Raw genomic sequence first — 144179 nt, forward strand, 5'->3', positions numbered from 1 at the left:
AAAAGCAGTTCTATAGACACGTGCAATAAATGTTGTTGATTGGCATTCACTAAAAAGTAGGCAATAATTAATTTCATATACTCAAACTAATTTTTAATCAATTATCTTAAAATTCCTCCAAATCAATAATTCCTAGATTTTTTTGAATTATTAAATTCTCTTACTGTCTTTCTTTATGATGCAACACTCTTCCTCCCCATCCTGAAATTACTGTATTTAAGACAGATCTTTAGGATAGTTTCAACATGGAAATTCTTAAATTCTCAATGCTTATTTTTGTGAGTTTTATTCATTTTAATTTTTTGTTCAGAACTTTATAGAAAAGTAGAAACACTGCAAAGCTAAGTCTACAAATTATTTTCATTCAAAAGCAGTCAGAATAAACTTTTAGTTCTGTCTATGGCAAATTAGGTTGTTTCAGACCAACTTTTCCCCTGAGAACAACTAGAAAAGTCAAACAAAATATTAAAACAATTGTTTTGCATGCACAAGAGAGCTAACAAAAATTTAGAAATTGTGGAAACAAAAACCTGGAAAAAAGAGAAGCAAAAAGAGGAGCCTGGTAGGATCCTGTATTTGAAAAAGAGAAGCAAGTTGAGCAGAAATTTCCACAGTCTCATCCACCTAGGAGAGACAATGGAGTTTAAAAAAATACATGCATGTTCATTCTATATTTCTTTACACATTTTGATATGTTTTTAACTTTTTAAAATAGGGATTAAAAATAAAGTAACAAATGTTCGGGGTTAGGATCTCAAAAGGCTACACCAAGGAGTAAAGATGAATTAAAAAATTAATCCTCAGGAGGAATAAAGCTCAACTTAGTCAGTCAAATCTTAACTGAACTACAGTGTATTTTTCTAGCCTAGCTGTCTCCCCATAAGCAAAAGTAAACTCACTCTGAAGAAATATAAATTTATTCAAAGCCTCAAGTTATCACTAATTGTTCCTATACAATATCCAGCAATTATTATCAGGCATGAGAACTTCTGCTTCCAGCTCAAATGGAGTCACTTATAATAGACAAATACTTCTGAGAACCAGAAAGGGTAAATAAAATACAAAAACATATTATTTGATATTATTGTGGAGATGCAAAGACAGCCAAGTGCTGAAAAGCCTAATGCTGGAGAGAAGGGAAATTAACGTGAGCCCAACTTTTGCTTGGAACAAACAGTGACAAAGAAAAGAGAAAGTCCAGATAAAAATGGAGAGAGAAGCAAAGCCAGAAGTCTCAGCAACAATTTGCCATACTTTTGAGAACTGTATAACTAAACAGAGGCAGGAGTTTTGTGAAGCTAGAAAAGCTATCTGAAACCAAATTCCTTTCAAATTTCAGGAAAACTAAAGGTATAAGGTCCAATTACATACAAAGTTACCATTAAAAAAGGAGATTAGAGGGCAGAATAATACCCCTACTGGAAATGAATGCATGACAAAAGATATACTAAAAACCAGATCAAAACTGTAATGTAGTATTTCAAATGGAGATAAACACATAAAGAAAATTATAGAAAACATGAACAGTATAAATCAGAATTAGAAACACTGAGAAATGAGGTGACAGAAATCAAGGAAGAAATATATATACAATAAAACATTTTAGAAATGACAGAAACTAGTAAGGACACAAGAATAAATAAGTGCAATACATAATACCTTAATACAAGTTGGAAGGAAATTTTTGTTTTTAAGAATCAAAAAAAAATGAAGAGTTGAGAGAAGGTAGCAAATTACATGAAGAAAATCAAAGCAAAGAACAAACAAATATTAAAAACAAAATTCATTAGCACATGACTTAGAGAAAAATAAAATTAGATTTTCACCAGACTTTTTGATGGAAATGCTTTATGACAAAAGAACATGGAATAACATACTTAATATACCTAAGGAAAGTGTGATCAAAAGATTTTCTATTCTTCATATTTAAAGGGCACAGATTGTTATCAACATAGAAGAACCAGGGGAATATTTTTCCCATGAACTTTTCTTAAGAATCTATACTAGAGATCATGCTTTCAATAACCACAATGCCTAGAGAGATATAGATTTTCCTTGACTTACAATGGGATTACATCCTGATGAACCCATCATAAGTTGAAAATATCCTGTCAAAAATGCATTTAATATACCTAACCTACTGAACATCTCAGCTTAGCCTTAGCCTACCTTAAAAGTGCTTACTTTTAAGAACACTTTTAAGAACATTTAACACTAGTCTACAGTTGGGCAAAATAATCTAACACAAAACCTATTTTATAATAAATATATTATAAACATTTTATACTAAAGTGTGGAATATCTCATGTAATTTATTAAATACTGTACTGAAAGTGAAAACCAGAATGGTCCTGTAGGTACAGAATGGTTGTAAGTGTTTCAGTTGTTTACCCTCATGATTGTGTGGCTGGCTGGGAGCTGTGGCTTCCTGCTGCTTCCCAGCATCACTAGAGAGTATTTCTAGCTCTGGAAGAGATCAAAATTCCAAGTTCAAAGTATGGTTTCTACTGAATGCCATTCACACTATTGTAAAGTCACAAAATCATAAATTGAACACATGGAGTAGTGGAGAGAATTATTTATAGAACTAAGACTAAATTAGAGCTAAATGAGAGTATGCAGTGGCAATATGATTTGATAATGTTGATACAGGGTAATATTATTCTAACAAACAAGTGAGAATTCCCAGTGATCTAGGCACTAAACATCAATGGATACTAACACTAAAAAAGAGTGCCTCCTAATGAAAATTCACATGACCAATGATAGATTTGTTAAAATAACTAAACCTGTGTCTGATCACCATTTTGAGTCAGCCTGTCAAACTGAAGATATACAAAGAACAGAAAAACATGAACTGAACCATAAGCATATAGTCACTAAGATCCTGACTATGGAACTATAGATCAAATGGTCCAGATTCTCTAGGAGACAAGTTGAAAGAAAACCAAAGGAATGCAGGGAAAGTTGTAGGTGAAAACAAAGAAATGTATGCCAGTTCTTTTTTTTTTTTAGTGTTTAAGACTGAACTATAATGTCGAGAGGTACACACTTGGATGAAAAAACCATAAATGCACAGGCACACACACACGTCATTACTCCATGAAAACAGAGAGCTCTGATTAAGAGGAGCATGTGGCAGGAATCTTTGGGTAGCTGGCAAAGTTCTATTTTTTGACTTTGCTAATGGTTACAAAGATGTTTGCCTTATAATAATTCACTAAGTTTTCCACTTTTTATATTGTTTTCTCTATATTTACAATAAAAAGAGAAAAAATTCAAAATAAAGACTTCCCCATTAAAAACAATTAAGACAATTCACTCTGGCTGTATAAATGCAAAATTGCACAAACAAATTTTAAAGGGATTTATTCATTCAGAATAAAAATGATCCTTGAAGGAAACATACAAATGCAACAAGAAATGAAGAGGACGTGATAGGAAATATATGAAAATATATGGAAAATAAAAGACTATTGATGATATAAAACATAATAAAATGCCTTGTGTGTTTAAATTATATGCAAAATTGGCACTCATTATAATGACACCAAAGACGGGAGTGGAGATAATAAGTTACTTTTTTTTTTAACATCTTTATTGGAGTATAATTGCTTTACAGTGCTGTGTTAGTTTCTGCTATGTAACAAAGTGGATCAGCTATATGTATACATATAACCCCATATCCCCTAGTGCTTGTTTCTCCTTCCCACTCTCCCTATCCCACAAGTCTAGTTGGTCACAAAGCACCGAGCTGATCTCCCTGTGCAATTAAGCTGCTTCCTACTAGCTTTCTATTTTACATTTGGTAGTGTATATATGTCAATGCTGCCCTCGCACTTTGCCCAAGCTTATCTTTCCCCCTCCCTGTGTCCTCAAGTCCATTCGCTATATCTCTATCTTTATTCATGTCCTGCCCCAAGGTTCATCAGAACCAATTTCTTTTTTTTTAGATTCTATATTTATGTGTTAGCATACGGTATTTGTTTTTCATTTTCTGATTTACTTCACTCTGTATGACAGGCTCTAGGTCCATCCACCTCACTACAAATAACTCAATTTCGTTTCTTTTTATGGCTGAGTAATATTCCATTGTAAATATATGCCACATCATCTTTACCCATTCATCTGTCAGTGGACACTTAGGTTGTTTCCATGTCCTGGCTATTGTAAATAGTGCTACAGTGAACATTTTGATACATGACTCTTAGAATTATGGTTTTCTCAGGGTATATGCCCAGTAGTGGGATTGCTGGGTTATATGGTAGCTCTATTTTTAGGTTTTTAAGGAACCTCCATACTGTTCTCCATAGTGGCTGTATCGATTTACATTCCCACCAACAGTGCAAGAGGGTCCCCTTTTCTCCACACCCTCTCCAGAATTTATTGTTTCTAGATTTTTTGATGATGGCCATTCTGACCGGTCTGAGGTGATACCTCATTGTAGTTTTGATTTGCATTTCTCTAATGATTAGTGATGTTGAGCATCCTTTCATGTGTTTCTTGTCAATCTGTATACCTTCTTTGGAGAAATGTCTATTTAGGTCTTCTGGCCATTTTTGGATTGGGTTGTTTGTTTTTTTGATATTGAGCTGCATGAGCTATTGTGTATTTTGGAGATTAATCCTTTGTCTGTTGTTTCATTTGCAAATAATTTCTCCCATTCGGAGGATTGTCTTCTAATCTCCTTTACTGTCTCCTTTGTTATGCAAAAACTTTTAAGTTTCATCAGGTCCCATTTGTTTATGTTTCTTTTTATTTCCATTTCTCTAGGAGGTGGGTCAAAAAGGATCTTGCTGTGATTTATGTCATAGAGTGTTCTGTCTATGCTTTCCTCTAAGAGTTTTATAGTGTCTCGCCTTACATTTAAGTCTTTAATCCATTTGAGTTTATTTTAGTATACAGTGTTAGGGAGTGTTCTAATTTCATTCCTTTACATGTAGCTGTCCAGTTTTCCCAGCACCACTTATTGAAGAGGCTTTCTCTTCCCCACTGTATATTCTTGCCTTGTTTATTAAAGATAAGGTAACCATATGTGCATGGCATGGGTTTGTCACTGGGATATCTATCCTGTTCCATTGATCTATATTTCTATTTTTGTCCCCATATCATACTGTCTTGATTATTGTAGCTTTGAGGTATAGTTTGAGGTTAGAGAGCCTGATTCCTCCATCTCTGATTTTCTTTCTCAAGACTGCTTTAGCTATTCAGGGTCTTTCATGTTTCCATACAAATAGTGATTTTTTTCTTGTTGTTGTTCTAGGTCTTTTAAAAATGCCATTGGTAGTATGATAGGGATTGCACTGAATCTGTAGATTGCTTTGCGTAGTAGAGTCATTTTCACAATGTTGATTCTTCCAGTCTAAGAACATGATATATCTCTCCATCTGTTTGTATCATCTTTAATTTCTTTCATCAGTGTCTTATAGTTTTCTGCATACAGGTCTTTGGTCACCTTAGTTAGGTTTATTCCTAAGTATTTCATTCTCTTTTGTTGTGATAGTAAATGGGATTATTTCCTTAAATTCTCTTTCAAATTTTTCATCACTTGTGTTTAGGACTGCAAGAGATTTCTGTACATTAATTTTGTATCTTGCTACCTTATCAAATCTACTGATTGGCTCTAGTAGTTTTCTGGGAGCATCTTTAGAATGCTCTCTGTATAGTAGTATCATGTCATCTGCCAACAGTGACAGTTTTACTTCTTTTTCAGTTTGGATTCCTTTTATTTCTTTTTCTTTTCTGATTCCTAGCAGTGGCTAAAACTTCCAGACTATGTTGAATAATAGCAGAGAGAGTGGGAAACCTCGTCTTGTTCTGGATCTTAGAGGAATGGTTTCAGTTTTTCATCATTGATAATGATGTTGGCTGTGGGTTAGTCACAATATGGCCTTTATTATGTTGATGCAGGTTCCCTCTATGCCTACTTTCTGGAGAGCTTTTATTATAAATGGGTGCTGAATTTTGTCAAAAGCTTTTTCTGCATCATTGTGATTACCATATGCTTTTCATCCTTCTATTTGTTAATATGGTGTATCACATTGATTGATTTGCACATATTGAAGAATCCTTACATTTCTGGGATAAACTTCACTTGATCATAGTGTATGATCCTTTTAATGTGTTGTTGGATTCTGTTTGCTAGTATTTTGTTGAGGATTTTAGCATCTATGTTCATCTATGATATTGGCCTGTAGTTTTTTTCTTTGTGCCATCTTTATCTGGTTTGGTATCAGGGTGATGGTGGCATCATAGAATGAGTTTTGGAGTGTTCCTCCCTCTGCTATATTTTGAGAGTTTGAGAAGGAAAGGTCTTAGCACTTCTCTAAATGTTGGATAGAAGTTGCCTATGAAGCCATCTGGTCCTGGGTTTTTGTTTGTTGGAAGATTTTTCATCACAGTTTCAATTTCACTGCTTGTGATTTGTCTGTTTATATTTTCTATTCCTTCCTGGTTCTGTCATGGAAGGCTGTGCTTTTCTAAGAATTTGTAGATTTCTTCCAAGTTGTCCATTTCATTGGCATATAGTTGCTTGTAGTAATCTCTCAAGATCCTTTATATTTCTACAGTGTCAGTTGTTACTTCTCCTTTTTCATTTCTAATTCTGTTGATTTGAGTCACCTCCCTTTTTTTTCTTGATGAGTCTGGCTAATGGTTTATCAATTTTTTTTATCTTCTCAAAGAACCAGCTTTTATTTTTATTGATCTTTGCTATTGTGTCCTTCACTTCTGTTTCTTTTATTTCTGATCTGATCTTTTTGATTTCTTTCCTTCTGCTAACTTTGGGGGTTTTTGTTCTTTTTCAAATTGCTTTAGGTGTAAGGTTAGGTTGTTTATTTGAGATGTTTCTGTTTCTTGAGATAGGATTGTACTGCTATAAACTTCCCTCTTAGATCTGCTTTTGCTGCATCCCATAGCTTTTGGGTAGTCGTGTTTTCATTGTCATTTGTTTCTAGGTATTTTTTTATTTCCTCTTTGAGTTCTTCAGTGATCTCTTAGTTATTAGGTAGCATATGTTTTAGCCTCCATGAGTTTGTATTTTTTACAGGTTTTTTTCCTGTATTTGATATCTATCTCATAGCACTGTGGTCGGAAAGGATACTTGATACAGTTTCAATTTTCTAAGATTTACCAAGGCTTGATTTGTGACCTAAGATATGATCTATCCTGGAGAATGTTCCATGAGTACTGAGAAGAAAGTGTATTTTGTTGTTTTTGGATGGAATGTCCTATAAATATCAATTAAGACCATCTTGTTTAATGTATCATTTAAAGCTTGTGTTTTCTTATTTATTTTCATTTTGGATGATCTGTCCATTGGTGAACGTGGGTTGTGAACATCCTCTACTATTATTGTGTCACTGTCGATTTCCCCTTTTATGGCTGTTAGCATTTGCTTTATGTATTAAGGTGCTCCTATGTTGGGTGCATAAAAATTAACAATTGTTATATCTTCTTCTTGGATTGATCCCTTGATCATTATGCAGTGTCCTTCTTTGTCTCTTGTAATAGTCTTTATTTTAAAGTCTATTTTTCCTGATATGAGAGTTGCTACTCTGGATTTCTTTTGATTTCCATTTGTATGGAATATCTGTTTTCATCCCCTTTTAGTCTGTATGTGTCCCTAGATCTGAAGTGGGTCTCTTGTAGACAGCATATATACGGGTCTGGTGTTGGTATCCACTCAGCCAGTCTATGTCTTTTGGTTTGAGCCTTTAATCCATTTACATTTAAGGTAATTATTGAGACATATGTTCCTATTACCATTTTCTTAATTGTTTTGGGTGTGTTTTTGTAGGTCTTTTCCTTCTCTTGTGTTTCCTGCCTAGAGAAGTTCCTTTAGCATTTGTTGTAAAGCTGGTTTGGTGGTGCTGAATTCTCTTAACTTTTGCTTGTCTGAAAAGGTTTTAATTTCTCCATCAAATCTGAATCAGATCCTTGCTGGGTAATCTTGGTTGTACGTTTTACCCTTTCATCATTTTAAATAAGTCCTGCCACTCCCTTCTGGCTTGCAGAATTTCTGCTGAAAGATCAGCTGCTAACATTATGGGGCTTCCCTTGTATATTATTTGTTGTTTTTCCCTTGCTGCTTTTAAATTTTTTCTTTGTATTTCATTTTTGATAGTTTGATTAACATGTGTCTTGGCATGTTTCTCCTTAGATTTATTCTGTATGGGACTCGCTGCACTTCCTGGACTTGATTGACAACTTCCTTTCCCATATTAGGGAAGTTTTCTACTAAAATCTCTTCAGATATTTTCTCAGAACCTTTCTCTTTCTCTTCTTCTTCTGGGACCCGTATAATTCGAATGTTGGTGTGTTTAATGCCATCCCAGAAGTCTCTGAGACCATCCTCAATTCTTTTAGTTATTTTTTCTTTATTCTGCTCTGCAGTAGTTATTTCCACTATTTTATCTTCCATATTCCTTATCCGTTCTTCTGCCTCAGTTATTCTGCCGTTGATTCTTTCTAGAGAATTTTTCATTTCATTTATTGTGTTGTTCAGCATTGTTTATTTGCTCTTAAGTTCTTCTATGTCCTTTTTAAACCTTTCTTGTATTTGCTCCATTCTAGTTTCAAGATTTAGGATCATCTTTACTTTCATTATTCTGAATTCTTTTTCAGGTAGACTGCCTATTTCCTCTTCATTTGGTAGGTCTGGTGGATTTTTACCTTGCTCCTTCATCTGCTGCATATTTTTCTGTCTTCTCATTTTGTTTAACTTACTGTGTTTGGGGTCTCCTTTTTGTAGGCTGCAGGTTTGTAGTTCCCATTGTTTTCAGTGTCTACCCCCAGCGGGTAAAGTTGGTTCAGTGGGTTGTGTAGGCTTCCTGGTGGAGGGCACTGATGCCTGTGTTCTGGTGATGAGACTGGATCTTGTATTTCTGGTGGGCAGGACCGAGTCCAGTGGCATGTTTTGGGGTGTCTGTGACCTTAGTATGATTTTAGGCAGCCTCTCTGCTAATGGGTGTGTTTGTGTTCCTTTCTTGCTTGTTGCTTGCCATGGGTCATCCAGCACTATAGTTTGCTGGCCTTTGGGTGGAGCTGGGTCTTAGCATTGAGATGGAGATCACTGAGAGAGCTCTCGCCAATTGATATTACTTGGGGCCAGGAGGTCTCAGGTGGTCCAGTGTCCTGAACTGAGCTCTCCTACCTCAGAGGGTCAGGACTCAGAACAGGCCAGAGCACCAAGACCCTGTCAGCCACATGGCTGAGAAGAAATTGAGAAAAAAAAGAAAGGAGAAAAAAATTTTTTAATCTTAAAAATGTTATTAAAATAAAAAAAATAATAATTAAAAATGAAGACAGCAACCAAACAATAAACAAATCCACCAATGATAACAAGTGCTAAAAACTATACTAAGGTAAACATAAAAACCAGAAACAAATCAGATGCAGAAAGCAAACCCCAAGGCTTCAGTTGCTCCCAAAGTCCACCATCTGAATTTTGGAATAATTCGTTATCTATTCATGTATTCCACAGATGCATGGTTTATCAAGTTGATTGTGGGAATTTAATCTGCTTCTCCTGAGGCTGTATGGAGAAATTTCCTTTTGTCTTCTTTCTCACAGCTCCTGAGGTTCAACTTTGGTTTTGGCCCCACCTCTGCGTGTAGGTCACCCTCAGGCATCTGTTCCCACCTAAGACAGGATGGGGTTAAAGCAGCGGCTGATTAGGTGGCTCTTGCTCATTCAGGCTGGGGGTGGGAGAGGTACAGTAGTTATAATTGGAATGCCTGGCGAGCTTTCAGAGGCAGAGGCTGGCATGATGTTGCAACAGCCTGAGGCACACCATGTGTTCTCCTGGGTAACTTGTCCCTGTACCACAGGACCCTGGCAGGGGCATGCTGCACAGGCTTCCTGGCTGATGTGGATAGTGACCTGTGCTTGCACACAGGATTCTTGGTGGCTGCAGCAGCAACATTAGAATTTCATGTCCATCTTTGCAGTCTGAGCTGATAGCCGTGGCTCCTGCCTGTCTCTGGAGCTCGTGTAGGGAGTGCTCAGCCTTCTGTGGGCAGACGGGGAAGGAATCTCCTCTACTCATGTACCCTGAAACAATGGTTTCTTGCCTCTTAGGCAGGTCCAGAGTTTTTCCTGGACTCCCTCCTGGCTAGCTGTGGCACACTAGCCCCTTCCGGCTATGTTCATGCAGCTAACCCCAGTCCTCTTCCTGGGATCTGACTTCAGAAGCCAGAGCCTCAGCTCCCAGGCCCCACCCACCCTGGCAGGTGAGCAGACAAGCCTCTCAGGTTGGTGAGTGCTGGTCAGCACTGATCCTCTGTGAAGGAATCTCTGTGCTTTGCCCTCTGCACCCCTGTTGCTGTGTTCTCCTCTGTGGCTCCAAAGCTTCCCCACCCCCAAACCCAACCCCTGTCTCCACCAATGAAGGGGCTTCCTAGTGTGTGGAAACTTTTCCTCCTTCACAGCTCCCTCCAGAGGTGCAGGTTTTGTCCCTATTCTTTTGTCTTTGTTTTTTCTTTTTTCTTTTTCCCTACGCAGGTAGATGGGGATTTTCTTGCCTTTTGGGAAGTCTGAGGTCTTCTACCAGCGTTCAGTAGGTGTTCTGTAGGAGTTGCTCCATATGTAGATGCATTTTTGATGTATTTGTGGGGAGGAAGGTGATATCCATGTCTTACTTCTCCACCATCTTGAAGGTCCCTCTTGAGTTAAATGTTTTAAAGACCAAGCATTTTCAGAGAAGTTGTTACAAAACTAGTTTATAACAGATTCTAAAATATCCAGACTGGGTGTTGAAATCTTTAGGGTAACTATTAAAATAATGGTAAAAGAAAGTAAAACTAACAAGCTAATATTGGGGAAAATATATAGTGATATAGATAGATGATAGATAGACAGATAGGAAGAAAGAAAGATAGATGATAGATAAATATCCAAATCCAGGAAGGAAAGAAAGGAAAGATAAAGAATTTAAAATATGTGAATAAAATAAAAAGAAATGGTAAAATAGTTTTACTCAAACATATTGATAATTAAGTTAACTGTAAATGATCTAAACACTCCATACAAAAACAAAAATTATGGACTTCCGGGTAAGATGGCGGAAGAGTAAGACGCGGAGGTCACCTTCCTCCCCACGGATACACCAGAAATACAGCTACACGTGGAACAACTCCTACAGAACACCTACTGAATGCTGGCAGAAGACCCCAGACCTCCCAAAAGGCAAGAAACTCCCCACATACCTGGGTAGGGCAAAGCGGAGAGATTCCCGCACAGAGGATCGGTGCCGAGCAGCACTCACCAGCCTGAGAGGCTTGTCTGCTCGCCCACCAGGGCGGGCGGCGCTGGAAGCTGAGGCTCGGGCTTCGGTCAGAGCGCAGGGAGAGGACTGGGGCTGGCGGCGAGAACTCAGCCTGAAGGGGGCTAATGTGCCACAGCTAGCCGGCAGGGAGTCCAGGAAAACTCTGGAGCTGCCAAAGAGGCAAGAGACTTTTTCTTCCCTCTTGGTTTCCTGATGCGTGAGGAGAGGGGATTAAGAGCGCTGCTTAAAGGGGCTCCACAGACGGGCGCGAGTCACGACTGAAAGCGCGGAGCCCAGTGACGGGCGTGGGACGCTGGGGCTGCTGCTGCCGCCGCCAAGAAGCCTGTGTGTGAGCGCAGGTCACTGTCCACACCGCCCTTCCGGGAGCCTGTGCAGCCCGCCACTGCCGGGGTCCCGGGATCCAGGGGCGGCTTCCCTGGGAGAACGCACGGCGCGCCTCGGGCTGGTACAACGTCACGCCGACCTCTGCCGCTGCAGGCTCGCCCCGCACTCCGTGCCCCTCCCTCCCGCCCGGCCTGAGTGAGCCAGAGTCCCCGAAGAGGCTGCTCCTTTAACCCTGTCCTGTCTGAGCGAAGAACAGACGCCCTCCGGCGACCTACACGCAGAGGCGGGGCCAAATCCAAAGCTGAGACCCAGGAGCTGTGAGAACAAAGAAGAGAAAGGGAAACCTCTCCCAGCAGCCTCAGAAGCAGCGGATTAAAGCTCCATAATCAACCTGATGTACCCTGCATCTGTGGAATACATGAATAGACAACAAATCATTCCAAATTGAGGAGCCAGGAGTCAGTGCTGTGCCTCTGAGGTGGGAGAGCCAACTTCAGGACACTGGTCCACAAGAGACCTCCCAGCTCCACATAATATCAAACGGCGAAAATCTTCCAGAGATCTCCATCTCAACACCAGCACCCAGCTTCACTCAACGACCAGCAAGCTACAGTGCTGGACACCCTATGCCAAACAACTAGCAAGACAGGAACACAACGCCACCCATTAGCAGAGAGGCGGCCTAAAATCATAAAAAGTCCGCAGACACCCCAAAACACACCACCAGTCGTGGACCTGCCCACCAGAAAGACAAGATCCAGCCTCATCCACCAGAACACAGGCACTAGTCCCCTCCACCAGGAAGCCTACACAACCCACTAAACCAACCTTAGCCACTGGGGACAGACACCAAAAAAAACGGGAACTACGAACCTGCAGCCTTCAAAAAGGAGACCTCAAACACAGTAACATAAGCAAAATGAGAAGACAGAAAAACACACAGCAGGAGAAGGAGCAAGATAAAAACCCACCAGACCTAACAAATGAAGAAATAATAGGCAGTCTACCTGAAAAAGAATTCAGAATAATGATGGTAAAGATGATCCAAGATTCTATTTCCCAGATCCAAAATCTTGGAAATAGAATAGACAAAATGCAAGAAACAGTTAACAAGGACCTAGAAGAACTAAACATGAATCAAGCATTGATTAAAAACACAATAAATGAAATGAAAAATACTCTAGATGGGATCAATAGCAGAATAACTGAGGCAGAAGAACGGATAAGTGAGGTGGAAGATAAAATAGTGGAAATAACTGCTGCAGAGCAAAATAAAGAAAAAAGAATGAAAAGAACAGAGGACACTCTCAGAGACCTCTGGGACAACATTAAACGCACCAACATTCGAATTATAGGGGTTCCAGAAGAAGAAGAGAAAAAGAAAGGGACTGAGAAAATATTTGAAGAGATTATAGTTGAAAACTTCCCTAATATGGGAAAGGAAATAGTTAATCAAGTCCAGGAGGCACAGAGAGTCCCATACAGAATAAATCCAAGGAGAAATATGCCAAGACACATATTAATCAAACTGTCAAAAATTAAACACAAAGAAATCATATTAAAAGCAGCAAGGCAAAAACAACAAATAACACACAAGGGAATCCCCATCAGGATAACAGCTGATCTCTCAGCAGAAACTCTACAATCCAGAAGGGAGTGGCAGGACATAATTAAAGTGATGAAAGAGAAAAACCTGCAACCAAGATTACTCTACCCAGCAAGGATCTCATTCAGATTTGATGGAGAAATTAAAACGTTTACAGACAAGCAAAAGCTGAGAGAGTTCAGCACCACCAAACCAGCTTTACAACAAATGCTAAAGGAACTTCTCTAGGCAAGAAACACAACGAAGGAAAAGACCTACAATAATTAACCCAAAACAATTAAGAAAATGGGAATAGGAACATACATATCGATAGTTACCTTAAATGTAAATGGACTAAATGCTCCCACCAAAAGACACAGATTGGCTGAATGGATACAAAAACAAGACCCATATATATGCTGTCTACAAGAGACCCACTTCAGACCTAGAGACACATACAGACTGAAAGTAAGGGGATGGAAAAAGATATTCCATGCAAATGGAAACCAAAAGAAAGCTGGAGTAGCAATTCTCATATCAGAAAAAATAGACTTTAAAATAAAGACTACTAGAAGAGACAAAGAAGGACACTACATAATGATCAAGGGATTGATCCAAGAAGAAGATATAACAATTGTAAATATTTATGCACCCAACATAGGAGCACCTCAATACATAAGGCAAATACTAACAGCCATAAAAGGAGAAATCGACAGTAACACAATCATAGTAGGGGACTTTAACACCCCACTTTCACCAATGGACAGATCTTCCAAAATGAAAATAAATAAGGAAACACAAGCTTTAAATGATACATTAAACAAGATGGACTTAATTGATATTTATAGGACATTCCATCCAAAAACAACAGAATACACATTTTTCTCAAGTGCTCATGGAACATTCTCCAGGATAGATCATATCTTGGGTCACAAATCAAGCCTTGGTAAATTTAAGAAAATTGAAATTGTATCAAGTATCTTGTCTGACCACAATGCTATGAGACTAGATATCAATTACAGGAAAAGAGCTGTAAAAAATACAAACACATGGAGGCTAAACAATACACTACTTAATAACGAAGTGATCACTGAGGAAATCAAAGAGGAAATAAAAAAATACCTAGAAAAAATGACAATGGGGACACGACGACCCAAATCCTATGGGATGCAGCAAAAGCAGTTCTAAGAGGGAAGTTTATAGCAATACAATCCCACCTTAAGAAACAGGAAACATCTCGAATAAACAACCTAACCTTGCACCTAAAGCAATTAGAGAAAGAAGAACAAAAACATCCCAAAGTTAGCAGAAGGAAAGAAATCATAAAAATCAGATCAGAAATAAATGAAAAAGAAATGAAGGAAACGATAGCAAAGATCAATAAAACTAAAAGTTGGTTCTTTGAGAAGATAAACAAAATTGATAAACCATTAGCCAGACTCATCAAGAAAAGAAGGGAGAAGACTCAAATCAATAGAATTAGAAATGAAAAAGGAGAAGTAACAACTGACACTGCAGAAATACAGATCATGAGAGATTACTATAAGCAACTCTATGCCCATAAAATGGACAACCTGGAAGAGATGGACAAATTCTTAGAAATGCACAACCTGCCAAGACTGACTCAGGAAGAAATAGAAAATATGAATAGACCAATCACAAGCACTGAAATTGAAACTGTGATTAAAAATCTTCCATCAAACAAAAGCCCAGGACCAGATGGCTTCACAGGCGAATTCTATCAAACAGTTAGAGAAGAGCTAACACCCATCCTTCTCAAACTCTTCCAAACAATGTCAGAGGAAGGAACACTGCCAAACTCATTCTACGAGGCCACCATCACCTTGATACCAAAACCAGGCAAGGATGTCACAAAGAAAGAAAACTACAGGCCAATATCACTGATGAACATAGATGCAAAAATCCTCAACAAAATACTAGCAAACAGAATCCAACAGCACATTAAAAGGATCATACACCATGATCAAGTGGGGTTTATTCCAGGAATGCAAGGATTCTTCAATATACGCAAATCAATCAATGTGATACACCATATTAACAAGTTGAAGGAAAAAAACCATATGATCATCTCAATAGATGCAGAGAAAGCTTTCGACAAAATTCAACACCCATTTATGATAAAAGCCCTGCAGAAAGTAGGCATAGAGGGAACTTTCCTCAACATAATAAAGGCCATATATGACAAACCCACAGCCAACATTGTCGTCAATGGTGAAAAACTGAAACCATTTCCACTAAGATCAGGAACAAGACAAGGCTGCCCACTCTCACCACTCTTATTCAACATAGTTTTGGAAGTTTTAGCCACAGCAATCAGAGAAGAAAAGGAAATAAAAGGAATCCAAATTGGAAAAGAAGAAGTAAAGCTGTCACTGTTTGCAGATGACATGATACTATACATAGAGAATCCTAAAGAAGCTACCGGAAAACTACTAGAGCTAATCAATGAATTTGGTAAAGTAGCAGGATACAAAATTAATGTACAGAAATCTCTGGCATTCCTGTACACTAATGATGAAAAATCTGAAAATGAAATCAAGAAAACACTCCCATTTACCATTGCAACAAAAAGAATAAAGTATCTAGGAAGAAACCTACCTAAGGAGACAAAAGACCTGTATGCAGAAGATTATAAGACACTGATGAAAGAAATTAAAGATGATACAAATAGATGGAGAGATATTCCATGCTCCTGGATTGGAAGAATCAATATTGTGAAAATGACTCTACTACCCAAAGCAATCTACAGATTCAATGCAATCCCTATCAAACTACCACTGGCATTTTTCACAGAACTAGAACAAAAAATTTCAAAATTTGTTTGGAAAAACAAAAGACCCCGAATAGCCAAAGCAATCTTGAGAACGAAAAACGGAGCTGGAGGAATCAGGCTCCCTGACTTCAGACTATACTACAAAGCTACAGTAATCAAGACAGTGTGGTACTGGCATAAAAACAGAAAGATAGATCAGTGGATCAGGATAGAAAGCCCAGAGATAAACCCACGCACATATGGCCAACTTATCTTTGATAAAGGAGGCAGGAATGTACAGTGGAGAAAGGACAGCCTCTTCAATAAGTGGTGCTGGGAAAACTGGACAGGGACATGTAAAAGTTTGAGATTAGATCATTCCCTAACACCATACACAAAAATAAGCTCAAAATGGATTAAAGACTTAAATGTAAGGCCAGAAACTATCAAACTCTTAGAGGAAAACATAGGTAGAACACTCTATGACATAAATCACAGCAAGATCCTTTTGGACCCACCTCCTAGAGAAATGGAAATAAAAACAAAGATAAACAAATGGGACCTAATGAAACTTCAAAGCTTTTGCACAGCAAAGGAAACCATAAAGAAGACCAAAAGACAACCCTCAGAATGGGAGAAAATATTTGCAAATGAAGCAACTGACAAAGGATTAATCTCCAAAATTTATAAACAGCTCATGCAGCTCAATAGCAAAAAAACAAACAACCCAATCCAAAAATGGGCAGAAGACTTAAATAGGCATTTCTCCAAAGAAGATATACAGACTGCCAACAAACACATGAAAGAATGCTCAACATCATTAATCATTAGAGAAATGCAAATCAAAACTACAATGAGATATCATCTCACACCAGTCAGAATGGCCATCATCAAGAAATCTAGAAACAATAAATGCTGGAGAGGGTGTGGAGAAAAGGGAACACTCTTGCACTGCTGGTGGGAATGTGAATTGGTACAGCCACTATGGAGAACAGTATGGAGGTTCCTTCAAAAACTAAAAATAGAACTACCATATGACCCAGCAATCACACTACTAGGCATATACCCCGAGAAAACCATAATTACCAAAGAGACATGTACCAAAATGTTCATTGCAGCTCTATTCACAATAGCCGGAAGCTGGAAACAACCTAAGTGTCCATCATCGGATGAATTGATAAAGAAGATGTGGCACATATATACAATGGAATATTACTCAGCCATAAAAAGAAATAAAACTGAGCTATTTGTAATGAGGTGGATAGACCTAGAGTCTGTCATACAGAGTGAAGTAAGTCAGAAAGAGAAAGACAAATACCGTATGCTAACACATATATACGGAATTTAAAAAAAAAAAAAAGTCATGAAGAACCTAGGGGTAAAACGGGAATAAAGACACAGACCTACTTGAGAATGGACTTGTGGATATGGGGAGGGCGAAGGGTAAGCTGTGACAAAGCGAAAGAGAGGCATGGACATATATACACTACCAAACGTAAGGTAGATAGATAGTGGGAAGCAGCCGCAGAGCACAGGGAGATCAGCTCGGTGCTTTGCGACCGCCTGGAGGGGTGGGATGGGGAGGGTGGGAGGGAGGGAGATGCATGAGGGAAGGGATGTGGGAACAGATGTATATGTATGACTGATTCACTTTGTTATAAAGCAGAAACTAATAAAAAAAAATTAAAAAAAAATTATGAATGCAAATTTATTTTTAAGCCCAACTATCTGCTGTTTATAAGAGATACACTTCAAATATAAATACACAGGAAAGTCAACAGCAAATCCATGAGATAAGATAAACCATATAAACATTAAACAAATGTAAACTAGTCTAACTATTCACTTTCTAAGCAAAGTAGAATTTAAGACAAGAAACATTTCCACAAAAGAATAAACACCCTGAACATCTTGTCCTAGGAAATAAGGACATGCTAAAAGAATGACAGGGGCAATTTTTAACAGACACAGAAGCCAGCTTCAAGGTGCTCCCATTGGACAAATCTGGGACAGTTTGAGCACCAAAATAAATTATAGTATAATATGAAAATCCATTGAAAAAAAGAGGAAACTATAAGTCCACACTTACAAAATAAATAAATTAAAAAACGTTTAATGAGGAAGGAGATATTTATATACTCTCAAAGTATCTTCCCAAATACTCATCAACTACCTTCCCATCATAACTCCCAGCTTCCCATCCCAAAATTAATATTAACTACAAAATGGAAAAAGTAACTGTTTGATACAGAAGGCTAGCAGACACCACTTTGATCAAGTGATCAAAATTAACCTAACCAGAAATGGGACAAATCAAAATCTTATGCCAGGCATAAGAAGAGCACCATAACACTTCTGTGATATTCCACCCAAAGATGCATCATGAAGAAAAAAAAAATCACACAATATCAAAATAATAGAAATTCTGCAAAGTAGCTGGCATTCCATCCACAAAAATTGTCAAGGACATCAAGTTAAGAAAAGACTGAGAAACTAAGATCAAACAAACAAACAAAAAAAAACAGTAAAGGAAAAGACAGCTACATGCAATAGGTAAATCTGAATGGGATCAATTTGCTAAAAGATATTATTGGGACAATAAGTGAAATTGAAAGGGGTCTTAAGATTAAATGGTAAAAATATGTCAGTGCTAGTTTCCTGATTCTGATTGTTATATTATGGCTTTCTAGGGGAATGTGCTTTATGCAATAGAGGATTCAAGCTCCATGGGGCAACATGTTGGCAACTTATTCTCAAATAGCTCAAAGGAAAAAAATCTTTACACTATATTCACAACTTTTCAGTAAATTTGAGATCAATTTAAAAAAAATTTTTTAAACATTTTGAATCTGAATGTAAATAAAAGTATAACATAACAATACTTGTTGGATATACTTACAGCTCCTTTAAAGAGAAATTTATAGCCTAAAATGCCTGTGTAGAAAAGAAAAAAGATTGAAAATAAATATTAAGTTATCTATCTCAAGAACTTAGAACAGAACAGCAAATTAAAACCAAAAAAGTAGGAAAAAGTAAAGATAATTGCACTAATCAATGAAATTCTTAAAAAACTAAATAGAGGTAGCCAACATAGGCAAAAGTGGCTTCTTAGAAAGGACTAATAAATTTGTCAGTGCAATAAATATCATGATTCGAGAGGAAAAAATGAAACACTATGTGCAGATAAACCTCTGCCGAGATGGATAAAGGGAAAAAATAGAGAGAAAAATACAAATTATTAACATCAGAAAGTAAAAAGTGGGATATTGTTGTAGATCTTAGAGAAATATATATATCTTAACAGTATATTATGAGCAACTTTATGCCAATAAATTTGAGAATTTGGGTGAAATGAACAAATTCCTGGAAAAACACAGCATGCAAAATTGTCAGGACAGGAAACCGAAATCGTGAGTAGACAGATAGTTAAGAAAGAAAGTGGGGCTTCCCTGGTGGTGTAGTGGTTGAGAATCTGCCTGCTAATGCAGGGGACATGGGTTCGAGCCCTGGTCTGGAAAGATCCCACATGCCACAGAGCAACTAGGCCTGTGAGCCACAACTACTGAGCCTGCGTGTCTGGAGCCTGTGCTCCGCAACAAGAGAGGTCACAATAGTGAGAGGCCTGTGCACTGCAATGATGAGTGGCCCCTACTTGCCGCAACTTGGGAAAGCCCTTGCACAGAAACGAAGACCCAACATAGCCAAAAATAAATAAATAAATTTTAAAAAACGTGAATTTGAAATTCAAACTTCCCACAAAGAAATAGTCAGGCTCAGAATTCTTTAGCAGGAAATTTTTCCAAATATTTAACTCAGACATAACGTTAATCTTTCACATATTCTTTCAGAGAACAGTAAAAGAGGAAATATTTTCAAACACATTTAATGAGTCCTATTTAAGCTTAAGAATAAAAACCAACAAATTTATGTCAAGGAAGGAAATGTATAGATCAATAGCACTCATAAATAACATAATGCAAAATTCTAATAAATATTAGGAAAACATTGTAAGCAATATATTTAAAAGATAATATATCATGAATCAGTTGGATCATTCCAGAAATATATTTGTTTTAATACTGAAAATCAAGTAATTTACCACATTTACAAAATAAAGAAAAATCATATAAACATCTCATAGATGCAAATATATGAAAATTTTAGCCTTGATATCAGGAACAAGACAAGGATTCTTCCTATCACCACTTTTATTCAACACTGTGCAGAGGTATTTGTCAGTACAATAAACATCATGATTAGAAAGGGAAAAATAAAACATTATGTGCAGATTACCATAGTGTATGAAGAAAATTTTTAAAAATCCAAACTATTATTAGTAAGTTAAGCAAAGTCAATTCAACTACTCCCCCCAAAAAATGACATTTTATATACTACAATAATAAATAAAAATGAGACATGACAAGTTATATCGGCATCAAAAAATATCTAATCACTAGGGACAAATACAATTAAAGATGTTTATGGTCCCTTACACAAAAAGTGTAAAATATTATTCAGAGAAGCTAAAGAAAATTTAAATAAATAGAGAAGTATCTGTATTCATGGATTGTATCCATATTCGTAGACTTTACATACTTCAATTCTCAGAAATTAACCTACAGCTTTAAACCAAACTCAAATCTCACAGTGTGTGTGTGTGTGTGTGCACAAGCACACGTGCATGTATGCATGTATGCATGTGTATGTGTATAAACTGAAAAATTCTAAAATTTTGTGGTGATGTAAAAAGCTATGAATATCCTAGAACAGTCCATAAGCCAAATCTGGCCTGCCACTTGTTTTGTAAATTAAGGTTCATTGGGATATAGCCCTAATTAACCATTCATGTATTGTCTATGGCTGTTTTATGCTACAATAGCCCCAGAGAACATAGACACCACATAGTCTAAAATATTTACCCCTGGCCCCTTTTTGTATCTTGTCCTTTACAGAAAAAGATTGCTGACCCCTGACCTAGAAAACCTTGAAGTAAAAGAAAACAACTACAAAGTACATACAACTAGTTATTAAGATAGCATAGTATAACACAATAGAATCCTCAACAAGGATTTAATCATCAATCATTAAGTCCTCACATATTTAATCATTTCATTTATGTCAAAGGTCATATGATTTACAATAAAGAAAGAAAATCTCTTCAACAAATGCTCCTGGGTCAATTCGATACCATATGGAATCAAAGTAAATTTTACCTCAAATCATACACAAAAATTAATCTCAGAGGAATTGTAGGTCTAAATATGAAAGTTAAAACAATAAAACTTCTAGAATATAACATCATCGTGGCCTTCAAATAGAAACATTCCTTAAACAGAACAAAAGCACAGATCAGAAAGGAATAATTTGATATTACAACCTAAATTAAAATTACAAACTTCTGTTCAACAAAATATATGGTTCAAAGAGTTAAAAGCCATGCTACAACAGGAGAGAAGATGTTTGCAAGACATATAAGCAACAAAAATTCCTATCCTGAAGGCATAAATAACTCCTAAAAATCAGTAAGAAAATAGGCAAAACACCTGAACGTGCACTTCATAGGAGGATAGCCAAATGGCCATTAGGCCTATCAAAGGGTGCTCAGCCATATTAATCATCATGAAGTTAAAGTCCAAACAAGATATCTTTATACTAACCAGAATGGAAATATGTTTTTTTAATTAACAATACAAAGCACTGGCAAAGACGTACTGCAATGAGAATGGCACATGGAAAATTCTAAAAAACAGTTCATCAGTATTTACTGAATATGAAAATATGAATACCCTGTGGCTCAGAAATTTTACTCTTACATGTGCAGACAATAATAATTTACAAATATAAGATCTAAAAGACATGTACTGGAATGTTCTAACCAGTTAATCATAATATTCAGCAACAGCGAACAATCCAAAAATCTACCCAGAGTAGATTGGATAAATAAATTGGGGTATATTCATAAAATAGAAAACCATACAGCAACAAATATGAACAAACTATTGCCACATACATGGATAGATTCCACACACATAATTCTGAGTGAAACAAACTAGACACAAATACATATATAATATAATGATTTTAATTATATGACGCTTAAAAAAGGCAAAATTATTTTATAGTGCTAGAAGTCAGGATACAGTTTAATTTGTGAGGAAGAAAGTGCACAAACAGAATTCCTGGATGCTAGCAATATTCTATTTGTAGATGTGGGGCAATCACATGGATGTATTTACATCTAACGAATTCATTGTGCTGTATGATGTGTACCCCTCATCTGGGTATGTTTTATTTCAATAAAAAGGTATACTAAAATTAGAACAGGAACACAGCCATTAAAAAGTAGGAAATTATGCCATTTGCAAAAACATGGATAAATCTTGAGGGCATTAGGCTAGTGAAATACGACAAAGAAAGACAAATACTGTATGATCTCACTTATGTGTGGAATCTAAGAAAACCAGTCATAGAAACAGAACAGATTGGCGGTTGCCAAGGGTGGGGGGTGGGAGAAATGTGTGAAGTTGGTCAAAAGGTAAAAACCTCCAGTTATAATATAAAGATAAGTAAGTTCTGTGGATGAAATGTACAGCATAGTGACTACAATTAACAATAATATATTGCACATTTTAAAAGTTCTCATCACACAAAGAAAGAATATCTATACAGATATATCAAATCATTATGTTGTACACCTTAAACTTCCACAATGTTCTATATGAACTACCTCTCAGTAAAGCTGGAAAAATAAAAAATAAATAAAAGCCAAACAGGAAAAAATAGTTAGAGAAGAAAATTATTCTGGATTTGTTTTTCAGCAAACAATCAGAAAAGTTCTGTTAAATATAATTCTTGGACTTCTCTAGTGGCACAGTGGTAAAGAATCCACCTGCCAATGCAGGGGACATGGGTTCAATCCCTGGTCCAGGAAGATCCCACATGCCGCGGAGCAACTAAGCCCGTACACCACAACTACTGAGCCTGCGCTCTAGAGCCCACGAGCCACAACTACTGAGCCCACGTGTCACAACTACTGAAGCCCGTGAGCCTAGAGCCTGTGGTCGACAACAAGAGAAGCCACCACGAGTCAGAGAGGGGGGACGGAGGAAGATGGCGGAAGAGTAAGACGAGGAGATCACCTTCCTCCCCACAGATACATCAGAAATTCATCTACACGTGGAACAACTCCTACAGAACACCTACTGAACGCTGACAGAATATCTCAGACCCCCCAAAAGACAAGAAACTCCCCACATACCTGGGGAGGGCAAAAGAAAAAAGAAAAAACAGAGACAAAAGGATAGGGACGGGACCTGCACCAGTGAGAGGCAGCCGTGAAGGAGGAAAGGTTTCCACACACTAGAAGCCCCTTCACGGGCGGAGACTGCGGGTGGCGGAGGGGGAAAGCTTCCGAGTAGCTGAGGAGAGCACAGCAACAGGGGTGTGGAGGGCAAAGCAGAGAGATTCCCGCACAGAGGATCGGTGCCCTCAGGCACACACCAGCCCAAGAGGCTTGTCTGCTCCGAACGCTGGGGCGGGCGGGGCTGGGAGCTGAGGCTCGGGTATCGGGTTTCAGTCGGAGTGCAGGGAGAGGACTGGGGCTGGCGGCAGGAAGAGAGCCTGAAGGGGTTAGTGCACCATGGCTAGCCCGGAGGGAGTCCGGGGAAAAAGTCTGGAGCTGCCGATGAGGCAAGAGACTTTTTCTTCCCTTTTGTTTCCTGGTGCGCGAGGAGAGGGCATTAAGAGCGCTGCTTAAAGAAGCTCCAGAGACGGGCGCGAGTCGCGGCTAAAGGCGCGGACCCCGGAGACAGGCATGGGACACTGGGGCTGGTGCTGCCACAGCCACAAGGCCTGTGCGCGAGCGCAGGTCACTGTCCACCCACACTTCCGGGGAACCTGTGCAGCCCGCCACTGCCGGGGTCCCGGGACCCAGGGACAGCTTCCCCGGGAAAGCGCAAGGAGCGCCTCAGGCTGGTGCAACGTCATGCCGGCCACTGCGTGCCCCTCCCTCCCCTTGGCCTGAATGAGCCAGAGCCCCCGAATCAGTGGCTCCTTTATTATTTTGGGTTTTTTTTTTTTTTGGCGGTACGCGGGCCTCTCACTGTTGTGGCCTCTCCCGTTGAGGAGCACAGGCTCCGGACGCGCAGGCCCAGTGGCCATGGCTCACGGTCCTAGCCGCTCCGCGGCATGTGGGATCTTCCCAGAATGGGGCACGAACCCGTGTCCCCTGCATCAGCAGGCGGACTCTCAACCACTGTGCCACCAGGGAAGCCCTCGGCGGCTCCTTTAAACCCATCCTGTCTGAGCGAAAAACAGATGCCCTCCGGCGACCTACGCGCAGAGGCGGGGCCAGGTCCAAGGCTGAGACCCGGGAGCTCTGAGAGCAGAGAAGAGACAGGGAAATCTCTCTGTGCAGCCTCGGAGGCAGCGGATTAAAGATCCACGGTCCGCTTCATGTGCGCTGCTGCGTCTGTGGAGTGCATGAATGGACAGCGAATCATCCCAAATTAAGGAGGTGGACTTTGAGAGCAAGATTTCAGACTTTTTCCCCTTTTCCTCTTTTTACAACGAATTATCTCAAACTGAGGAGGTGGAATTTGAGAGCAAGATTTTCGAATTTTTCCCCCTGTCCTCTTTTTGTGAATGTGTATGTTTATGCTTCTGTGTGAGATTTTCTCTGTATAGCTTTGCTTCCACCATAGGTCCCAGGGTTCTATCCGTCTGGTTTTTTTTTTTTTATAATTACGTTTTTATTTTTTAATAACGCTACTGTATTTTATACTTTATTCTATTTTACTTTATCTTCCCTCTCTTTTTTCCTACCTTCCCTTCCTCCCTGCCCCCTCTGCCCCTTTCTTTCTTTCTTTCTTTCGTTCTTTCCTTCCTCCCTCCCTCCCTTCCTTTCACTCTTTTTCTTTCCTTCCTCGCTCCCTCCCTCCTTTCTTTCTTTCTTTCCGCCCTTCCTCCCTCCCTCCTTCCTTTCTTTCCTTCTTCCTTTCTTTCTCTCTCTCTTTCTTTCTTCTACTAATTCTTTCTTTCTACTTTCTCTCCCTCTTATTCTGAGCTGGGTAGATGAAAGGCTCTTGGTGCTGCAGCCAGGGGTCAGTGCTGTGCCTCTAAAGTGGGAGAGCCAACTTCAGGACACGGGTCCACAAGAGACCTCCCAGCTCCACATAATATCAAGTGGCGAAAATCTCCCAGAGATCTCCATCTCAACACCAGCACCCAGCTTCAGTCAACGACCAGCAAGCTACAGTGCTGGTCACCCTATGCCAAGCAACTAGCAAGACAGGAACACAACGCCACCCATTAGCAGAAAGGCTGCCTAAAAACATAATAAAGCCAAAGGCACCCCAAAACACACCACCAGACGTGGACCTGTCCACCAGAAAGACAAGATCGAGCCTCAACCACCAGAACACAGGCACTAGTCCCACCCACCAGGAAGCCTACACAACCTACTGAAACAACCTTAGCCACTGGGGACAGACACCAGAAACAACGGGAACTACGAATATGCAGCCTGCAAAAAGGAGACCCCAAACACAGTAAGATAAGCAAAATGAGAAGAAAGAAAAACACACAGCAGGTGAAGGAGCAAGATAAAAACCTAACAGACCTAACAAATGAAGAGGTAATAGGAGGTCTACCTGAAAAAGAATTCAGAATAATGATAGTAAAGATGATCCAAGATTCTATTTCCAAGATCCAAAATCTTGGAAATAGAATAGACAAAATGCAAGAAACAGTTAACAAGGACCTAGAAGAACTAAAGATGAATCAAGCATCGATTAAAAACACAATAAATGAAATGAAAAATACTCTAGATGGGATCAATAGCAGAATAACTGAGGCAGAAGAAAGGATAAGTGAGGTGGAAGATAAAATAGTGGAAATAACTGATGCAGAGCAAAATAAAGAAAAAAGAATGAAAAGAACAGAGGAGGGTCTCAGAGACCTCTGGGACAACATTAAATGCACCAACATTCGAATTATAGGGGTTCCAGAAGAAGAAGAGAAAAAGAAAGGGACTGAGAAAATATTTGAAGAGATTATAGTTGAAAACTTCCCTAATATGGGAAAGGAAATAGTTAATCAAGTCCAGGAGGCACAGAGAGTCCCATACAGAATAAATCCAAGGAGAAATACACCAAGACACATATAAAACAAACTGTCAAAAATTAAACACAAAGAAATCATATTAAAAGCAACAAGGGAAAAACAACAAATAACACACAAGGGAATCCCCATCAGATTAACAGCTGATCTCTCAGCAGAAACTCTACAAGCCAGCAGGGAGTGGCAGGACATAATTAAAATGAGGAAGGACAAAACCCTGCAACCAAGATTACTCTACACAGCAAGGATCAGATTTGATGGAGAAATTAAAACGTTTACAGACAAGCAAAAGCTGAGAGAGTTCAGCACCACCAAACCAGCTTTACAACAAATGCTAAAGGAACTTCTCTAGGCAAGAAACACAACAGAAAGAAAAGACCTACAATAACGAACCCCAAGCAATTAAGGAATTGGGAATAGGAACATACATATTGATAATTACCTTAAATGTAAATGGACTAAATGCTCCCACCAAAAGACACAGATTGGCTGAATGGATACAAAAACAAGACCCATATATATGCTGTCTACAAGAGACCCACTTCAGACCTAGAGACACATACAGATTGAAAGTAAAGGGATGGAAAAAGATATTCCATGCAAATGGAAATCAAAAGAAACCTGGAGTAGCAATTCTTATATCAGACAAAATGGACTTTAAAATAAAGACTATTAGAAGAGACAAAGAAGGACACTACATAACGATAAAGGGATCGATCCAAGAAGAAGATATAACAATTGTAAATATTTATGCACCCAACATAGGAGCACCTCAATACATAAGGCAAATACTAACAGCCATAAAAGGGGAAATCGACAGTAACACACTCATAGTAGGGGACTTTAACACCCCACTTTCACCAATGGACAGATCATGCAACATGAAAATAAATAAGGAAACACAAGCTTTAAATGATACATTAAACAAGATGGACTTAATTGATATTTATAAGACATTCCATCAAAAACAACAGAATACACATTTTTCTCAAGTGCTCATGGAACATTCTCCAGGATAGATCATATCTTGGGTCACAAATCAAGCCTTGGTAAATTTAAGAAAATTGAAATTGTATCAAGTATCTTTTCCGACCACAATGCTATGAGACTAGACATCAATTACAGGAAAAGATCTGTAAAAAATACAAACACATGGAGGCTAAACAATACACTACTCAATAACGAAGTGATCACTGAAGAAATCAAAGAGGAAATTTAAAAATACCTAGAAACAAATGACAATGGAGACACGACGACCCAAAACCTATGGGACGCAGCAAAAGCAGTTCTAAGGGGGAAGTTTATAGCAATACAATCCCACCTTAAGAAATAGGAAACATCTCGAGTCAACAGCCTGACCCTGCACCTAAAGCAATTAGAGAAAGAAGAACAAAAAAACCCCTAAAGTTAGCAGAAGGAAAGAAATCATAAAGATCAGATCAGAAATAAATGAAAAAGAAATGAAGGAAACGATAGCAAAGATCAATAAAACTAAAAGCTGGTTCTTTGAGAAGATAAATAAAATTGATAAACCATTAGCCAGACTCATCAAGAAAAAAAGGGAGAAGACTCAAATCAATAGAATTAGAAATGAAAAAGGTGAAGTAACAACTGACACTGCAGAACTACAAAAGATCATGAGAGATTACTACAAGAAACTCTATTCCAATAAAATGGACAACATGGAAGAAATGGACAAATTCTTAGAAATGCACAACCTGCCAAGACTGAATCAGGAAGAAATAGAAAATATGAATAGACCAATTACAAGCACTGAAATTGAAACTGTGATTAAAAATTTTCCAACAAACAAAAGCCCAGGACCAGATGGCTTCACAGGCAAATTCTATGAAACATTTAGAGAAGAATTAACACCTATCCTTCTCAAACTCTTCCAAAATTTAGCAGAGGGAGGAACACTGCCAAACTCATTCTACGAGGCCACCATCACCTTGATACCAAAACCAGACAAGGATGTCACAAAGAAAGAAAACTACAGGCCAATATCACTGATGAACATAGATGCAAAAATCCTCATCAAAATACTAGCAAACAGAATCCAACAGCACATTAAAAGGATCATACACCATGATCAAGTGGGGTTTATTCCAGGAATGCAAGGATTCTTCAATATATGCAAATCAATCAATGTGATACACCATATTAACAAATTGAAGAAGAAAAACCATATGATCATCTCAATAAATGCAGAGAAAGCTTTCGACAAAATTCAACACCCATTTATGATAAAAACCCTGCAGAAAGTAGGCATAGAGGGAACTTTCCTCAACATAATAAAGGCCATATATGACAAACACACAGCCAACATTGTCCTCAATGGTGAAAAAGTGAAACCATTTCCACTAAGATCAGGAACAAACAAGGCTGCCTACGCTCACCACTCTTATTCAACTTAGTTTTGGAAGTTTTAGCCACAGCAATCAGAGAAGAAAAGGAAATAAAAGGAATCCAAATTGGAAAAGAAGAAGTAAAGCTGTCACTGTTTGCAGATGACATGATAGTATACACAGAGAGTCCTAAAGATGCTACCGAAAAACTACTAGAGCTAATCAATGAATTTGGTAAAGTAGCAGGATACAAAATTAATGCACAGAAATCTCTGGCATTCCTGTACACTAATGATGAAAAATCTGAAAATGAAATCAAGAAAACACTCCCATTTACCATTGCAACAGAAAGAATAAAATATCTAGGAATAAACCTACCTAAGGAGACAAAATACCTGTATGCAGAAAATTATAAGACACTGATGAAAGAAAATAAAGATGATACAAATAGATGGAGAGATTTACCATGCTCCTGGATTGGAAGAATCAATATTGTGAAAATGACTCTACTACCCAAAGCAATCTACAGATTCAATGCAATCCCTATCAAACAACCACTGGCATTTTTCACAGAAATAGAACAAAAATTTCAAAATTTGTTTGGAAAAACAAAAGACCCCAAATAGCCAAAGCAATCTTAAGAACGAAAAGTGGAGCTGGAGGAATCAGGCTCCCTGACTTCAGACTATACTACAAAGCTACAGTAATCAAGACAGTGTGGTACTGGCACAAAAGCAGAAAGATAATCAATGGAACAGGATAGAAAGCCCAGAGATAAACCCACGCACATATGGTCAACTTATCTTTGATAAAGGAGGCAGGAATGTACAGTGGAGAAAGGACAGTCTCTTCAATAAGTGGTGCTGGGAAAACTGGACAGGGACATGTAAAAGTATGAGATTAGATCATTCCCTAACACCATACACAAAAATAAGCTCAAAATGGATTAAAGACGTAAATGTCAGGCCAGAAACTATCAAACTCTTAGAGGAAAACATAGGCAGAACACTCTATGACATAAATCACAGCAAGATCCTTTTGGACCCACTTCCTAGAGGAATGGAAAAAAAAAAAACAAAGATAAACAAATGGGACCTAGTGAAACTTCAAAGCTTTTGCACAGCAAAGGAAACCATAATCAAGACCAAAAGACAACCCTCAGAATGGGAGAAAATATTTGCAAATGAAGCAACTGACAAAGGATTAATCTCCAAAATTTATAAGCAGCTCATGCAGCTCAATAGCAAAGAAACAAACAACCCAATCCAAAAATGGGCAGAAGACTTAAATAGGCATTTCTCCAAAGAAGATATCCAGACTGCCAACAAACACCTGAAAGAATGCTCAACATCATTAATCATTAGAGAAATGCAAATCAAAACTGCAATGAGATATCATTTCACACCAGTCAGAATGGCCATCATCAAGAAATCTAGAAACAGTAAATGCTGGAGAGGGTGTGGAGAAAAGGGAACACTCTTGCACTGCTGGTGGGAATGTGAATTGGTACAGCCACTATGGAGAACGGTATGGAGGTTCCTTAAAAAACTAAAAATAGAACTACCATATGACCCAGCAATCCCACTACTAGGCATATACCCTGAGAAAACCATAATTCAAAAAGAGACATGTACCAAAATGTTCATTGCAGCTCTATTCACAATAGCCCGGAGATGGAAACAACCTAAGTGTCCATCATCAGATGAATGGATAAAGAAGATGTGGCACATATATACAATGGAATATTACTCAGCTGTAAAAAGAAACGAAACTGAGCTATTTGTTATGAGGTGGATAGACCTAGAGTCTGTCATACAGAGTGACGTAAGTCAGAAAGAGAAAAACAAATACCGTATGCTAACACATATATATGGAATTTAAGAAAAAAAATGTCATGAAGAACCTAGGGGTAAAACAGGAATAAAGGCACAGACCTACTTGAGAATGGACTTGAGGATATGGGAAGGGGGAAGGGTAAGGTGTGACAAAGCGAAAGAGAGCCATGGACATATATACAGTACCAAACGTAAGGTAGATAGATAGTGGGAAGCAGCCGCATAGCATAGGGAGATCAGCTCTGTGCTTTGTGACCGCCTGGAGGGATGGGATAGGGAGGGTGGGAGGGAGGGAGACGCAAGAGGGAAGGGATGTGGGAACAGATGTGTGTGTGTGACTAATTCACTTTGTTATAAAGCAAAAACTATTTAAAAAATAATAAACAGTCAGAGATGGTAAAAAAAAAAAAAAAAAAGAGAAGCCACCGCCATGAGAAGCTCATGTACTGCAACAAAGCATAGCCCCCACTTGCAGCAACAATAGAAATCCTGCGGACAGCAATGAAGACCAACACAGCCAAAAATAAGTAAATAAAATATAAATAAATTTATTTAAAAAAACAGATCACATGATAGTGAAATTTAAAAAAAAGAAAATATAATTCTTGTTCAGTTGGACATAAAATATCGATAGAGCCAAGACTTCAATTTAGCCTTATAAACATAGGCAATTACATTAAGCCTAAACGTCTAATTCTCTATGACCAGAAATATCTGTAAAACTATTTTATGTCCTTTTCTAAACAGAAAAAATTCAAAGCCAATCTACAGTTGTTTTCAAAACTGGTATGGCTGATGTTAGGAATCCAAATGAGTGTAATATGGTATTTTCCTGAGGGACACACAACAAATTTTTGCTAAAACAGTAATGCCTTAAGAATGACTATATCTTCCATAGAAAATATTGGTTTTACAAAGTTCTTTCAACCACATGCCACATAACTTCTCCTCAATTCTCTTCTGTTACGATCCCCTCAATCACAGTGGATACATATAGTAAGAATCCTTCAAATGTCTACTAGAGGAATATAATCTCTACAGACTGAATTCTCAGCAGTATATTGTAATTAAAGTCTCTTTTATAAAATAGAAAATAAAATCAAACCAAAGAAGAATGCACAGCTGCTCTGCAGCATGAACCCAATAGTGCAGATAGTGTCAATAACCAAGTAGGACCCTCAATGGTTTAGCAACAGTGACTGCCTAAAGACCATGGAGAGTTTCCTCTTTCCTATATCAATAACTTTATAGATGCTTCACTCTATTATTTCCACAGAACAAAAAAGATAGAATGAAATGAGCATACCCTAAGCTTTAAGAGGTAAAAAGCATGTTTTTCAATGAATGCTATCATTCAAATTCCTAAATATGTGGTAAAAGTTACAATAAAAAGCAGCAGAATAAGCACTGAGCTCTCATAAGTACTTCACATGCCACGTGAATGTTCTCCTATGAAAAATGTGACCTTTGTACCAAATTATCTACAAGGAGGCTTGCAAGTCACAAATCCTGAAACCACAATCATTAAGTGTGTGCCCATATTTGAGGGTATCCTCAAATTCCTCCTTTTAACAAATATTAACTGAGCATCTTCTAAGCACAAAAGCCTTATCCTAAATGCTGTAGGGAGGAGATTGACCTTTAAGGAGCACTGAATTAAGAAATGAAGTTAAGACATAGAAGAAAATAGGTTCACAAAAAAGTCTTTAATGTTTGTTGAATGATATAAAGTAGAAGGTGACAAGGACCATAAGAAAGATATTTAAGTTATGGGATTTCAAAAGATGAAAAGAGGAAATTCTAGTTGTGAGGGTTAGAAAAGGTCAACAGGTAAAGGAATATTTAAGCTGAGCTATGAAAAATGTTCTTATCCTTTCTGAATATGTGTGTTTACATATTATACATATATTATTCAGCATGGACATGAATAAATATTAAAACAGCTCAATATCAATGGAACAGTGCAGAACAGAGACAATGTCAAACTATAGACATCAGCATTTGGCAGTAGATTTGTCTCCAATGTACACTCACTGTGGGTTATAAACAACTTCAGCTTGCTTCATTTCATTATATAACTAACATACGGAATCAGGAACCAACTCTGTAATTTTAAATGTTTAAAAGTAATTCACAAAATAGATGACCTATGGATAACTAAAATTTAACTCAAAGAAATTAATTGCAGCATTTTCAGAACCTCTCAGAGCCAAGTATGTGTGCATCCTTAGGGACATGACTTTGCTATTTCCAGTCACCACTAAGAGGTTTTCATATTTTCATAATTCATGGCACTTTATCATTTCTAGCTCCAAATTATTATGCACTGAAATATCGTTTTAGTTTTAAAAGATAAATTACTTTGACAATTCACAATCATTAGATAGAATTTTTTGAAGATATGCAGGTAATTGTAATAGTGTCAGATATATTTTTTAAACTGCAGATTACCACTACAGTTTTAAATAATTTTTTATCCCTTTATTTGGAGCATTTGTTTCCACATATTTTAAGCTTTTTTTTCTTTTTTTTTTCTTTCTTTCTTTTTTTTTTTTTTTTTTTTTGCGGTACGCGGGCCTCCCACTGCTGTGGCCTCTCCCGCCATGGACTACAGGCTCCAGATGCGCAGGTCCAGTGGCCATGGCCCACGGGACCAGCCGCTCCATGGCATGTGGGATCCTCCTGGACCGGGGAACGAACCTGCGTCCCCCGCATCGGCAGGCGGACCCTCAACCACTGCACCACCAGGGAAGCCCTTTTTTTTTCTTTTTTAAATTTCTCCTTACTGTATAAAAGTAATTCATCCCAGAACATAAAATCATGTGGCTAGTGAATACATACTTTTCCAGAATACATCTAAATTCAAATACAAACATGACCACTATATTACTGACACAGTGTTCATACCTAAATCAGTAAATGGATTATACAGTCACACTGAAGTTGCTGGTAAAACTCTTCAACTATATTTTATGCTCCTTAAGGTAAAAATACTGTCCATTTAAAATTTTTTTCCACCACTGCAGCTACATGATAGGCACCCAATAAATACAGGTCAAATTGATAAATGGATGAATATATTTTAAATTTTTACTAAAATATCTATAATGTTTTACTTGTCTAATTCCAAATACACTGAAGGTAATTATTAGAGTGGCTCTTGTTATTATGTTGTAAAATATGCTCAATACTTAAAAGATAATGGGAAGAATTGATAATATGAGTGCAAAACTCTTTATGAGTTCTATAGCATCATAAAATCAGAGTTGCAAGTAATTAGAACTAATCAAGTCCAGTTTTCTTCCTGATGAATTAGTCCGACCCCTGTTTGAATACAGGACAGGACATCCACTATAGTTCTAGCTCCAGGATATTGTTCTAGGAAACCCACTCTACCATGGAATACTCTAAATGTTACAAAGGTCTTACTCACAGTGAACAAAATATGCCTTTGTCTCTTCATCCTGTGAGCCAAAATTTTTCTTTCCTCCTTTCTTGTTTCAACTTCAAGTAAATGTACCCCCATGTCTAAATCAAAATACTTTTAAGAATTTAAAGACAATTATTATGACTACTCAGAGTCTTTGCATTTTTCAGGTGAAACATTCCTTCGTTAATATGACATAGTGTCTATCCCTTTCTTCAGGATGGTAACCCTCCTCATATATGGCATTTCAATGATCTCAAATGGAGAATTGAAAACAAACATTCCAGATTTGCTCCTACGAGAGCAAAATACAAGAGTATTTAATTGAGTCACATGAAATTGCCAACACTCAACCACTTTGAGCAACAAAAATGACAATTTAATATACCTCAACATAATAGCATTATCTTCCTTAATGTAAGCATTGCACATCCATCAATGCATCCTCAGATTGCATTAGCTTTTTAGCAGCTATGCAACCACCATACCATCATGTTAGGTTTGAGGCCAAGTAAATCCCACAGGTCATTTTCCCATCAACTGTTGGGCTTTTACAATGAATTTTACAGAATATTATAACACAGGAATTTACTTACCTGCCACTTACTAGTTTTGTTATTCTTAAAAATGTATTTTGATCTCTTAGAGAACCAAGGTAGCCTTAATCATATAGTGTTTACTATGTGCCAGTCATTGTCCAGTGGTTAGTTTAATCCTCATAACTACTGTGTGAGCTAGAATCATTAGCATAATTCCCCACATTTCAGATGAGGAAACAGTCACTAAGAGCTCGAGTGTACTCCCTTAACCACTGTATACCATACTGGCTCTCAATGTAAAGAAACTGACTTTCTCAAATGATTTGGTGGGGATTTAATAATATATACAGTGTATCTCATTATTTTCACCCCTTTCTTTATCCAGCTAGTTCAATTAGATGTTATATACAATGGATTTTACCTACAAAATGCTGTCTCTGCATCTGACACTTCCTTTTCTATTCTTCCAGACTATTCTCTAGTTCTTAACACTTTTAATTTTTTTGAAATGCTGTCTATTGAAATTGCCTCTTAACTGGTATCTCCCCATCTTTGTCCATCTTTTCCCTACCCACTCTATATAATTCTGGGTCCTATTTCTCATCATATTCTCAATTTCTACTTTGTTTTTATACCAATTTTGCATATTATTCCCTCTTATACATTCTACCCCTTCGAAGAGAAAAAAATAAATAAGTAAAATATTCTGTTTTCTGAGTTATTTTAATATTATGCTATTTTACCTAAATAGTAGGCCTCTTCTCTTACTTGTTTTTCATTCAAAGTCAAGCTGAAGAAAATATGAATAAAGACCCAAAGATCAATTTATAGAATTTATTTCTGTTAATAAAACCAGAATGCGAAGGCTGGGGTCAGATAAGGATTCTGCAAATTAGGAACTATGGAGCCAAATGGCCTGGGTTGAAATCCCCATTCTATTATTTACAACTGGCTAACTTTGGTCAAGTCACTTAAGCTTTCTGTTCTTTAATTTCTTCATGTGTAAAATAAAGATGCTAATGGCATCTACTTCTTAAGATTGTGCAAACTAAATTAGTCAGTATTCTAAAGGGCTTAGAACAAGAGTCATTATTATTATGAAAAACACTGTAAATTAAATAAGAAACTTACATCTCATTGCTTAGGCAATAAGAAAGCCTCATCATTAAGGATTTTCATCGGCCAAGATGCCTGGTCCTATACATTATGGATATTTATCTCAGTTCCTTTAACGGTCCCTCAAGCAATGTTGTTTTCTAGACACTCCTGGTAAATGCTCATCTCCATTTGGCCTTTTGCCTATGGTCAGTCAACAGTTCCACTGGATTGTCCCAGGCCTCTGAGAAAGGTAATCTAAAGTGAATGACAAGAGTCAGCATGTCTCTTAGGAAAATAGTCAAAGGAATAATTGGACAGAGTAACATGAGAGAGAGAGTGGCATGGACTCAGGAGAATGTTGTAACAAAGGAGACAAAAAATAACATGTGTCTGAATAAAGGAGGTGGCTCATCTGAGTTTATGAATGAAAATTTATATCACTGGATAACTAATTAAATAAGAATGGTGTGGGAGAGAAAGTCAAGGATAGCTGCAAAACTTTGATATTTTGGCTGGTGATGCCACTAGCTACATGTGGAGCAAAGAAGAAGTAGGCATAGGGTAAGGATGATGAATTTACATTTGGATATGCAGAGTTTGAGATAAATATTGAATAACCATATGGAAAAGTACATAAACAATTAGATATGAGAAACTGGTGTTCAGTGTCCCACCGACCCATTATCAGTACAGACTACTGTTGAATTGGTTTAGTCTCCCATGTTTGAGCATAAATTATAATGATCTAATTCTCACCTTCCATCTCACAGTTGACATACCTTGGTAAAGTGGCTGGCTGCAAAGCAATCTGTGACAACAGAGAGCACAAATATCTCTAGGGAAATCTCACCAGAAACTGTAACCTCATTAAAACAAAGCACTAACTTCCTGGGATAAACAGCAACCACAAGCAGATGAAACTACCTTTTATTTTAATATGCTCCCCTCCCCTCCAGTGATCACCTTTCCAGTTGAATGCAGAGATACTCTAGAAAATAAGTTAACTAAAATAATAATTCTGACAATGATAGGCCAAGATAGCAGAGTAGAAAGGTCCTGAGCTCACCTCCTCTCACAAGCACACTAAAATCACAACTATTTGCAGAATGATCAATGAAAAACACTGGAACTTATCAGAAAAGATTTTCTACAACTAAAGACATAAGAAGGAACCACAAGAGATGGGTAGGAGGCACAGATTCATGAAATAGTCAAGTTCCATACCCCCAGCTGGCAATTCACAAACTGGAGAATAATTACATTGCAAAGCTTCTCCCATAGGAATGAGAGTTCTGAGCCCCATATCGGGCTCATAAGCTCAGGGTTCTTATATCAGGAAGATGAATCCTCAGAGCATTTGGTCTTGATGGCCAGTGGGGCTTAATTCTGGGAGCCCCACAGGAATGGGGGGAATAGAGATTTCACTATTAAAGGGTGAACATGAAATCTCACATGGTCTGGAACCCAGGGCAAAAGCAGTAATTTGATAGGAGCCTGTGCCAGAACTACCTGCTGGTGTTCTCCAGAGAGGAAGGAGGCAACTGCAGCTCATCCTGGGGACAAAGACTCTGATGGCAGCCATTCCTGTAAGCTCCTTCTACCATATGGACACTGGTGCTGGTGGGTGCCATTGTGGAAGCTCACTGACACCAAGACCTGGTCCCAGCCAACAGCCTGTAGACACCAGTGCTAGGATGCCTAAGGCCAAGCAACTACCTGGGCAGGTACACAGCCCCACAAATCCACAGACAGACTGCCTAAAAACCTCCTGAGCACACAGCAGCCTCTAAGACATGCTCCTGCCCACCAGAGGACCCAGGATCCAGCTCCACCCACCAGTGGGCAGAATCCACTGAGCCCTGGCTCTGCCCTCCAGGAAGGCTTCTCTAGGCTCTGGACTAGCCTCACCCACCAGGAGGCAGGCATCAGATGCAAGAAAACCATAATACCACAACCTGAAAACCCAGCCTGCCCACAGCAGGACAGACACTGCCCTGACACCCCATGGGCTCTGGCCCTGCCCACTAGCAGGCCAACATGACATCAACTCTGGGATCACGGGGCCCTGAAACTAGATTCCAGGATTCGTCTGGCACTAACCCCAGGACCTGGCATCACCAATCACTGTACTGGCAACAGCCCCAGAGTCTTCTGGATCCTGACTCCACATACCAGTGAGCCAGCACTTATCCCACGGCCCTCTTGGGTCATCCAGCCCTACCAACCAGCAGATGTCAGCCTCTGCACAATGCAAGGCATTGCAACCAACTGAACTAAAAGCCAACCAAACCTACCAAAACACTACAGACAGCCCACCAAAATGAAGGACCCACACAGCCCTCTTAGGGGAAACCCCTAGAGCAAACATGTTGGGTGACAAAAAAGGAATGCGCTGCTGGGACACATAGGACATCTGTTACAGAAGGCCACTTCTCCAAGGTCAGGAAACATAACTAACCTTCAAGTATATGAAAATACAAACATCACTTCAGGAGAAATTAGGCAACAGAGGTACATGAACCAGATGAAGAAACAAGATAAAACCCCAGAAGAAAAACTAAATGAGGTAGAGATAGGCAATCTATCCAAGGAAGAGTTCAGGTAGTGATGTTAAAGATGATCAAAGACCTCAGAAGAAAGACATTCCATCTGAAAGCAACAGAATACAAGTTGCACATGGAACATTCTTTTCAAGTGTACATGAACATTCTCCAGGACAGATCACATGCTAAGCCACAAAACAAACCTCAGGAAATTTAAGAAAATTGAAATAATATCAAACATCTTTCCAACCACAATGCTATGAGACTAGAAATCAGCTACAAGAAAAAAAAAACTGCAAAAAACACAAACACGTGGACACTAAACAATATACTACTAAACAACCAATGGATCACTGAAGAAATCAAAGAGGAAATCAAAAAATACCTAGATACAAATGAACACAAAAATACTTTGATCCAAAACCTATGGGACAGAGCAAAAGCAGTTCTAAGAGGGAAGTCTACAGCAATACAAGCTCATGTCAGGATATAAGAAAAAGTTCAAACAATTTAATCTTACACCTAAAGAAACTGGAGAAAGAAGAACAAATAAAACTCAAAATTATTAGAAGGAAAGAAATTATAAAAATCATAGCAAAAATAAATGACACAGAGACTAAAAAAAAAAAAAACAGAAAAACATCAGTTAAACTAAAAGCTGGTTCTTTGAAAAGATGAACAAAATTGATAAACCTTTAGCCTAACCTAATGAGAAAAAAAAGGGAGAGGGCCCAAATCATTAAAATCAGAAACAAAAAAGGAGAAGCTACAACTGATACCACAGAAATAAGAAAGATCATAAGAAGACTACTACAAACAACTATATGTGAATAAAATGGAAACCTAGAATAAGTGGACAAATACTTAAAAACATACAATCTCCCAATACTGAACCACGAAGAAATAGAATATATGAACAGACCAAATACCAGTATTGAAATTGAATCAGTAATTAAAATACTCCCAACAAACAAAAGTCCAGGATGAGATGACTTCACAGGTTAATACTATCAAACATTTACAGAAGAGTTAACACCTATTCTTCTAAAACTATTTCAAAAAAATTGCAAAGACAGGAAGATTTCCGAAATCATTCTATGAGGCCAGCATCACCCTGATACTAATACCAGACAAAAATACTGCAAAAAAAAAGAAAATTACAAGCTAATATCACTGATGAACATATATGCAAAAATCCTCAAAAGAATACTAGCAAAATAACTCCAAAAATACATCAAAGGATCACACAACATGATCAATGGGATTTATCCCAGGGATGCAAGGATTTTTCATTATCTGCAAATCAATCAGTCTGATACACCACATTAATAAACTAAAGAATAAAAACCGGTGCTGAGGTATCGGCCCAGCTCTTTCGCCTCAGGAACTCTGGCCGGAAGGGCCAGTTTCAGGCCTCTGCAAGCGGCCTCCCATGAGCAAGTAACGCTACTCTAAGCACAAAGGACAAAAAAAAAGAAGATTTTACTGAAGGTTGGGAATCCTGCTACGGCAATGAAAGAGTGAAAATTCTATGCCTCCTACCTGTACAGCTGGCTCATGAGGTCCGTCGCCCCACAGAATAAGAGGACAGTGACAATTCTGCCTGGAACAAAGAAATCTTAAGAGATTGGCTAACATTGCTTCCTAAATAAAGAAAGCAGAAGAGAATAGTTTGTCTGAAGTCACAATAGATACCTGGCTAAACTGATATTCTCAAGGTCCTAATCACATCACATCCTTGGGGAACTTCAAGAAGGCCACCTTTACTTCTAACTCCGGGTGGATGAAAGGCTCTTGGTGCTGCAGCCAGGAGCCAGTGCTGTGCCTCTGAAGTGGGAGAGCCAACTTCAGGACACGGGTCCACAACAGACCTCCCAGCTCCACATAATATCAAGCAGCGAAAATCTCCCAGAGATCTCCATCCCAACACCAGCACCCAGCTTCAGTCAACGACCAGCAAGCTACAGTGCAGGTCACCCTATGCCAAGCAACTAGCAAGGCAGGAACACAACCCCACCCATTAGCAGAGAGGCTACCTAAAAACATAATAAGGCCATAGGCACCCCAAAACACACCACCAGACGTGGACCTGTCCACCAGAAAGACAAGATCGAGCCTCAACCACCAGAGCACAGGAATTAGTCCCCCCCACCAGGAAGCCTACCCAACCTACTGAAACAACCTTAGCCACTGGGGTCAGACACCAAAAACAACGGGAACTACGAATCTGCAGCCGGCAAAAAGGAGACCCCAAACACAGTAACATAAGCAAAATGAGAAGGCAGAAAAACACACAGCAGGTGAAGGAGCAAGATAAACACCTACCAGACCTAACAAATGAAGAGGTAATAGGCAGTCTACCTGAAAAAGAATTCAGAATAATGATAGTAAAGCTGATCCAAGATTCTATTTCCATGATCCATAATCTTGGAAATAGAATAGACAACATGCAAGAAACAGTTAACAAGGACCTAGAAGAACTAAAGATGAATCAAGCATCGATTAAAAACACAATAAATGAAATGAAAAATACTCTAGATGGGATCAATAGCAGAATAACTGAGGCAGAAGAACGGATAAGTGAGGTGGAAGATAAAATAGTGGAAATAACTGATGCAGAGCAAAATAAAGAAAAAAGAATGAAAAGAACAGAGGACAGTCTCAGAGATCTCTGGGACAACATTAAACGCACCAACATTCGAATTATAGGGGTTCCAGAAGAAGAAGAGAAAAAGAAAGGGACTGAGAAAATATTTGAAGAGATTATAGTTGAAAACTTCCCTAATTTGGGAAAGGAAATAGTTAATCAAGTCCAGGAGGCACAGAGAGTCCCATACAGAATAAATCCAAGGAGAAATACACCAAGACACATATTAATCAAACTGTCAAAAATTAAACACAAAGAAATCATATTAAAAGCAGCAAGGCAAAAACAACAAATAACACACAAGGGAATCCCCATAAGGTTAACAGCTGATCTCTCAGCAGAAACCCTACAAGCCAGAAGGGAGTGGCAGGACATAATTAAAGTGATGAAGGAGAGAAACCTGCAACCTAGATTACTCTACCCAGCAAGGATCTCATTCAGATTTGATGGAGAAATTAAAACCTTTACAGACAAGCAAAAGCTGAGAGAGTTCAGCACCACCAAACCAGCTTTACAACAAATGCTAAAGGAACTTCTCTAGGCAAGAAACACAACAGAAGGAATATACCTACAATAACGAACCCAAAGCAATTAAGGAAATGGGAATAGGAACATACATATCAATAATTACCTTAAATGTAAATGGACTAAATGCTCCCACCAAAAGACACAGAGTGGCTGAATGGATACAAAAACAAGACCCATATATATGCTGTCTACAAGAGACCCACTTCAGACCTAGAGACACATACAGATTGAAAGTAAAGGGATGGAAAAAGATATTCCATGCAAATGGAAATCAAAAGAAAGCTGGAGTAGCAATTCTTATATCAGACAAAATAGACTTTAAAATAAAGACTATTAGAAGAGACAAGGAAGGACACTACATAACGATAAAGGGATCGATCCAAGAAGAAGATATAACAATTGTAAATATTTATGCACCCAACATAGGAGCACCTCAATACATAAGGCAAATACTAACAGCCATAAAAGGGGAAATTGACAGTAACACACTCATAGTAGGGGACTTTAACACCCCACTTTCACCAATGGACAGATCATCCAAAATGAAAATAAATAAGGAAACACAAGCTTTAAATGATACATTAAACGAGATGGACTTAGTTGATATTTATAGGACATTCCATCCAAAAACAACAGAATACACATTTTTCTCAAGTGCTCATGGAACATTCTCCAGGATAGATCATATCTTGGGTCACAAATCAAGCCTCGGTAATTTTAAGAAAATTGAAATTGTATCAAGTATCTTCTCCGACCACAATGCTATGAGACTAGACATCAATTACAGGAAAAGATGTGTAAAAAATACAAACACATGGAGGCTAAACAATACACTACTCAATAACGAAGTGATCACTGAAGAAATCAAAGAGGAAATTAAAAAATACCTAGAAACAAATGACAATGGAGACACGACGACCCAAAACCTATGGGACGCAGCAAAAGCAGTTCTAAGGGGGAAGTTTATAGCAATACAATCCCACCTTAAGACACAGGAAGCATTTCGAGTAAACAACCTGACCCTGCACCTAAAGCAATTAGAGAAAGAAGAACAAAAATACCCCAAAGCTAGCAGAAGGAAAGAAATCATAAAGATCAGATCAGAAATAAATGAAAAAGAAATGAAGGAAACGATAGCAAAGATCAACCAAACTAAAAGCTGGTTCTTTGAGAAGATAAACAAAATTGACAAACCATTAGCCAGACTCATCAAGAAAAAAAGGGAGAAGACTCAAATCAATAGAATTAGAAATGAAAAAGGAGAAGTAACAACTGACACTGCAGAAATACAAAAGATTATGAGAGATTACTATAAGCAACTCTATTCCAATAAAATGGACAACCTGGAAGAAATGGACACATTCTTAGAAATGCACAACCTGCCAAGACTGACTCAGGAAGAAATAGAAAATATGAATAGACCAATCACAAGCACTGAAATTGAAACTGTGATTAAAAATCTTCCATCAAACAAAAGCCCAGGACCAGATGGCTTCACAGGTGAATTCTATCAAACATTTAGAGAAGAGCTAACACCTATCCTTCTCAAACTCTTCCAAAATATAGCAGAGGGAGGAACTCTCCCAAACTCATTCTACGAGGCCGACATCACCTTGATACCAAAACCAGGCAAGGATGTCACAAAGAAAGAAAACTACAGGCCAATATCACTGATGAACATAGATGCAAAAATCCTCAACAAAATACTAGCAAACAGAATCCAACAGCACATTAAAAGGATCATACACCATGATCAAGTGGGGTTTATCCCAGGAATGCAAGGATTCTTCAATATACGCAAATCAATCAATGTAATACACCATATTAACAAGTTGAAGGAGAAAAACCATATGATCATCTCAATAGATGCAGAGAAAGCTTTCGACAAAATTCAACACCCATTTATGATAAAAACCCTGCAGAAAGTAGGTATAGAGGGATCTTTCCTCAACATAATAAAGGCCATATATGACAAACCCACAGCCAACATTGTCCTCAATGGTGAAAAACTGAAACCATTTCCACTAAGATCAGGAACAAGACAAGGCTGCCCACTCTCACCACTCTTATTCAACATAGTTTTGGAAGTTTTAGCCACAGCAATCAGAGAAGAAAAGGAAATAAAAGGAATCCAAATTGGAAAAGAAGAAGTAAAGCTGTCACTGTTTGCAGATGACATGATACTATACATAGAGAATCCTAAAGATGCTACCGAAAAACTACTAGAGCTAATCAATGAATTTGGTAAAGTAGCAGGATATAAAATTAATGTACAGAAATCTCTGGCATTCCTGTACACTAATGATGAAAAATCTGAAAATGAAATCAAGAAAACACTCCCATTTACCATCGCAACAAAAAGAATAAAATATCTAGGAATAAACCTACCTAAGGAGACAAAAGACCTGTATGCAGAAAACTATAAGACACTGATGAAAGAAATTAAAGATGATACAAATAGATGGAGAGATATACCATGCTCCTGGATTGGAAGAATCAATATTGTGAAAATGACTCTACTACCCAAAGCAATCTACAGATTCAATGCAATCCCTATCAAACTACCAATGGCATTTTTCACAGAACTAGAACAAAAAATTTCAAAATTTGTTTGGAAAAACAAAAGGCCCCGAATAGCTAAAGCAATCTTGAGAACGAAAAACGGAGCTGGAGGAATCAGGCTCCCTGACTTCAGACTATACTACAAAGCTACAGTAATTAAGACAGTCTGGTACTGGCATAAAAACAGAAAGATAGATCAGTGGATCAGGATAGAAAGCCCAGAGATAAACCCACGCACATATGGCCAACTTATCTTTGATAAAGGAGGCAGGAATGTACAGTGGAGAAAGGACAGCCTCTTCAATAAGTGGTGCTGGGAAAACTGGACAGGGACATGTAAAAGTTTGAGATTAGATCATTCCCTAGCACCATACACAAAAATAAGCTCAAAATGGATTAAAGACTTAAATGTAAGGCCAGAAACTATCAAACTCTTAGAGGAAAACATAGGTAGAACACTCTATGACATAAATCACAGCAAGATCCTTTTGGACCCACCTCCTAGAGAAATGGAAATAAAAACAAAGATAAACAAATGGGACCTAATGAAACTTCAAAGCTTTTGCACAGCAAAGGAAACCATAAAGAAGACCAAAAGACAACCCTCAGAATGGGAGAAAATATTTGCAAATGAAGCAACTGACAAAGGATTAATCTCCAAAATTTATAAACAGCTCATGCAGCTCAATAGCAAAAAAACAGACAACCCAATCCAAAAATGGGCAGAAGACTTAAAAAGGCATTTCTCCAAAGAAGATATACAGACTGCCAACAAACACATGAAAGAATGCTCAACATCATTAATCATTAGAGAAATGCAAATCAAAACTACAATGAGATATCATCTCACACCAGTCAGAATGGCCATCATCAAGGAATCTAGAAACAATAAATGCTGGAGAGGGTGTGGAGAAAAGGGAACACTCTTGCACTGCTGGTGGGAATGTGAATTGGTACAGCCACTATGGAGAACGGTATGGAGGTTCCTTAAAAAACTACAAATAGAACTACCATATGACCCAGCAATCCCACTACTGGGCATATACCCTGAGAAAACCATAATTCCAAAAGAGACATGTACCAAAATGTTCATTGCAGCTCTATTCACAATAGCCCGGAGCTGGAAACAACCTAAGTGTCCATCATCGGATGAATGGATAAAGAAGATGTGGCACATATATACAATGGAATATTACTCAGCCATAAAAAGAAACGAAACTGAGCTATTTGTAATGAGGTGGATAGACCTAGAGTCTGTCATACAGAGTGAAGTTAGTCAGAAAGAGAAAGACAAATACCGTATGCTAACACATATATACGGAATTTAAAAAAAAAATGTCATGAAGAACCTAGGGGCAAAACGAGAATAAAGACACAGACCTACTTGAGAATGGACTTGAGGATATGGGGAGGGGGAAGGGTAAGCTGTGACAAAGCGAAAGAGAGGCATGGACATATATACACTACCAAACGTAAGGTAGATAGATAGTGGGAAGCAGCCGCAGAGCACAGGGAGATCAGCTCGGTGCTTTGTGACCGCCTGGAGGGGTGGGATGGGAAGGGTGGGAGGGAGGGAGATGCATGAGGGAAGGGATGTGGGAACAGATGTATATGTATGACTGATTCACTTTGTTATAAAGCAGAAACTAATTAAAAAAAAAAAAAAAGAGAAAAAAAAAAAAAAAAAAAAAAAAAAAGAATAAAAACCATGTCAATAAATGCAGAAAAGGCTTTTGACAAAATTCAACATCCATTTATTATAACTCTCTAGAATGTGAGCATAAAGGAAACATACCTCAACCTAATAAAGGCCATATATGAAAAACCCACAGCTAATAGCATACTCAACAGTATAAATCTATAAGAATTTCCTCTAAGACAAGGCTGCCCACTCTCACCAGTTTTATTCAACATTGTATTGGAAGTCCTAGACATAGCAATTACAGAAGAAAAAATAAATAAAAGAAATCCAAATTGGTAAGAAAGAAATAAAACTGTCACTGTTTGCAGTTGAAATGGTACTATCCACAGAAAAACCTAAAGAAGCCACCATAAAACTAGTAGAGCTCATCAATGAATTTGGTAACTTTGCTGGATACAAAAATAATATACAGAAATCTGTTGCATTTCTGTATACTATCTATGAAATATCAGGAAGATATCCCATTTATCATTGCATCAATAAGAATAAAATAACTAGAAATAAACCTACCTGAGGAGGCAAAAGACCTGTATCCCAAAAACTGTAAGATGCTGATGAAAGAAACTGAAGATGACACAAACAGATGGGAAGGTATACCATGTTCTTGGACTGGAACATGTGAGATATAGATAGATAGATAGATAGATAGATAGATAGATAGAGATATATATATACACACACACATATATATATAAACAAAATGGCATATTAGACATAAAAAAGAATGAAATTTTACATTTGCAACAACATGAATGGACTTGGAGGGTACTATGCTAAGTGAAATAAGACAGAGAACAACAAATACTGGATGATATCATTTATATATGGAAGCTAAAAAATACAACAAACTAGTGAGTATAACAAAAAGGAAACAGACTCACAGATATAAAGAACAAAACTAGTGGTTCCCAATGGGGAGATGAAAGATGGGAGGGGCAATACAGGGGGAGAGGACTAAGAGGTCTAAACTATTATGTATAAAATAAGCTACAAAGATATACTATACAACACAGGGGATATATCCAATACTTTATAATAACTATAAATGGAGTACAACCCTTAAAATTTGTGAATCAGTATATTGTACACCTGAAACATAATACACATCAACTATACTGCAATAAAAATAAATAAACAAAATTATTAACCATGAAAAAATGTAATTCTGCCTCCTTGCTCTTACTCCATTACACAAAGTATTTGTATTAGGAAACTGAGTTTCCACTTTATTTTCAAATAACAAGTTATTAACTGTCAAAAAGCAGGTGATAATTGATATCACTTTTAAAACGCTTTAAAGCAATATTTTATAAAATCAGCAGTTGAGCTCAAAAAGTGAGACTAAACCCACAAACTTCCAATTATGTAAGAATTGGATCACATTAAATTTATGTAAGACTGAGGAAAATACAAATTCAGGGCTAGATTATTCCACAGAAAGATCATAAATGAGCTAAACATTAATGATTATTAAGAACAAAACACAAAGATTGCTTTCATCAAATTAAAATGAAATAAAATAAAAAAGAAATTCAATCTTTGGGTTGAAGGACTTCCCTGGTGGTGCAGAGGTTGAGAATCTGCCTGCCAATGCAGGGGACACGGGTTTGAGCCCTGGTCCGGGATGATCCCACAAACCGTGGAGCAACTAAGCCCGTGCGCCACAACTACTGAGCCTGAGGTCTAGAGCCTGCAAGCCACAACTACTGAGCCTGCGTGCCACAACTACAGAAGCCTGCATGCCTAGAGCCCGTGCTCCACAACAAGAGAAGCCACCACAGTGAGAAGCCCACGTACCACAGCAAAGAGTAGCCCCTGCTTGCCACAACTAGAGAAAGCCTGGGAGCAGAAACAAAGACCCAATGCAGCCAAAAATAAATAAATAAATTTATAAGAAAATCACTAAAATAACTAAAAACAGGAAAGTATCATCTTGATCACATTATAACTTATACCATGTCTTCCAGAACATTTTTTTTAAATTCAAATTCTTACCTCTCTCCATTCTTTATTTCCAACTCCTTGTACATACAAGACACAAACTACAAAAGATGAAAAAATAAATATATCTAAACGTTTTTTATAAATATCAGATATAAATGTATCCAATTTATTTTTCAGCTGTACAAAAGCTATATTAAAATTAGTTCCTAGTTCCTAGCCTTACTCTGGCATGAAAATTGCTAATAAATCATCACATGATGAAAATGTTTTATAAAAAAGCAATAAACAATATCAGGTCTTTAGAACTTAGCATGTATAGAGCTAGGCACAAAAAAAATAACAATTATTTGCTAATGTCTTCAATTGCATTATGCTACAGATATAGATAAAAAAAATTTTTTTAACTAAGGTTAAACAGTTAGAAATATTTCAGTATATTACCAGTCATAAGTCAAGCTCTTCCTAGGATACTTACAATGCTCAAAACCATCATAAGAAGGATATCTGGAGCAAATCATATGCCACATTTAATATTTGCAATTCCTATCTTCAATGTTTGTAAACAAGTAAGAAATCCTATGAACCACAAAAGGAAGTTGCAAAAAAGGGAGATTAAGAGTTTGGGGTGGGCTTCCCTGGTGGCGCGGTGGTTGGGAGTCTGCCTGCCGATGAGGGGGACACGGGTTCGTGCCCTGGTCCAGGAGGATCCCGCGTGCCGCGGGGCGGCTGGGCCCGTGAGCCGTGGCTGCTGAGCCTGCGCGTCCGGAGCCTGTGCTCCGCAGCGGGAGGGGCCACAGCAGTGGGAGGCCCGCGTACCGCAAAAAAAAAAAAAAGAGTTTGGGGTAAAGATTAAGGGATAAAAATATCCCACCTACTTGTCAATGGGACCCAGGAATTTTTAATACCCACAAAGTTTAATGCCTTTTCTCCAGTGACTACCTCAAGAATTCTTCTGTCAACTGACAAAACCTCTCTCCTGTAATTAAACCACACAGGTTCACACATTTGTAGAGATGGAGAGCTGCTGGATATCAGCTTCTAAATATTACAAGATTTGGAATCACTACTTGATTTATACATTATTTCTGTTGTTTTCTAATTTAAATTGTCTCATTTTACAATTTATCTCCAATTTTCAATATATATAATTGGGAATCAAAAACTTCAGCTCATTCAAGATGTTATATAATTCACTTGGTTGTACATACCTTTATATACTGCATTTATTCACAACAAATGAAAAATGATTACTCTGACTTGATCATAAAATTATGGCCCATTACAGTTGTCTTTCAAAGATAATTTCTACCATATGGCTATACAATGAGGTTTAATTTCAAAGTGAACTGCCCTACATTGCAGTCATCTGCATTGTCATCTTATTCTCAAAATGCTAAGCAATTCCCTCTCTTTAGCCAGAGTACTGCCCAGGTAGATGAGAATGCAGGGCCTGAGACTATACTCCATCTTGCTTTCTAGGCTTTAAAACAATATTTAAATAAGAACTATGATTTTCATACAACTTTTTGCAAAATCAAGTAAAATACGTAGACTATTTCAAAAAGCAAGTAATAGGGCTTCCCTGGTGGCGCAGTGGTTGAGAGTCCGCCTGCCGATGCAGGGGACACGGGTTCATGCCCTGGTCTGGGAGGGTCCCACATGCCGTGGAGCGGCTGGGCCCATGAGCCATGGCTGCTGAGCCTGCGCGTCCGGAGCCTGTGCTCCGCAACAGGAGAGGCCACAACAGTGAGAGGCCCGTGTACTGCAAAAAAAAAAAAAAAAAAAAAAAAAGCAAGTAATAGATACTTACTTGGATCAGATTTAGAAAATGTGTCTCTGTCAAGAAGATTTCTGTTGAATAAAAGAGAAAATGTTAGATGAATATAATACCAAAATATTTGTATAAATATAAATGTATATATATGAATGATGACTTGAAAGTTCCAAAAGTTAAATTTGTGCTTCGTATTCATCCTCTATTAATTGGTAATCATTTATAATACCTAAATTACATTTTTATGTTTAATACTTATAATAAAAATCTCATGTTTACCCTGTTGTATTCTTCCACCAGGACTACCACTCACGTGCATTTATCTGTACCGTGCTTGTTATTTGAAGGGCCTTTTTTCATATCAACCTGATAGCCTTTCATATTTCAGGTTCTTAAAAGTTACTTCTTCTATGGAATCACTATACACTAAGAAAATAAAAACACAGTCAACGGAACAGCACAGAGGAAAAAAAAATGGGACTATGCCTTCAAATATTCCCAGAAAGAAACTATCAGACACGTTTATATTTAGAATTAAGTCAAAGACCACTAGTCAGAAATCATATTAAAATAATCCTTCTGTCCCCTAAGCAGACACTATAACTCCAGCAATGACTGGAAAACAGTAAATTTAAAACATTTCCATTTGAGAATATACTGTTATATATTTATAAAGGTAGCTCTCCACTCACATGGAAATTCTCCAGCCTTTCCTATGTGTCTAGTGTTGCTCATTAAGTGTCCTAAAAAATGTAATTCAGCTCTTTCTTTCAGAGTTCATAAAAGTCGAGGAGAGATGAAAGTGCAAATATTGCAGTGTGCTTGGGACTCAAAAACTATGTTATACACATTTAAAAGCAAATAATGTGATTTTGGTGCCTTATTTATCTTTAAAAAAATAAAAACCCTACAATCTTTAACCATAAATACAAAACAATGGATTTCTATCAACAATAAAGATAAATATTCTTAATCATAGACTTTACTTGCCACATTATTTCTTCTAGCCATTATGATCCATAACATACAGTATGTAAGGTCAAAACAAACAAACAAACAAACAAAAAACCTTAGATCCTTTATAATATGAGGGGAAAAAAACTCCATAAACTCTTCATAACTTAGTTCCTGAACTTTGCAATTTAGCTTTCCCATTGCTATTTGACAATACATTTCAGCTATAATTTGATCATATGAATAAAATAGAATAAACTATCTCTGACTAGATTTAATTCCCCAAAGACTACTATACTCAAAGTTATATGATTTTAAAAGTTTGTAAAAGGCAAATATTCTTACATGATAAGAATCACTGCAAAAGACCAGTGATTATCAAAATGCATCATAAACTTAGGACTGATCACAGGAATGCAAGATATTTTCCTCCCTAATATCCCATTAGAAACAAAGCACTTTCACATTAAGTTAAAAGAGAGGTATTATTGTGAAGGCTATTGTATAAAAAAAAAGAAAAGAACTGAGGGTCAGAGAAACTGAGTAAATGAATAAGAGCACACAGCCCAGTACAGAATATTCCAATGAAGTCAACATTTTGAATCTGATTTCCCTGTTCTTTACAAAATGCTACATTGTCTGGAGAAGTCAGGGAGAAACAACTTGTTTTCCTGACTGTTGGAAATGTAGAAGGCCTCCCATTATACCTACTCTTTGAGCCACTAGGGTATGACATAAAATAAATTCTTGTTTATAGACGAATGTGAAGAGAGATGCCACCTATGCTATGAACAAAGAGAACTAGGATAGGGGGCCAAACATAACTGTACTTAGTCACAGAAAAATATCTTTGTTTTCTATATAAAGCACTTTAAAAAACACACACACACACCACCCCTCACCAGATTTATATAGGAAGGTTACTCTTCCCTCCATGAGGCTGTCTTTTGCTCGAGTTAGGATGCCTTTAACATTATGCCTACAATTTTATAATGGAATGTTGAATTTGAAAATTATAAAAATCCTGAACAGGTCTTTCTATTCTATAAACCTTGATGTAGCTAAAACAAGAAGGAGAGCAAACTCCTGAAAAGAAATTATGGAGAAATACGGTGCATTAATCAGAAAACTTACCTGAAGAAATAACTTAATCAAAAATTTAATCTGTGAATTGCATGATTTGCTCTAGTAACCACTCATCTCAAATTACAATTAAAATGTCTGGACTTAAGAGTATGATTGAAATATCATAACTAAAGCTAAAGTGCAATCAATTAAACTCTAACCTGTATGAAGAAGTACTAGGTTAATGGAAGAGGCATATTTTGCATGAAGCCTGAAATAGGAGTAGATAAGGAAGAAGTTAGTAACACCTTTCCAGGACCATCCAGGAGAAAAGGTTCCCTGACTTCCCCCTTTATAATTCAATCCTCATTGATATTAATCTCTTAAAACAGGCAGATGCATCAATCTACCTTCTCTTGATGACAATAGTCAATTAGCTCATCCGACAACACTGCTTACTCTGATTTTATGCTCAACAAGCCACCTTCCAATTTTAAGATGGCTTCTCATATAGTTATTAGCACAGCACTGTGCTGAGTGGCCAAGAAGAATATTACAGTTTACTTGACCATTATAGTTTTTATTCTCAACTGGCATTCCAAGACCCATACTGAACAGCCAGTTAACCTCTTTAAATGACATCTCAGACTTCTCTTTCTCTAACAGGAAAACTGCAATTCCATTTAAACTTCAGAGCAATTCTGCAAGTATTTTTCATCAAAATATTCTATGCCCAAGACCTAACTAAGCACTAACTAATTAAACATGTTCTCAAATCTCAAGATGCCTGAACTTTACTAAGAGGACAAACTCAGAAATAAATAGCAATATTGGATGGTATATAAAATAACAGTTTATTATGGGGAGAAGGAACAGTAAAATAGAGTAAAATTAATTCAACTACAAATAAAAAACATCAGGTACAATAGTTAGTTCTTAACCAAATTATTTTTTTAAATATACTAGAAAAATAAACAATTTATAGGTATGTCTATATAATAAAAATAGTCTAAACAAATGTATATCTTGAAATAATTGCCTTATTTTTTTAAGGTTAAGTATCCTTTTCTGTTGCAATTATATAATGAGACTTTATTAGTGGAAAACTGAAAATTCTAATTATTCACATGAAAAATGAGCGTAACAACACCATCTATTAAGGTAAAGGATATTTGTAAATGAGTTAACCTACAAGTTGTAGGCCTAATTCTTTCCAACTCAGTAAATGAAATCAGCTAATAAATATTGTTCTTAGTGTAGTAAATATTGAATTTTTTAATTCCTTTAAAAGGGAAGCAAATATTACTATCCTAACACAGATGTATTTTTAAAAAGAAAATCTACTTGGTATATATTATGAATTCTAAAGTTAATAGTTTCACAGTAAAGACAATTTTACTATTTGTGACTTTTTAAGGTGCTAATTTTAAAAAAGCACACAATATATTTGGTTTTGGGAATAAATCTTCAAACTGAAGTTATGAAGTGAGTTCCAAAAAGCTACTTGTGGCCAGCAGAACTTAGACAACATGTAACGAGGCTCCACTGCTGTACCTGAGTGGAATTGTTCTATTTAATTTTTAATAAGAACAAAAATATAGCTTATAAATAGAGCCAAATTAAAAATTGTTCTAGTTAGTTTTCCATATGAACAAAAATATAGCTTATGAATAGAGCCAAACAATGCTTTATCATTTTAAAAACACAGTCCAGCATAAATTTTCTACATGTGGACAGAGAACCACATCTCTGCATAAATATAACTGCCTCTGAGAATTGTTCTGTATCTATAAACAGAATGACACTGGGTTTAATTAAAATATAGGAAATTATTAGAGGACTTTTATTTACCTGTTTTTCAACTTAGTTTCAGGATCAACTGACCGCCTGCAAGGTCTTTACTAAATATTGCTTAGGCAACCACAGAACCTAGTTGGCACATAAGCAAAGGTCTGTACGAATGAACGGCTTTAGTATTCAATCAAAAGCGTCACCTTTTTCACTTTAGGTATGATGAGGTGTTTTATTATGGAAAAAAGAGTAGAAGAGGAAGGTGGCATATTAGACCTTTGCCCTAATAAGTAACCCATTAACTGAATAACACCTGAGTGAGGAAATTATAAACATGCCCCATGTCACTGGGTCATGTCTAGGACCCTTACCTTGGGCATTATATTGTCTTAAGGACTGGAATTAAGAAGTTCTTGGCATGCATATATATATATATATATATATATATATATATATATTTTATGCATATAACACACAAAATGGTTTTCCGAGTTTTTTAAATAACGACAGGGAAATCAAAACTTGTTTTGAGCAACTGAAAGGAAATTTATCGAATCTTTGGAAGTCACTTGAATGCAATATTTAATTCTCTATGACTTATTTATGCATTATTTTTATTCTTTGACCAAATATTATAGCTGGAAATTTAGCATGCAAATTTAAGGAAAAAACTATTTTCCTGAACCTAAAATTTCTACGGCAAATAGAAACACTGTACTGAAAAACACTAGCGAAACACTGTACTGAAAAAGTAAAACTTTAGAAATGAAAAAAAATAAAGTATTTTGAAACTGAAGCCTACTAAAAAGCCAGAATTAGCTAGAATCTAAGACACCAAGTAATTCTAAAGGGTAGGGTCATTGGAAAGTACTTAACAAGTTTATCAGCTTTCAAGAAAATAAGAAGAGACATTCAGGTTTGAAGTTGTACAAACAGACTAAAATTTCAGCTCAGCAGCAGCCACATTTCATAGCCTGAGCATACAAGTAGAAATTTATCGTGTATGATATATATTACTCAATGAAAACTAGTAACAAAATAAACTTTATTTTTCAGTTTTTGCTGAAAATTGTTGTTTTAAAGTATTTATTTATTAGTACTGTTGAGCTGAAAAGGTCAGTAATAAAATATACAGTTTCAACCTTTGCCTGGGTTGAATTTGGTATAATACTAAAAGAATTTGAGGGGAAGATAATTAATGGTGAAAATTTTTTCTGTATTCACCTGTGATTGATATTCTTGAAATTTATTTAAAGGAAACTCAGGGCTTTTCAGAATCTGACGTGTCAGAGCTCTGTTTGCCTGAGCTAAGGTAAACAGAAGAACACTTTGGTTTGAAGTAATATGTAGGGTTAACTCAGGGTGATACAAGCTTTTAGAAAAAAAGATGGGTTTTACAAAACCCAATCCCTGATTTCAGCTAAAGTAGAGAAATGACATTTATGTTAAAAATGGGAAGGATAAAAGAAACTGAGAACAGAATGAGTCTTCTTAAAAACCTAAAACTTACGTACAAAACTAATTTCATTATATTTTCCACAGTCTTGTAGGCTCTCTATTTCCTATCTCAGTAAGTGGCAACTATGGAAGGCAGAATTATGGTCCCCCAAACATATCAGGTCTTAATCTCTGGGTCCAATTAATGTGACCCTTATTTAGGGGGAAAAAGGGTCTGTGCAGATGTGATTAAATTTATTGATTCTGTGATGAGGCATTTATCCTGGATTATCTGGGTGGGCCCTAAATGCAATCAATCACATATCCTAATAAGAAGAAGGCAGAGGGAGATTTGACACAGAGGAGAGAGTGATGTGAACAGAGCAGAGAGAGATGTGTGGGCTCTAGCCTTGAAGACCCAAATGATGCAGCCACAAGCCAAGGCATGCCAGCAGCCACAAGAAGCTGGAAAAGAGCAAGGAATGGCTTCTCCACCAGAACCCCCAGAGGGAAAGCAGCCCTACCAACATCTTGGTTTCAGCCAAGTGACACTCTATTTACACTTCTGGCCTCCAGAACTGTAAGAATAAATTTCTGTAGTTTTAAGTCAACAAGTTTGTGATAATTTGTTACAACAGCTACAGGAAATTAATACAGCAACAGGGTTCAACCCATCTCTCTTCCAAGCAAGACTCCAATCATCCTTCCCCTCCATCTCCTTCCGCTAATGCTTCCCCCACCTTGGCTTCTGCTTCCAAGTCCCAACTACATCCCAGACCTTAGAGCTAGCTCTTAACTTGTCTTCCTGCTTCCTGTCTCCCAGTTCATTCACCAAGATGTCTCCAAGAGAAAGTTCTCTACAGTAAAACCTGACCAAATGGCTCCCCTGCATAAAACCCATTACCAACAGAAATTCCAAACTCCTTAAAATAGTACTACATACCAGCCACATTCTGATCCCGGCTTTATCTCTAGTTGCACTTCTATCCATATTCCATATCATAGACTCTGTTCCAGACACTTCAGATTTTTTACAGTCCCTTAATCTAATATTGCCTCATATTTCTGTACTATTATTTTACCCTGTCCCTAAAATTTCCTCAGCAACCTCATTTCTGCTGGGAAATGTGAATTCCTCTTTCAGCCTTTCCTCATTTTTGTACCCTGAGAAGATAAAACTGATTATTCCCTCCATCTGCTCCATCATACCCAACATGAACCTATGTCATAAATTCCTCACTTACTATTTATTTACTTAGTTGGGTGCCAGGCACTGTGCTGAGCACTTTATATATTTTTTTTTAATATTTAAAATTTTATTCAAAATTTTGCAATCTTCATACTTAAAAATTGGCAAGGGCTTCCCTGGTGGCGCAGTGGTTGAGAGTCCGCCTGCCGATGCAGGGGACACGGGTTCGTGCCCCTGTCCCGGAGGATCCCACATGCCGCGGAGCGGCTGGGCCCGCGAGCCATGGCCGCGGAGCCTGTGTGTCCGGAGCCTGTGCTCCGCAGCGGGAGAGGCCACAGCAGTGAGAGGCCCGCGTACAGCAAAAAAAAAAAAAAAAAAAAAAAAAAAAATTGGCAGGCCTTACCTCTTATAGTGGCATGGCTAATGCCACCACTTGCTTCTTTTTTTGTGCTGAGCACTTTATTTATTTATTTCAACAACTTTATTGGAGTATAATTGCTTTATAATATTGTGTTAGTTTCTGTTTTATAACCAAGTGAATCAGTTATACATATACATATATCCCCATAACTCTTCCCTCTTGCATCTCACTCCCTCCCACCCTCCTTATCCCACCACTCTAGGTGGCAACGAAGAACCGAGCTGATCTCCTTGTGCAATGCAGTTGCTTCCCACTAGCTATCTATTTTACATTTGGTAGTCTATATCTGTCCATGCCACTCTCTCACTTTGTCCCAGCTTACCCTTCCCCCTCCCCGTATCCTCAAGTCCATTCTCTAGTAGGTCTGCATCTTTATTCCCGTCTAGGGGCACTAGGTTCTTCATGACCACTTTCTTTGTTGTTTTTTAGATTCCATATATGTGTATTAGCATACAGTATGTGTTTTTCTCTCTCTGACTTACTTCACTCTGTATGACAGACTCTAGGTTCATCCACCTCACTACAAATAACTCAATTTTGTTTCTTCTTATGGCTGAGTAATATTCCATTGTATATATGTGTCACATCTTCTTTACCATTCATCTGTTGATGGACACTTAGGTTGCTTCCATGTCATGGCTATTGTAAATAGAGCTGCAATGAACATTGTGGTACATGACTCTTTTTGAATTATGGTTTTCTCAGGGGATATGCCCAGTAGTGGGATTGCTGGGTCATATGGTAGTTCTATATTTAGTTTTTTAAGGAACCTCCATACTGTTTTCCATAGTAGCTGTATCAATTTACATTCCCACAAACAGTGCAAGAGGATTCCTTTTTCTCCACACCCTCTCCAGCATTTATTTTTTGTAGATTTTTTGATGATGGCCATTCTGACCAGTGTGAGTTATCTCATTGTAGTTTTGATTTGCATTTCTCTAGTGATTAACGATGTTGAGCATTCTTTCATCTGTTTGTTAGCAATCTGTATATCTTCTTTGGAGAAATGTCTATTTAGGTCTTCTGCCCATTTTCGGATTGGGTTATTTGTTTTTTTGATATTGAGCTGCATGAGCTGTTTATAAATTTTGGAAATTAATCCTTTGTCCATTGCTTCATTTGCAAAGATTTTCTCTCATTCTGAGGGTTGTCTTTTCATCTTGTTTATCATTTCCTTTGTTGTGCAAAAGCTTTTAAGTTTCATTAGGTCCCATTTGTTTATTTTTGTATTTATTTCCATTTCTCTAGGAGGTGGGTCAAAAAGGATCTTGCTGTGATTTATGTCACAGAGTGCTCTGCCTATGTTTTTCTCTAAGAGTTTTATAGTGTCTGGCCTTACATTTAGGTCTGTAATCCATTTTGAGCTTATTTTTGTGTATGGTGTTAGGGAGTGTTCTAATTTCATTCTTTTACATGTAGCTGTCCAGTTTTCCAAGCACCACCTACTGAAGAGGCTGTCTTTTCTCCACTGTATATTCTTGCCTCCTTTATCAAAGGTAAGGTGACCATATGTGCATGGGTTTATCTCTGGGCTTTCTATCCTGTTCCATTGATCTATATGTCTGTTTTTGTGCCAGTACCATACTGTCTTAATTACTGTAGCTTTGTAGTATGGTCTGTAGTCCAGGAGCCTGATTCCTCTAGCTCCATTTTTCGTTCTCAAGATTGCTTTGGCTATTTGGGGTCTTTTGTATTTCCATACAAATTGTGAATTTTTTTGCTCTAGTTCTGTGAAGAATGCCAGTGGTAGTTTGATAGGGATTTCACTGAATCTGTAGATTTCTTTGGGTAGTAGAGTCATTTTCACAATGTTGATTCTTCCATTCCAAGAACATGGTATGAGCACTTTAAATAAATCATTTTATTTAATCTTCACCATAATCCTAATAAGTAGCAATTATTATCCGAATCCATTTTCCAGGTGAGATAGTAAAATTCTGAGAGGTTAAATAATGTGGACAAAGTTGCAAGAATACTAAATGCATAAGATGCATTTTTTAAATTTTTGACTGATTTATAATTTTGATTTTGACTTTCAATTTTTGTATTGGTTATATTGACTCTTTGTCCATATTATTGAGTATAAAATGAAATGAACTGCAAACAGTGTTATCATACCACTCATCATTGTTTTCCAAGCTCTAGCAAATAAATTATAAAATGAAAGTGAGACACACTACCGGAAAGAGGAAAATTATCATTATGTGCAAAAGATTTAGTTTTGTACCCAGAAAAATGTAAGATAATAAATTAATAAAATATTTCAAAATTAACAGGATAATTCAGTAAAGTGGTTAGAGGCATGATGAATACATAAAGGTCAGTAATGTTCCTGAGTACCAATTGTTAACAATTGTCCTATCCAATTTGGACTTTTTGGTAGTTATCTGTTGCCTTCAATTGCTGAAGTATGTGAGGGCTGTGCAATTCTCTTACACTATCACTTCACTCCCAAATGCTGTTACCATGAAAGCAAGTCTCAGACCAAATTCTGCCAAAGGCACATTCATTAGCAAGTGGGACTCAAAACAGTCACACAACATGCTCTATGTTTAATCAAGTTCCAACTCTCTGTGCTTTCAGGCATTCAGAATAGCAGCTTAAGGAAGATGTGACAATCTTCTGTTGACAAGATTCATCTAACCTCTGGCCAAATCATGGTAGAGAATCCTCTAAACTTTCTGTGCCCATGACCCAAGGAGTCCCTGGGTTTAGGGCACCATTCCAAAAGGCATAATCACAGGATTCTCTAGGTTCATATGCCCTGTTCATTTGTGCAATATTTCTAGCCAATCTGCATATATATATTTTAATAACAGCTTTACTCAGATATAATTCCCAGACCATACAATTCACCATTTAAAAGTGTACAATTCAGTGGTTTATAGTAGATTCAAAGAGTTATGCAATCATCACCACTGTCTAATTTTAGAACATTCTCACCACCACCACCACCACCCCCCCAAAAAAACTCTACCCATTAGTAGTCACTCCCAATTCCACCTCCTCCAACCCTTGATAACCACCAATATACTTTCTGTCTCTATGCATCTGCCTATTCTGTGTATTTCATATAAATGGAATTATATAATATATGGCCTTTTGTGACTAGTTTCTTTTACCTAACATAATGTTTTTAAGGTTCATCCATGTTGTGGCAAGTATCAGTATCTTTACGTTTTATAGCCAAATAAAATTCCATTGTATGGATATATCCCATTTTGTTCATTAAATGATACACATTTGGGTTGTTTCCACTTTTGGCTATCATCCATAATGCTGCCTTAAACATTTGCATATAGGTTTTTGTGTGAACATAGAATTTCAGTTCTCTTGGATATATACCTAGAAGTGGAATTTCTGGCTCATATAGTAACACTATTTTTAACATTTTGATAAACTACCAAACTATTTTTCAAAGTAGTTGCACCGTGTTACATTCCTACCAACAATGTTTGAAGGTTCCAATTTCTCCATATCCTCTCTAGTACTTATTACTGTCTTTTTTATTATAATCATCTAGTGGTGTAAAGTGGTCAATTCACATATCTGATCACCATACACATCACTAGTAAAAAAAAAAACAAGTAATTTCTGACATACACAGTAATTACAAAACCCTCTGGTGCTGATCAAGGATAAAAATCGTAGAATAGTTTCAGATTTGGCATTTCTTAAGCGAGGGCTCCCAGTTAGACTTCAAATACCAACACAGCACATCCTAAATATGTAAGATACTGATTAAGATACTTCAGATTTAACACTACAATCTAACACAAACATCTAAATCACACTGCCTCTGTTAAAATATTTTAAAGTAAATTATAGAAAATATAACACCAAACAGAATCAATTAGGGAAAACTGGAAGAAAATGTAAGATACTATTTTTAAAATCTTGGCATGAATACTTTCTACGCTTTACACAAAGCTCAGAGCAAACATTAACTTATCCGATAATGAACTCATTTTAAATGTCTATTCAAAAATGGTATAATAATAAAAGTTAAAACATATTTACATATATAATAGATGATAGATAAAATGTTAAAGCTATAAATATACAAAACATTCTCTAAATTAATGAGAAAAATATAAATACTTCAAAAGAAAAATGGGCTACATAAGTGAATAGAGATTTTACAAGAGAAGGAATACAGTTAGTCATTGAACATATTACATGAAGTTCATCCTCAATAGTAAGTAATGACATGAAAATTAAATAAATAAGAATGTCCTATGACATAGATAAATATTAGCTGAATGAATTAAGACTCATTTAGTTGTAAGTGTCACAAAACAGGGAAATTTATAATGAAAGAGATGTTTTATGGAGGTAACTTAAGAACATAACTGACCCAATGGAAAGAAATAAAACAAGGACAGACCCACAAAGACCTGGTAAATCAGCAGAGACCAGCACCACAAGGCAATAAGCAAGGCTACAGGGACAACAGGCAGCCAGACCACATGCCAGGTCCTGCAGCAAAAGGGCATTACTGGGCAGATAAAGATGGAAGAATAGGAGGACTGAAGCTCACCACCCCCCACAAACACACCAAAAATACATTTATATGTGGAACAATTCACATGGAAAACTAAATGGAAACTGGCAGAAGAACTCCTATACAACCAAAGCTATAAGAAAGATTTCCACATAACAAGGTAGGAAGAAAAAAAGGATAAAGTTGGGACCTCTGGCCCTGAGAGGAATGTGAAAGGAAGAGAAGGTCCACATGGTGGACTCTCACCTGGGGAGCAAGCAGGTCGAGCCACAAATTGGCTATCCCAGTCCTGGGGTCCTTCAGGGAGGAGACAAGCCTCCCTGGCTACTGGAAGAAACATTGGGACAGATAGAAGAGCTAGAAAAGCCTAGACTCTACTCACAAAGAGTGTACCTGTGCTGACTGCCCAATGATCAGGGCAGAGAGGGCTTTACACTGGCGGCCACCACCTTGCCATACTCCCCAATCCAAGTGAGGAGAATACTTCAGCTCTGCTCACTCCACACCACAGCTTGGCATGGGGTCTGAGCCAGCCCTGAGAAAAGACTCAGTCTAGTTATGCATAAAGAACCCAAAGGTCTAAGTGTGGTGTGGTGTGGTCCTGGTGGGGTGGCAGCAGCCACTGTGGGCCTAGGGTGTGGTCCTGTTGGGGTGCCAATGGCCATTGTCAGCACTTGCTGAGACACCACAACCCTCACACTGTGGTCCTTCTTCAAGCCAAGAGAGTGCTCTGGCCCTACCCATTCCAAGCCACAGTTTCATGCTGGATCTTTGGCAGAAAAGTCCTGGGAGAAGACTGCCACAGAGGCAGCCCAGATATCTGGCAGCAGCATGGCCACCTCAATTCCTGCAGCTACAATGCCCTGACGCCCAACCCCAGCCCAGCAAATGCTCTAGACCCACAACTCCATGCTATAGACTTGTACTAGATCAAGGAAAAACACAATAAGAGAAGAGACATGACTTTGGGTTCCATCTGAGCAGAGCTGCAGATGCCTACGTAGCACATCAGACCTTGGTGAGGGTGAGTGCATGGGCCTCACTTGCTTCAGCAATCCCTTCTTTTGTTACAGAACAGGCACTCAAGGTTAATAAAGCCTGACCAGCCTGACCCTCAGGGCTTCTACTCCAACAACTGAAGAGCACACCCCACCTCTGACAGGGCAGTGACAGACAGGAAGCAGAGAGGAATTCCCACCTCACATGCTACACTGGTTCTAGATCCTCCAACAACAGCCACACACCCTATGGAGTTGACAGTGGCCAGCACACCCTGAGGAAAGACATGGCTGGCATCCATATCAAAACCAGGCATCACACCAAAGGCACTGAACACACACAGTCTACACAGGGATGCTCCTACATAAAAACACCCTTTCAAGACCATGATAGATAACTCTTTCTCCTAAATTCACAGAGACAGAGAAAGTTAAGTAAAATGAAAAGGCAGAGAAACTACTCTCAATTGAAACAGCAAAAGAAAACTCCTGAAAAAACAATGAAACAGAGGTAATCAGTCTACCAGATAATGAGTTCAAAAACTTGGTAATAAAATTGCTAACTGAATTAAGAAAGATTATTGATATAAAGGAAGATCATTTTAACAAGGAACTAGAAACTATAAAGATGACCCAACCAAAAATAAATACTTCAATTTCTGAGATAAGAAGCAATGAATAGCCAACTAAATGACACAGAAGAGTTTAAAAGCGATTTGGAAGATAGAATAATGGAAATCACACAATGAGAACAGCAAAGAGAAAGACAAACGAACACAATCAAGAGCAACATACAAGATCTATGGAATAATATAAAACATGCCAAACTACACATAATAGGGGTTTCAGAAGGAGAAGAGAGAGCAAAAGCAATAAAAAATGTATGTGAATTAATTATGGCTGAAAACTTTCCAAACCTAAAGGAAACAGATATCCAGGTCCAGGAACCACAGAAGGTCCCAAACCAGAAGGTCCCAAACCAGAAGAACCCAAACAGACCCATACCAAGACATATAATTAAAATTGCAAAAGTTAAAATAGAGAATTATAAAGGAATCAAGAGAAAACCACTCATATACAAGGGAACCCCCATAAGGCTATCAGCTGATTTCTCTACAGAAAAGTGGCAGGCCAAGAGGGAGTGGCACAATATAGTCAAAGTCCTGAAAAGGAAAAGCCTGCAACCTAGGATACTCTACCCAACAAGATTATCATTTAGAAAAGAAGGCAAGATAAAGAATTCCCAGACAAGCAAAAACTAAAAGAGTTCAGCAATACTAAACATACCCTAAAAGAAATGTTGAATGGTCTTCTCTAAATGGAAAGAACTAAGAATCTATAAGAAAGGGAAAACCCTAACAGGAAGAGGCAAGTACATAATAGGAATTGGAGGGCACAGGGAGGGAAGGGAAGCTGGGATGAAGTGAGAGAGTAGCACTGACATATATACACTACCAAATGTAAAATGGATGGCTAGTGAGAAGCTGCTGCATAGCACAAGGAGATCAACTCAATGCTTTGTGATAACCTAGAGGGATGGGATAGGGAGGGTAGGAGGGAGGCTCAAGAGGGAGGAGATATGGGGATATATGTATACATATAGCTGATTCACTTTGTTATACAGCAGAAACTAACACAATATTGTAAAGCATTTATACTCCAATAAAGATGTGGGAAAAAAACCAGTACATAGATTAAAAAAACAAAATAAAAATTGTAAAAGCAACTATATCTACAATAAACAGTAAAGGGATAAGCGAAGATGTAAAATATGACATCAAAAACAAGAAATAAGGAGAAGTGAAGTAAAAAATGTAGATCTTTTAGAATGTGTTTGAACTTAAATGATTATCAGTTTAAAGCAAGTACATATAATTATAGGTCAAGATACATGAACCCTATGGTAACCACAAATCAAAAACCTACAACAGATTCACAAAAACCAAAAAGAAAGGAACTCAATCATACTACAAAAGAAAATCATGAAACCACAATGGGAAAAACAAAAAGAGGAAATGAACAAAGAACAAAAAACAACTGGAAAACAAAAAATAAAAATGGCAATAAATACATACCTATCAATAATTACTTTAAGTGCCAATGGACTAAATGCTCCAAACAAAAAAAACACAGTGTCTTATTAGATAAATAAATTTAAAAAGAACCTGCAATATGCTACCTACAAGAAATTCACTTCAGTGCAAAAGGCACACACAGAATGAAAGTGAGGTGATAGATAAAGGTTTTTAATGAAATGGAAATGAAAGAAAGCAGAAATCGCAATACTTATATCAAACAAAGAAGACTTTGAAATAAATACCCTAAAGAGAGACATTATTATAATTATATTATATTATATTATATTATATTATATTATATTATATTATAAAGACCATTATATTATGATAAAAAGATTGATAGAAGAAGAGAAAATGACACTCATTAACATATATGCATCCAGTACAGGAGCACCTAAATATATAAAGCAAATACTAACAGACATAAAGGAGAAATCAACAATAATACAATAAGAGTAGGAGATTTTAACACCCCACTGACATCAGTGGACAGATCATCAAGACAAAAAATCAGTTAGGCAACATAGGTCCTAAATCATGCAGTAGACTGGTTGGACTTAATGATATCTATAGGATATTACATCCAAAAAAAGCAGAACAAACATTCTTGTCAAGTGTGTATGGAACATTCTCCAGGACAGACCACATACTAGGTCACAAAACAAGCCTCATCAAGTTTAAGAGAATAGAAATATCAAGCCTTATTTCTGACCACAATGGTATGAAACTAGATATCAACTATAGAAAGAAAAATGGGAAACAAACAAACACATGGAGACTAAACATGCTACTAAAAAAAAATCAATGGGCCAATGATGAAATCAAAAAAGAAATCAGAAAATGCCTAGAGACAAATGAAACGAAAACACTACTTTACAAAATCTATGGAATGTAGCAAAAGCAGTTCTAAGAGGGAATTTCATAGTGATACAGGCCTTCTTCAAGAAACAAGAAAAATCTCAAATAAACAACCTAACCTACCACCTAAAAGAATTAGAAAAAAAAGAACAAGCACAAAGTCAGAAGAAGAAAAGAAATAATAAAGATCAGAGAGGAAATAACTGAAAGAGATAAAAAAAAAAACATAGAAAAGATCAATAACACCAAGAGCTGGTTTTTCGAAAGGAAGAATGCAAATTTAAAAAAAAATAAGAAATGAAAGAGGAAAACGGTAACCAATACCACAAAAATACAAAAAAAAAAAAGACGAGAACACTATGAATAGCTATATGCCAACAAAATGAACAACCTAGAAGAAATGGACAAATTTCTAGAAATATACAGCCTGTCAAGACTGAGTCAAGAAGAAAGAAACAATTTGAACAGACCAATCACTAGAAGTGAAATAGAATCTTTAATTAACAAAACAAAACAAAACAAACAAAACTCCCTGCCAACAAAAGTTCAGGACCAGATAGCTTCACTGGGGAGTTATACCAAACATATAAGGAAGCATTATACCTATCTTTCTCAAACGATCCCAAAAAATTGAAGAGGAAAGTATACTCCCAAATTCATTCTACAAGGCCACCATTACCATGACACCAAAACAAGACAAAACCACTACAAAAAAAGAAAATTACAGACCAATATTTTTGATGAATATAGATGCAAAAATCCTCAAAAAATTAGCAAACCGAATACAATACGTAAAAAGGATCATATACCATGATCAAGTTGGATTCATTCCAGGATCATAAGGATGGTTCTACATTTGCAGATCAATCAACGTGATACACCACATTAACAAATGGAAAGACAAATACCACATGATCATCACAACAGATGAGAAAAAGCATTTGACAAAATTCAAAGTCCAATCATGATAAAAAAAACTCTTATCAAAGTGATTATAGAGGGAACATATCTCAACATGATAAATGCCACTTATGACAAACCCACAGTCAACATCATACTCAAGAGTGAAAAGCTGAAAGCCTTCCCACTAAATTCAGGAGTAAAACAAGGATGCCCACTCTCACCACTTCTATTTAAAATAGGATTGAAAGTCCTAGCCAAATCAATCAGACAGGAAAAAGAAATTTAAAAAGTATCAAAATAGGAAGGGAAGAGGTAAAACTGTCATTATTTACATGACATGATACTCTATATAGAAAACCCTAGTGTCCAGACAAAAACAATTAGAACTAATAAATTACTTCAGCAAGGTAGCAAGATCCAAAATTAATACACAGAAATATCAGAAAGAGAAAGTAAAGAATTCCCATTTAAAATTTCATCAAAAAATATGAATAAATTTAACCGAGGAAGTGAAAGACCTAATATGAAAAACTATAAAATATTGATAAAGGAAATTAGAGATGATTAAAAAAATGGAAAGATACACCATGCTTTTAGATTGGAAGAATTAATATTGTTGAAATAGCCATACTACAAATTTAAAGCAATCTACAAATTAACGCAGCCCCTATCTAAATACTCATGACATTTTTCACAGAACTAGAACAAATAATCCTAAAATTTCTATGGAACTACAAAAGGCCCCAAATTGCCAAAATAATCCTGAGAAAAAAGAACAAAGCCAGAGATATAACCTTTCCAGACTTCATATTGTACTACAAAGCTACAGTAATCCAAACAGCATGGTACTGGCAAAAAAACAGACATATAGATCAGGGGAAGAGAATGCAGAGTCCAGAAATAAATCCACGCACCTATAATCAATTAATCTAAGACAAAAGAGGTAAGAATATACAGAGAAAAGAGAGTCTCTTCAACAAGTGGTGTAGGGAAAGCTGGACATCTACCTTTAAAACAATGAAATTAGAATATTCCCTCATACCATATACAAAAGTAAACTCAAAATGGTTTAAAGACCTAAATTTAAGACATGACACCACATAACACTTAGAAGAGAACACAGGCAAAATATTCTCTGACATAAATCACAGCATTATTTTCTTAGATCTATCTCTTAAGGCAAAAGAAACAAAAGCAAAAATTAAAAAATGGGACCTAATCAAACTTAAAAGCTTTTGCATGTAAAGGAAGCCATCAACAAAAGAGAAAGACAACCTATGCAATGGGATAAAATATTTTCAAATGTGCAAGCGACAAGGGATTTATATTCAAAATATACAAGCAGCTCGTACAGCTCAAAATCAAAGAAAATCATCAACTCATTTTTAAAAATGGGCAGAATACCTAAATATAAATTTTTCCAAAGAAGACATACAGATGGCTAACAGGTACATGAAAATATGCTTAATATGGCAAATGATTAGAGAAATGCAAATCAAAACCCTAATGAGGTATCACCTCACACCTGTCAAAATGGCTATCATCAAAGAGTCTACAAATAAAAAAATGCTGGAGAGGATGTGGAGGAGAATCCTCATACACTGTTGGGGGCCAAGGTAAATTGGTACAGCCACTATGGAGAACAGTATGGAAGTTCCTTAAAAAACTAAAAATAGAACTACCATATATATAATACAGCAATTCCACTCCTGGGTATATATCCATAAAAAATGAAAACTCTAATTCAAAAAGATACATATACCCCAGGGTTCAGAGCAGCATTATTTCCAATAGTCAAGACTTGGAAGCAACCCAAAGTCCAAGTGCCCATCAACAGACAATAAACTTAAGAAGATGTGAATACATATATATAAATATATATATATATATATATATATATATATATATATATACTAAGCCATAAAAAAGAATGAAATATTGCCATTTGCAGTAACATAGATGGACCTAAAGAATATTATGCTTAGTGAAATAAGTCAGACAGAGAAAGACAAATACTATCTGATATCATTTTATGTGGAATCTAAAAAATAATACAAATGAATCTCTATACAATAGAGAAATCCACTCACAGACATAGAAAACAAACTTATGGTTACCAAAAAGGACAAGGAGTGGGGGAGGGACAAATTAGGAGTATGGGATTAACAGAAACAAAGTACTATGCATAAAATAGATAAGCAACAAGGATTTGTCATATAGCATGGGAACTGTACCTAATATCTTGTAATGACCTATAATTGAATATTACCTGCAAAAAAAAAAAAAAAAAAACTGAATGACTATGCTCTATACCTGAAACTAATGCAAGACTGTAAATCAACTATACTTCAGTATTTTAAAAAATGATATTACTGCACCTTCCCAGGGGTATGTCAACAGCAACTTTTTAACAATATTGGTCAGGGCTCTGTGTAGACAGCAGTGAAAGATTTACTGGGAGGGCAACTGAGGTCATTCACTCAGAGAGGTGCACTTGAGTTCCTCCTCTCCAGGCAGGGGGCATCACGTTTGCAGAGAGAAAGCAAGTTTCAAGAATTAATATATTGAGTGGAAAAACCCAGGAAAATACTGGACTTCCATCTTGTCTAAATGATCATAACATGGATATTAATGGATACATGTCATACATATGTATGTATATATTTAAAGAAATGCACAGAGATATCTGGTTAGTATGAACTATCACTGGGTAACATATGGGGTGATGAGTACATTCTCCTTTGTTGTTTTCAATGCTATTCAGTTTTTTTGTGTTTGTTTTTACAATGACCATGAGCATTTTTTCAAAAATTATAGATGTTTTTATAGTCTTCACTATCTTCATGATATGCTCCACTGTTTTCCAACTATTTCTGTTGAATGCCACTATAAAAATGAGAGTTCTTGCTAAGAGATGGGGAATGTCTATCCTCATTTATAATGCAAAGCACAGAGAGATGAACTAATTTATCTGAGCTCTCATGGTTGGTAATATATGGACCTGCAGTTTAAATCCAGATCTTTCCATCTCTAAACTTGTGCTGTGCTCAATACATTACACCATTTCCCTAATTATGTTACAACACTTGAGACTGTGTATCATCATTTTCCTCAATCTCTCCTGCTGCCTACTCTAAAAGCAGTAACCACTTTCAGCTCACTTGCCAACGGCTAGGTGGGCAATGAGCTTCACATATTTTAAACAATTAGCTAGATTAGCAGTCTTTCAGGGTTTATTACTTTTCCCAGAGTCAATGCACGAGGCATGCTTGTAGGTAACAATCACCTGTCCAAAAAATAAGAGCTGATGACTGTGATAGATCCACAAATCACCCCCAAGTAGAAAGCTGTAGACTAACATTACTCTGCCCAATATCAGCTCAGGCGTTGCTGCTTTCCGAAAACCACCCCCAAATTATGTTAGTCACATCCCTAGGTTTTCCAACTCTTTGTTTCTTTGTCTATTAGCTGTTAAGCAATATATTGTTTCTATGTGGGGAAAAAGTAATGTGTCTTCAGGCTCAACACTTCCAAAGATAATCTTTATCTATATGCAAAGTTGTTTTTGGAAGCTCTCTTTAAGATTTATCAATCAATATGTAGGCTAATTCCAATGTGAAAAATAATATTCCTATAAAGGTAAGACTAGGTTGGCAGTATTTTGTTTTGTTTTGTCCTCCAGATTTTAAGTAATATCTTCTGTAATTTCTTTGGATCATTGATCATTAAACAAATCAATGTCTTTAAGAGCAATCTGAGCTTTGCAGAATCAACATCAGAATTTAAACAGAAGAAGGAATTAATCTGGAAAGGAAATTTATTTGTAAGCATAAATGGCCAGCTGAGTTAGGGAGACTGAAAATCATTTTCTAATATGCATTTGTTACCCTTGTCACAGATAATTAGACCAGACATTTGCCCCAACTCAAAAATACTCTTCTAGAAAAGAAAAAAGAAAAGAAAAGCTCAATAGTAACTTATGAACACATGCTACCATTCCTAAAAATAACTGAGTGAAATAGGCACAAATCTCCTTAGTCAGCCATGTCTTCTTCATCTAGACTTTATACAATTGATTTTTTTAAATCAAATGCTGTTACTTTCTTTCCTGCATTGGTGCCTACCAATCATGGTTCCCATTCATCTGGGATTCTCGACTTTCCTTTCTTCAACTTTACATTGAATAAATAATTATCAAGCACTTTCTATATACAATACACTGTACTAGATACTAAGAAAAAGGTGAATAAGACACATTCCTGTCCTATAGTAATTCATAATTAATAATCATCTGATATTCTTTCAAATGTTTATTCAACAAATACCATATTACTAAGTGACAGAAAAAGGATTTGTTGTTGGAGATTGTGATATGAACATATCACATAAGCTCAAGGCCCTTGTTGTTTATATTCCATCGAGGGGACAGATTTGAAAACAAGTATGTGCAATAAAATGTGGAATGTGTATAATATATTCACTACAGATTATAGAAAAGGAGGAATGGTCAATTATCTCTGAAAGATCAGGAAAATTCTTCATAGTGAGAGTGATTCTTGAACTATCAGTAGAGTCTATAGAGTGAGATAAAAAAGAGAGGCAGAACTATTCCCAAAATAACTAAGGTGTGAGCATCATGGTTCCCTCAGGAAATGCAAGTGGTCTGAAATGGCTTAGAGTTTAGCAGAAAATTTAGACAGGAAAGTGGGGAGAAAGAACGGGGTTGGAAATGGAGTGAAGGAAATGAAGCTGAAAAGCTAGGTTGGTGTTTGCAAGATACAGATGTACTCATTACCCAGGCAATTAAAGGGTTGTAAGCAAAAGAGTAAGAGTATGATGCTATCTGCCCCTTTTGAACAGGGCTCTAGCAGCCCAATGTAAAGGATTCACGGCAGGGAGGAGGAGGTTGGCCAAAGCAAGGTGTGAGGTTGGAAGAGTCAAGGAACTTGTGCCATGGTGTCTGCAGGAGTCAGGCCTGAAACTGTTCAGAAGTAGAGTTGTCAGCCGTGTAAAAGAGATAATAGCCAGGACATGGAAGCAACCTAACTGTCCATCATCGGATGAATGGATAAAGAAGATGTGGCACATATATACAATGGAATATTACTCAGCCATACAAAGAAACGAAATTGAGATATTTGTAGTGAGGTGGATGGACCTAGAGTCTGTCATACAGAGTGAGCTAAGTCAGAAAGAGAAAAACAAATACCGTATGCTAACACATATATATGGAATCTAAGAATAAAAAAAAAAAGCATGGACTTGAGGATATGGGGAGCGGGATGGGTAAGTTGTGACAAAGTGAGAGAGTGGCATGGACATATATACACTACCAAACGTAAAATAGATAGCTAGTGGGAAGTAGCTGCATAGCACAGGGAGATCACCTAGGTGGTTTGTGACCACCTAGAGGGGTGGGATAGGGAGGGTGGGAGGGAGGGAGATGCAAGAGGGAAGAGATATGGGAACATATGTACATGTATAACTGAATCACTTTGTTATAAAGCAGAAACTAACACACCATTGTAAAGCAATTATACTCCAATAAAGATGTTTAAAATAGGTATTATATACATATATATATATATACACATATATAAACTAATATTTTTAAGAGTGTAGGTATACAAAAATTCCTGGGTGTCCTAATTCATTCTTCCAATCTGTCCATCAGGCAGCAGATATTTATTGAAAACCTTCCATGTGCAAAGCACACAGGTTTTATGAAAAATCACTAATAAATAAATATGCACTCTTAAAATTAGTAGGTGAGACAGAACATTCAAAAACCTAAGCAATCATAAGTCAGAATAAAATAAAAGTGTAAGAAACATGGTGTGGGAACTCAAAAGAAGGAACAATTAATTCCAGTTTTGGGAGTCTAGTAAAACTTCATGAGTTACTGTGAGTTATACCTTCACAAACAAGGATAGGCACAGAAATTGGTGGGGAGAAGGGGAGATTTCAGCCCAAAGGAAAGTACCAACAATGGTGGGAAGTGAAAGTTACACACAAGAGTTTTGGCAATTAGCAAGTACTCCACTTTGACTAGAGTCCATGTCTGAGAAATGACTAGAGGGGGATATGTGGCCAGGATGAGGAAAGATCCTGAACACCATCTTAAGGTGCTTGGACCCATTCTGTAAGCAAAAGGGGAAACAATGAAAGTTTCTGCAAAGGAAAATCACACAATTCAACCTTCATTTGGGAAGCTAACTACACAACATGGGAAGAATAGACCAAAGTCATGAGTTCTCGAGTCACAGAGAATAATTCAGAGAATATTTTAATAGTCTGGGGTAAAGTGACAGCTTCCTGAACAAGAATGGTGGCAGCAGGAATAGAAAGGGAAGCAACCAATACTCTGAACTGCTGCATAGACAAGTTTCAGTGACTGATCAGTCAGTAATTCAAAGATTAACACAATAAAAATGTAACAGTTTACATGCCACATTTACTATATTTCAGAAGTCAACTATTGCACTCTTTCCCACGAAGCCGATATTCCCAAAATATCTTTCTAGGTACTATTTCAGGCAGCCAACATTTACTAACAACTAACCAGGTAACACAAGATTGAACCCATTTGCCCTCTCCACCATAAGCCCTATATTTGCCACAGAGATATAAATGGTGGGGGGGAGGGGTAACATATTACAAAAGTAAATTGCAAGAAAGGTACAGATATCTATCAATATCAAATGTTCATTTTCAGGATGAAGAAAACTAGCTATAGATCCCTATTGAGAGGAAAAACTAGAACAGCAACAACAGAACTTGACATACCTTTGGGAGTATATTAAACGTAATGAGGACTTTGAAGTAGGAAGCAGTTGGCATTATTCTAAGTCTACCTTAATATTCCTCTAAAAATTCAGACAGTAGAATTAGAGCCTAAGTTTTCAAATGTGCATTGACGATCACAACATTTCCTTAAATCAGAGCATGTTTACATTTTATTTCAAGGTCCTACTTCTAGCATCATAGAGTTACCAAGTTCCAAGTGACATCCCAGGTCAACTAGAAAAAGGATTCAACCTTCCATAGGAACTAATGCCCAGAGAAGTGGTGAGGTTGTCAAAGGTCAGAAACAGAATGAAAGCTCAGGGATTTCCACTATACTTGCTGACATATTCCATGAGGAAAGAAGAAGTCATATAAATGACATTCAAATGACAAAATGACTTAATTTAAATTATGAGACAAATATTGAGTTGAAAATTAATCTTTTAGCTAGTATATTTCAAATTTAACTCCAAATATATTTTTAAATTTACTAACTTAATTTACCAACTAAGAGAAGCATTAACTAATAACTTAATATTGATTATGCCTCCTGTTCCCAATGCCTACCAAAAGCCTTTGGATGAAACCACCAGCATAAAAATCAATTGCAATCAACTTTCTTAATAGTTCTGCTTTCACAATTAATTTGAAAGTTGAGATATCAAGGTAAATCAGAAAATAAGCTATGTCCAAAATAGTAGGTAATTTAGAAATGCTTAGCAAACCAAGTTACTATTCTGACACAGTTCTCAAGTATCGCTTAGTCTCCATAGTGTTCACTCTACTAGCTCTCTCTCTCTGTTATATGTCATGCTCTATATCCGGGAAGCATGAAAACCTATTGAAGACATTAAAGAAGAATGATTGATCTTTCAACTACCTAGAAAATCACAGATAATATGATACTCCTTTTGTGGGAGTTCATTTACATAAAAAAAAGATTTGAAAGAATGCCCACAGAATTATACACATTGAGAAACAAATTTCTCAAAATGATTCTAAAACCACTATTATGCTAACTAAGGCTGAGAAATGTGTTGGTTTTAACCAGTTATGACAACTATAAATATATCTGGTTCATTACACTCTCTAACATTTAAGATCATTCTCTTTTTTAAAATTATTTTACTTTATTTATTTAATTTTTGGCTGTGTTGGGTCTTCGTTACTGCACACGGGCTTTTCTCTAGTTGCAGAGAGCAGGGGCTACTCTTCATTGCAGTGTGTGGGCTACTCATTGTGGTGGCCTCTCTTGTTGTGGAGCATGGACTCTAGGCATACAGGCTTCAGTAGTTGTGGCACGCTGCTTCAGTAGTCGTGGTGCACAGGCTCGGTCACTCCGCGGCATGTGGAAATTCCCAGCCACTGCATCACCAGGGAAGCCCTAAGATCAGATCATTCTTAATAAATCTAATGTGTCACTTGTTACTTATTCTATACATATTATATATATATATATATATATATATATATATATATATATATATATATATATATATATATATAGTGTGTGTGTGTGTATATATACACAGAGAGAGAAAGAGAGCAGCTAATTAGCAAAGTAGAAAATATTGACTTTATAAATTCATGTCACAACTCAGAATGCTATGTGACATTGTCAATATCTAAGTAATTATTTTATTTACATAGAATTCTGAAGAACAATTCAATTAATTTTCCTGCACCTTTCATTTGCCAAGTCCATCACACTTTCTCCAGCATTTAGCTTTCATATCACCTTGCCTTTTGGTTTCTAGTTCAATACTCCTCTCCTTACTCAATTTCCTATATCTTCATTAGGTAATTCAGCAGTGAAAAAAGGTAAGAATCAATACTTGGAAAATAAACATTAAATTGTAAAAGTTTAAGTCACACATATGAATTGTTCTCCCCACAGTCTCACCAACTGGTGACAGAAAAAATACAAAAGAATTCCATATACTCCTTTGTGATAGTATTGGTAATCATCTATTATAATGATCTCTCCCAGCTTTATAATTTATCTTCAGTCACCAACACCTAGATTCTGATAGGAAAGACCTCCACCCTTATATCCTAAAATAAAGAAATTATGGACACAACTTTTTAAATGAAAAAGCAAGAAAGAGTCATGGGGAGAGTGGCCAAGGTAGTGGAGTAAAAAGACCCTGACTCACCTCCTCTCACAAGCACACCAAAATCACAACTACCGAGGACTTCTGGGGAGATGGCGGAAGAGTAAGATACGGAGATAACCTTCCTCCCCACAGATACACCAGAAATACATCTACACGTGGAACAACTCCTACAGAACACCTACTGAACGCTGGCAGAAGATCTCAGACCACCCAAAAGGCAAGAAACTCCCCACGTACCTGGGTAGGGCAAAAGAAAAAAGAATAAACAGAGACAAAACAATAGGGACAGGAACTGGACCAGTGGGAGGGAGCCGTGAAGGAGGAAAGCTTTCCACACAGTAGGAAGCCCCTTCACGGGCGGAGACTGCAGGTGGCTGAGGGGGGAGCTTTGGAGCCGCGGAGGAGAGCACAGCAACAGGGGTGTGGAGGGAAAAGCAGAGAGATTGCCGCACAGAGGATCATTGCCGACCAGAATTCACCAGCCCGAGAGGCTTGTCTGCTCGCCCACTGGGGCGGGTGCTGGGAGCTGAGGCTCGGGCTTCAGTCAGAGTGCAGGGAGAGGATTGGGGTTAGCGGCGTGAACACAGCCTGTAGGGGGTTAGTGTGCCACGGCGAGCCGGGAGGGAGTCCGGGAAAAAGTCTTGACCTGTTGAAGAGGCAAGAGACTTTTTCTTCCCTCTTTGTTTCCTGGTGTGTGAGGAGAGGGGAATAAGAGTGCTGTTTAAAGGAGCTCCAGAGACAGGCGTGAGCCACGGCTAAAAGCGCAGACCCCAGAGATGGGCGTGGGACACTGGGGCTGCTGCTGCCACTGCCGAGAGGCCTGTGTGCAAGCACAGGCCACTGGCAACACCTCCCCTCCTGGGATCCTGTGCAGCCCAACACTGCCAGGGTCCCAGGATCCAGGGGCGGCTTCCCCAGGAAAGCGCATGGCATGGCTCGGGCTGGTGCAATGTCACGTCGGCCTCTGCTGCCACAGGCTCGAACCGCATCCGTACCCCTCCTTTCCCCCGGCCTGAGTGAGCCAGGGTCCCTGAAGCAGCTGCTCCTTTAACCTGGTCCTGTCTGAAAGAAGAGCAGATGCCCTCCAGCGACCTACATGGAGAGGCGGGGCCAAATCCAAAGCTGAGATGCTGGAGCTGTGAGAACAAAGAAGAGAAAGGGAAGTCTCTCCCCGCAGCCTCAGAAGCAGTGGATTAAAGCTCCACAATCAACTTGATGTACCCTGCACCTGTGGAATACATGAATAGACAACAAATCATCCCAAATTGAGGAGGTGGACTTTGAGAGCAAGATTTATTATTTTTTCCCCTTTTCCTCTTTTTGTGAGTGTGTATGGGTATGCTTCTGTGTGAGCTTTTGTCTGTACAGCTTTGCTTCCACCATTTGTCCTAGGGTTCAATCCATCTGTTTTTTGTTTGTTTGTTTTTTGTTTTTTCTTTAATTTTTTCTTAATAATTACTTTTTATTTTAATAACTTTATTTTATTTTATCTTACTTTATTTTATTTACTTTATCTTCTTTCTTTCTTTCCTTCCTTCCTTCCTTCCTTCCTTCCTTCCTTCCTTCCTTCCTTCCTTCCTTCCTTCCTTCCTTTAGACAACGAATCATCCCAAATTGAGGAGGTGGACTTTGAGAGCAAGATTTATGATTTTTTCCACTTTTCCTCTTTCTGTGAGTGTGTATGTGTATGCTTCAGTGTGAGATTTTGTCTCTATACCTTTGCTTCCACCATTTGTCCCAGGGTTCTATCTGTCCATTTTTAAAAAAAATTTTCTTAATAATTATTTTTTATTTCAATAACTTTATTATATTTTATCACACTTTATTTTATTTATCTTCTTTCTTTCTTTCCTTCCTTCCTTCCCTCCTTCCTCCCTCCTTCCCTCCTTTCTTTCTTTCTTCCTTCCTTTCTTTTTCTTTCTTTCTTTCTTTCTACTTCTACTAATTTTTTCTTTCTACTCTTTCTCCTTTTTATTCTGAGCCATGTGGATGAAAGGCTCTTGTTGCTGCAGCCAGGAGTCAGTGCTATGCCTCTGAGGTGGGAGAGCCGACTTCAGGACACTGGTCCAAAAGAGACCTCCCAGCTCCATATAATATCAAATGGCAAAAATCTCCCAGAGATCTCCATCTCAACACCAGCACCCAGCCTCACTCAACGATCAGCAAGCTACAGTGCTGGACACCCTATGACAAACAACTAGCAAGACAGGAACACAACGCCACCCATTAGCAGAGAGGCTGCCTAAAATCATAAGAAGTCCGCAGACACCCCAAAACACACCACCAGACGTGGACCTGCCCACCAGAAAGACAAGATCCAGGCTCATCCATCAGAACACAGGCACTAGTCCCCTCCACCAGGAAGCCTACACAACCCACTGAACCAACCTTAGCCACCGGGGACAGACACCAAAAACAACAGTAACTACAAAACTGCAGCCTGCAAAAAGGAGACCCCAAACACAGTAAGATAAGCAAAATGAGAAGACAGAAAAACACACAGAAGGTGAAGGAGCAGGATAAAAACCCACCAGACCTACCACATGAAGAGGAAATGGGCAGTCTACTGGAAAAAGAATTCAGAATAATGATAGTAAACATGATCCAGAATCTTGGAAATAGAATAGACAAAATGCAAGACACATTTAACAAGGACCTAGAAGAACTAAAGATGAAACAGCAATAATGAACAATAAATGAAATTAAAAATACTCTAGATGGGATCAATAGCAGAATAACTGAGGCAGAAGAACGGATAAGTGATGTGGAAGATAAAATAGTGGAAATAACTACTGCAGAGCAGAAGAAAGAAAAAAGAATGAAAAGAACTGAGGACTGTCTCAGAGACCTCTGGGACAACATTAAATGCACCAACATTCGAATTATAGGGGTTCCAGAAGAAGAAGAGAAAAAGAAAGGGACTGAGAAAATATTTGAAGAGATTACAGTTGAAAACTTCCCTAATATGGGAAAGGAAATAGTTAGTCAAGTCCAGGAGGCACAGAGAGTCCCATACAGAATAAATCCAAGGAGAAATATGCCAAGACGCATATTAATCAAACTGTCAAAAATTAAATACAAAGAAAACATTAAAAGCAGCAAAGGAAAAACAACAAATAACACACAAGGGAATCCCCATCAGGTTAACAGCTGATCTTTCAGCAGAAACTCTGCAAGCCACAAGGGACTGGTAGGACATATTTAAAGTGATGAAGGAGAAAAACCTGCAACCAAGATTACTCTACCCAGCAAGGATCTCATTCAGGTTTGATGGAGAATTTAAAACCTTTACAGACAAGCAAAAGCTGAGAGAGTTCAGCACCACCAAACCAGCTTTACAACAAATGCTAAAGGAACTTCTCTAGGCAAGAAACACAACAGAAGGAAAAGGCCTACAATAGCGAACCCAAAACAATTAAGAAAATGAGAATAGGAACATACATATCGATAATTACCTTAAATGTAAGTGGACTAAATGCTCTCACCAAAAGACACAGATTGGCTGAATGGATACAAAAACAAGACCCATATATATGCTGTCTACAAGAGACCCACTTCAGACCTAGAGACACATACAGACTGAAAGTAAGGGGATGGAAAAAGATATTCCATGCAAATGGAAACCAGAAGAAAGCTGGAGTAGCAATTCTCATATCAGACAAAATAGACTTTAAAATAAAGACTATTACAAGAGACAAAGAAGGACACTACATAATGATCAAGGGATCGATCCACGAAGAAGATATAACAATTGTAAATATTTATGCACCCAACATAGGAGCACCTCAATACATAAGGCAAATACTAACAGCCATAAAACGGGAAATCGACAGTAACACATTCATAGGAGGGGACTTTAACACCCCACTTTCACCAATGGACAAATCATCCAAAATGAAAATAAATAAGGAAAAAGAAAATCACAACTACCTGCAGAACAAACATTGATAAAAAATACTGGAAACTAGCAGAAAAGATCTTCTAGAACTAAAGGCATAAAGAAGGAAACACAACGAAATGGGTTTGAGGGGCAGACTCATGATATAATCAAATCCCATACCCCATGGGTAGGCAACCTACAAACTGGAGAATAATTATGTTGCAGAGGGTCTCTCACAGGAGTGAGAGTTCTGAGCACTACATTAGGCTCCCTGGCCTGGGGGTCCAGCACCAGGAAGACAAGGCCCCAGAACATTTGGCTTTGAAGGCCAGTGGGGTTTTCATTTCAGAAGCCCCACAGGACTGGGGGAACAGAAACTTCACACTTAAAGGGTGCACACAAAATCTCACTTGCACTGGGACCCAGAGCATAAGCAATATCTTGATAAGAGACTGGGCCAGACCTACCTGCTGGTCTTGCAGAGTCTCCCAGGGAGGCAGTGGGTGGCTGCAACTCACTGGGGGACTCAGACACCAGTGGCACACATATTGGGTAATATTCAACCAGGTGAACACTCCTGGATGCTGACATTGCATCATTAGTACCAAGTACTGACCCCACCCAATAGCCAGTAGGCTCCAGTGCTGAGACACCTCAGGCCAAACAACTCATTGGGCAGGAGCACAGACCCACCCATCAGCAGACAGGATGCCTAAAGTCTTCCTGAGCCCACAGCTGCCTACAGACATGCCCCTAGACAACACCCTGCCTACATGAGGGCTAAGCCCCAGCTCCACCCACCAGTAGGCAGACACTGACCTCTCCTGCAAGGAAGTCTGCACAAACCTCTAGACCAGCCCAAAGGGCAGATACCAGAAGCAAGAAAACTACGATCCCATAACACAAGACAGACCCTAGCCTAGGACCAACTGGGCCCTGGCCCTGCCCACTAGCAGGCGAACACCACCTTCAGTATACCCAAGACCACATACCCAATGGTGTCAGAAACTGGCCTTCCCCTACCAATGATCTGAAATGAGCTCTAGGATCCCTGGGCCCTGCAGCGAGACTCCAGAAACTGGCCCTGCCTTCCAGTAGACTGGCACTAACCCCATGATCTGGTTCCAACTGCCAGTGGGTGGGCAACAGCCCCAGAGTGTGTGGGACCATAACTCCACCCATCAGTGAGCCAGCACTAGCCCTGAGGCTTCCTAGGTTTCCACAACCAGCCACCTCATGACCATGCTGTGCTAAACATCAGCCAACAACATCCACACATGGAAGGACCTGGCAACCAACCACACTAGGGGCCAACCAAGCCTACCAGACAACCAACATAGTCATTCTGCCACAACAGAAGGACCCACACAACATTCTTAGGGAGAACCCCTAGAGCATATAGCTTGGGTGACAAGTGAGGAGTGCATTCTGGAACGCACTGGACATCTCCTAGAGGGCCAGTTCTCCAAGGTCGAGAAACATATAACATACCACAGACTTAAAAATAAAAATAGCAATTTAGACAAAATAAGCAGCAGAGGAATACATTCCAGCCAAAGGAACAAGATACAATTTCAGAAAAAGAGCTAAATGACATGGAAATAGTCAGTCTACCTGAGAAAGAGTTCAGAGTGATGATCCTAAAAATGCTCAAAGAACTTGGGAGAAGTGTAGATGCACAGAGCTAGAAGTTTCTAGCTAGAAGCTAGAAGTTAGAAATTTCTAGCTAGAAGTTAGAAATTTTCAACAAAGAATTAGAAAATATAAAGGACAAACAGAGATAAAGTACACAATAACTGAAATGAAAAATACACTAGAAGGAATTAATAGTAGACTAAATGATAGACAAGTAGACAAGAATGGATCAGTGAGCTGGAAGACAAACCAGTGGTAATCACTGCCACTGAAAAGAAAAAATAAAAAAAGAATGAAAAGAAATGAGGAAAGTTTAAGAGACATCTGGAACAACATGAAGAACACTAATATTTGCATTATAGGGGACCCAGAAAGAGAGAAATGGCCCAAGAAAATATTTGAAGCGATAATAGCTGAAAAATTCCATAACTGGGGAAAAGAAACAGGCCCCCAGTCCAAGAAGCACAGAGTCCAATAAAGGATTAACCCAAAGAGGAATACAACAAGACACATTATAATCAAAATGACCAAAATTAAAGATAAAGAGAGAATACTAAAAGCAGCAAGGGAAAAGCAACAAATCACATACAGGTGAACTACCATAAGACTACCAACCAATGTTTAAGCAGAGACTCTGCAGGCCATTCATTAGACAAGACATGGAAGCAACCTAAGTGTCCATCAATGGATAAATGGTTAAAAGAGATGTGGTATATATACACAATTGAATATTACTCAGCCATAAAAAAGAATGAAATAATGCCATTTGAGCAACATGGATGGACCTAGAGATTATCATACTAACCGAAGTCAGACAGAGAAAAACAAATATCATATTATGTCACATATATATTATATATATATATATATATATAATATATATAAAGTTGAATCACTTTGCTGTACATCTGAAACTAACACAGTATAAGTCAACTATATTTCAATAAAATTTTTAAAAATAAAATGAAGAAAGAGAAAAAACCTACAACAAAGAATGCTGTACCCAAAAAGGCTCTCATTCAAATTTGATGCAGAAGTCAAAAGTGTTACAAGTAAGCAAAAGCTAAAAGAATTCAGTACCACCAAACCAGCTTTACAAGAAATGTTACAGGAAATTCTACAGGTGGAAAAGGAAAGGACACAACTAGAAACAAGAAAACAATGAAATGAAAAACTCACTGGTAAAACCAAACATACAAGAAAGGTAGGAAATCACCCACACACTAAACTAGTAGGGAGGTTAAAGACAAAAGTCGTAAAAACACCAATATCCATAATAAGAAGTTAAGGAATACACAAAAAAATTAGATGTAAAATATATCAAAAACAGTAATCATAAGGGACAGAAAGTACAAAGGCAGGATATTTAAAATGCATTTGAAGCAATAGAAATTAAGTAAAAAATCCCATTAACTGTCGCAACAGAAAGAATAAAATACCTAGGAATAAACCTACCTAAGGAGGCAAAAGGCCTGTACTTGGAAAGCTATAAGACACTGATGAAAGAAATCAAAGATGACACAAACAAATGGAGAGGTATTACCATGTTCTTGGATTGGAAGAATCAATATCATGAAAATGACCATACTACCCAAAGCAATCTACAGATTCAATGCCATCCCTATCAAATTATCAATGGCAATTTTTACAGAAGTAGAACAAAATTATCTTAAAATTTGTATGGAGACACAAAAGACCCCAAATAGCCAAAGCAATCTTTAGGGAAAAAAAATGGAGTTACAGGAATCAGACTCCCTGACTGCAGACTATACTACAAAGCTACAGTAATCAAGACAGTATGGTACTGGCACAAAAACAGAAACAGATCAGTGGAACAAGATAGAAAGCCCAGAGATAAACCCATGCACCTATGGTCAACTAATCTATGACAAAGGAGGCAAGGATATACAACTGAGAAAAGACAGCCTCTTCAATAAGCAGTGCTGGGAAAATTAGACAGCTACATGTAAAAGAATGAAATTAAAACAATCCCAGGCTTCCCTGGTGGCACAGTGGTTGAGAGTCTGCCTGCCAATGTGGGGGACATGGGTTCGTGCCCCAGTCTGGGATGATCCCACATGCCGCGGAGCGGCTGGGTCCGTGGGCCATTTCTGCTGAGCCTGCACGTCCAGAGGCTGTGCTCCACAGTGGGAGAGGCCACAGCAGTGGGAGGTCCACGTACCGCAAAAAAAAAAAAAAAAAAAAAAACACTCCCTAACACCATACACAAAAATAAACTCAAAATGGATTAAAGACCTAAATGTAAGACCAGACACTATAAAACCCTTAGAGGAAAACATAGGAAGAACACTCTTTGATATAAATCACAGCAACATCTTTTTTGACCCACTTCCTAGAGAAATGGAAATAAAAACAAAAATAAACAAATGGGACCTAAGGAAACTTAAAAGCTTTTGCATAGCAAAGGAAACTATAAACAAGACATAAAGACAACCCTCAGAATGGGAGAAAATATTTGCAAATGAATCAACAGACAAAGGATTAATCTCCAAAATATATAAACAGCTCATGTAGCTCAATATTAAAAAAACAAACAACCCAATCAAAAAATGGGCAGAAGACCTAAATAGACACTACTCCAAAGAAGACATATAGATGGCCAAGAGGCACATGAAAAGCTGCTTAACATCACTAATTATTAGAGAAATTCAAATCGAACCTACAATGAGGTATCACCTCATGCCAGTCAGAATGGCCATAATCAAAAAAATCTATGGGCTTCCCTGGTGGTGCAGTGGTTGAGAGTCTGTCTGCTGATGCAGGGGACACGGGTTTGTGCTCCGGTCTGGGAAGATCTCACATGCCACGGAGCGCCTGGGCATGCTGAGTCTGTGCATCCAGAGCCTGTGCTCCGCAACGGGAGAGGCCACAACAGTGATAGGCCCACGTACCGCAAAAAAAAAAAAAAGTCTACAAGCAACAAATGGTGGAGAGGGTGTGAAGAAAAGGGAACCCTCGTGCACTGTTGGTGGGGATGTAAATTGATACAGCCACTATGGAGAACAGTATGGAGGTTCCTCAAAAAACTAAAAATAGAATTACCATATGACACAGCAATCCCAAACTACTGGGCATGTACCCAGAGAAAACCATAAATCAAAAAGACACATGCACCCCACTGTTCATTGCAGCACTATTTACAATAGCCAGGTCATGGAAGCAATCTAAATGCCCATCCACAGACGAATGGATAAAGAAGATGTGGTACATATATACAGTGGAATATTACTCAGCCATAAAAAGGAACGAAACTGGGTCATTTGTAGAGATTTGGATGGACCTAGAGACTGTCATACAGAGTGAAGTAAGTCAGAAAGAGAAAAACAAATATCATATATTAACACATATATGTGGAATCTAGAAAAATGGTGCAGATGAACCAGTTTGCAAGGCAGAAGTAGAGACACAGATGTAGAGAATAAACATATGGACACCAAGGGGGGTAAGTGGTGGGGGGGATGGGATGAATTGGGAAATTGGGATTGACATATATACATTAATATGTATAAAATAGGTAACTAATAAAAACCTGCTGTATAAAATAAATAAATAAATAAAATACGTATATGCAAAAATAAATAAAATACATTTAAAATTAAGAGATCAGCAACTTAAAACAATCTCGTTTATATATAGAGTGCTATATGAAAACCTCAGGGTAACATCAAATCAAATTTCTATAATAAACATACACACAGAAAAGAAAAAGGATTCTAAACATAACACTGAATATAGTCATCAAATCACAAGACAAGAAAACAAAAGAAAAATGACCAACAAAGACAAGTCCAAAACAATTAACAAAATGGCAATAAGAACATACATATCAATAATTGCCTTAAATGTAAACGGACTAAATGCTCCAACCAAATGACATAGACTGGCTAAACTGACACAAAAGCAAGACCCATATAATTGCTGCCTACAAGAAACTCACTTCAGATCTAGAAACACATACAGACTAAAAGTGAGGAGATGGCAAAAGATATTCCATACAAATGGAAATTAAAAGAAAGCCAGAGTAGCAATACTTGTATCAGACAAGGTAAAATAAAGATTGTTACAAGAGACAAAGAAGGACACTACATAATGATCAAGGAGTCAATCCAAGAAGAAGATATAACAATTGTAAATATATATGCACCCAACACAGGAACACTTCAATATATAAGGAAAATGTTAACAGACATAAAAGGAGAAATTGACAGTAACACAGTAATAGTAGCAGACTTTAACAGCCCACTTACATCAATGGACAAATCATCCAGACAGAAAAATCAATAAGGAAGCAAGCCTTAAATGACATATTAGACCAAGTGGACTTAATTGATATTTATAGACTATTACCTCCGAAAGCAGCAAAATATACATTCTTTTCAAGTGCACATGGAACATTCTCCAGCATAGATCATATGCTAGGACACAAAACAAGCCATGGTAAATTTAAATTGAAATCATGTGAAGCATCTTTTCTGACCATTATAGTATGAGACTAGAAATCAGGTACAAGAAAAAAAATGCAAAAAAAACACAAACACTTGGACGATAAACATTATGCTACTAAACAACCAATGGATTGCTAAAGAAATCAAAGATGAAATAAAAAAATACATAGAGACAAATGACAACAAAAACATGACAATCCAAAACACATGGGACGTAGCAAAAGCAATTCTAAGAGGAAAGTTTACCACAATACAATCTTACCTCAGGAAGCAAGAAAAATTTCAAATAAACAACATAACCTTACACCTAAAGCAACTAGAGAAAAAGAAAAAAAAAAGATAGTATAAGGAAAGAGATCATAAAGCTCAGAGCAGAAATAAATGAAGTAGAGGTTTAAAAATAATAGAAAAGATCAATGAAACGAAAAGCTGGTTCTCTGAAAAGATAAACAAAATCAATAAACCTTCAGCCAGACTCATCAAGAAAAAAAAAAGGGGGAGAGTGTCCAAATCATTAAAATCAGAAATGAAACAGGAGAAGTTACAACCAACACCACAGAAATACAAAAATCATAAGAGACTACTATTAGCAACTATAACAATAAAATGGACAACCTAGAAGAAATGGACAAATTCTTAGAAATGTACAATCTCCCAAGACTGAAGCAGGAAGAAATAGAAAATATGAGCAGACCAATTACCAGTACTGAAATTGAATCAGTAACTAAAATACTCCCAACAGGGGCTTCCCTGGTGGCACAGTGGTTGAGAGTCTGCCTGCCAATGCAAGGGACACGGGTTCGTGCCCTGATCCAGGAAGATCCCACATGCTGCCGAGCAGCTGGGCCCATGAGCCATGGCCACTGAGCCTGTGCATCTGGAGCCTGTGCTCCGCAATGGGAGGGGCCACAACAGTGAGAGGCTCGCATACTGCCAAAAAAAAAAAAAAAAACAATACTCCCAACAAACAATAGTCCAGGACCAGATGACTTCACAGATGAATTCTACCAAACATTTAGAAAAGACTTATGACCTATCTTTCTCAAAGAATTCCCCCAAAATGCAGAGAAAGGAATACTTGAGAACTCACTCAATAAGGCCACCATCACACTGATGCAAAAACCAGACAAAGATATCACAAAAGAAGAAATTTACAGATTAATATCACTGATGAACATTGATGCAAAAATCCTCAGCCAAATATTAGCAAGGTAACTCCAACAATACATTAAAAGGATTATACACCATTATCAATGGGATTTATCCCAGAGATGCAAGGATTTTACAATATCCACAAATCAATCAATGTGATACACACTATTAACAAACTGAATAAAAACCATATGATCATCTCAGTAGATGCAGAAAAAGGTTTTGATAAAATTGAATATCAATTTATGATAAAAAAAACTCTCCAGAATGTGGGAATAGAAACAACACGTGTCAACATAATAAAGCCCATATATGAAAAACCCACAGCTAACATCATACTCAATGGTGAAAAGCTGAAAGCATTCCCTCTACGATCAGGAACAAGACAAGAAAACTTTTATTCACCTCATTTACTCAACATAGTTGTGGAAGTCCTAGCCACAGCAATCAGACAAGAAAAACAAATAAATGAATCCAAATTGGAAAGGAAGAAGTAAACCTGTCACTGTTTGCACATGACATGATACTATACATAGAAAATACTAAAGATGCCGCCACAAAACTAATAGAGTTCATCAATAAATTCATCAATAAATTCAGTAAAGTTGTAGGATACAAAATTAATATACAGAAATCTGTTGCATTTCTATATACTAACAACAAAATATCAGAAAGAGAAATTAAGGAAACAATCCCATTTACCATTGCGTCAAAAAGAATAAAATACCTAGGAAAAACCTATCTAAGGAAGCAAATGACCCATACTCAAAAACTATAAAGATGCTGATGAAAGAAACTGAAGACAACAAAACAAATGGACAGATAAACCATATTCTTGGATTGGAAGCATCAATATTGTTTAAATGACCATACTACCCAAGGCAATCTACAGACTCAATGCAATCCCTATCAAAATACCAATGGCATTTTTCACAGAAGTAGAACAAAAAAAAATTAAGATTTGTATGGAAACAGAAAGGACTCTGAGGAGTCAAAACAATCTTGAGAAAACAAAACTGAGCTGGAGGAATCAGGCTCCCTGACTTCAGACTATACTACAAAGCTGAAGTAATCAAAACAGTATGGTACTGATGCAAAAACAGGAATATAGATCAATGGAACAGGATAGAAGACTGAGAAATAAACCCACAAACCTATGGTCAATTAATCAGTGATGAAGGAGGCAAGAATGTACAATGGAGAAAAGAAAGTATCTTCAATAAATGGTGCTGCGAAAATTCAACACCTACATGTAAAAGAAATAAATTAGAACATTTTCTAACACCATATACAAAAATAAACTCAAAATGGATTAAAGATCTAAATGTAAGACCAGATACTATAAAACTCCAAGAGGAAAACAGGCAGAACACTTTTTGATATAAATGGGAGCAATATATTTTTTAAAAAAACATCTCCTAGGGCTTCCCTGGTGGCGCAGTGGTTGAGAATCTGCCTGCTAATGCAGAGAACACGGGTTTGAGCCCTGGTCTGGGAGGATCCCACATGCCGCGGAGCAACTAGGCCCATGAGCCACAACTGCTGAGCCTGCGCGTCTGGAGCCTGTGCTCTGCAACAAGACAGGCCGCGATAGGGAGAGGCCCGCGCACCGCGATGAAGAGTGGCCCCCGCTTGCCACAGCTGGAGAGAGCCCTCGCACAGGGACGAGGACCCAACACAGCAAAAGTAGATTAATTAATTAATAAACTCCTACCCCCAACATCTAAATAAATAAATAAGCTAAATGTTTAAGTCAATACTTGAACCTAGCTCTCTAAAAAAAAAAAAAAAGAAGAAGAAGAGAAACATCTCCTAGAGTAATGGAAACAAAGCAAAATTAACAAATCGAACCTAATTAAATTTCAAAGCTTTTGCACAGCAAAGGAAAACATAAACAAAATGAAAAGAACATATGGAATGGGAGAAAATATTTACAAACAATGCTACGGACAAGGGCGTCATTTCTAAAATATACAAACAGTTCATACAGCTCTCTCTCTCTCTCTCTCTCTCTCTCTCTCTCTCTCTCTATATATATATATATATATATATATATATATATATTTAAAGGAACAATCAAGGACAGAAACCCTTAGTAGACATTTCTCCAAAGTAGACATACAGATGGCCAACAGCTACATGAAAAGATGCTCAACATTGCTAATTATTAGAGAAATGCACATCAAAACCACAATGAGGTATCACCTCACACTGGTCAGAATGGCCATCAAAAAGTCTACAAATAATAAATCCTGGAGAGGGTGTGGAGAAAAGGGAACTCTTCTGCACTGTTGATGGGAATGTAAATTGGTACAGCCAGTATGGAGTACAATATGACAGTTCCTCAAAAAACTAAAAATAGAGTTACCATATGATCCAGCAATCCCACTCCTGAGCATATATCAGGAAAAGACGAAAACTCTAATTCAGAAAGATACCTGCACCCAAATGTTCATAGCAGCACTATCTATTGATACAATAGCCTAGAGAGGGAAGCAACTTAAATGCCTGTCAACAACTGAATGGATAAAGAAGATGTGGTATATATATACAGTGGAATATTACTCAGCCATAAGAATGTATGAAATATTGCCATTTGCAGCAACATGGATGGACCAAGAGACTAAGTGAAGTAACTCAAAGACAAATATTATATGATATCACTTACATGTGGAATATAAAAAATATGATACAAATGAACTTACTTAAAAAACAGAAATAGAGTCTCAGACATAGAAAGCAAACTTATGGGCACCAAAGGGGAAGGGGGGTGAGATAAATTAGGAGTTTGGGATTGACACATACACACTACTATATATAAAACAGATAAACAACAAGGACCTAGTGTACAGCACCGGGAACTATACCTAATTTCTTATAATAGCCTATCACGGAAAATAATCTGAAAAAGAATATATATATATATAATATATATATATATATTATATATATATATGTATAACTGAATCACTTTGCTGTATACCCAAAACTAACAAAACATTGTAAATCAACTCTACTTCCATTTTTAAAAAATAGTATAAAACTCTTAAAAAGAAACAAGAACTTACAGAAGAGTGACAGAATATGGCTAGTGGTCAGAAGCATACACCTAAGAATTAAATATGTATAGAGCAGGATCTCCATACATACCTTGCCGCCCCACCCCCACTGCCCAGATGTGCAACTTAGGCCAAATTACTTGAACGCTCTCTGAACTTCAATCTCTTCATCTGTAAAATAGGACATAATATTACCTGTTTTACATGACTGTTGTAAGGATTGAGCAAATTAGCATACGTTAAGTGCTCTACACATTGTCTCACACAGATTTAGATTTGGACACTGATGTAAATGTCCAAAGCTTTCATGTTTCTTGGACTCATTAGTACAGATTATATTTGAATAGCTTTACTGTCTAATAAACAGAAATATTACCCAGGGACTATTCAATGATATTTTGTATCTTCAGAGCTTCAGGAAATTATCTGATAATTCCCTCAGAATGTTTGGCGTATTATTCTTTACAGAATAAACTTGACAAAATGTCTAACAACTTGAAAAAGAAGGCCTGATAGTTAGTGACCCTGGCTGAAGAGGAATTAACATTAACAGTTGTCACAAGTTTGAAAGTATTAAGGTATTGCATGTCAGGCAGTGAACATTGGCCATTGAGGCAAGACAGCTTTTAAATATACCTCATTTTATCACTGGCAGTAAGTGCTTACCCATTTTCAGCCTGTGTTGTCATCTACTCGGATATCTGTTTTATCACATGTCTGACACAAAAGACCTCTCTAAATAAACATCAGCCCATTGATCTTACTGGTCAGATGCAAGAATGTGCTAGAATGTGCTTTAATTCTGAAACTTTGTTGTTTAACACTACCTCCTATTTGTCAAATCCTATTAGGTCCACATGTCTGATTATGTGTGTTCCAGTGGAGGAGCTGTGGGGTAAAATCTGTAGAACATGAGTATGCATTTCCAAATCTACACTCCTATGACCATTATTTTATTCTATATCTCCTCCAGGTATATGCTTGGACTACAATGTATGGTCTGTAACATTCCCCTTTGTAACTGCAACTTTGCATTTCACTTTTGTATGACTTCCCAAGTTGATTGTAATTATCCCAAAGTATTAGAATACAAAGTCCCTTCTCTTCTATATTGCTTCTGTGCCACACGGCAATATACTGATAATAAACTGAGATAAGACTAACAGTTATTAACTCCTTTTTTGTGACAGGCATGGTGCTGGGTATTTTATAACCTTTACTTTATTTACTTCCCCAATAATCCTATAAATTTGGTTTTTAAGTCATTTCCATCTTACTGATTAGGAAATTAGATTCCAAAAGTTGAAATAAGTTACCAAAAATACCATTACAAATAGGGATAAAAATGGGATTTAAAGACAGCTGACTCAATTCCATTTTCTTGCTGGTATACTCTGCTGCCCCAAATTCTCATTAATCTTTAAATGCAACTTACTCATGGGAATGAAAGTATTTAGAAAGGTGCAACCAGAAATTTATACTTGACTCTGCTTATTTAAAGAGGAACAGGGGGAAATAACCAAAACAAGCTCCTTGAGAAGATAGCTTATCAATAACTTCAGCTCTAGAAAACTATTCCCAGGAAAAAAAGAATCACAGGTGTACTCAAGTGTTTGCAAATAAGAATGCTCACATGAAGCAGATGAGCAGTAACTTATTGAAATAAATTTTGGAAAATAAGAGATAAATTAAATAAATATAGTATACCCAAATAATGGACTGCAGCAGAGACATGGAAGGTTATATTTGCAAAAACTAATGACATCTTCATGATATAATATTACTAGAAAAGTGCAGAAGAAAAATTGTATAGAATATATAGTATGATCCCATTATACAATGTGTGTGAACTTACACACACACACAAAAACACACACAGAGGGACAGAGAAAGTATAAATGTGATGTTATACATGAAAGTATGTGGCTGAACCAAACTGCCTCCATTTTGTCAGCTCCTTCTTAAGCTCCCAGGCCTACTCCCTTCCCTTCCATCCACTGAACTTTATGGAGTTGCCTACTTTGTTTTTTGGCCTCAAAGTTCCTTCTCATTTTGGAGGATATTATTCAATACCTCTACCTCCCAACAACTGGCAAGCCAGCCAGAAGACAGAAAATGAAACAGGCATGGGTAAAGGAACTGTGTTGGGGGAAAGCCCATTGTCAGTGGTGGAAATCCCAGGATGGCCAGCTTCCTCCATGTGGGGAGATCTAGCCAAGTTTGGAATGCTTCAGGCAGGCACGTGAGTTTGGGGGCACCCCGAAAACACCAAAAGGGTTGTTGGACATTCTAACCAAAACAATAGGAAAAAGAAACTAAGATGGGAAAATAGGTATGCTATGGCCTCTGCATTGGGCCCTGAGACTGATACAGAAAACAAGCTTCAACTCAGGTAGGAACTAGAAAAATCTAAAGAGGCCCTGGCATTAGAATAAATCTACAAGTGGCTTGTTCCTCTAGTTAGGATCTACTAGCCGAAAAGTTACAACAATAAGAACACGTGGAGGTCAAGCTAAAATGACTACAGTGGCTAAAATGCAAAGGCGGCACCTGAATTCACCAACAAAGTGAATACCATCATCTCACGGGAAGACTGAAATCCCAAATGGTAGGATCCAAGGTGTAATGATTCCTCTGATTAGGAAGATATAATTGTTGAAGAGAAAGATGACCCAAGCACTCATTCACTCATTCAAACAAAGACTCAGGCAACCCATGAAGAAATATTTACCACAGGTATGAAGGATTGCTTCTTACAGTCTTGCTCCTGGAGCTTGGTATGGCACCTTAATATCAGTTCTGGCACCTATGGTCAGTAAAGCAATAGCTCTGGTAGTTGCAATTATAGCAGATCTCAGTGAAACAGAAAGAGTCCACCACCGAGGAAACAGAAAGGTAAACAAAAATAAAGAAATAAAGGTGAAACAAAGAAAGGGTGGAGAAAAAACAGAAAGGACCAACCCAGTTGACATGCAAACAGCTTTGGCAGGATATAGGAGTAGCAAGGACTCCAAAGGAAGACATTGATAAGCAGCTTAATTAAGTCCTGTTATTTTTGTGGAAAGCCCTAACAAGACAGTCCACTCCTCTGCCTACTGACCATAAACATGTGGCAATGGGTCCCAGTGTCCCATCACTAGAAGTAGAACGCCAGGATGGATCCCCTACATGCAGAGAACTAGGGGTTGGGACAACGTTGCCCTCTACTTTGTGTTGTAGGAGGTGACTGGAAGCCCCAAGTGGAATTGATGATTTATTGGACCTGCACGAACAAACAGTCTTAGCACTGGTAGATACCTGAGTATCTACCAGCTGAGTATACCTTACTGCATGACAACCCTTTTAAATTTGGGGGAGAATATGGGCTATAGACAGATACAGGGGCCAAACTATTTGAGTAAGACAAACCAGCTTATATCTCCAAATTGGCTGTTTGCCTCCTGCCTGTCCCTCATATACATTGACCACATACCAGAATATATACTAGGCGTTGATATTTCACAAGACCTAGATTTGACCACCACTACTGGAGAGTTCTGCCTTTGCATCAGAGTGGTGAAACCCATGTTGGTGGGCCATGTAAAGTGAACCTTGTCCATTTACCCTGCCAGATTGTTAATGTCAAAGAGTACAGGCTGCCTGGGGGCTAGGAATAAATTACTACTACAGTTAAAGAACTAGAAAATGTGGGAGTCGTTAGATCCACGCATAACCCCTAAAATAGCCCATTGCAGCCAGTAAAATGGCCTAATGGGACTGCTGACTAAAGAGAATTAAATAAGGTGTTTCCTCCCATCCATGTGGATGTCTCCAATATTGCTACTATCTTTCCTCTGCGCTGAAAACTTTCTATTGTGTGCCTGACCTCTGCAACCCCTTTTACAACATTCTTTTGTGTGCTAGCTCTCAAGATCAATTTGCCTTCAACTGGGATGGGAGGCAATGGACCTTTCAGGTCTTGCCTCAAAGTTATTTACAGTCCTGCCATTTGTCATTGTTTGGTCACTCAGGATCTAAAACTCTGGTGAAAGCCCCACCTTGAGCTGGAATTATTTCATTAGATTGATGACATTATGTTGATCTCTGATGCCTTGTCACTGCTGCCTCTTTACAGACACGTTTACAGAACTGGGGATAGGATGTAATAAACACTGACAAGATCCAGGGTCCTGGGCAGTCAGGAAAGTTTGGGGGAGTTATTTGGTCAGGTAAGACAAAAGTTACCCCAGCCTTGGTTATCGATAAAATCCAAGCCTTGGCCATACCAGTCAGTCAAGGAATTACAATCCTTTCTGGGGTCACTAGATTATTGTCATCCTTTCATACCGCATTTGGCACAAATAATATGGCCCCTATAGTACTCTCTGTTAGAAAGGGACAAAAATGGGACTAGGACATCCACCTTCAGGAAGCTTTTGAAAAGGCTGAAATTGTAGTAAAACAGGTTCAGGCTCTGGGAGTACTTATGTGGGACGCTGCCTGTGAATTAGATGTTGACTCACACCTGAAAGGTTCTGGCTAGGGCCTGTGGCAAAGGCAGGAAAGGAAATGCATCCCACTAGGATTTTATTCTCAGTTGTAGAAGGGACCACAAGTGAGGTACAGCCCTACTGAAAAACAGCTCCTTGTAGTCTACCTGGCCCTGCAGCAAAAACAGAAGGCCTCACCATGGACTAACCAGTGCCTGTTCAAACTTCCCTCCCAGTAAGTGAATGGGTTAAGAACATGCTCCTTAAACCAAAAAGTGTCTGTGCCCAAGTAAGCACACTGTAAAAGTGGCACCCATAGCTTCAACAAGGTAATGTGTACAATTCAAGCCTGCTGTCCGAGAAATCACATGCTCTCCTTGGGCCAGTGTCTTATGTGAATCTAGACACGGCCCCTCAGATACCACCCACTGCTCCTCCTCTCAGCCAAGTCAAAGAGGGAATCGGGACCACTCCTCCTGAGACATGGTTCACCAATGGCAGCAGTCAAGGCAATATCCCCACTTGGCCCACTTCAGCAGCTTGCCTGGATTCCAATGTCATTTGGTTTGAAGAAGGCACTAAGCACAGCAGTCAGTGGGCTGAACTGGGGGCAGTATAGCTTGAGATCACTCATCAATCTACGCCCCTCTATACAACCACAGACAAGTGGGCTGTGTGAAAAGGACTGACCATGTGGATGCCACAATGTCATCAGGAACGCTGGACTATCTTGGGATGGCACCTGTGGGGAGCTGACCTACAGAGGGACATCTGGGATGTGTGCACACAACCCAGTGCTGCCATCAAGGTAAGGCACGTCTCTGCACATTCTCCAGCTACACTGCCTGGGAACCACAAAGCAGACACCCTAGCCAAGGAGGGAGCTGTCCTCCTGGAAGAGTTACAGACTCCCCCGGACGTGGCAAAGTGGCTTCACTGAAAACCAGGACAGACACTGAGGCCCCAACCACCTGGGAGATAGCCAAGAGGTTATACCTCTCCATCAAATACACTGACTGGCAGGCAGTTGATAGGGACTGCCCCCACTGTAGGCTGTGGCGATGACCCCTGAGACATACTCCTGGTCACATCAGATGAGCACTAGACCAGTGACCAGGTGGTAAGTGGACTATATCAGCCCCCTGCCCTTATCAGAAGGACACAAGTACCCATTGACCTGTGTGGACACAGGTACATGACTAATACAAGCCTTTCCCAGTAAGAGGGCAAATCGAACAGCCACTATTAGGGGCTTGACCAAGTTGGAAAGTATGTACTGGATCCCCATTCATACAGACAGCAACCAAGGGACCCATATCACTGGATGTGATGTAAAAGAATGGGCTGAAGCCCAGGAGATTTTATGGACCTTCCATCTGCCATATAACCCAACAGCCAGAGGGCTGGTAGAAAGAATGAACAGGTTACTGAAAGACACATTGAAGAAGCCTTCTCCAGATGGGTCTTTAAGAGGATGTTCTCCACCACTATTAGAAGCCATCTGGCTGTTAAACACTGAACCAACAGCAGGCCACATGTCTGCATGACAGACTGACTGTGCCTGCTCTGCCAACTAGGGCCTTAAAGGTACAAGTGTTAGGAGGAGGACTGAGACCCATCTGATGGGATGTGGGTCTTATCCTAAGAGTGCCACAGAACCTCCTACCTGGGGATACTATCTTAGATTGGAGACAAATGGTATACCCCTCCCAGGTGGCTTGGCATCCTTATACCTTGGGGGTAAGGGCTAGGCCCTGGCATAGTATTTCCTCAATCTTTCTATCTAAGTGAAGGCCCAGCCATAACCAAGGTGATCTCCCCCATAGAAATCAAATGGGGGACTGAAGTAGGGCTTCTTTTATGAGCCCCTACTGAAGCCCCCACATATAATATCTCCCTGCCCAGTTCCGATGTAAAGGCACAATATGTCTGGTATTGTCCTATTGGAAAAGTGTCAAAGCCCAGGGTGATCCTGGCACATGGAGACCAAACTGCTACAGTGTTGTTTCTGAATGAAGATTTGTCTTTCTTGGTACCTTTAAAACACTTATCATCCTTAGCCTTTTCCTTCTAAGATTAGTGTCACCTACCTCCACTAATGCGTTCTTGTCCTGGGCTACCACTTATGCTGACATCCACAGCCACTCTGACTTCTGGGTATGCAGATTGCTGCCAATGTCTAGCTCTGAAGTAATGCCAGGGGTATTCTGTCTTTCAACCTTACATCACGGGGACAATGGGTGGGGACAGCATGTAAACTCCCGATATCTGCCTCTAGGGTATTCTCAGAAGAATGGTGGATAAGATCGTGCAGGCCATATAGATGTCAGGGGTGGAGTGTGGAGCTGAACCATACTGGCTCCATCTTGTCAGCTCTATCTTAGGCCCGCAGTCCTTTCCAGGTGACTGAGCTTTAGTCTAGCTCACAAAGGAATGTGCCCAAGCCAGATGAGTTCCCTATCAACTTTTACCCTTGCCTTCATCTAAAATGAAAGCTGGAAGAGGGCCTTTTGCTGAGGTAGATGGTTAATGGTCATGAGACCCAGAAGTGGGGTGGGTGCCCCTGGTTCCAGTCTGTGTGGATGTGCTTCTCACTTGGTAGTCAGATTCTGTTTTTAACTTTGGTACCTTTAAATCCCCCATACCCCTTTTGGCAGTACAAAGCACAGCTGCGAATGCCTCTGGATCTTCTGTTTGCCTGATCTTTCCTACCTGTATGTAAGTTACCCACAATAAACTTTATAATTGCACTTTATGGAGTTGTCTGCTTCATTTTTCAGTCTCAAAGTTCATTCTCAGTTCGCAGGATATTATTCAATATCTCCGCCTCCCAACAGAAAGAAATGAACTGAATGCATATAGTTTGATGAAATAGTGGGTGATTTTTATTTTGTTTTTATATCTATTTGTAATTACTGAGTGCTTAATTAATGTGACAAGCAGTGTTTTAACTCATGTAAATGTATTAGCTTATGTAACCCTCAAAACAAAATAAGAGGTAGGGGCTATTGTTATACCCACTCTACAAATGAAGAAATTGAGGAACAGAGAGATTAAGTAACTTTCCAAGTTTTCATGGCTAGCAAGCGTTAGAACTGGTCTACTTCCACACCCATGCTCCTCAAGGCTAAGCAAACTGGCTCAAATAAGCAAGTGTTATTATTATAAAAACAGGCTAACAAATGAATAAAACCCCTTTGAGATGGGTTGTTTTTCTTCTCTGCCTTGAGTAAAATCAAATAGGGAATTCAGGCTTCTGACTGTTATGCCACAAACAGCATACCTAAAAGAGCACAGCTTTAGCATCCTCTCTTATGGGGCCCTGCTTTATGAATTGCTTCTAGACTCACATTCTCCACATTACAAGGCTGTTTTAAACACCCCAAATGCTAAAAAAAAAAAAAAAAAATGCAGGGCATACCAAACTACTGATACAACAACAACATGAGTAAAGCTTTTCTCTGCTAAGACATACCTGCGCAACTCCCACATTGAGACTTCAAAAGCACTGTCCAAAAATGCCCCTAGGACAAATTTCTCTGAAACTCTGGGGTTAAGACAAACCCAAAAAAGCACTATTGGGTGAAAACAATTCTGAACCACAGGACCTCAGGAACTGCAGAGCCAGAGAATAGGCTGTTATGGCCTGCCTGTCACATGCCTCATTAACAGGATAACAGGTATTCTAATTTCCTTAGCTTATGGTAACTTTATGATTCATCAGTATCACTTGAAAACCTATTTACAAGCTAATGTCGAACATTTTGTCTGACAAAAGAAGGGTAAAGTGTGTCTAAGAGATAAACCAATGTGGACTGGAGTGGAGCCACCAATTGTGTTTGAACACTTTGGTTCTCTTTCACCATAGATATTCGGAACAGCATCAGTATCTGTTTCAAACTGGATCACTTCCAACTGGACCAATCAGATTCTGTCTCTTGGAAATGAATTTGCTTTCCCCAGTGCTCAATTAATCACTAAATGAGTTGGAACTGTAACACATAAATTTGCAAAGTACATCCCACTAGTGGATGGAAAAATGAAAAAAATCTTCAAAGTAAAAGAAAAATAAAGATGTGGAAAGGACTACATGAAAAGAAGAGAAGAAAAAGTATACAAAATTTCATTCATCTTCTTGATTCATTCACAATACACTTGCAGGCTGCCAAAACCTTTCATGGATTATAAAAGATCATACAACCCCACTTATTATAGTAAAAAAGTAAAACCAGAGACCGAGCCGAACTTGACACTACCATTTCTAATAGTGACAACCTGACAGCAGCAGTAATTTTCCTTTGTACATGCTTTTTCTTTTACAAAAGGCCTATAAACAGTGATGTGCAAGTATGTTTAAGAACAGATTTCCCCCCAAAAAGCTGAATGTATGTATGTGTTGTATGTACATAATTTATTATAAATTTTACTGATATAAAGTATGTGTAGTTGAGCAATTTAAAAATAATAAAATATACACAAATAATACTTTTATTGTAAATTCTATAGAGCCAATTGATTCCCACAGAATGTCTTAAGCATAGACAACAACAACACAATATATCAAACCCTGATTTGTAGTGTTTGCCACTTTCCATGATGTAAATATTCCCACCAGAGTCAATTTCAAGCTACCAAATGTGATGTCACTGAACATGGATTGAGATAAGATGAGCAGTAGCACATAATTGCATAATATTTTCAACCCACAGATTTAAGAAACAGAGCATAGATGATAGTAAAGAATCTAGACAATAATAAAATGTAGTTACTAAAATAATTAGGAAGTAATAATTTTTGAGTATGTCTTAACTTTGTCTTTGATATAATTTAATTTTAGACTTACATAACTTAAATTTTTAAAAATCTCTGTATTTAACCACTAGCACATGAATTCCTATTTCAATCCCATTTAAGCCAGTTCCAGCATGCCATTGAAAAGTATACTCCTAGCACCTTACTGAGGCAGGTACTGTTAATCCAAACCAAGTAACTACAGTCAGAGTCATTAGCTCATCAAACAAGTAAATTAAAATGTTTAGTGTATAGGGAAATGGTAAGAAAAAGCCTGGTACAAAATTTCCAAAAGACAATTCATAAGCCTTGTGCAACATGAGGTGTCTGAGAAGTCAGCAGTGCCAGGAGAGCCTAACAACATCTTGTCAGCAAGTTGAGAATGAATCACCAATGGCCCTATCCAAAGCAAAGAGAAATTTCTGACTACCACTCACATACTAGGTTCAGAGTTGATTTATTCATAGATTTGTTCATTCCATCAATACCTTTCTTTTAATTTAATGTATGTAACCAGCACATGGAAAACTTGTTAAAGGTACAGATTCCTGGACCTTAGTCCCAGAGATTTTCATTCAGTAGATCTGGTGTGGGGCCTAAGGGTTTGTATTTTAACAGACAAACCCCTCTCCCCATGACAGATGATTCATCCAGAGAATTACATCATCCAGCATTTACTGACTACTTATCCTATGCCAAGTTCAGAATGTGTAGATATGAAGGAGACAAAACTTGTCCTCAAGGAGACTACAGAGACCAAGAATTATAACTATAATATTGGTACATACCAGCTGCTTTGAGAATACAGCAAAATCCAGCTTGGAAGAGGGGTCAGGGTCATGAGAGAAAATGATGTTTGATCTGAGCCTTGAAGAAGGAGAACAAGCTAATCAAAAAAGAAGGGGAAGAGAGGAAGGGACGTTCAGGGCAGAGAACAGCATGTGTACAGCCACATAGGCAAAGAGAGTTTGGCTCAATAGGACAACAGCACATGCTTTGGGACTGTACCTCTTATTAGTGTTCTGTAGCCACATTTACCTGGCCCTAGTTTTCGCATATAGTAAGCACATATTTGTTAGACTATGTTCAGTCACAGAGATCATGCGAGGAGTAGTGGGAGATTAGGCAAGACAGTTATGGCCAGGTCAAGAAGTGCATTTCGTAGTACAAAGTAGGAATTACTTTTCCACTTTGTATTCTTCCTTCCACACTAGATTTTAAAATTAGTTTTATCACCTTTACAGGATTATTGTTTTGAAAGGATTTACATGTGATACCTAACCTACAAAATCTAGAAATATAGACTGCCCTCCCTGCTTTTATACTTGATAAGCTAATTTCTCAATCCGAGAAAATGACAAAAATCATCAAAACAGTGTGTGAGAAATAGTGCAACAAACCAAGGTTCCAGGGAAAACAGTTAATTACTGCATATTATTTTTCCCACTGGTTTTAACATTATTCTATGTTAATCTGTTTTCAGAATAAAACAGGAATGTTATATGTTACTTTATGTTTCTAAGGTTGTATCATTTAAGCTATAGACACTTTAATTAGGTAACCCAATAACTTAAAAATCTTAAATGTTAAAAATTAACATAATTTTTAAAATGAATGCAATAAGAGCTAAATAATGAGTAGAAGGTTAGGTCAAAGAGTAGGAGCTTATGTCTACATAAATATAGCAGAAAAGTGTACTTGTCACTCTAACACACCAACTTTGTAGCTACTACGGAAACTCCACATATACTGCCCTTTCATACCAACCATGCCAATCTGTCTTGTCTCCACTCGAGCCCCATCTCCTCTTTGCAGCATATTCCAAGTACTCTGTTCCACAATGATCTCCTCCCTACCTGTGCATGAACCTCATCTTTGGATTTAGTCCTATGTTATTGTGTGTTATATAATCTAATATTATATTTATCTCCCAACCAGATTTTATGTTTTCAGCGAACTTCTCTTGCATTTCTCATGGAGCATGGCATAGGGCTAAACATATGAGACACTCAAACACTTCCATAAGTGAATAGACGAAATGATTTCCATGAATTGTGTTTAGCTTCAAGCTTCAATTGCTGATTTTCTCACCTCCCTCAAAATGAAGATGCAAACATCATAAAACTTTTACAAAGTCTTAGATTGGACACAGTGAAAGGAGGTTATCAAAAGGGTTGTCAGCAAATCATAAGAAGTCTTCAATATGAAAAGGCAAGGTAATTCCTTGCTCTGCTTGCACATAGTAAGGCTAAAGGGCCTACAGCTGCGCCTTGTTGCTAAGTAAAATCCCCACAAACAACCAGGAAATACGCTTTTTATACATATCAAAGAAGAAAGAAAAAGAGGGAATAGGTATCTCAAGGCCACCTCTATCCTTGTATCCTTTAACCAATTTATTGAAGTTCAAAAGAGGACTATTTACAGAATTCCATAGCTGAATCATATATAATGTATTTATTCAATAAATACTATTTCCAATATCATAATAATAACTAACATTTTTAACACTTTCTTTTGTGTCATACATCGCGTTAGTATTTTTCAGATATCATTTTATTAAACTCTGGTAACACCCTATATAAATACCATAATTATCTTCATTTTAGACATTAGAAAGCTGAAAGACTTGCTCCAAGGCAACAACACGAGTAAGTCACAAAGCCAGAATATATAACCAGGTCTCTTATGCCAAAGCCCAAAAGACACCACCATCTATCATTACAAGATCCAATTATCAACAGTATAAGTACTATAAGTACTTGGGTTCTCTTTCAGAACCTATTTTCTATTTGGACATTTAAAAATTAAAAACAATACATAAATCAGTGGTATTATAAAAGGCTGAAACAAGGGGATCTCCAGGTTCTGAGGTAGCAAGCTGAAAGAAACTGGCTTAAAGCCAGTTGACTTCAGGATTCCCAGTACTACACCCATAGCAAACAAGCATCAAAGGGAGGAAAAAAACAACAACAAAAAAAGCAGTTAAATACAGACCTTATTGGCAGAAAGACCAGCTAAGGTATAATTTCCCCATCACCCCTAAAGAGCTTATGGGGAATTCACATTTAATTTACATTTGCATTCATTCCATGTACAGGCCACATGCCATTCAGACTTGCAGGATGTTCAGCAGAGAGTAAGAACTCTAGAAAATGCTGTTATTGTAGGACTTTAGGCTATGCATTATCTGTATACATTAATAATCTCCCTCTAGCATGCAAAGCTAGCTTCAGAGAAAAGAAAAGGGCCTTGAAATTAAGGTCTAAAAAGAATTTTCCATACAGTTTCACTTGTTCAATTGACAGAAATCTCAGGCAGCATTTAAAGCAGTGACCACAATAAGGCAAAAGCTTAATGTTAGCAACCACTATCAGAATTACTGTTATGGTCTGAGGTCACTTAAGAGGAAGCAAGCAATCATGGGATATAGTTTCAAGGATAGCTATAAAGCTATCTAACACCTATCCCCTAATACCTCGGGGGAAGGGAGTGTTGGTGCTTGAGTTTCCACCAAAAAAAATAATAATAATAAATCATTCTTTTGGCTTTTAAGCTTAGTCTTGTGACAATGCAAAATTAAATACCACTGGGTTGATAGCAGTTTATGCCTTGGGGCTTATTTACATCGAAGATTACCCATGTTTATTAGATTTCTTCAAGATTTTTTCCTTGTTTTGCTAAAAAAAGGAAGGGGAGGATTTGAGGGCATTAAAAACAAGCGAAGAGTGGACAGGTGAGAAGAGCTTTCCACTGAGAAAGATCAAAGTATGCAAACAAGGGAGTGGGCTCCAGTCAGTAGTATAATTTGCAAGTTCTCTCTCTCCTTCTGTTGCCATTACAAATTTAGTGTAGTCTGTCCATCTCTTTCTCAAAATCTTCTGCAATATAGCAATTATGCTGCTTCATTTACAAGGAAACTGACCCAAAGAACGTCACGGCAAAGGAGTTTGAAATGTACAGCAGAGTGTAGGTTGTTACACACACTCAAATGTATCCACTTGCAGGCAAAAAGTCTTGACTTCCCACATTTTAGGTAAGGCTGCAGCCGAAATCTCCACCTAGCCGAAATCGCCCCGGGGGGCGGGAAGCAAGCTGGATGGCTCCAGGAAGTGGGTGGGGAGGAAGCTGCCGAGTTTGGAGCCAACCATGCAAACAGCAGGTTTGCACACGCCTACCAGAGGGAGTCCTGGGCCACTGCGCGCATTGCTCACAAGCGCTTTTGGCAAGCTGTCCCCTTAGATTCCTGTCATCACCCAACCCTACAGCTCGGGTGTGCGACGTGAAAAAGGGCTTGTAAAGTGGGCGGCGGCCAGGGGTTCCCGCCGCTGAGTCACAGCCCAGCCAACTTTTACAGCATTTCCCAGAAAGAAAATTGTCTCAGTCCCGTAGCCCACACTCGCTCCTAGTTGCGGCTCTCCGCTCTGTCACTCGACCCGGCGGTGACTCGAGACCCACAATTGGGCTATTTCCCACTCACTGCGCAACTTCACACCCGCGCAAAGCCTCGGGGTACCCTGAGCGCTTGCCAAGCGCTACCGACCGGGTAGATGGGAGGGCAGAAGGAGGGAGGGGGAGGGCTGCGTCCTCACCTGCAGGACACGGACACCTCTACTCGTGTGGCCGGGATGGCTGCGCTCAGCTGGTTTAAATCCCCGAGGCCGGCGGTGCTGGTGTAGCGGCTGTCCATCTTGGAGGTAGGCGCCGTGGGCTTGTCTGGCGCCCACATCCAGAGCTCCGGCCGACTGAGGGCTCCAGCTCCCGACAGTCGGGGCTGAGGGTTGAGGGTGGAGGAAGAGGAAGAAGGCGGAGGCAGCTCGCGGGAAGTGGGAGGGAGGAGGAGAGGCGGACCTCAGTGCAAAGCCGCGAGGCAGCAGCAAGCCAGGCCTGCACAAGCCGAAGCTGCCGGGGAAGTGGCGCACCGGGCTCTTAGCTTCCCCGCCCCCTCCTTGCAGGCAGCAGCCCCGGCTGAGGACACTCCGCGATCCTTTCCCGGCTCTGAGCGTCAGGCTCTGCGGAGCCACCGGGCAGCCTGGCGCGATAGGGGGCAGCAGACCCAGAACCCAACCGTCTAGTAGAGCAAGCCCAGCCCCGTTTGGAGTACGGTTAGGGTTTTGTCTCCGCCTCTCCACACCCACTACAGTTCCTAAATCCCGCATCATAAGCCCCACCCCTTCCCATCCAGCGGTGATCCTCACCTCGCCCTCAGAGTCCAGGGAGGTCCCCCCCCACTACGCCATAGGACAGACGAGCCGAGTCCCCGCTTCTGGACTGGTCCCCCGCGGCCGCTTAAGGATTGGGGAGGATGAGACGGACTTTGGGGACGATCTCCAACCTTATGTATGCGGTGGTAAAGTAACAGATCAACATATGTAACAAGACGAGAGCAGGGTGGACCTAAGATGGAGAGGAAAAAAACTATATGGGATTTAAGGGAGCCATCTGGTTTCCCTCTTCCTTCAGTTCTTCGGAACATGGGGGTCTAAAAGTGACAATCCTTCTACTTTCGGGGCTCTTCTGCGCCCCCTCGTTTCCAAATGCATGGAAGTTACGCTCTAAAACCTGAATCACAACCACAAAACAGACCTCCCTCACTCCGACCCCACCCGGCGAGACGTGAATGAACCTGGACGGATAAAAGCAGAACTGAGCCGGAGTGAGCCCCGTGTTTGGAAACTGGATTCTGGGGCCGCCAGACTTGTGCCAGGATGCAGAAGCTACAAAAGCCACGGGAGGTACCCGCGACCTTTATTACAGGCACCTTCCCTCCAGCGTCACCCGAGCGCCTGAGGGTCCCCGGACGCTCACCACCAGGGGGAGACAGAGATCAGGACGCGGAGTACCGCGAAGCAGGAGAGGGGGTACGGAGGGACGGAGGGTTATGGGTATCCACCTTCCTTTAAAGCGCCAAAGCGCTGAGTTGCCCACTGGCAAGACTAACTCAGGGAGGAACCGTTTTCGTGATTTGAGGACCTACCCTACGTTGGTTGTAACATTTTAATACAATTGGAGCCACCTGCGTAGAGAATCTATAGAGTTGCAGGTGAGGATGTGTGGGTGCAGTCTGGAGGCTTTGTGCTGCCAAAACTCCTTCCCACGTTTCATTCTTGGTTTCCTTTCCTGATCTCCCCACCCACCACTTGTCACACTTTAGTCTAGAGTTTTCTGTTTCCCTTTCCCTATTGGAAAATGTCCTAAAACTCCAGACATTTCTGTTATGCTGCCCAAAATTAGCTTGGGGGAAGAGACCTAAGTATATTTTTTAAGCTAACCATACTTTTATTTTATAGAAGCCTACTGAAGAAATAAAAGTAAGATCTATTCTGTGTCTAGTAATTATGAAAATATGTGTTAGGTGAGCCAATGCGGATTGTGAAAGAATTCACAGAAATATTAGCAAGAGAAGAAAAGAAAGTTTTTATTCACTTTCCAAGGGAGGAAAGGGGCCAGACTCACAGAGTAGAATCGGCACTGAAGGGTGGAAGCTTGAGCCTTTTACTGGGCTTCACAGGGCAAGGTGCAGGAAAAGGGGGTGGGTTTATGTCTATTCTGGTCCACAGCAGTACCCGGGCCGGCTGTGTCTCTGTAGGATGTGGTTCTTCAGAGAATAGACTTGCAGTCTTCAGTAATTTTCCAGTTCTTTGGTGTCTGAAAGAGACTTAATAGGGGCCCTTGACAGGTGTTAGATGGGTTTACAATATGTTCTTGTTAAAGTCTTAAGAAAGGCACCTTTTAAAGACTTTTAAAAACATCTTTATTGGAGTATACTTGCTTTACAATGTGTTAGTTTCTGCTGTATTACAAAGTGAATCAGCTATTTGTATATATATATCCCCATATCCCCTCCCTCTTGCATCTCCCTCCCACTCTCCTTATCCCACACCTCTAGGTGGACACACAGCACCAAGCTGATCTCCCTGTGTGATGCAGCTGCTTCCCACTAGCTATTTTACATTTAGTAGTGTATATATGTCAATGCCACTCTCTCACTTCATCCCAGCTTACCCTTCTCCCTCCCCGTTTCCTCAAGTGCATTCTCTACATCTGTGTCTTTATTCCTGTCCTGCCCCTAGGTTCGTCAGAACATTTTTTTTTTTAGATTCTATATATGTTAGCATACAGTATTTGTTCTTCTCTTTCTGACTTACTTCACTCTGTATGACAGACTCTAGGTCCATCCACCTCACTACAAAAAACTCAATTTGTTTCTTTTTATGGCTGAGTAATATTCCATTGTATATATATGCCGCATCTTATTTATCCATTCATCTGTCAATGGACACTTAGGTTGCTTCCATGTCCTGGCTATTGTAAATAGTGCTGCAATGAACATTGTGGTACATGACCCTTTTTGAATTATGGTTTTCTCTGGGTATATGCCCAGTAATGGGATTGCTGGGTCACATGGTAGTTCTATTTTTAGTCTTTTAAGGAACCTCCATACTGTTCTCCATAGTGGCTGTACCAATTTACATTCCCAACAACAGTGCAAGAGGGTTCCCTTTTCTCCACACCCTCTCCAGCATTTACTGTTTGTAGGTTTTTTGATGATGGTCATTCTTACTGATGTGAGGTGATACCTCATTGTAGTTTTGATTTGCATTTCTCCTAAAGACATTTAAAGGACTTCAAGGAATGTAGGGTTTATTCTATGAAAGTTCTTAATGTTAACTAGTTATCATTGGATAATCATTTTCAGATGAACATCTAACTCTAGAAGAGTTGTAAACTGCCATTTTCCCTGTTAGATAAAAGAATTTCATCTTTGACTCTTCTTTGTGCATAAAGTAAGCTGCCCTGTCAGATTAGTTATTTGAAACCAATGCAAAATATTTATTGGACATTTCCATGAGGAAGTGACATTTTATATAGGCCATAAGGGATGAATAGGAGTTTGACTAAGTAATAATGGAATAAAGAAGATGTGTATATATATATATATATATATATATATATATATACATATATTTTCAAATGGAGGAGAGGTGCACAGTAGGGTAGAATGGTTCAGGAAAGGCCATGTGATTGAATTATAGTGAATGTGGATCCCCTTTAGTAATATGAGCTATATGAGTAATTTACCATTATTACTTGGCAGATAAGTGGCACTTATTGGAATGCTACTTTGGGTAGCTTACATGAGAAAATAGAGCTAGAGAATTTAAACCATCATCACCAAATTATTATTATCATCCTAAGCATTATTATTTTTATTTATTTATTTATTTATTTTGTGGTACACGGGCCTCTCACTGTTGTGGCCTCTCCTGTTGCAGAGCACAGGCTCCGGACGCGCAGGTTCAGCGACCATGGCTCATGGGCCCAGCCGCTCGGCGGCATGTGGGACCTTCCCAGACCGGGGCACAAACCCATGTCCCCTGCATCGGCAGGTGGACTCTCAACCACTGTGCCACCAGGGAAGCCCGCATTATTATTTTTATAAATGTTTTCAGCTGCCAAATTTACCTAAAGTTTCTTCAAGTAGCTTTTCACTAAATCTGCTAATTCAGAGAGTTTGATTTTTCAAAGCTGCTGTAAGAAATCCATTTTTAAGAATAAATCAGAAAGGACAGGCCTAAAGAATTCTCCAACTTATTGAAAGAATACAGGAAAGTAAACATTCTTATAAAAGGATTATAAAGTCTAAAATATTTTGCTTGTACAGGAGCCTTCCTAAATGCCCAAAATAGACTAGATTGTAGTACAATACCTTGTACCTTTAACTATCATAATTAGAATAATTATTGTGTGACAACTTACTTAATACCTATTGCCCCTGCTAGACTTTGGATTTCAAGAGCATAAGGAGCATATCTTCTTCATTGATTATCTCCTCTGCCCAGCATACTGACTGATGTGAGTCAGGTGCTGTGTGGCCAGCAACTGTTGAAAGTATCAAAATTTGCTTTGATATATTGAGTTCAAGTGAGAGCTGAGCACTCAGGTGGGATGTACAACAGGCATTAGGAGCTATGGTGAGGAAACAGGATTGTTGAGGTTGGAGTCAATAGCTTAGAGTTAGAGTTGGAGCCAAGCATATGAGTGACACTCCAGGGAAAAAGGAAAAAGGAATAAAAATAAGAATCAAGTAGGATGAGCATCCACCCTGGAGAAAAGAAAACAAGGAAGGGTCCCAGCAAGGAAATGGGTGGGGAAGAAGCACTTGAACAAATAGGAGAGAAAAAACCCAAGATAAAGATACTAAGGAAAAGGAAGAATAGGCTTTCAAGGAGAAAGAGACCAACAGGATCATTGCAGCAGGAGCTGCAGAGGCCACAATCCTGCCTTGTTTTTTTTCTGGCTGTGGGCTTGCCTCATTCTCTTTCTTGGACAATTACCAGTATTACAGAATACTCTAAAGATTTTCAGTTATTATTCCAGGTCTGTTTTTCAGACTCTTCTGCTGCAATGCTCCCAGAAGCTCACCTTTAGCCCTACTTTACTGCCTTGAGCCTGAAGCCTACCCTATTTCAGAAGTCATCAGTGCAAAAAATAGGTATCTTGTAAGCAATTGCATTGCTGAGGACCTCATACAGAAACAATGGCATTTTATGGCCATGATGTGTAAGGAACTAGTGCCTAATTTTCAGACATGATTTAGACCTTTCCTAGAGCAGGGCAGATAAACATTAATTAGTATGTGGTCAGAGTCTACTCTGGTTTCTTTCCTGCTTGGACAATTAGAAAGTGCAACCATGGAAAAAAATGAAAGCTTTGTTGGAAACTGGAGAGACACACACAAAGAAAAGTATATAAATCTTAAGTATTTAATAACTTAGTGAAATTAACATCTGGGAGGATACCCCAAACTTTTGATATATTTTAAAATAGATATTTCAATGAGACAATGCTAAACTTTTGCTGAAACTTTCCCTAACTGCCCAAGAGATTTGGTCAGAATTTTGTAATTCACAGAACTCTTTTTCATACCTTAATAATTGCTGTTAAATTTACCATTATTTGTCACAGTCAATGGAGTATTTTCTATTCAAGTTCAAATAATTAAATCATCGTGTTTCTCAAGTGAGTCTCTTAGAATGTTGTAAGGTTAATAGAAATAAACATGGGGTTTTAGTTGTTAGATGCTCAGGGAAAGTTCCCACAGACACTAAAAGAGATAATCTTGTTTTTAAAAGAAGGACTTTAGCTATTTATTCTATGAAACTGTGTTGCAGTTTAGTTTTTGCTTTAATGAAAGATAATTTGTGGCATTTATTAAGCTCCTCCTTAGTTAAAATTCATCTACCAAGAGCTGTCCAAGGAACAATTATCTTTAAATTTCAACATCATAACATGTCCCTGTTTTTGCCTATTGACCTTGAGGGACCAAACCCCCATAGATACTTTTGCCAAATAGCATTGATACTGCTAAAGAGATTCATAGTAGGAAAGCTTTCTGTTGAGACCCACATCTTAATGACTGGAGTCAAGTTTTTGTATTTTGTGGTCTTGTTTTGCAAATATAGACAGTAAAATAAAGCATTAGCCCACTTAAGTCACTGTGTCTCTGGACTTTTCAAATGCTATTCTGATCAGTCCACGTCACTGAAAATTATCTTGGTGAATTAGGAGATTTGAATTTTAGAGTCCTACATTTAACTCAGCAATAGTTTACTAATGAAGTAATTTGAGACTTCCTTTAAAAACACTATTTTAGGGTGTTAAAAGTTCAAATATTGAGGAGTCAAGACAGCGTACTAGGAGGGCAGGGAATTCACGTCTCCTCACAATTAGGACACCTACTTGTCACCAGTGGGGGACCACAGACACCTAAGGGGATGGGAGAAACCCCCAGTGACCAGGTAGGATGTGGGGCTTGGGGGGAGTGAAAGGGGAGGAGAAGTGGAGGGAGGACAGGACTGGCACCCTTGAGGGGCAGCTGGGAGAGGGGAAGGGATGCCACCCCCGAAGGGGGAAATTGGGGAACTCCTGGGAGGGCTGAGGATCAAAAGGGAGCATGGCCAGGTTTCCCCTGCCCACTTGGACCCCCAGGAGCCTGCTGAGATCCCGGGCCTGATCCTCTGCCTACCAAGGCTCCCTCCACCACCCGGGTCCTGAGGGAGGGGGAGGGGGGAAGGGGGAGCAAAAGTAAAGGCCAGACCTATGGGACCAGCACCCATGAGGGGCGGCTGGGGGAGGGGAGGAGTTCATATACCCAGCGGGACCCACCCACAGTTAGGGGTCCAGTGGCGATAGGGGAGATACTGGAGGAGATGGTGAGGGAGGAGCGTGAAGGAATGGAAGGGAATGGGGCCAGTGCTTTACCTGTCCACGTAGGCACTGGGAAGCCTGTTGGGCTCCCGGGCCTAATCCTGTGCCCTCAGAGCCTCCCTCCTGCCATGCAGAGCCCAAGCCCTGCCCCTACACCACCACTCAAGGCCCTACCTCTACACTTGGAGACCCCCTCCAATGTGCTGGGCCTAAACACCACCCACACAACCTCACCCAGGGCCCTACCTCCAAACTCGGGAACTCCTCACTCCACAGGCACTCCTTTCCACCTGCTGCCTCTCCCTTTCTGCACAGGTCCTAAGCACAGGTCCTGCCTCACACTTGAACTTCACCCTGCCTAGATCCCACCCCATTCTCAAACATCACCATCCCCACCAGCCTAGATCCCACCCACCCCACCCGAATCCCCTCCCCTGCCTAAGTTCCACACCTGCCTAAACTACACCCCAAGAGTAAAGGCTTTTTTTTCTTTTCTTTTCTTTTTTTCTCTTTTAGACTGGGGTTTTGTTTTACCTGGTTGATTCATTGTTGCTGATTCTATTTTTATTTTTCCTAATAAATCTTTTATTTTTCTTTTTTTGTTGTTATTTATACTTTGTTAGTGATCTCTCCTTTCACTTGTTCTCCCTAACCACCCCCCCTTTTTTTCATTTTTCTGTTCTGGTTTTATTTTACATTGTTGCAGTTGTTTCAATTATATTTTATTTTTCCTAATATATTTTTTATCATTCTAATTTTATTTTGTTTTCTATTCTTTGATATTGTACTCCTCCTTTTTTTCTTTCTTCCTATTTTTTTTAACCACACCACAATGTTTGCAGCATCTTGGTTCCCAGAGTAAAGGTTGGGCCCAAGCACCTGTGGTGGGAGCTCCAAGTTCAAACTGCTGGACTAACAGAGAACCTCAGACCCCAGGGAATACCAATCAGAGTGAGACCTCGCAGATGTCCTCATCGCAGCACCAAAACCCAGCTCTATCCAACTGCCTGCAAACTCCAGTGCTGGATTTCTCAGGCCAAAAACCCAGTAGGACACAAATACAGCACCACCCATCAAAAAAAGAAATGCCAAAATTTTTGTGACAGATGAAGAAGCAAAGTAAAAACCTACAACCAAATAAATGAAGACAAAATAGGCAACCGACCTGAAAAAGAATTCAGAGTAATGATAATAAAGATGATCCAAATTCTGAGAAACAGAATGGATAAAATAAAAGAAACTATTAACAAGGATCTAGAAAAACTAAAGAGCAAACAAACAGTGATGAACAACACAATTACTGGAATTAAAAATACACTAAGGGTTTCCCTGGTGGTGCAGTGGTTGGGAGTCTGCCTGCCAATGCAAGGGACGTGGGTTCGTGCCCCGGTCTGGGAGGATCCCACGTGCCACGGAGTGGCTGGGCCCATGAGCCATGGCCACTGAGCCTGCATGTCCAGAGCCTGTGCTCCACAATGGGAGAGGCCGCAGCAGTGAGAGGCCCACATACCGCAAAAAAAAAAAAAAAAAAAACGCTAGAAGGAATCAATAACTGAGGCAGAAGAACAGACAAGTGAGCTGGAAGATAAAATGGTGGAAATAACTACTAAGAGCAGAATAAAGAAAAAAGAATGAAAATAATTGAGCACAGTCTCAGAGACCTCTGGGACAACATTAAACACATGAACATTCGAATTACAGGGGTCCCAGAAGAAGGAAAAAAGAAACGGTCTGAGAAATTTTTGAAGATATTATAGTGGAAAAGTTCCCTAACATGGGAAAGGAAATAGGCAATAAACTCCAGGGAGCACAGAGAGTGCCATACAGGATAAACCCAAAGAGAAACACGCCAAGACACATATCAATCAAACTATCAAAAATTAAATACAAAGAAAAAATATTTAAAGCAGCATGAGAAAAACAATAAATAATACACAAGGGAATCCCCAAAGCGTTAGCAGCTGATTGTTCAGCACAACCTATATAAGCCAGAAGGGAGTGGCAGGACATATTTAAAGTGATGAAAGGGAAAGACCTATACCAAGATTACTCTACCCAGGAAGGATCTCATTCAGATTTGAGAGAGAAATTAAAACCTTTACACACAAGCAAAAGTTAAGAGAATTCAGCACCACCAAACCAGCTTTAAAACAACTGCTAAAGGAACTTCTCTAGGCAGGAAACATGAGAGATGGAAAAGACCTACAATAACAAACCCAAAACAATTAAGAGAATGTTAATAGGAACATACATATTGATAGTTACCTTAATCGTGAATGGATTAAATGCTCCAACCAAAACACATAGACTGGCTGAAGGGACACAAAAACAAGGCCCATACATATGCTGTCTACAAGAAACACACTTCAGACCTAGGGACACAGACAGACTAAAAGTGAGAGGATGGGAAATGATATTCCATGCGAATGGAAATCAAAAAAAAAGCTGGAGTAGCAAATTTCATATCAGACAAAATAGACTTTAAAATAAAGACTATTACAAGAGACAAAGAAGGACATTACATGATGATCAAGGGATCGATCCAAGAGGATATAACAATTGTAAATATTTATGCACCCAACATAGGAAGAACTTAATACATAAGGCAAAAATTAACAGCCATAAAAGGGGAAATCGACAGTAACACAATGATAATAGGGAACTTTGGCACCCCACTTTCACCAATATACAGATCACCTGAAACGAAAATAAATAAAGAAACACAAGCTTTAAATGCCACATTAAACAAGATGGACTTAATTGATACTTATAGGACATTCCATCCAAGAAAAACAGAATACACTTTCTTCTCAAGTGCTCATGGAACATTCTCCAGGATAGACCATATCTTGGGTCACAAATCAAGCTTTGGTAAATATAAGAAAATTGAAATTGTATCAAGTATCTTTTCCAACCACAATGCTATGAGACTAGATATCAATTACAGGAAAAAGACTGTAAAAAGCACAAATGAATGGAGGCTAAACAATACATTACTAGATAACCAAGAAATCCCTGAAGAAATCAAAGAGGAAATCAAAAAATGCATAGAAAAATATGACAATGAAAACACAATGACCCATAACCTATGGGATGCAGCTAAAGCAGTTCTAAGAGGGAAGTTTATAACAATACAATCCTACCTCAGTAAACAAGAAAAATCTCAAATAAACAACCTAACTTTACACCTAAAGCAGTTAGAGAAAGAAAACAAACAAACAAACAAAAAAAAAACCCAAGAGTTAGCAGAAGGAAAGTAATCATAAAGATCAGATCAGAAATAAATGAAAAAGAAATTAAGGATACAATAGCAAAGGTCAATAAAACTAAAAGCTGTTTCTTTGAGAAGATAAACAAAATTGATAAACCATTAACCAGACTCATCAAGAAAAAAAGGGAGATGACACAAATCAACAGAATCAGAATTGAAAATGGAGAAATAACAACTGGCCCTGAAGAAATACAAAGAATCATGAGAGATTACTACAAGCAATGATATGCCAATAAAATGGACAAACTGGAAGAAATGGACAAATTCTTAGAAAACTACAACCTTCTGAGACTGAACCAGGAACAAATAGAAAATAAAAACAGACCAATCACAAGCACTGAAATTGAAACTGTGATTAAAAGTCATCCAACAAACAAAAGCCCAGGACCAGATGGCTTCACAGGCGAATTCTATTCAACATTTAGAGAAGAGCTAACACCTATCCTCCTCCAACTGTTCCAAAATATAGCAGAGGGAGGAACAATCCCAAACTCATACTATGAGGCCACCATCACCCTGATACCAAAACCAGACAAAGATGTCACAAACAAAGAAAACTAGAGGTCAATATCTCTGATGAACACTGATGCAAAAATCCTCAACAAAATACTAGCAAACAGAATCCAACAGCACATTGAAAGGATCATACACCATGATCAAGTGGGGTTTATCTCAGGAAAGCAAGGATTCTTCAATTAGTAAATTAATCCATGTGATACACCATATTAACAAATTGAAGAATAAAAACCATATGATCATCTCAATAGATGCAGAAAAAGCTTTTGACAAAATTCAACACCCATTTATGATAAAACTGCCAAGAAAGTAGGCATAGAGGGAAACTACCTGAACATAATAAAGGCCATATTTGAAAAACCCACAACCAATATTGTTCTCAATGGTGAAAAACTGAAACCATTTCCTCTAATATCAGGAAAAAGACAAGGTTGTCCACTCTCACCACTCTTATTCAACATAGTTTTGTACATTTTAGCCTCAGCGATCAGAGATGAAAAATAAAGAAAAGGAATCCAAATTGGAAAAGAAGTAAGGCTGTCACTGTTTGCAGATGACATGATACTATATATAGAAAATCCTAAAGATGCTACCAGAAAACTACTAGAGCTAATCAATGAATTTGGTAAAGTATCAGGATACAAAATTAATGCACAGAAATCTCTTGCATTTCTGTACACTAATGATGAAAAATCTGAAACAGAAATTAAGGAAATACTCCCATTTACCATTGCAACAAAAAGAATAAAATACATAGGAATAAACCTACCTAAGGGGACAAAAGACCTGTGTACAGAAAACTATAAGACACTGATGAAAGAAATTAAAGGTGATACAAACAGATGGAGAGATATGCCATGTTCTTGGATTGGAAGAATAAACATTGTGAACATAACTCTACTACCCAAAGCAATCTACAGATTCAATGAAATCCCTATCTAACTACCAATGGCATTTTTCACAGACCTAGAACAAAAAAAAATTCACAATTTGTATGGAAACACAAGACACCAAATAGCCAAAACAATCTTGAGAAAGAAAAATGGAGCTGGAGGAATCATGCTCCTCGACTTGAAACTTTATTACAAAGCTACAGTAATCAAGAGAGTATGGTACTGGCACAGAAACAGAAACATAGATCAATGGAACAGGATAGAAAACCCAGAGATAAATCCACACACATATGGTCACCTTATGTTTGATAAAGGAGGCAGGAATGTACAGTGGAGAAAGGACAGCCTCTTCAATAAATGGTGCTGGGAAAACTGGACAGGGACATGTAAAGATATGAGATTAGTTCATTCCCTAACACCATACACAAAAATAAACTCAAAATGATTGAAGACCTAAATTTAAGAGCAGACACTATAAGGTATTAGAGGAAAACATAGGCAGAACACTCTATGACATAAATCACAGCAAGATCCTTTTTGACCCACCTCCTACAGAAATGGAAATAAAAACAAAAATAAATAAATGAGACCTAATGAAACTTAAAATCTTTTGCACAGCAAAAGAAACCATAAACAAGACAAAAATGCAACCCTCAGAATGGGAGAAAATATTTGGAAATGAATCAACTAACAAAGGATTAATCTCCAAAATATACAAGCAGCTCATGCAGCTCAATATCAAAAAAACAAAAAATCCAATCCAAAAATGGGCAGAAGACCTAAACAGACATTTTGCCAAAGAAGATATACAGATTGCCAACAAACACATGAAAAGATACTCAACATAACTAATCATTAGAGGCATGCAAATCAAAACTACAATGAGGTATCACCTCACACCAATCAAAAAGACCATCATCAAAATGTCTAAAAACAATAAATCCTGGAGAGGGTGTGGAGAAAAAGGAACCCTCTTGCACTGTTGGTGGGAATGTAAATTGATACAGCCACTATGGAGAACAGTATGGAGGTTCCTTAAAAGACTAAAATTAGAACTACCATATGACCCAGCAATCCCACTACTGGGCATATACCCAGAGAAAACCATAATTCAAAAAGGGTCATGTACTACAGTGTTCATTGCAGCACTATTTACAATAGCCAGGACATGGAAGCAACCTAAGTGTCCATCGACAGATGAATAGGTAAAGAAGATGTGGCACATATATACAATGGAATATTACTCAGCCATAGAAAGAAACGAAATTGAGTTATTTGCAGTGAGGTGGATGGACCTAGATTCTGTCAAACAGAGTGAAGTAAGTCAGAAAGAGAAAAGCAAATATGGTATGCTAACACATATATATGGAATCTAAAAAAAAAGAAAAAAGGTTCTGACGAACCTAGGGGTAGGACAGGAGTAAGGACGCAGACGCAGAGAATGGATTTGAGGACACAGGGCAGTGGAAGGGTAAGCTGGGATGAAGTAAGAGATTATCATTGACATATATACACTACCTAATATAAAATAGATAGCTAGTGAGAAGCAGCTGCATGGCACAGTGAGATCAGCTTGGTGCTTTGTGACCTACTAGAGGGGTGGGATAAGGAAGGTGGGAGAGAGATGCAAGAGGGAGGGCATATGGGGATATACGTATGCGTATAGCTGATTCACTTTGTTATACGGCAAAATTTAACACTACAGTGTAATGCAATCATACTCCAATAAAGGTGTTAAAAAAGACATTAATTAATTAGTTAAATTTTTTAAAAATACTTTTTAGAAATTCAATGTTCATGTGTTACACTCTGAAAGTTATTTTATTTGTGCAAAAGCAATCAGGGAGAATTCAGCATTTAAAAAATATATATTGGCTATATTCCCTGGTTTGTGCAATACATCTTTGGGGCTATCTTTTTTTTTTAATTTATTGATTTTTGGCTGTGTTGGGTCTTCGTTGCTGCACGTGGCCTTTTTCTCTAGTTATGATGAGTGGGGGCTACTCTTCTGTTGCAGTGTGTGGGCTTCTCATTGTCGTGGCTTCTCTGGTTGAGGAACATGGGCTCTAGGCATGCAGGCTAAGTAGTTGTGGCTCATGGGCTCTAGCGCACAGGCTCAGTAGTTGTGGCACACGGGCTTTGCTGCTCCATGGCATGTGGGATCTTCCAGGACCAGGGCTACAACCTGTGCCTCCTGCATTGGCAGTTGTATTCTTAACCACTGCACCTCCAGGGAAGCCTGAGAATTCAGCATTTTAAATTAATTTCCTAAACAAAAAGAAAAATGACCAATGTCCCAGTAGAAAATAACGAACAGAGGGCAGAAATAAACAGTATACAGAAAGGAAATGAAATAGCTCTAAAATATATAAAATGATGCTCAACCTCACATACAATTTTAAAAAGCAATTTAACAATAGATGAAGATACTACTTTTTTCCTAGTATTCAAGTATTGTGAGTCTATGAGAGACACCCTCATACATTTCTGTCAGAAATGTAAAATGGTGTGAATTTTATACAGAACAACCTGGTAATAGTTATCCAAGTTAAAAATGGTTCAATTGGATATTTATTTGAAAAACAAATAAACTTTAATCCATACCTTATACCATATAAAACATTACCCAACATAGACTGCAACATAAAGCCTAACATTATTAAACTTCTAGAAGAAAACATAGGAGAAAATTTTTATGAGCTTAGCTTAGGCAAAGATTTCATAGATATGACACCAAAATCATGATCTATGAAAGAAAAAACTGAGGGCTTCCCTGGTGCTGCAGTGATTAAGAATTCTGCCTGCCAATGCAGGGGATATATGTTCAAGCCCTGGTCTGTGAAGATTGCACATGCCGTGGAGCAACTAAGCCAGTGTGCCACAACTACTGAGCCTGCACTCTAGAACCCTTGAGCCAAAACTACTGAGCCCACGTGCTGCATCTACCGAAGCCCATGTGCCTGGAGCCCATGCTCCACAACAAGAGAAGCCACTGCAATGAGAAGCCTGCACACCACAATGAATGTACCCCTGCTTGCCACAACTAGCGAAAGCCCACACACAGCAATGAAGACCCAAAGCAGCCAAAAATAAATAACTAAATTGATTTTTAAAAAGAGCAAACTGATACAATGGGCTTCATCAAAATTAAAATGTCCTATTCTTTGAAAGATTATGAAGAAGACAAAGCACCCACTGAAGGGAATATTTTATAAAACATTTATATAATGAGTAACTTGCATACAGAATACATTAAAAACAGTCAAAATTCTGTAAGAACTAACAGCTTCACCAAAGAAGATTACAAATAGCAAATAAGTACATTAAAAAATACTCAACATCATTAATTATTAGAAAAGTATAAATTAAAACCACAGTGAGATACCACTACGCCTTTATTAGGATGGCTGAAATTAAAAGGATTTACCATACATAATATTGACAATGGTCTGGGACACCTGGAACTCCCATATACTGCTGCTGGGAATATAAAATGACACAGATAACTTTGGGAAACAGTTTGGTAGTTTCTTAAAAGTTAAACATGCATTACTCAATCAAGATGGTGGAGTAGGCATACCTAGAACTCAACTACCCCTGTGAACGCATCAAAATTATGTCTATGTGTGGAGTAATTCTCAATAAACAAACTGGAAACTGGCAGAAAGACTCCTGTATAACTAAGGCTGTAAGAAATAACCACACAGGATTGGATAATAAAGGAAGAAAAGTGGTCAGGTTGGGACCTCCGTCCTTCAGAGAGGACTCAGAGTAAAAGGGAGAATGCATGCATGGAGATCTGCCCTGAGGAGTGAGTTATTTAAGCCATATGTTGGGTGCCCCACTTCTGGAGTCAGACACAGGGAAGACCAGCCCCATTGGCTGGTTGGAGGGCAACTTGGACTAACAACAGGGCTGTGGGAAGTCTGAACTCTGCTCATGAGGAGCATACAAGCATTTGCTTGCTACTAAGGCTGAGAGAAGAGGGAAGACTGAGGACCACTCAGTGGCTACCTGGTTTCCCATGACTTCCTTGTGTGTGCCCAAATCTGAGAAGAGTGAGAGAGAGTTCAACTATGGGACACAGAAGTGAATTGGACCTGGCACAGTATCTGAGCACAGTGGGGGTGACCATTGCAAATGCTTGCATGGACAGAGTTTCATGGGTGATCCCAATTTGATAGCATCCAGACAGACAGAGCCCATGCTACATACATGATGAGAGCCCACACAGGACCTGCCTGCCCTAGAGAGCAGCTCCATGAAAGGGTGGGGGCAGTGGAGGCTAAGGGGTCATCAACTGTGGGGGACAAATGACACTCAGACACAGTGGGTCTGGCATTGCTGATGGTTGCACAGGCTGCACAATAGAGGCAGACCAGACCTCTGTCTGAGGCCAGCCCATGACAGCTCATGCCCTGTCACAAGCCAAGAGCCCACATGGACCTCTCTTACTGTAGCAGTGCTACCCTCTAGGGTAAGGATACCGGTGCTATGATATGGAAGAGCACATACTTAAAAGGAACAGAGCCAATCCAGACTCGACAATGAGGGCTTTGGTTCCATCAACTTGGGATCCAAGCCTGCCCCCGAGAGGGTGGTAATGGCCACTGAACAGAGTGGAAACCCCATGTCACACCTGACTAGACCTAGGCTGCCAATTTCTAGCCTCACCCCCTACCAAGGGGATAGCTACCAGCATGCCCTAAGGAAAGATGTGACTTTTGTTCATGTCAAATCCAGCTCTCCCAACAAAGCCACTGAGCACCTGCAGACTGTATAGGGATGCTGCCACATATGAAAATCCCTTCAATAGTGATAAAGGTAATTGTTTTACTTATATTCATAGAGACAGAAAAAGTTAAGCAAAACGAAAAGAGAGAGAGGAACTGGTCTCAACTGAAAGAGCAGGAGAAAATCCTTGAAAAAGAAAAAAAACTAATGAAACAAATAAACAATATTTGAATTAAAGAATTCAAAGCATTACTAACAAGAATGCTAACTGAATTAGGGAAAAGAATAGATAAACACAGTGAGAATTGTAACAAGGAATGAAAAACAAACAAAAAAAGAATGACTCAGAACTGAAGAATACAGTAACTTAAATGAAAGACACGGTAAAGGGAATGAACAGCAGAGTACGTGATATAGAAGAACACACAAATGATCTGGAAGTTTGAATAATGGAAATCACCTAAACAGAACAGCAAAAAAGAAAAACAAATTTAAAAAATGATAAGAGGTTAAATGATATTTGAGATAACAGGAAGTGAACCAACATTTGCATTATAGGGCTTCTAGAAGGAAAGAGAGAGAGAAGGGAATCCAAAATGTATTTAATGAAATTATGGCTGAAAACTTCCCAAACCTGAAGAAGGAAACAGATATCCAGGTACAGGAAGAACGGAGGGTCCCAAACAAGGTGAACTCAAACAGATCCACACTAATACATATCATAATTAAAATGGCAAATGATAAATATAGAGATTTCTACAGGCAGCAAAAGAAAAACAAAGAGTCATATACAAGGGAATCTCCTTAAGGCTATCAGTTGATTTTTCCACAGAAAGTCTGCAGGCCAGAAGCAAGTGGCATAATATATTTAAAGTGCTGACAGGAGAAAACCTGCAACTAAGGATATTCTACCAATCAAGATTATCATTTAGAATTGAAGGAGAGCTAAAGAACATCTCAGACAAGCAAAAACTAAGAGGTCATAAATACTACACTAACCCTAAAAGAAATATTAAATGGTCTTCTCTAAGTGGAAAAGAAAAAGCTATAACAAGAAGTAAATATCTATAGGAAAAGAAAAAATTCACTATGAAAGGCAAATATATAGCAAAGGCTGAGGACTGATCACTTAAGTTAGTATGAAGTTTAAAGAAAAGAAATGTAGAATCAAGTATAACTGCAATAATCAGTAAAGGGATAAACATGACAATGTAAAATCAGAAATATAATGTGGGGGAAGGGAGTAAAAATATAGATCTTTTGGAATGTGTTTGAACCTAAAGGACTAGGATATTTTAAAGGATGTTTAAAACAAATAGATCTAGTTATAGGTCAACATAATGAACCCCATGGTAATCACAAATCAAAAACCTACACTGGATATGCAAAAGCTAGAAAGAAAGGAACACAAGCATACTACCAAAGAAAATCATCAAACCACAGGGAAGAAACATAATGAAGAAGAAATGAATAGAGAAGAACTACAAAACAAACAGAAAACAAGTAATAAAATGGCAATGAATGCATACCTATCAATTATTACTTTAAATGTCAATGGACTAAAATCTCCAACAAAAGATATGGGATGATTGATTGGGTGAAAAACAAAATCCATCTATATGTTGCTTACAAGAGACTCACATGAGAACTAAAGACTCACAGAGACTGAACGGGAGAGAATGGAAAAAGCCATTATGTGCAAATGGAAATGACAAGAAACTGGGATTAGCAATACTCATATCAGACAAAGTAGACTTTAAAACAAAGTCTTTAACAAAAGATAAAGAGGGGTGTTATATAATGATGAAGGGATCAATACCAGAAGATGATATTTTACTGGTTAACATATAAGGACCCAGAAAGGAGCACCCAAATATATAAAGCAAATATTAACAAACATAAAGGGAGAAATTGAAAACAATATAATTAATAGAAGGGGATTTAACACCCCACTTACATCAGTCTACAGATCATCCAGGCATAAAATCAATAAGGCAACAGCAGTCTTAGATGACACAATAGATTGGTTGGACTTAATAGATATCTATAGGACATTCCATCCAAGCCAGCAGAATACATATTCTTTTCAAGTGCACAAGGAACGTTCTACAGGACTGATAACATGTTATGCCACAAAACAAGTCTCAACAACTTTGAGAGGACAGTAATTATATCAAGCATTTATTCTGACCACAGTGTATGAAACTAGAAATCAATCACAGGAAGGAAAATGGAAAAGCACAAATGCATGGAGAGTAAACACTATGCTACTAGAAAACCAAAGGGCAAATGAAGATGCAAAGAGAAATCAGAAAATACCTCGAAGCAAATGAAAATGGGATGCAACAAAAGCAGTGCAAAGAGGGAAGTTTATAGCAATTACAGGCCTACCTCAAACAAGAAAAAAATCAAATATACAACCTAACTTTCCAAATAAAGGAATTAGGAAAAGAAGAACAATCAAAGCCCAAAGTCAGCAGAAGGAAGGAAAAAATAAAGATCAGAGAGGAATAAATAAAATAGAGACAAAAATACAACAGAAAAGATCAATGAAACCAAGAGCTGGTTATTAGAAAAGAAACAAATTGGATAAACCTTAACCAGGCTCATCAAGAAGAAAAGAGAAGGGACCCGAACAAATAAAACAAGAAATAAAAGGTGAGAAATACCAGAGAGATACAAAATATCATGAAGGGAAACTATGAACAGTTATTTATTTGTTATGCCAATAAATTGCACAACCAAGAAGAAACTGACAATTTCTAGAAGCATACAACCTTCCGAGACTGAATCAGGAGGAAATAGACAATCTGAACAGACTAATCACTAGAAGTGGAATTGAATTTGTAACAAAAAACTCCCAGCAAACAAAAGTTCAACACCGGTTGGCTTCACATGGGAATATAACCAAACATATAAAGAAGAGCTAATACCTATCATCAAACAATTCAAAAAAATAAAGAGGATGAAACATTCTCAAATTATTTCTATAAGGCCACCATTAAATATTTTCTTGAATCTGTCTCCTAAGGCAAAATAAATAAAAGCAAAAATAGGGACTTCTCTGGTGGCACAGTGGTTAAGAATCTGTCTGCCAATGCAGGGGACACGGGTTCAAGCCCTGGTCCAGGAACATCTCACATGCCATGGAGCAACTAAGCCCATGCACCAAAATTACTGAGGCTGCATGCCACAACTACTGAAGCCTGTGAACATAGAGCCTGTGCTCCACAACAAGAGAAGCCACTGCAATGAGAAACCCGTGCATCACAAGGAAGAGTAGCCCCCGCTTGCTGCAACTAAAGAGAGCCCATGCACAGCAACGAAGACCCAACGCAGCCATAAATAAATAAATAAACAAATAAATAAATTTATTTTTAAAAATAATAAAAGCAAAAGTAAACAAATGGTACCAATTTAAACTTAAAAGATTTTGCACATCAAAGGAATGCATTGACAAAATGAAAAGGCAGCCAACTGAAGGGGAGAAAATATTTGCAAGTCATATAACCAACAAGTGGCTAATAGTCAACATATATTAACAGCTCGTACAACTTTATAGTAAAAAACCCCCCAAAGAACCCAATTAAGAAATGAGCAGAAGACCTGAGTAGACATTTCTTCAAAGAAGATATACAGATGGCTAACAGGCACATGAAAAATTGTAAAACATCACTTACCATCAGAGACATGCAAATCAAAACAACCATGAGGTATCACTTCACACCTGTGAATATGGCTAGCACCAAAATGTCTACAAATAGCTAATGTTGGTGAGAATATGGACAAAAGCATTCCCTAGTACACTGTTGATGAGATTGTAAATTAGTGCAGCCAGTAAGAAAAGCATAGGAAGATAAGCTAAAAATAGAACTACCATATGATGCAGCATTTCCACTGCTGGGAATATATTGGAAGAAAATGAAAACACTATTTCAAAGACATACATGCACCCCAGTGTTCATAGTAGCACTAGTTATAATAGCCAAGATATGTAAGCAACCTAAGTACCCATAAACAGGTAAAGAAAATGTCACACACACACACACACACAGAGGAATATTACTTGGCCATGAAAAAGAATGAAATTCTGCCATTTGCAACAATGTGGATGGACCTAGAGAGTATTATGCTTAGTGAGATAACTCAGAGAAAGAAGATACTGTATGTTATCACTTGTATGTGGAATCTACAAAATAAAACAAACAAATGCATATAACAAAACAGAAAGAGACTCACAGATATAGAAAACAAACAAGTAGATACAAGTGGGGATGGGGTGGGGGTGGGGTGGGGAGGAGCAAGATAGGGGCATGGGATTAAGGGATACAAACTATTGTGTATAAAATAGATAAGCAACAAGGATGTATTGTATAGCAAAGGGAAATATAGCCATTATCTTCTAAGAATTTTAAGGGGAGTATAATCTATATACCATTGAATCAGTATGCTGTACACCTGAAACTAATATAATTATGTGAATCAATTATATTTCAATTTAGAAATATTAATAAGATAGTAAAATACAGAAAAAACAATTTGACCATCAATTTTTTTAAAAGTTAAACATACTCTTACCATATACCATTCTACTACTAGGTATAGTCCCAAGATATAAACAGCACATATCCATACAAAGATGTATATGTGATGTTCATAGAAACTTTATTTGTAATAGCCAAAAATCAGAAACAAAAAATGAATGAATAAACAAATTATCATATATCCATACAGTGGGATACTTACTAGCCAACAACAGCAACAAAAAATATGAACAAACCCACCTTGTCTTCCATTTTAGATGTCACTGAAGAGTTCCTCTGTACCCACAAGACTTATTTTCACTCTAGGAGGGATAATTTTCAGTGGTTCCATTAAACATGCAATTCTGACACAAGTATTTATTTAATTTTCCTGGTTCACTTATAGTACTGTTTTCTGAACAACAGGACTTGTATTGTATTGCCATATCAGTTACAATAGAAGTTTTATTATAGAAGTTTTATTACAGATATTTATGGTAGAGTAACTATTATGATTCTGAAGTTTTAATTTCAAATTGCTTATAGGATGGAAATTACTTCCTCCCAGTAGTTTTTACTCTAATATTGCTTTGGATTTGGGTGTTTGTTTGTTTGTTTTAAATTTTGGTCTGTTTAAGATTTTGTCCAATGACAGAATGTTTTCTTTTGCTCTAGTTCATATTGTGGCTGAGAAGTTACCAAAGGTATTTGTTTGTTAGCCTGTGGTGCACACAATAAAAACAATGAACTATTGATACAGGCAACAACTCGAATAAGTCTCAAAATAATTATGCTTAATGAAAGAAGCCAGAACAAAAGATTACATACTTCATGATTCTATTTATATATAATTTTAGAAAACATAAACTAGCCCACAGTGAAATACAGCAAATCACTGGTTGCCCAGGAACCGGGAGATGGGTTGGGAATAAGGACAGACAAGGAAAGAATTCAAAGGGGCACAAAAATATTTTGACAGGAGATGAGGATGTTCATAATCTTGACTGTGGTCTTGGCTTCATGGTTGTATATAAATGTCAAAACATATCAAACTGAACCCTTTAATTATGTGTAGTTTATTGTATGTCAAAAATACCTCAATAAAGCTGCTTTAAAAATGCACATACCATTTGCCCTGGCAGTTCCAATTCAGAAATCTATTCTATTCTACAGCAATATTTGCAAGTGTGTGAAATTATATTTTCCCAAGGTAATTTATTGCACCATATTTAATAATACCAAAAGACTGAAAAAAATTAAATGTTCATCAGTAAGGAACTTGATAAATCATGTTTCACAATTGAATATTAGGTAGGCATAACAAAGAATAGGTTCATTTTCTGCTAGTATGGAATAATTTGTAATAAATCAAGTAATAAAAAACAGATGCAGAACTGTATATCATGCTAACTTTTGTATTTAAAAAATTAAAACTATATTTGCATGTACATATACACATATTTTTATATTTAAAAAAATCTATGGCAGGGTCCACATAAATTGATACTAGTCGTTTGTCTCTAGCGCAGAAGTAGATGATTTGGAGACAAAAGCATGAGAGAGACCTTTCACCATATACTCTCTGGGCTTTCCTTGAATTCTGCTTATTACTTTTTCAGATCCACCTTGATATAATGCCCCATCTAGCCATTACATTTTATTCCCTTTAAAATTATTTTACTTCTTGTTATATTGCATAACACTACTAAAATGCAAAGGGCTGAAGATTAGCAGAACTTTGATTAACATTGCTTTTAAAAATATTTGCAATACTTTTCCTGTGCACTTTCACCTAGTTAAGCAAATCTTTTGATGTAAATAGCCTCTAGCTAAATAAAATAGTAGCAGACCCAAGAGGATAAATGACATCATCAATAACAGAGAGACAACAAGAAGATTTAGGTCTCTTAAAAACTCAGTAGGGGCTTCCCTGGTGGCACAGTGGTTGAGAGTCTGCCTGCCGATGCAGGGGACACGGGTTCGTGCCCCGGTCCGGGAAGATCCCACATGCCGCGGAGCGGCTAGGCCCGTGAGCCATGGCCGCTGAGCCTGCACTCCGCAATGGGAGAGGCCACAACAGTGAGAGGACCACGTACTTCAAAAAAAAAACAAAAAACAAAAAAACCTCAGTAAAGTGGAGGAAGTTTTCATGGCACCAGAAAATTACATCCTCCAAAACTTAGATATGATGACTATTATTGGACCTTGACATTCAATTAAAGGAAGACAGCTTTTAGCCCCAAATCTTTCTTATGATATCCACATTTAGCTGAAACTTTTAATTCTTTATTTAAATATTTAATAAATGCTTTTAGATCTTTGGGGAAATATTCAAGCAAATTGATTGTACCAACTATTATACATTTTCCACTCTTGGCTGGCATCCTTTCCAACTCCACTGACCACAAAAGCAAGTTGCTTGGAGGTGTGTGTTCACTAACTTCGCTTCTAGCAATTCCTTTCTTTCTGCCTCTTCTGTTTCTTTTTCATAAATTATTAGTGTCACTCTATGCCACAGGAATTTAAAAAGCCTGTATGAAACTCTGTTATTTGGGGTGTAGTAGTAGCTCTCCATAGGAGACTCTATTATTCCTACTTATTCTATCTTGTATATATGGGATTGAAAAGCCTTATGCATCTCTATTAGGACATTTTAAAATTAGTACAAGTAAACTCATGTTTATCTCAATAATGTTAATAGACATAAAACAAAAATTAACATTCAATTTGTATAGTAATTGATTCCATGTATATTTAAAATGGCTTACCTTTAACAGGGGCCATTAAAAACATTTTCCATTAAATCTTAGTTTTCTGTTTATGGTGGCAGTAGTGGTAGTGTCGGTGTGCTTGTTTTGAGAAGCATTTCTAGTACAGCTCATTATATTAGCTGGGCAGTTAATTGGTCTAATTATTAAGATTGACAACTACATTGGGTTTATAAAATTTTTAACAATTCTTATATATTTTCCTTCTTGAGAAAAGTACTAATATTTAAAGAATTACAGGTTGGAAGGACACAATTTTCTTATTCTCTTCAAAGGACTTCATACTGCCACTTTGTTTGTATAATAGCTATAGCCCCAAATAGTAAGATATTAGGTAATCGCAATAGTGGGAATGTTAGATACTTCTCCATTGTGAATCCCTTTTCAAAACCTGCTCTTTTTTTCACTCAAGTGGTGTCTCCATGACTCCAGCATCTGCAAGTAAATGCTTAATTTCCAGATGGTTAACAACCATGTAAAATTCCACATAGATAGATTCATTTAAGGAAGCAAACAGTTGTATGTTTTCCAATGCACATAGTCAAATCAGTGGGGGAAAATTTTGTTTTTAAGCATTTAGAAGTTCAAATGAGCCTTCTTCCTATTCTTTAAAACTGAACTGTATCCTGTCCTTCAATAATTTCAAGAATGAAACATGTCTTCACCCAAAACAAAATGGATGACAAAAAAAATAATGAAGCCAGTTTTCAAGAGACTGTGCCTGTCTATCAGTCAGCTGAAAGTGACCTAAGCATCTGATTGCTAAACCCAGGACTTGGCACACAATTATTTATGGTAAATATATTGAATGAATTACAAATGAGAGGTCAGTTTTTGTTGTGGAAAAAAACTAGGAAGCAATATATTTTAATCCAGAGAGTTTTCAAAATCTAGAATTTTAATCATAAAGGTGTGTTTCCCTTCGTACATGTGTATTATAGGCTACTGAATGGCATTTTATTTCATTTTTTAATAAATTTATTTATTTATTTATTTATTTTTGTCTGCATTGGGTCTTTGTTGCTGCACATGGGCTTTCTCTAGTTGTGGTGAGTGGGGGCTACATTTCATTGAGGTGCACAGGCTTCTCATTGTAGTGGTTTCTCTTGTTGAGGAGCACAGACTCTAGGCACGTGGACTTCAGTAGTTGTGGCACGTGGGTTCAGTAGTTGTGGATTGCAGGCTCTAGAGCACAGGCTCAGTAGTTGTGGCACAGAGGCTTTTTTGCTCAGTAGCATGTGGGATCTTCCCCGACCAAGGATGGAACCCATGTCCCCTGCATTGGCAGGAGTATTCTTAACCACTGTGCCACCAGGGAAATCCCTGCATGGCATTTTAGAATGTACACATTAAGCAATTCAGAGTCTTGAGTGAAATTTACTATATCAAAACACTCCTTAGGCGATGAAAGCCAAAGGTGAAGTACACTAAATAATGTTAATAATTAACATCATTTAATCTTCACCAAAACCTTGTGAAGTAGGTATTGTTTAAAATAAGTATTACTTATTCCTTTTTTCAGGTAAGAAAGTTGAGACTTAGAGAGGCTCGGTAACTTACCTAGATAATATATCGAGAGTAAGTAGCAGGTGGCATCAAACAAATAACTCCAAAGTTTGGATTCTTCTCACTGTAACATATTATATTCCCTTCCCCCATAGTTAATCCATTCCTCCTCTGAACTCCCATAGCATTGTTGCTCATAATCATTTAGCTCTGCTGATGCTGCATGTTTTGTGTGTCATGTTATTTGTTTCCTATTCTGTTAATTTCCATGCTCATTTTTATTGTGCTTTGTCATATTCTTTTGCCCTTGCTCTGTTTACATTTTTCTGACTTTAATGCTTAGTTTATTATTTATCTTTTTTGTCTTATAATAAATTATTTAAAACTATAAATTTCCCTTTAGCACTGCTTTAGCTGCATCCCACAAGTTTGTGTATATAGTACTTTTATAAATTATATAAAGGATATGGGAACAGATGTATATGTATAACTGATTCACTTTGTTATAAAGCAGAAACTAATACACCATTGTGAAGCAATTATACTCCAATAAAGTTGTAAAAAAAAAGCTGGTAATATGTCAGACAAAAAGACATAAAAATTAAAATCATACTTATCAGTTCAAAAAAATATTTTATAAATTTCATTTTCAATTCATCTATAATCAGTTGATTATTTAGGAGCCTATCTTTGTTTCTCCAAAGAGTTATTCTTTTAACCTTTTTAGTATTGATTAATAATTTAATTGCCATGTTGTCAGGTGACATGGATTATATGATAACAGTTTAGAATTTATGAAGACTTCTTTTATGAAGGGGTTTATCATTTCAAGGGGTTGTCCATAACTCTTTGAACATTATCATAAGAGCCCTTGATAGAACATTTAGTCTGTATCTCACCTTGGACCATAAGGATAAATTGATGCATCTTTTCCCAAGGATTATTTCTATAACTCAGTTGAAAATTCTTTAATATATCTGCCTTGGTGGAAAGGGAGATTCAGTAAATAGGAAAAACAACAACATCAAAGCTAGAGGTTAAGTCTGTGCAGAATGTAGATTTCAGTTCAAATATGTAACATGTTATTGATTTATAAATTAAATCAAGAAGTATTGAAAGTCTGATTTGAGGTTTATGATGCAATATAATACCTCCTTTTAGAACAGAAAAAAGGCACTAAAACCAACAAATGAACAAACAAAAATTGGCCACTCCCAAGAGTTTTTGCTTTGTCAAGATATATTCTCACTTTTCAGGCTCTGACTCATGCTTGTTGCATAATGGGAATATTCCCAGCTCAAACTGATCAGCAGGTGTCACATGCCTACCTGCTAGTGAGCACAAATTATCAGTAACCACATTATCTGCCAATGCCTTTTCTCCCTGCTATTGTGAACAGCTGTGACTGATCTGATTCAGCTTTTTAAGTTACTTTTGTTTTCCTAAAGCTATTTTCCCCTTTCTTCTACTTAAAATCTACTTGTCAAATAGAAATGATTCTTTTTTAAAATAATTAATACTTATCCTTCTTTTATGTTTCCCTAAACTCTATAGTAAAACTATTCCATATGATAAGATTAAGTTAATTGAATCAAGTTAATTTTAAATTCTAAAGAAGAGTTAAATCTCTAATGTGATCATGTAAATTGACAAATTAATTGCAGAAAAAATTGACTGAATTTCTTTTTGTAGGTTATTTAGAATAGAACAGAAATGTGATGGCCAAGAACCCTAAGAAAGGATGGACTTCAATGGGCCAATGAATCCTATAAAATTATGTACAAAATATTGTTTTGGGCAATGATTTTTCTAAGGAGAGGTATACTTTTATTATTAAATTCTCTAGGAAAAAGAGAACATAAACTAAAAAAAATTGATATAGCAATAGACATATTTTCTTTAAATTACTGTAAATCCTTATATCAACATAAATAACTTGGGCACTTTCTCCTCCACACTTCTAGTACTTCTTTAAAATATTACTTTTTATTAACTTTCACTAAATGATTTTATTTTAGAACCAAGTAAATTTCAAGAAACATGAAGTATTTAGCATTTTCCAACTTTGGGTAATTCTTACTGATGTCTCCTGTAACAAATACACAGTAGTTTAACCTTTTTATATTGGTATTAAATTTAGCTATCTCTAAATTTCCAAGCACACAACATTTAATTAAGTGTTTTATTTTCCAGTTTTATTTAAATAGTTTTCTTGTTTTTTGCTCTCTCACAGTGAGACAAAATCTTGATTAAAAATAAGTTTTTATAAACCACACTTAGGACAAAAAACAAAAAACTGAGAAGACCTCCAACAGGAAATCCAAAAAAATAGCATACAAGAAAATTTATATTTAAGGTAGAAAAAAAGCCAATTGCATCTTAGGGAAGTAACTTTGAGCACCCCTAAATGATAATTTTCTTAATGTTATTGGAGATATGTTCTTTGTAAGTTTAATTTAGATATGGGAGGGAAATTTCAAAGCTCAAACTCAAAGGAAGAATGCAATCAGGAAAAAATGAAGAAATCCTTGCTGTCAGAACAATTAACAAAACATCTCCCTGGCCTCACATAATTTTCTCTCTCAGAGGAAGGCTTTAAATTGACAGATCTTATGTCACGTTATTTAATTTGAAGCAACCAAAGCCGCCTTTGGTTGATTCCAGCAGGAAATTAATTAACTTGTTGGATATTGAGTAATTTCCAGAATCACTAAGAGCACAAGAGAACCAGTCTCAAATGCAATGAAGTTAGAAACAATGCCCATAAACCACTTCTACCAATAAATATTAGATGTTGCCCTTGCAGTGCTGCTATTACTAAGACAGGCTAATCAATACTGCCCCTGGTATTGCTCGATTATTGTTCCTGGAAAATTGACCTGCATGCAGCGCCATAGTCAAACTTGCCATCTTTGCTAACATTATCAGCAGTTCTTCCACAACTATTGCTACATCTTCACCATTGCTACCACCACCTATACCACTTACACCATTGCCACCACTAGCAAGGAGAGATTATTTGTCTTTTTCTTGGAGAAACTGGGTCAAGAGAAAGACCTCATTTTCTAGATGAAAGGGAGGCTGGGAAAATGAGTATTCATTATTCAGAAATGAACTATGTTTCCCACCACAACTCACAAAATGAGCATAATACAAATGTAGAAAGGAATAATAGCATTGAGCAGTTAAAAATATTCAATGAGGTTCTTCTCCTAATAAAACTTCTAAATATGTATTTGGACACATACCTCTCTATGTATAATTACATATAATATAAAACAACTATGCCTTGCACATCAAATACACACTCATTACCACCACAAAGACTTATTAGTTATCACATCCTGTTTCAAGATGTCTAGAGGATGCCCATGCCTTTTCTTATTCCAACATAATTCTGTCTCAATAATCTTTAAAATATAGACTAACATATAATAATATGAGAGATACAGAGAGAGAGAGAGAAAAAGAAAGAAAATGGTAATTGTTTTGTAGTGTGTGTGTGTGTGTGTACATGTAATCCTGCAAGAAAAACAATATGAGTATACCCTTCTTTGTATCTACAACTGGTTATAAGGCTATAGTTGGTATTTATGACCTCCATATCTCATTAACCATCCCATTTACTGATTCCCTATCCTTCAGCTAATACCTAATCTGGCCTGGGTTCTTTGCCTAAGTTTTTTTTACCTTAACCACACCCTGGAAGTCCTTCCTCTATGGTATTGCTTTTTATTCCATTTAATGAACATGGATGTATCAGAGACCTTCTGGCATCTATCTAATACTCCTTTCTGTCTCCTTTGTGTAGTAGCAAATCTCTTTCCTTTTCAGAGTCTAAATTATCCAAACCAGTTGAGTATTTTTACCTCTCATTAAGTGGTAATATGAGCCTAAAATTGCCAGGCAGAAATCTCAGTTCAATGGAACTGTTATAGTATCTCCATGAAATAATTTCCCTGGATATATTCAAACCTGTGAACAAGAATGCAGTGTTGTATACATAAGAAGCAAATACCATGAATATGAAAGAAAATGCATCATTCAATGAATTCAGAGCATTAAAGCCATCCTCTAAGAGCACTACAACCTCATAAGAATTTGACTCCCAGCCGTAACTGAGTTTTCTCAGTTTTATAAGACAAACTGCTTCTCGGTATTAAAGTATATGGTAAACCCAGGAAATCCCATGTAAATCAGCTCATTGCACCACAGACATGTATCTTATGAATAGTGATTGACTGAATAGCCTCAAAAAGCAAGATAATATCACCCATCCTGCTGGTAGACACAGCTCCTAATTCAACAGAACAATTACTGTGTTGACTAGTTGAAAGCATTCTTGCCTTAAGTGCTAATATAGCCAAACCTTAATTACTGTCATGGAATACCATATAACATGCTTCTATCTAAGGAATGTATCTTCATTATTATGAAGTAGAGGCTAGAGACACAGGGACAGGAATCAAACCTGAATGAATTCAAACTTTTGGATCTTGGACTTATGTTCTCACGATGCTATATAAGCCCCAAGAAAATTAAATGCTTACCTAGGGAGAGAGGACAGGAGGAGAATACAAAACATTGATTGAGCTTACCCTAAAGGGTAAACTCAAGAACAGTCTTCCACTGCTGGCTAGAATAGGGACTTAAGAATGTGAGTAAGCTCAATTTGAGGGGGATATGAGTCTCATAGAATGAGAAATCTGTCCCTTATCTGCATTAGCAGTTTAGAATGATACCTTCTTAACAAACTTCCTCCAATCATGCTCTTATATATTTAGTCAGTTGCAAATGCCAAATTTAAATGATCAACAATTAAAACTCCCCCCGTATGTGCAAGGGCAATATTAAACTCTCACTAGACTGAATTAATTTCTGGAGGCCAAGGACCATGTCTTATTCACTTCTCTATTTCCTCTCAGCACCTTTGATGGTAATCTTAGCTCAGAAATAAATACTAAAAAGTGCTTAATGAATGAATAAATAAATTAAGGAAGAAACACATTAGCAGATTGAGTCTGTTAGTTGTGCAATGTCAACAGTAATGAACTGCTCCATTTCCCCCATTATTTTACACACAAACCCTTACTCAGAAAAAATTAAGCTGACTACAATTAAGAACATTTCTAAAATTAAACTAGAAGTCAGTAGACTCCCTTTCTCCTCAGTTTCTAAATTACTCATTGTTCTAAGTCAGGAATTTAGACCAGAAAATGTAACCCTATCAGCCACTTGGCAGAAAAAGCTAATAGCACAAGACAAGTGTTCTGAAATGGTACCCAAGTGACCCATAAATGCTGAAGCCAGGGACCACTCGTTTCATGTCTTCCTTACTTCTTACTTTGATTTTTGGTATTAAGTATCACTGTGTAACTATGCCTAAAATTAGATAGAAAGAGCCTTGTTCTAAGACTTGCTTTTCTTGCAATATGGTGACTTGAAAAGTTTTATACACTGCGCCCTTTTACACAGTTTCTACCAAGTAATTGTAGGAAATAACACAGGACATTTTCTCTAGCTGAAAAGCAGGAAATGATAACACAGAGTGTTTGCATGGATAATATGTCTTTAGAAAAATATGTTTCCTAATATGTTTCGTGTTATGACACTTGCTCTAGAGGACCCTATGCAATTGACTCAAGGAATTTAACAAATAGGGAGGAAATTGAGCTAAACTTAATTTTTAAGTCAAAACATGAACATGTGTTTCTATCGCAATGCACTAAACAGGAGTTAGAGAAATACTGTGTAAGTGCCATAGGGGTAGCTGTTGATGACGAGGTATCATAAAAAATAATACACTCAAAATACTGAGTCCTCACCTACCTTAAGACACAAAGGTCTTTTCCCCCCAGAGCCCGTAAGCAACTACAATTCTTCAGAATAAGTAGACACAGAATATTTAAGAATACAAGAAGTTGGTCTTTAAAGCATTGCATTTTTCTAGGTTTCAATGGTATAAATGAACTCAAGTACCACAGGATGTAAATATCAATCACTCCTCCACAACCTCTCTCTTTGTTTCCATTAGAAGTCATTTATTAACACATCTTGGAGATCTTTCATGACTCAGAACCTAAGGAGAGTCCCCAAAACTATTATTTGGTGGAAGGGCTAGGAAAATCAAACAATTGTCATAGCAAGAAGAATTAGTAATCCATCCATTTACGGGAAAAAAATCTAAACAAGTAATAAATGTCTTGCCATTACAGCATTATAAATTTATGACAAAAATCAGCCTATAATATTAGCAGAAAAAGTATTACTTCTTTAATCATGATATTACCAATTTCAAAAAGTATTTCTAAGGTATTTTAGATAAGTTCAAGTATGGGAATATCTACATGAAACCAAAAACCCTAATATTTGTCTTTGTAACAGGATCTTGAGGAAAAGATCAAAGCTGGAGACCTATATTTAGGAAACTTCTGCCTAAAACTTGTAGGCAATTTTTTACAAATATGAGCTATTAGATTACCTTCAGTGCAAGTTCAATATCTATCTCTACTCTCCTTTGGTTTGTACCATTTCCTTCACCTGTACTGCCTATGTCCATCTATCAAAATCCTATCATTGTTTTATCTCCCATCTCAAATGCAACTTCCTCCATATCTTCCCCAGTGTCTAATATAGAACTAGACACAAACACATCTTTTAAGTGTACTCTCAGCTCTTCTAACACTATATTTTTACATCTTACATAATAATTATCATGCATTCTTTCTTCTAGTTATTTGAATTATGTCTAAAAGCCTTCTTCCAGATCAGAGGCTATCAAAGTTTACAGTATGGATGAAGTATCATCTGGATCACTTGTGAAATGTGAAAGATTCAAGTTGTCACTTCCACAAATTCTGAATCAGAAGGTCTGTGCTGGTACCTTGGAATCTTCCGTTTCAACATGTTACTATGTTCTAAGCTTTATTCACCTTGGTGCTCCCCAAATTTCCCTCTTTACCCACAGCCAAGTCACAAGCTCTCTCTTAAAAACATTTTGGCTATATTCCAGTATTTTAGAAAATTTTCCTAGGTTCCCCATTCTACCATTTATAATTTGGTCATATTTTACTATTAGTAAGACATTATTCAAATAACTAGAAGAAAGAATGCATGACAATTATTATGTAAGATGTAAAACAGGTTGCAGTAAAAATAAGCCTTCAAATCTTAGTGACTTAACAAAACAAAGATTTATTTCTCCCTCATATCACATACCTGTGCAAATCATATCTCACCTCTATATTTTAGCCATGCCATATGAAACATACAACCTATAAGTTCTTTATGGTATGGACATATATCACATCTCAGATTTCAGTAGCTAGAACTAATTACATGGCCCCAAATTTACTGCAAGGGAGGCAAGGAAATATAGAATACTTTGTTTGCACTAAGAATCTCTGCCTAAATTAAAATGTCAGTTGCTTGATTTTAGACATAGTAAATCCCCTACATACGAACAAGTTCCATTCCAAGAGTGTGTTCATAAGTCCAATTTGCTCATAAGTCCAACAAAGTTAGCCTAGGTACCCAACAAACACAATCGGCTATATAGTACTGTACTGTAATAGGTATATAATACTTTTCTCACAAATAATACATAAAAAAACAAACACAAAAAATAAAGAAAATATTTTTAATCTTACACTTCAGTACCTTGAAAAGTATAGTAGTACAGTACAACAGCAGGCATACAGGGACTGGGGTCGAGTGAACAGGCAAGAGTTACTGACTGAAGGAGGGAGTGGAGGTGGGAGATGGTAGAGATGAAGGATCATCAGCAATAGGAGACGAAGGGCAAGCTGCAATTCCACTCACCCCTAACTTTGATGGCACAGGTTCTGATTCCTTGCTGGATTCAATTCTATCTACCCTTTAGAAAAAAAATGATCCAGGGCTTCCTTGGTGGGGCAGTGGTTGAGAGTCCGCCTGCCTATGCAGCAGATACGGGTTCGTGCCCTGGTCTGGGAGGATCCCACATGCCGTGGAGCGGCTGGGCCCGTGAGCCATGGCTGCTGAGCCTGCGCATCTGGAGCCTGTGCTCCGCAACGGGAGAGGCCACAACAGTGAGAGGCCCACGTACTACACACACACACAAAAAAAAGATGAGATGGTAACACTGGATTGCATTCTGAACAGCTGCTGAAACCTTCGTGTACCATTCTACGTTCAGGTCCTGTGCCTCAAAAACTAACAGTGCCTCCTCAAATAACAAAAATCCCCTTGCCATTTCCTCATCATGAATCTCTTCGGTTCTTCAGATACTTCTTTTTCCTCTTGTCCCTCTTCATCCTTTCTCTGGGCCTCCAATTCCATCAGGTCTTCATTAGTAAGCTCCTTGTGCTGCACAGCAAGGAGTTCAATGAAGTCGTCCTCGCAGATCTAGCTCCAGCTTCTAGCTGAGGGTCACTAAGTTGCTGAAGACCTCTTTGTACTCTCTCTTCATCCACCTTCTCAAATCCATGAAAATTGTGAACAAACTGCAAGCAAAAGTTCTTCCAAACCCCATTCATGGTGATGGCCGTAACCTCATGCCAAGAAAAGTCAATGTTTTTTATGGCATTATAGATGTTATAGTCCTTCCAAAATTGTTGCAAGGTTGTTCCTGACTCATCACTCACCTTTACTGCCTGATGAAAAGTGTGATGTAAATATTATTTCTTGAAAGTTCCTATAACTCCCTTATAAAGCAGAAACTAATTTAAAAAAAAAAGTTCCTATAACTCCCTGGCTCATAGGTTGGATGAGTGACTTAGTATTCGGTGGCATTGAGATGAAAGTCATCCATGAATGGAGGGTGACCCAGAATATTGTCAAGCAGCAGAAGAATGTTGAAAGGGATGTCCTTCTTGAAGCAATATTTCTTTACCTCTGGGATAGAGTAGTGGAAAAAACAGTCCTAGGAAATGGCCTGTGTAACCCAGGGTTTGGGGTTACTCTTCCACACTAAGTAAGAGATCTCTTGGCTATGTTTTTAAGGGCTCTTGGGTTCTCTGAATGAAAAACTAAGAGAAGCTTCAGCTTCATATTGCCAGATGCATTGCCACCAAACAACAGAGTTAGCCTATCCTTTGCTGCTTTATAGCCTGGCATCAACGTTTCCTCCTTACTGATGTAACTGCTGTCTAGCATCCTCTTCCAGTACAGTCCTGTCTCATGCACATTAAAAAACCTTGTTGGGTAAATACGTGCCTTCATCAATAATTTCTCAAAGCGTTTCAGGAAATTCCTGGGCAGCTACCATATCTGCACTTGCTACCTCACCACTTACTATTACATTGTGAATGTTGGCTCTACCTTGATCCGATGAAACCAGCCATGGCTAGCATTAAAAGATGTACCCTCTGATTCTTCATCATGTTTCTTCTTCAAGTCTTCATAAAGCCTTTTAACTTTCTCTTGAATCAGCATTATGCTGAGGGGGACTCGATGCTGATGCTGATCCTGCGTCCACACACTGAGAAGTTTCTCCATTTCCTCCATCACTTTTCCACACTTCTTTGATATTATGGTCAAAATCATTTGCACAGCAGATTTCACATGTTCCATGATCTTGCCCTTATTCTTTAGAATCATGCTGATGGTTGAACTATTTATGTTATAAGAATGAGCAACGTCTACTGTCTGTTCACCTCCCTCCACTCTTTCAGTTATTTTCATTTTTGTTTCCATTGTTATTGCTTGGCACTTCTCAGCAGTACCAGCTACATCACCGCTGCTTTTACGCCTGTTCTGGACATCCTAGGCTTTAAATAAAGATACTGTACTAAAGTACTCTATACAGTACTCTACAGTAAAGTACCCAAAAGCACAACCACTTGTAGAGGATGCACACACATGACAATGTATGCCAGACACGTGAACTAACTTACATAATTGAGCATAAGAACGCATGTTCCCATCTTTGAAAGTTCACAACTTGAAGATTCGAAAGCAGGGGACTTACTGTAATAACTTATAGCAATTCCAACTCAAGATGTCTAAAGGAAGATTTACCAGCATGATAAAAATCCTAATTCCTTGAGCATTTACTACATTATTGAGTAAATGCAATGTAAGACTAACTTAATTCTTACACAACACATGAGGTGGGTATTATTAGCTGCAATTTCTGAAAGGCTCTGAAATTTAGAAAGGTTAATAATATAACTTGCCTTACTGTGTGAAGTTTATAAGTTGTGAAGCCAGCTATCAAACCAAGCTTATATCTTTGAATCTCATTCTCTTAAAGGAATGCATTACATTTTCTTGAAAACCACTTACTCGAAGTAATTTTTGTAAGCCACAGTTATTACTCCCCATTGATTGTAGAATACAGTCCAAAATGTCTTGGCATTACATATAAAGCATTTCTTTTTTTAACTCTCTGGCCTACTGTATCATAACCACACCCCTTTAACAATTTTATTTCAGCCATACTAAACAATGTACATTTTCATACTAGTCCTGAGTTTTTCTCATTTAATCACTCTTTCTGCTAGACTCCTTGATTTATCTAGCTAATTCTCACCTGTATGTCAGATTTCACCTTAGAAATCACACTTATTTAAAAATATGAAGATATTAAAAAAAGAGTTGTAAAAATTTCGGAAAAATCAACATTGTGAAATCACTGAATTCAGTCAACAATACAAATAACATTTGGGGGGTGGGGAAGAATGAGCAGAATACTACATTAAAACACATTAAGCTAAAAATAATGTACTGAAAGAAAATTATATCCATAACACATTAATGGAATTTCAGGAAAATGAGTTTGTGGAAATGTAAAAAGTGATTGTTAAAATATTAAAAATTTAGCAAATGGACATTTATAATACATTTATAATAGCAGTATAAATGTAGCTAAAGATTACATTATTAACTAAAAAGTAACAAATATCTTGTATTATTTTATATACAGTTAGTTTACATTTAACCATTGTCTTTTAGTGTTTTCTTTAGTTTCTTTAGTGGATCAGGAAACAAAACAGACATATATTTTAGTTATTTGATAAACCTCTTAGGTCTGTTTTATTCTCAAGTTTTCCCTTCCCTATTTTTCCTTGTGATTTTTTTTCTGGAGATGTGTTATTGTGTTTTAAAGAACTGTGTTGTTTGTCCTGAAGAGTTTATTACAGTCATTATTTTCCTGAGTACATCTCTGCTTTGCCTATTAATGTAATCTTCTATCCCCTGTATTTCTTAGAAATTGGTAGTTAGGTTAATGGCTCATTCCCTCGTTAAATATTTGGTTACTCTGAGGTACAGTTTGTATAACAAAGGTATGATAACTGATTTTTCCCTTTGTCAGCTTCTAAACAATGATTTCCTTAGTAATCTCAAAGTTAACAAATGATTTTTTGGTACTATTTTGAACATATAGATTTAAACATATTCTTGTTTATAGCCATTTGAAGATACTACTTTTGTTGGTAACAACGTTTTCTCATCTTTGGTCTAAGAGACTATTCAACATGGCTCCTGAGTGCTTTTTTGACATGACTCTTTGATAGCTTCTTGCTTTGTGGTATGAAAAGATGTTTTAAGTTCATCTTATACATTTCCTTGTTCCAGAACTATAATAAACATGATAAAAACTATCTAAAAGCTCTGGGAATAAAACTACCAAATTTGACTGAAAAGTACAAAAGAAGCCTCAACTAAATAGATATATTTTACTTTTGACAAAAAATTTGAAGCAAATTTATGAAATTACTATATAAATTCAAGGCAATTATGTAATATACCAACAGGAACTTGGAATTTTAAAGTTTAAAAGAACAGGAAATGTGCATTAATAGCCAAATCTTTGGAAAATTGTTCAAAAAATGTATATTATACATATGATTGTATCATATATTACAAATTATATATATTTGATATGTACCAATAATATTAAAATATATGAAAGGCTTTGCTAATTAATGCAAACAAAAATATCACTGTTTTGCCAGAAGAATTAGTAAAAACAAAATATATGTTTTAATGGAAATACAGCTTTATGATAAAATTGAAAATTCAAATCAATGGGAAAAGCATAGTTTATCTAATTTATCTATTAAATGCTCCTAAGGGAATTAACAATCAAGTTGGAAAAAATAATCCCTACCTCACACCATATTCAAAAAATTTCAAATGGATTATAAGTCAAAATATATAAAACAAGTGTATAACACTACTAGAAGAAAACATTTTAAAAATCAAAGTATACATATACATATTTTTAATGTTGATGTTCAGGGGGCTTTCCTAGCAAGAAACAATATTATATACACTAGAAAATTACACAAAAATCAAAACTTCTCTATGTCAATGGATTTTATAATCAAAATTAAAGACAAGCAAAGGACTGAAAGGTAATATCTGAAATTAATATAATAGAAAAATAATATCAGTTGTATATTGTATACAAAAAAATTTATTTTAAATATAAAAGAATAGAGAGAGGGCTTCCCTGGTGGCTCAGTGGTTGAGAGTCTGCCTGCCGATGCAGGGGACACGGGTTCATGCCCCGATCTGGGAAGATCCCACATGCCGTGGACAGCTAGGCCTGTGAGCCATGGCCACTGAGCCTGCGCATCTGGAGCCTGTGCTCTGCAACGGGAGAGGCCACAACAGTGAGAGGCCCGCATACCACACAAAAAAAAAAAAAAAAAAAAGACTAGAGAGAACAAATTACTAAAGAAATAGATATGGTCCATAAATCTGTAAATGACATTTAGACTATCTAGGAAGTGGAAAAATAAATGAGTTACTACCTTTTATACATAAAATTGAATTAAATTCAGTGAGAATTTATTATCACGAATATGGGGAAATGGGCCCTGAATCTCACTGCCAGTGAGACAGTAATTTGTATAGCTTTTTTGAGGGAAATATAGTAGTACTGAATGCAACTTTAGAGAAAATCATTGACTGAATAATTCCATGCTTGGGAATTTATCCTATAGATATAAGCATGTAACCTACATGCAACAAAGTTACATGTACAGCATAGGTACCATAATACTGTTTGTCATACAAACACTGGAAACAACTTAAATATCTGACAGTAAGGGAATAACTAAATTATAGTGCATCCATATTATTTATTAAAATATGTGGTTAAATAGAGCAAGGAAATCTATAGCAGCTTGCAGAGAATTATATGCTAATCATTATTGTTAAGGAGAAAAAGCAAGCCACTGGAAAAATATGTAGAATGCTCCCAGTTAAGTACTTTTTTAAAATGTATATATGTGTGAATACTCATATAGCTATAAACCCACAGAAAAATCTGAATGGATACACACTAAATTGTATACAGTGGATGTTTCCAAGAATAATAGTTTATGGAGAAGTAGGATTTCCTTTTTAGCTCTTTATACTTACTGAGTTTTTTTTTTCACAAGTAGTATGCATCTTGAGTAATTAGAAAAAAAAATTTCCTCATGGTAAAATTGCTTTGAGATGAAGTTTTCATTATTTTACAGCTTCAGTTTGGCTAGGACTGAAGGAAGAAGAAGATGTATACTTTACGATTTATAGTAATCAAACATTATCTGGATGCCCAAAAGTAATTATTTACTGAAAATTAGAAAGTAAAAGAAATAGAGTATGTTATATGGCCTCATAAGATTCTTCACTCTGCGTCCATATTTACTCTCAAAGAGATCTGCATCCACATCAGATTCTTTTGAGAGTCCAAGGAAAAGAAAATATCTTTTTTCCAAGGAGGAAAATACAAAAGGACACACACACACACACACACACACACACAGATATTTTTTGCTGAGATATGAGTTTAATGATCTCCATTCTAGAAACTGCTAGTATGGAAATTACTGTGCCTTGGACAAGTCACTTAATTTCTCCTAGCTTCCATTTTCTCAATAGTAAGATAAACAAAGAGAGGCAGAGAGAGAGCTAAAAGAAGGAGAAGGAGAAGGAGAGGGAGGAGGAAAAAGAAGAGAAAGAAAAGGAGGAAGAAAAAGAATTGCTTCTTTCCCTTAGAGATTTTTTTTTTAATTCAGAGTTTATTATAAAATTTTAAAATATAAAACTACATGAAGAATAGTATAATAAAACCTCCATGTACCCATCACCTATCTTATATATTTACCTACTCAAAGCCAATTTTGTTTCATTTGTATCTAATTCCCTTCCAATCTTCCTCTAGATTATTTTGAAGCAGATCCCAGACACCATACCATTGCATCTGTAAATATTTCAGCATGTAGCTTTAAATGATGAATCAAGTATAAAATCATAATCACAAAATCAACATCTCACTTAAAAAGTTAATCACATCTCTCATTATTATTAAATATCCAATCAGAGTTCACATTTCCCTGACTGTTTTGTTTTTCACAATTTTCTATGTTTATTTGATTGAATCAGATCAAAATAAAGACTACACAATGCAATTTTTTGGTATATCTATTAAATTTATTTTAACGTAGATTCCCTTCCCTCAATCATAGTCCTCCCACACTTGCAATTTATTTATGGCAGAAACTATGCTGTTTGTCTTATAAGCTTACCACAGTCTGAATTTTATTGATTACATGTCTGTTGTGTCAATTACTAAGCTTCTCTGTTCCTTATATTTCCTGTAAATTGATGGTTAGACCCAAAGGCTTGATCAGATTCAGATTCAATTGTTTGGAAAAATTACTATATACGTGATATTATTTGCTGCTATCAGGAGCTACATAGTTTCTTGTTGTCTACCTTGTGATCTGCGTCTCCATTCACGTTCACTGCCTAGACTCTTAGACATGTACAGTCCTGAAAAAATTTAAGGTTTTGTGTTGTAAAATTTGTTTTCACAAGTTGACGGTTTAGTACTAGTCTCTCCATTTTACTGTGGAAACATCTATGGCTCAGAGGTGTGAATATTAGAGCCAAGATGAACCTAAACAACCCCATCCATCTCACTAAAATGCCAAAAATATTGTTACCCCACTCTCACTCTATTCCTCCATACCTGCAGTTATTTTTCTTTTAGAAAAAAAATTTTTGCACTTATTTAGGTATAAGGAATTTTATGCTCATCCCCAAACTAATTTGCTGGTGGGGTGGTGGTAGGAGGAGGGGGGGCAGGTATATTCTGTCTTATATGGAAGAAAAGAAGCACAGGTAATTTCTTATTACCTGTGGTAAGCACAGGTATGTGCTTATTCTTACATCCCTTTAAACCATGTGTATCAGTCACAACAATAAATGTAAGTAATAAGATAAAACAAAAGGAAGAAAAATATCTTACAACTGTGTCTATCTCAGCGTGGCTTCAATGAAAGACAGGGCAAAGTTATAGATCCTCTAAAGACGAATAACAAATATTTCGGATATACTAGTAAAAAAATAATATTTTTCCAATTAAATTTTGTTGGAATTAACACATAGTGTCAGATCTACCATTCATCAGAACAGAGTGACAAGTATGATTACTCTCTTTTCATTTTTGCTTTAAATTTTCACTTATTTATTCATTAATTTACCTAACAAACAGGTATCGGGTGTCTACTATTGTGATAGATATTTTGCCAGGAGATTTACATAAATAATAAACAAAATTAATAATCTAGAAAGTAAAACAGCCAAACAACGACAGAAATGAACCTTAAATTATAAGGAGAGGCAAACAACGTTAAAAGAGAATATACTGGAGGACTTGACCTAGACTGGAGGATCAGAGACTGTTTTCCTGTATAAGAGGGAAGCCAAATTGGCACAGGTTGTGCAGTGAACGGAAAATAAGGAAACATAAACATCTCTTTTCGAAAGTTTCCTGTAAAGGGGAGGATAAAGTAAAATCTGAGTTGAGGGATGAAGGATGGGTTGAACAGATAATACGGTGAGGGAACAGAAAGTGCATTCCATTGAGCGTAAAAACACTGGGCAAAAGCCCTAGATCCACAAAGAGGAATCATGTGATGGTGGCTGGAATATCTTAAAATTATGGGATGGAATATGAGATGAAACTGGAGAGTTAGAGACTGACAGGATCAATCAGGCATTATGTTGTCTGACTATATATCCCAGTTTTCACTGATTATTCCAGGTTTATGTAAGTTGTTCTAACATATCTATTAATAGTTCCCCTTTCACTTTAAAAAGTGTCCCATTTTGGACACTTATTAGCTATATAGTACCCCTATTTACCCTATTTATAGACCATCCTACAAAATTTATCCCAAGAACAACTGATTGAAAATGTTTAACCAAAGAAGTAGCATGATCAAACTTGACTGTAAAAAAAAAAAAAATCATTCTGGCTTCAACAATTGGATTGTGTTGTATGGGGTACAAGATTTTGGAGGACTAGTTAGTGGTTCTTGAAGAAGTTCAGGCAAGAGTTGAAAATGACTTTGACAAAAGTGATGCCTTACACATAAAGAGCTGGATTGAATTGAGGGATATTTAGGATACTAGATAGAAAGAATTGGTGATATTTTGAAAATGGGTATCAGAGATAAGGAGGAAGCATTATTAAAGATTGATATCCAGGTTTTCTTTTTCTGTGTGTTGGGTGATGCTACAAAGTTGTGGTACAAAAATAGATAAAGAAGGAGTGTGACCAAGATGGAGGAATAAGAAGGGGCTGAGCTCACCTCCTCCCTCAGGCACACCAAAATTACAACTATTTACAGAGCAACTATTTAATAGAATTACCTGGAGAGTAGCTGAAAATATTTTCCACAAGTAAAGATACAAAGAAGGAACCACAATAAGATGGGTAGGAGGAGCAGAGATATGGTATAATCAAAACCCATGCCACTGGGTAGAAGACCTATAAATAGGAGGATTATCACAATGGCAGAAGTTCTCACCAAGGACCAAGGGATTCAAGTTCCACGTTGGGATCCCCAGCCATGGGGTCCTGCACCAGGAAGTTGAGTTCCCAGGAGGTCTGGCTTTGAAAGTCAGCAGGGCTTGCCTACCAGAAAGATGGATGGCTATAAGAAACAGAGACTCTGGTTTTAAAGGATGCTCACAAAACCTCACACACTCCTAGTCCTAGTGCAGAAACAGTGATCTGACAAGAGCCTGAGTCAGACCCATTTACTGATCTTAGAGAGCTTCCCAGAGAGTAAGAAGGCAACTGGGACCCTCCCTTTGGACTTAGATGCTGGCAATATTCATTTTGGGGAATTCATTTTACCAGGAGAACACTAAAGCTGGCAAATGCCATTTAGGAGTCCA

General features: G+C 37.7%; 2 protein-coding genes across 2 annotated transcripts; both read right to left on the reverse strand.

Annotated features, from left to right (window-relative positions):
* Window positions 1-18868: 18868 nt before the first annotated feature.
* LOC308624526 (copine-8-like) lies at window positions 18869-102623 on the reverse strand. The gene is made up of 4 exons (XM_081247809.1): window positions 102178-102623; window positions 49072-49112; window positions 47313-47359; window positions 18869-18903 (listed from the first exon to the last, which is right to left on the reverse strand). The coding sequence occupies exons 1-4, from the start codon at window positions 102312-102314 to the stop codon at window positions 18895-18897; spliced, it is 234 nt and encodes a 77-aa protein (XP_081103935.1). The 5' UTR covers window positions 102315-102623; the 3' UTR covers window positions 18869-18894.
* Window positions 102624-136283: 33660 nt separating this feature from the next.
* On the reverse strand, window positions 136284-136682 carry LOC308625712 (putative CENPB DNA-binding domain-containing protein 1; the record flags this gene model as incomplete). Its single annotated transcript, XM_081250213.1, has 1 exon — window positions 136284-136682. One exon carries the CDS (start codon window positions 136680-136682, stop codon window positions 136284-136286), a length of 399 nt encoding a protein of 132 aa, XP_081106339.1.
* Between the last annotated feature and the right edge of the window lie 7497 nt (window positions 136683-144179).

This window comes from Mesoplodon bidens, assembly GCF_964165515.1.
Source record: "Mesoplodon bidens genome assembly, chromosome: 11".
Lineage (NCBI taxonomy): Eukaryota > Metazoa > Chordata > Mammalia > Artiodactyla > Ziphiidae > Mesoplodon > Mesoplodon bidens.

Excerpts from the sequence above, each read along its gene's own strand:
- LOC308624526 (XM_081247809.1), bottom strand. The coding sequence starts at position 102,314 with ATGTGGGCGCCAGACAAGCCCACGGCGCCTACCTCCAAGATGGACAGC. Across the intron at positions 49,113-102,177 it reads GAGGTGTCCGTGTCCTGCAG|AAATCTTCTTGACAGAGACA; the intron begins GTGAGGACGCAG and ends TTTATTCAACAG. Across the intron at positions 47,360-49,071 it reads ATTTTCTAAATCTGATCCAA|TTTGTGTCTTGTATGTACAA; the intron begins GTAAGTATCTAT and ends CATCTTTTGTAG.